We start from the raw sequence: 144179 nt of genomic DNA, 5'->3' as shown, positions 1-144179 counted from the left end.
CCACACCTGGGAGTGATTTCAGACCTCCCTAACGAGCCACCTGGAGTACTCCAAAGTGAAGCATGAAAGGAGCCACCTCTCTTCACCCAAGGGGCCAGAGTCGGGGGGGAGAGAGACGAAGCTTGCCAGAGGAGGAGTGGAGATGGAAGAAGAAAGAAGGAGGCAAGACAAAGAAAGAAGAAAAGTGTGTTTTTGCGCCTAATACTGTGCTGTACACAGTGCAGTGGTGGGGAAACAAAAGGAAGCGTTTCCCACTTTTCAGATAGACTTTTGTGTTGTTGAACTTGTGCCTGGTGTCTGCTTGTGTCAAGTGCTGGGGAGCTGACGCAACCACTGGTGGTCATACCACCCTTTCCAAAGGGTCTCTGTACAGTTATTCTGGCCCACATCGGAGTGTAATTTGTGTTTTCATATCTATCTAAACAAACCAGACTTTTGGGTACATTACACCAAACACACCAAATGAACTAGGTGTGAAAACGCATTAAGGTCTTCATGATAATATTAATTCTTTACATTTATATAGCACTTTTCTCACTACTCAAATTGCTTGTCATAGTGAGTGAGAAGCCACTTCAACCACCACTAATATGTAGCATCCATCTGTATGATGCAACGGCGGCCATTTTTGTGCCAGTATACTCACCACACATTAGCTTTTAGGTGGTGAAGAGGTGAGAAAGATGGCCAGTTAGAGACAGGGGATGATTAGGGGGCCAGAATGACAAGGCCGTGGTGGGTAATTTCTGTGTTATTTCTTGATTATAATTTTTTCTTTCCTCTTTTTAATAATAATCTTTTGGTTATTACTTTGGCCTATTGGATCCGCGTTTGAGGATGGCTTGTGAGCCCCCTCCTCATTTCACACAGTAAAAAGTAAAGGTTCTCCTTTTAATATCTGCCTCTGTCCTTTTTTAATTAAACAATAACAGTAATAATATTCATGATCACAGGTGGCATTATGCCCCTTGAAACAATTTGGAAATATTCAAATTCACACCTCTGCCCTTCTTCGATCGTTGAAATATATTCCACCTAAATACACTACTCCCTCCATTTGTGTGGTCGCGCTGTTGGTGTTAATTAAGGCATTATGTCTGCACCATTGGCTTGGTTTCTACTTGATTATTTGCCTGACCTGTGTGTCACCCAACAAGCAGTTGTACCTTTGGACAGGCTTTGACCCTCATTGACCGTAGAAGAAAAGAGGCTGTAATTAATAAAATGGCTTAGCTGATGGATGACCCTGTGAAATAGTGGTCCCTGAAAGAACAAAGGTGAAATGAAGATCTTTCAAATTATTTTAAAATCACAGAGGTCTAGTGTGAGGGAGCCCAAGGCCTCAAGCGTGACTGCCGATAATGAACCCTGTGTTCGTAGGAAGAAATCTGCTCTTAGGGATAAAGCACAGACTCTGCGTTTTAAGAGTTTATAGTAAATTTATATTTATAGACGCAGGGAATGTAAATAGAAGTCAAGCAAGCAAGCAAGCATGCTGCCTCAAAAGCTTGGATATTGTAATCTTTGTAGTTAGCTAATAAAAGGTGTCAGTTTGCTTGACTTCCCATTGCATCCATAATGGCACAACATCCCTAACCCTAACCCTAAATGATGGGAAGTAAAAGGGTCTCTGATGGCAACGGACTCCTTCCACCAAGGCTCAGATGGAACACAAGGCAGGAACGGACCCTGAATGGGAAATCACGAACACACACACTCAAAATAATACCAAGACAAATTACTTCAATTAAAGCCGACCTGGGCAAACTTTCTGGCACCAGCAGGCAGGCCAACACAGAACTCTGGAAATCTAAAGCCACCAGGGAAGTCATTTAACCTCCCATATTAAATTTATTGGTGTAAGAGTTATTCTTAGTAACTTACTGTAACTGTTGCTAAATTTTGTTGCGGACAGCTGGGGCTCATGCCCAGCCGGAACCCCTTGAGGGTGTAAGGACCTGGAGAGGCACAGTGTCTCTCCTGGAATACAAGAGGGCAGCCATCCTGATGGGTGTTAGGGCCACAGGAACAGACCTTCTAAGCTCAATCCTGTGGGTGCCTGTAGCCAGGGGGTGGCTGGACATTTGCTAAGCCCTGGACTGCAGCACGTCCGCCATACCAGGAAGTGCTGCTTTGAACAGGAATCAGGCACACTTGGAGTGCTTCCAGGTGCCCATGCAGCACTTCTGCCACACCAGGAAGTGCTGCAGGAAGACCATCAATGAGCACCTGGAGCACATCTGGGCACAATATAAAAGGGGCCACCTCACTCCGTTCGGGGAGCTGAAGTTGGACAGTAGAGGACAGAGGTTGCGAGGAGAGGAGTGGAGGCGGCAGAAGAATAAGGAGAAACTTAAAAGAAGAAAATGACTGTGTGAGTTTAGTGAAGTGATTGGCACACTGTGCATTGTGGGTGGAGAAGAAACAAAAATTTAAAGTGTATGTTTTGGACATGTGGGTCTGCACCTCTGTCTGTGGTAGGGGCTGGCATCTTCCACAATTTATAATATCTTTGAATTAGTATCAGGTAAAATGTTTATCTTTACAAAGCTGCGCAGCTTACAATAGTTCTGACCTGGTAAAGGAATCCCATCAGTCCTGGCCATCATAGTTGGCACCACGAATGGACTGTCATTATGGCCAGGATGGTTGTTGTCCCTTGTCCTGACTGGGACACTGGTATAATGGAATAACAAAGGGCTACTGTCATCCATCCCATCACTCATAAACACATAAGTTCAGTTTAGAATCGCCGTTGGGGTGTGTTAAGTAATTTTCAAGAATATTAGCTTCTAAAAAGTCGCATAGTCTTTACTCTGTAGGCCAAGTTCAAAAAGTGATGATTGTGTAAGTACATGGTGGTCTAGGACCCAGTGGGTGCAGCCTTTTGCATTTTTCCCCCGTTCATCTGCTTTTACTTTTAAGTGAAAGTATTTAACTTGCTTCATTCCCTTCAGGCGAAACAAAGGGGGGTGGCTCTCCCCGTCAGTCCGTCTCTCTCTCTCTCTTTCCTTGTACCTCTTTACCTGGGCAGTGAAGCAAAATGGGAGCTCAGCTGCAAATCTTCCATATGACTGCTGGAAACTTCCTCTGAGTCACACAAGCAAACGTTTCTGCGGGTAGAGGATTAGCACAGGCTGAGGAATGCAAGCAGTGAACTTTAAGCGGCTTTGTGGAGAGCTGGGGACGTTTCGAATGTGTCATTGTGAAAAATCCTGCAGGAATGCACAGAATTAAAATTGATCATGCAGATGCCATGGGAAATTCCCTGACTGTTACCAAAACGTTACATTACACAAGCGAGGATAGTTAATGAAAGTAAAGACATCCCTGGCTTTCACACGCAGTCGTCAAAACGTTATTTAGGGCTCCCTGGAGATGTCTGCGCTCTCGAGTTAAATGAAGCAGGGTTGGTGGAGGAGGGGGGCGGGAGAGACAGTTCATTGGATGAGGAAGGGGCATCTTGAATAGTTTTACTTCCTTTTAGCTTCTTCTTGTGATTGCTCGGCTTTACCTGAGATCAGGGTGTAAATTATATTTTGGTATCTGGGGTGGGGGGGGGCTCACCAAAGGATAATTTTGAGGGAGGAATATTAGGTACATTTCATAACAAAAAAATAAAAAATAAAATTTTTGAGGTGACGGGCCAATCACCCAAACCACTCACCAGAGTGTACTTTTCATGTAAAAAGAAAATAAATAGCATGAGTATGTGATAAACCCGCCAGCTCCATTGCCTTTATACACAGTGGATAGTTAAAACATGTCATGGGAGACAACTCAAGGGTATTGGTAACAATAATTACCCGCCGGACCAGAGGCTGGCACTGTATACTAATGCCTTCTCTTCTCCTCTCTCTCCAGAATGAAAAGATTGACAGCCACTTGGTCTCTGATGTCACTTCCTTGTCCATCTGCCTGGACCCGCCCCATCCAACTCATAACCCTGAAATCAGCCATCTTGAGTCATTTCTGTTATGAACTTGTGTTTGTGAAGATGTTTCTACAATTATTTTGTGTTTTCTTTTGATTTAGACCTTTCAGATATACCAGATCACAAGGTGGGTTGCCCAAACCCTTTATCATTGTTTGTGTCTTATTTCATACAGAACTGAAACTGAAATGCAACCTACAACAAATATGGTCAAATTTTATTTGACAGGCTGAGTTACCTATCTATAATGGGCAGATTACTAATTCAAACCTGTAAAAGAATAAACTGCATTGATTTAAGTTCTTCAATATGTAAATGCTTCTTCTACTTGCGTAATCTGATCTCTCACTCTCCTGCTATATCACAATTCCGGGAACTTTTTGACTGGCCCTAGTCTCTTATATATATTTCTCTTCTGGTTCGTCCTGCTTCCACTTCAAAACCGGTCCCACCTACACACAGCCGACATGGCATATCTCGATTTCTAATTGTCCTCTTCCAAACCCTTCCCCATACTGCCTGCAGTTCCTCTTCAAAACCGGTCCCGTCCACACATAGCTGACACGCAGTCCACCAACGCAGTCTCAGCAGACATACACACAATCCTTTTCCCATTACCACAGGTACTTCTTCACCTGATTCCTGTCTTTCCGTCCAAGAGTACAACATTGGGACTCCAGACCACCATTGCAAACACTGTCATGCACTATACTGGCCTGCTGAGCATAATACATCCAACAAGCATTCCAGGTGCTGCCACAACAGTAAAGTAGCTTTACCACCTTTGTGGGAGCCACCTGTGTCTTTACAACAGCTTCTTACACAGCAAACATCATAAGGTAAAAATTATCGTGAACGCATTCGAGAATACAGCTCTTCTCTAGCGTTTGCTTCCATGGGTGCACAGATAACTCCACCTCCAGGCACGGACCATACTGTTTTAAAATACACGGGCAAATTTATCACCAAATCTCCACACTATATGCTAACACTTCTACCTCTCCAGGATATGGACAATTGTATGTTTTTGACACAGTGCAAGCTAATGAAGTACACTTACAAAATAAAGCAAACTCTGCATGCAGCAAAAATTTACTTCTCCAGCTAGATTCCATGCTCAGAACCATCAACCCCTTCGCTAAATCATACAAACACATGCATGAAATCGCTCAGTCCAATCCAAAAGCATCTGTATGAATGGTTTCCAAGGAAAACCCTGGGCAGGATTTACGACGATACAATGCCCTGACATATCACACCGATGTTGCAGCGATTTTTGTCAGCGAAGATGGCGATTCCCCTGCCAAAAGGGACATTTGGATCTGTCCCAGAGGCAACTCCTGTAAACAGATTTCCACGCTCAATATGAATTGCGATCCTATAGTTTACCCACTTTTATTCCCTTACGGAGACATTGGCGGGCACAAAGATTTACAACATGTTCCCGATAAAAGAACTGCCAACCAAATCAGGCTTACTCAATGGCAATTTTACGCGTACAGATTATCAACGAGTAATACATTTAGTATTTTGCACCCCAGCGGCAAACTATTCCAACAGTACATCGTAGATGTGTATGTTAAAACGTCTCAACTATCTCAGAATCCATCAACAAGATCTGCGCGTGGAACAATACAAAAGACTATCAGACACACTGCAAGCAAAGGCTGAAAATAACAACATACGTGTAGGTAAAATGATCATATTACCATCCACATTTCCATGAAGTCCAAGATACATGAAAAAAAACTATTATTTTGTGTGGCTTCTTCTAGGGTTAGATCTTTCGACTCATTATCTGTCATCTCCAGCAAAACACCTATTCACAAATGCGTCTTTCAAGAAGTATTTCTTTCTTCTTGATTTCTGAATTTCTTTCTCACCGTTTTCTGTTGCTATTCTTATTCGTAATAATATAATATAATATAATCTATACTAATAAAAGGCAAAGCCCTCACTCACTCACTCACTCACTCACTCACTGACTCATCACTAATTCTCCAACTTCCCGTGTGGGTGGAAGGCTGAAATTTGGCAGGTTCATTCCTTACAGCTTCCTTACAAAAGTTGGGCAGGTTTTATATCGAAATTCTACGCGTAATGGTCATAACTGGAAGCAGTTTTTCCATTTACTGTAATGGAGATGAGCTTCAACGCCGTGGGGGGGAGTTTCGTGTGACATCATCACGCCTCCCACGTAATCACGCAGTACATAGAAAACCAGGAAGACCTCAAAAAGCGCTGAAGAAAATATGCATTATATAATTGAGAATGCAGCGAAACAATAAGAAGCGAAGCGAGTGACATATACAACCATATTCATGAGTTCTGCTACTGAAACAAAGCACGATGTAAACCTACACTTTAAATTAAGTTCATAGACAGGCTGCGCTGGCGTTTGTAATTTAGTGCCTGCCCATATAAGGCCGTCCGTCAGCGGCAATCCAATAGCAAACTGCCACTAAATATTCACGGGTGAAGGACTGTGCTTATGGAGAGGAAGATGAGATGGTCAGGGTGGTGTTTGACACAAACTCAGCGAAACTGCGAGAGAAAGTTTTAAGTGCCAGGACTAAGGTAACATTAAATACAGCCACGGACATAGCACGAGATGGCACCAGCACAGCTGGGAACCTTCATGCATGTACACCGAAAGCTCACGGAACTGACGCGTGCACAGATAAAAGCAACAGTTCCAAAGAGCTGAACAAAACCAATTACACAATTGAAAAGGCAGCAAAAATATGAAGCGCCTCATACATACAAGCATATTCATAAATCCAACTACTGCGGAAACAAAGCACACGTTGGAAAAAGTCAATGTCCCGCTAAAGGAAGACAGTGTAAAAAACCCGTGCATGCAGTGTGTCAGGTCTCAGATAAAGAAGAAGACGAGCTGTTTATTGATGCAGTAAGAAACCAATCGATGAATGAAACCTGTCATCTTTACAACGATTGACAAACACGGAATGTAACTTGAACACAACACATCCTACAAATATGAACCTGATTGAAAGAAATAATGATAATCAAATCCTTGATGACAGCAACACTCAGTAACACTCACAAAACAAATACTGTATATTGACAGTCATGTTACGTTATTTTTAAAATGTTCCCTTTTTCTAGCTTTTTTAACACACTACTTCTCGCTGCGATACGCTGGTATATATATATATATATATATATATATATATAACCCGATCTACATACTCGAATAATGGATACTTTATTCGCCATCAATGATTGTTTTGGTAAAGCCATACTCAGTGTATTCATTAGATGAACGGTAAAAAGTAAGAGCGAGGGAGGATGACTTATTGAGGCATGCAGGCTGTAGTCGCGTCAACTCTATCTGAATTGCGCGATCACATTTGAAAAATATATCTTTTCAAGTTCTATTTAGTCCATATGTGTCAAACTCAAGGGCAGGGCCACATCCGCCCGGCGTAATTATATCCGCCCGCGAGATCATTTTATATACTGTATTATTGTTATTAAAGCCCGGTATATGAAGCGCTGGTAACACAATAAACTACAGATCCCATAATGCAGCGCTTCAGCTGCCTTGCCGAACAGTTACGCGTTAATCAAGTCTACCTTATGATGCTGCAAGTTATTGCGAAGCTAGCTCACACGATGCTGAAGAGAAAAGTTGATTCTGAAAATAGAGCCTTTAAAACCGATGGGAGGCTGAGTATATGTTTACTGAACCCGTGTGTCTCATTTGTGGAGCTAATGTGGCTGTAATTACAGAATTTAATCTAAGACGGCACTATGAGACAAAACATCAGGGTAACCTGAAAGACCTGAATGCAATGCAGAAGATACAGAAAGCAGAAGAATTAAATAAGAATCTGACACTTCAGCGGACGTTTTACCCGTGCACAATCACAAAGTGATTTCAAGTGAAGCTGCTTTTATGGGAGACACAAATGCACCAGTCACCTTGCCCCACTTTCCCTGTTGCCAAGTAATGTTAAACCAAGTCGTCACTACGGTGTTCCCAAATCGCACTTTGCTGATAAACTGAGCGCGCACTGAGTTTGCACGGCGCTTTGGTGACTTTGAAGAACAAAAAGTCCGCCTACATGCGGCTCGAACCTTGTGCATGTTTGGTAGCACATATCTGTGTGAGAAGCTCTTCTCAGTGATAAAGACTAACAAAACAGCACACAGGAGTCGCCTCACTGATGAGCACCTGCAATCCATCCTGAGAATCTCCACAACACAGAACCTCACACCAAACAGAAACGAACCTGTTGCCAAAAAGATGCCAGGCGTCCAGCTCTAAAATGACATATGAGCAAAGACAACTGAATGATTTGATTTGTTATTGCTGAAAGGAACACATTTTATTTATATTTCTAGGTTTTGTTATGCAGCATGTTCATATTTGAATTTGTATAATTTTGACAGGATATATTTTTATGGAGAGCAAAATCTTTTGGGATATTTAAAATCTAAGTTTATTTTTATATATAAAATTACATAAGAGTAAAGAAATTTGAATGTTTGTTCTTTTAATGTTTACTTTATTTCTAACTTGTATAATTTAGACAGGATATATTTTTATGGAGAGCAAAATATTATAAGTTGTTTAAGGTTTGAGTTGATTTATTCAGGAATAATATTCCTGTCTGTTTTTACCATTCCTACCAAAGATATTTCTGTCGACTAAATAAAAATTCCTTCTATTTAAAATTTAAATAGAACTTGAACAAATACGATAGTTCATAATATCCACGCAGACTTGCACGTAAGAGCGGAGTCATCCGTTTTAACAAGCAGCGTATTGCACTGATACTGAAATAGCTGTGTGTGTATATATGTAGATATGTATGTATATGTATATATATGTTTATATATGTGTGTGTGTATGTATATATATATATGTATTTGTGTGTATATATGTGTGTGTATGTATGTATGTGTGTATGTATTTATGTGTGTGTGTATATGTATGTGTATATATGTAGATATATATATGTATGTATATATGTGTATATGTATAGATATGTATATATATATGTTTGTGTGTGTGTGTAAATATATATATATATGACAACAACACTCATCACTCACAACAGTGACAAAACAATTACATTGACAATCAGGTTACGTTATTTTCAAAATGTTTCCTTTTCTTTTCATTGCTTCTTTAACACACTACTTCTCCGCTGCGAAGCGCGGGTATTTTGCTATATATATATATGACAGCAGCAATCCAAGCTGTGAGAAAACAGTAAAAAGGAGGCGTGTCAGACGTCGTGGTACATTTTCTGATGCAGCTAGATCTAAAAACTTTGTGACGCTGCCGCCAAATACACAAAACAATTACTTTGACAATCATGTTATATTATTTTTAAAATGTTTCCTTTTCTTTTTCGTACCTTCTTTAACACACTACTTCTCCATGGCTGGTATTCTGCTAGTATAATATAATATAATATAATATAATATAATATAATATAATATAATATAATATAATATAATATAAAAACAGTATAATCTATACTAATAAAAGGCAAAGCCCTCACTGACTCACTCACTCACTCACTCATTCACTCATCACTAATTCTCCAACTTCCGGTGTAGGTAGAAGGCTGAAATTTGGCAGGCTTATTCCTTACAGCTTACTTACAAAAGTTAAGCAGGGATCATTTAGAAATTCTACACGTAACGGTCATAACGGTCGATAACGGTCAACAACATCCGCCATGTTGAACTTTCTTATTTACGGCCCCATCTTCATGAAATTTGGTAGGCGGCTTCCCTGCGCTAACCAAAACTGATGTACATACTTATTTCGATGGTATGACGCCACTGTCAGCCGCCATATTGAACTTTCCAACGTCACTAATTCTCAAACTTCCCGTGTAGGTAGAAGGCTGAAATTTGGCATGCTCATTCCTTACAGCTTACTTACAAAAGTTAAGCAGGGATCATTTAGAAATTCTACACGTAACGGTCATAACGGTCGATAACAGTCAACAACATCCGCCATGTTGAACTTTCTTATTTATGACCCCATCTTCACAAAATTTTGTAGGCGGCTTCCCTGCGCTAACCAAAACCAATGTACGTACTTATTTCGGTGGTATGATGCCACTGCCGGCCACCATATTGAACTTTCCAATGGTCTTTGTTACTTATGGGCCCATCTTCAGGAAATTTGGTACGCGGGTTCCCAACGCTAACTGAATCCTACTTACGTACATATATACGTCCATAGCCTGCAACTCGGTCACCGTGTGAGGCGGCGTTGGGTCCCCATCCCAACGCCTCCCACGTTGTTGACTGTCTACCTATATAAGGCCGTCCGTCGCTCCGGTCTCTACATTCCCTTCCTTGCTTCGCCACGGGATTCACGTCTCCCTGCTGATAACTACAGCCTTTTTATTTAATCCATGGCCTCCTCTGTTTTATTGTTCGTTTATTACGATTATAGTTATTGTTTAGGTATTTTAGACTTACTTTACATTGTTCAGGTACTCATTTCCTTTATCATTCCAACCGTACCCCCATTAACATGTCTATCGAGGTGATCACCATCGATCAAAGAACTGTCACTTACCGAGTGGTTTCCATTCTCAGAGATGGCACCTGCCTTTTCCATTCTCTCTGTTACATTTTGCATGGCCATATCAGGCTCACTCTTGATATCTGGAGAAACATAGTGTCTTATGTATTGAATGACTGGGACAGGTTCAAGGTGTGGACTGATGACGGTACAGGAGATAATTATACTACACAGGAGCACTAGAAGAGTGAAATGCTTAAGCCCTTCACCTATGCATCTGCATGTGAGTTGATGGCTGCTGCTGAATTGTTTGGTTGTCGCTTTCAAGTGTACCGAAATGGCCAAATATTTTACACCTTTGGACAACCGCCAATGCCTCTTAAACATCTTAGACTGACAGGTGACGATTTCAGTAGTGGACACTTTGATGTTTATGAATGTTTAAACTCTCAAAAGCTGGATGCCAAGATATCGATGAAACCGTTTGTATTTTTACAACGCTTGACAGATGCTGAATGTCACTTCAACACAAGTCCTACAAATACTGTCGTCATTGAAATAAACCATGAAACTCAAACTGATTGTGACAGCAGCAATCCAAGCTGTGAGATTTGAGACAAGATTACTGTTCACATGGCCAACTGTACGTTGCATGTTCAAGAGTAAGTTCAGCGCACAGCTTGGTCATATTACTACCGGAGGGCTGAACTCACAATGTGGTATACAAAGAGATCCTTAACAAATAATTATTGGTATATTTTCCCTCAGTTTAAAAAGCTTTATTTTTCTTCTTAATAAAAATTTTAAGGTAGTACTTTGCCGCTGCAAAGTGCGGGTATTTTGCTAGTATAGTATAATACAGGGGCAGTCAAAAAGTTCCTGGAATTGTGACATGGCGGGAGAGTGAGAGATCAGATTACGCATACATTGTTGTGGAGGGGAGCGCAATACATCTGCAGACCAGTTACAGCAGGTCTGGATTGGTTTCTGGCTTGTAGTATTGTTTTTTGTTTATTGTTACCGTTTCAGTTAGAAGTGTGCATTGTCATTTGGCACAATGTCGCAGTTTTAACAACGTGCTAACATCAAGTTCATATGCATACTGAGGAAATCAGCTTCGGATACGCGAGTGGCACTGCAGCAAGTCCCCAATTTGCACATGAACTTGAATGGTAATTAAAACAATATGAAAAGTAAAAAAAATAACAATGATAAGATAAAATGAATTTGTCCACTGGTCTTTGCTGTTAATGTGCTTTCTGTATGATTCCAATAATTTTGATAATTTTTATAGTCAAAATCGCTGAATTTCTGTATTTCCTGTTTAAATACAGGAGAGAAATGCGAGGTGTGACAGCGATGAGCCTCACCTCATCTCGGACTGCCCTCTCCCTCACACACTGGGCGGATGCCCGCAGTTGGCGCGTGCCTGTTGCTATCTCACTGTATGTCGCCAATCTAATGTTTGCAGACACGTTTATTACACACCCTGACTTTCCCCAGTCTGGCTAATACCTTTAATGAATGTGTGTGACATACAGTATTTAGTCTTGCTGATCAGACATAAAACCACAGTGTAAAGGCACAAGGTAAGGCAGATACACTACCGTGCCACACCTGAGCCCAACAGGTGCTCATTGCTGCTGTTCTTCTTATTTTTTGTTCCAACTGACTGCCAAAATAGAAGATTAAAACTTTTAAAACTAAAGGAAAATAAGGAGGACTTTTACAAGAAATTGATGGAGATTTTCATGGATAAGGATAGGCGCATGGATTTCATTTACAAATAAAGGTTAGGCCGTAAACGGTTTTCAGTTTTATAAAAAATGGGATCAGACCAAGCGTAAGAAATTTTAATAAGGTCCTGCCCTCGACCGGAAGTGGTTGCCTGCTCACGACAGACTTTTCTTTCCGCCATATTGGTTTATCTACAGCATGTTTGTTTGTTTACTGTTTCAGTTGTTTTTTTACGTTATATAAATATAAAATACTGGAATTCAACAGTCTCATACTGCACTCGGCTTTCTGTTAGCTAAACCCTGCTAATTGGCGCATTTCCAGACACCCCTCTTTTACACTAAGAAATAAAACAATCCAATATTTACAAACTAAATCTTCACCTGAAATAAAATATTATTTTGTTTTTCTTGTTATCCTTTTTTTAAACAGTCTGTATTAAAATGAATTAAAGCATAAGAATTAAAGGCTTTAAAAAACAACTAACTATTTCAATTAAGGTAAAAAATGTAAATACGTTTTTTTTTTTTTTTGTACACCACTCTATACTTTTAATCGTATTGAATGAGCATGAATTGCAACAACAAATTTAGAACACGTGGAGGGTGCAGAGCAAATGCGCTCTCTCCGTTGTCTCTCGCCGCTATAAATGTGATGTTCTTTATTAGCCAAATATGCGCTTTACCTACAGTATGTGTGGGTAAAGAATGCTGATGAGATATGAAACATAACCAGTAATCCATGTGTATGCTGCCAGTTGAAAAGTGAATAAGCTACTCTTTTGGGTTCATATATTTGTAAATCAGACTCTGAAGGAGTCAGTGCCTCCCTCACCAGCCATGAACCTCACCGCACATCACAGGTTCTCAATGGGATTAAGATCTGAGGAGTTTCCTGGCCACAGGTCCAAACTTTCAACGCTATGATTTCCGAGTCACTTTGTTATCACTTCTGCCTTGTGACATGTTGGCTCCATCATGTTAGAAAATACACAGATCCTCACCAAGTTGCGCCCATATTGTTGGGAGAAGTTGCTTTCAGAGGACGTTTAGATACCATGCTTTATTTATGACAGTGCCTTGGATGAGAAGCAACCCCACACATGGATTGTCTCATAATGTTTCACTCTTGGCACAGTGACACAGGACTCATGGTAGCGTTCGCTTTTTCCTTCTCCAGACAATCGATTTTTCCAGATGTTCCAGTTGGAACGAAAAAGTAACTTTGCACCAGGTTTCTTTGCTGCCCTTCTTGACTCAAAGTTGTCCAAAAGTCTTCACCTCACTGTGTGTCCAGATGCACTCACACCCACCTGTTGCCAATACCAAGGAAGCAATGCCCTGGTGGCAACATGATTCTGTAGCTGACTGCTCAGGAGGAGATGGTCCTGGCACTTTCTGGACACTTTTAGCTGACTATTTTGTACCGGGAGCAAAATAAGTGAAAAAGGGTTTTTGTAATAAAATTAACTCTTTATGCTATTAAAGCTCTTTGCAATGCATTAATATGCATCTGATCACTCTGCACAATAATATAAAAACAATGTGAACTGCCACCACAGAAACTGAAGCCGCACATTTTGCAAAACGCAAAATTTGTGTCACTGCCAAAGCTTTTGGCCACTACTGTAGTTCAGGTCCTCCTTGCCCATTGATTTTTCAGTGAAGTTTGCAAACATTTCCGTGATTTTGCCAAACTCAAGGTAAAGTGAATTCAGTGGGATTTCTCTCATGACTTTTTATCATATATCTGTAGGCAGTTTTCAACCGCGAACAAGCGACATTAGTCACCATGGAAATTTATAATAGTCGATTAACTTAAAATATACCACTTGGAGATAGAAGGTGAAAAATTAGTGTGCCTGGAGACATTAAGGTATACAGAGAATATGCGTATTCCATCCAGATAATAATCCTTTGACCGAGGACGCTGCATCCCTGAGGTGGCACCACCAAATGGTGCTCCACCTTGTGGCCCTACACAAAAACGCCAATCCAAATTCCTTTACTGGCAGAGCCTGCAACTTTCTCATGCATCCCAGCAGTCTGTGAAACATAAAGAGCAGAGAGACTTTTGGCTTTATGGCTAAAACAGCACAATTTGCAATGTAACTTTAAACCCACAAATGAACTTTGCAATGTAGAGCTTACCTTTGTAATTCAAATGGCTCTTTACCCGAACCGCATGTGGTACAATAATAAGAAAAGGAAAATAATCTTGTGGCCGCTCTGAAGTGTAAGAACTGTGCCATCCAAACTACTTTGGCAGCAGTCTGGAACAGCTTTATGAAATTAGTGGTAAGATCAAATCCAAACGAAATTTAAAAATAAATAAATGCTTGAGGAAGGGAGTTGAAAATGTGGCACTCCAGAAATTGAAGGAAACCAAAATTAGCTGCCCGGTGAGTGAGGAATGAAGACGTGTCTGCTTACCTTGGGGCACTGGTTCCTGTGCTGTAGTTCTATTATGGGGCTTTACTCTTCATCTCAAGTTAGGATTAAACATGGGAGCCTGTGTTGGTTTAGCCGTGGGGACTAACAACTGCCATAATGTGTCTGCATGATTACCTCCATTTGACTCCACTGGCATTTCAGAAAAAAATAAATAAATAGAAACAGGGATTTGTCTAACACTCCCGTCGACACCGTAATGTAAAAAGCTAGTTATCACAACAAAGGAGAAGGGTGAATTACACAAAAGAACAAGGTAAGGCGCCCATGTGCACTTCTTTGAAGTTGGAACTGGTGCCTTTCCTTCATAAACTCTGCTGCATCACAATTCACATTAGTGATTATATTCAGAACTTGCTAAAGTTCCATGGGTTCAATTCCACAGTCACTTGTTCACATGAATGTCCTGGGGAGCACAAGATGTTCCAGGGAGTTTCAGGTCAAAGATGTATGGTAAACCAACTCTGGATGGGGTTTCAGTCCACCCAAACTTGCACTCACACGGTCAAAGGGCCAATTTGGGATCAACAATAAACCTGATGTGCACATCTCTGGGAATGTGGAAGGGAACCATGAAGACCTAAAGAAAAACCTGCACACACCAGGAATTTCACAATTACTTCAAGAAATACTGCAACTCCTTCTTCATCTACAGTAGCTGGGAAGTGATGGATACTCAGAAAGGAAAAGTTAATTAAAAATGTGTTGGAATATTAATAAAGGCAGAAATGTGCACTGACTTCAAAACACAGGGCTGTGAGGAGGAGTGTAATGTCTACAGGGCAGACTTCAAAGGAGATGACCTGAACATTGTACAGAGCCCTTCTATCTATCTATCTATCTATCTATCTATCTATCTATCTATCTATCTATCTATCTATCTATCTATCTATCTATCTATCTATCTATCTATCTATCTATCTATTATATAGTGCCTTTCATATCTATCTATCTATCTATCTATCTATCTATCTATCTATCTATCTATCTATCTATCTATCTATCTATCATGACAGCTGCTGCTGGGGGACCCGGCAGCTCTTCAGAAACCCCCTCTTAAACAACATTTCAATGGGAAACAAACACATTCTTACACATCCTCTTTACGGGATCAACTGCCGGCTTGCTGCCTTGTCACGAGACATGCTCCTCGCACGGGGCTTCAAACATTTAAAAGATCAAGCCGTGGCCGTCCTGATGTCTCACTCTCCTGTCTCTCTTCTCCCAGACTCCTTCTGCTCTGGCCGCTGCTTCCGAGCCACTGTACCCCCTTGTTGAAGAAGACTTTGTGTTCTTTTGAGTATTAGTCATGGCCGATGCATCAAGTTTGATTGCTGTTACTTGTGAGGCCGGATCATCTCTAAAAAAGACTTGTGTTTGTAACTGCCTGAACAGGAATAAAGTTTCCACTCCTTGGAAAACCTGCTAATCTCTCCTGTGACACAAGCTTGACAATATCCATTATATAGTACCTTTCACATCTATCTATCTATCTATCTATCTATCTATCTATCTATCTATCTATCTATCTATCTATCTATCTATCTGTCATATAGTGCCTTTCATATCTATCTATCTATCTATCTGTTATATAGTGCCTTTCATATCTATCTATCTATTATATAGTGCCTTTCATATCTGCCTATCTTTTTAGCTATCTATTATATAGTGCCTTTCATATCTATCTGTCTATCTATCTATTTATCTATCTATCTATCTATAAAAACATCACAAATTTGACAAATGAGGTCATGCCATTCAGTCCATTTGTCACACATTTGTGTAGCTAAGAGCTAAGCTGTCCCAATATCTCATCCTAATTCTTCACAATGGTTGTCATGGGTTTCTTCTTCAACTCCATGTCTCAGTAGTTCCCAGAACTACTCCTTGTATAAGAGTCCCCTGTGCATCATTAATATCATAAATTCAAAGATTTTATCAATAGAACAACTACAACACATGGCTGATGACTCAACCAAACATCTACATGTGACAGTAAAGGAGTGCATTGATTTTTTTTTTAAAAAATGAATTTCTTTGTAATGCTAATTGTAAGGCAGACACATGTGGAAGTAACGCACATAAATATTTCCAGACAGGTCTAAACACTTTTCTTCTTGTGTCAATGTCACAACTTTTGCTGAAAGCGAAATGCAATTTGTTTTGTGATTTGAAATATCGTGTTTCAATGCAAATTCAGTTTCTGGCACATCACTAACAAGGACCAACCCAGATGGGCTGCCAGTCCGTCATATTAGCCAGTCATTTAGACACCACACTAACTGTGCCAATTTCAGGCTCACTAATTAACTTAATGTACTTGGCTTTGAGATGTGGGAGGAAAGCCATATGGGGGGAAATGCAAACTCCAGACAGAGAGCACAGACAGAGAGATTCTGACTCAGGATGCTGGACTTGTGAAGTGGCTGAGCCGACCACTGCAACACAATCCGGACAAGAATATAAACAACAAGCTGGTGAAATTTGCAGATGATGCCAAAGTAGGTGGAAGGGTAGATAATCAATAAATCAGCTTAATCTCATCACAGAGGGACTTGGACAACTGACAGACTTTGAGCATATTTGTGGCAGATGAAATATAATCTCAGTAAATGTAAAGTATCATGTGTAGGCAGTCAAAATGATAGGTTGGGAATTCAGAAACTTGAAAGTACAAAGGACCTTGGAGTATTAGTGGACTTGTCATTATCAACTTCTAGAAAGTGTACAGATCCAAAAAGCTAATAAGTTATTAGTTTATACATCATGATGTGTGGAGTACAAGACAAAGGAGGCTATGCTTAAGTTGTATAACGTGCTGATAAGGCCGCACCTGGAGCACTGTGTTCAGTTTTAGTCTCCGTATTGCAGGACTAGATACAGTTCAGAGAAGATAGACTAGGCTGATTCTGAGACTAATAAGAGGGATTGAAGGAGCTGAACATTTTCAATTGAAGCAAATGGAGTGGGGACATCATGGTGGCACAGTGGTAGCATTGCTGCCTCACGGTAAGGAGACCTGGGTTCGCTTCCCGGGTCCTCCACCATGTTCTCCCTGTGTCTGCATGGGTTTCCTCCCAAAGTCCAAAGACATGCAGGTTAGGTGCATTGGCGATTCTAAATTTATCCCTAGTGTGTGCTTGGTGTGTGTGTGTGTGTCTCCTGCGGTGGGCTGGCACCCTGCCTGGGGTATGATTCCTGCCTTGCGCCCTGTACTGGCCAAGATTGGCTCCAGCAGACCTCTGTGACCCTGTGTTAGGATATAGCAGGTTGGAGTATGACTGACTGGCTGACAACTGGAGTGGAGGCTCTGAGGCTAAGGATCTGTGCTGGTATGTGGAAGGTCGCCGGTTCAAATCCCGTCACTGCCAGAAGGGATCCTATTCCATTGGGCCCTTAAATAAGGCCCTTAACCTGAAAATTGGTCCAATGGCTGACCTTGTGCTCTAACTCCTAAAGTTCTTGTGAAAAGACAATTTCCCTCAGGGATTACCAAAGTATACCAAATCAAAAAAAAAAAAAAAATAGGGAACATGACTGAAGAGTTTAAAATTATGAAAGAAAGTAGATTCTTGTTGCTACTTTAAAATAAATTCTTCTTCTTGGGTGGAAACCTGTTAAGTGCACATTTCTCAGAATGTTATGAAGTTTTCCTCATGCAAAGAACATTAAGACATGGAATAAGTTAACAAGTAGTGTGGCAGAAAGGAGGACTTCAGGGACCTTGAATCCTCGACTTGATGTTATTTCGAGGAAAGGATCAGTGAGATTTGTTGAGCTGGATGGCCTGTTGTTATCCAAATTTTCATAATCTTCTAAAACCCCATTGTGAATTTTACTGTACCATATAAATCAATGTTTCCTGCTAATACGGCACACGAGACCTTTGATGTCCTATAACTTATTAAAAATGCATATTACGTTCCTTGCAGTCATTTTATATTGAGATCAGGGACATGCTTCACTTATCATCATGAAAAATAAAAAAAAAACCTAATAATCGTAACATAAAATAATTTTTCCCACTGGTCTGTGCTGTGTCAGAGGTGGCTGGGGTGGTGAGCCGGCCTGGACGCCCAGGAGGACCGGAGGAGGACTTGCGCCTTCCCCAGACCATCTGGGGGCAACCACCCTGGTTCCTTTGAGGGCCACGGGTACAGAGCTTTGAAGCTCCACCCTGTAGGGGCCCGTGGTCAACGGAGCCCTGGACCTCAGCACTTCCACCACACCAGGAAATGCTAGGGGGAAGAGGAGCAGGGACACCCGGAGTGCTTCCAGGGATGCAGCCGGCACTTCCGCCACACGGGGGTGTGTCCGTGGAAGATTGCCGGAACCCACCTGGAGCACATCCGGGTGATAAAAGGTGCCGCCTCCCTTCATTCAGCGCGAGAGTCGGGAGTGGAGTGGACTGAGCTAGAGAAGAGAGAAGGAGGCGGTCTGAAGAAAGGCATTGTGTGGCCAGGACTTTGGGGGTTTGTGGTGCACCTTGAACTGTGTAAATAGTGTAAATAAACGTGTTTGTGGGTGACATGAATGTGTCTGCCTGTCTGTGTCCGGGCCAGCCGCCACAGCTGTAATTGTTTTTCTGTATGATTCCAATAATTCTGATAATCCTCATAGTCAAAATCACTGAATTGGCACATTTCCTGTTTAAATACTGGGGAGAAACACGAGGTGCACCAGCGACGAGCCTCACCTCACCTCAGACTGCGCTCTCCCTCACACACTGGGCTGATGCCTGCAGTTGGCACACACCTGTTACTGTCTCTCTGTATGTCACCAATATAATGTTTACAGGCACATTTATTACACACCCTGACTTTCCACAGTCTGGCTAACATCTTTAATGAATGTGTGTGACATATTTAGTCTTGCTGATCAGACATAAAACTGCAGTGAAAAGGCACAAGGTGAGGCCGACAGTACCGTGCCACACTGAAGGGGGCGCATGTGAGTCCAACAGGTGCTCGTTGCAGCTCTTCTACACAGAGGCGCCAATAAGTTAGCGATATCAGAGAGTCAAGTGCATTGCAGCAGTTCGCTTATTTTTATTTTCTGTTCCGATTGACTGTCAAAATGGAAGATTAAGATTTTTAAAACTAAATGAAAAAAAGGAGGACTTTTATAAGAAAGTGACGGAGATTATGGGATATGCACATTGACTTCATTTACAAATAAAGGTAAGACCATAGGCAGTTTTTTGAATTTTATAAAAAAAATGGGATCAGACTAAGAAAAAAATATCCAATTTTTAAAAATGAAACCTTGACCTTAAATAAAATATTGAATATTAAATATTGAATACTGAATATTAAAACTGATTAAAGCATCAGAATTTAAAAGCTTATAAAAACAACTAAATATTTCAATAAAGGTCAAAATTGAAATCCGTTTTTATTTTATTTGTACACCACTCTATACTTTTATTTGTATCAAATGAGTATGAATTGTGAAATTACAAGACAAATTTAGAACAGATGGAGGATGAGGAGCAAATGCGCTCTCTCTGCTCGCTCTCGCCGCTATAAATGTAATGTTCTTTCTTAGCCAAATATGCGCCTTACCGATGTGTGTCTAAAGAATGCTGATGAGATATGAAACATAACCAGTAGTTACTGTGAATGCTCCCAGTTGAATAGTGAAAAAGCTGCTCTTTTCGGTTCATATATTTGTAAATTTGACTCTGAAGGAGTCAGTGCCTCCCTCACCAGCCATGAACCTCACCGCACGTCTCCGATTGAGATGGCAGACCTTTCAAAAATGCACTCTGCCCCTTATGTCTGTCACTGGCTCGGGCACATAGTAGTAATATATCAGTATGTGACCTGTAAACCTTTCCACGACTTCAAAACTAAGACAAAATAAACCTAATTAGGTTAGTTCTTTGATGGAAGTGGAACCTCATTTCAAATATTTGTATAATTTGGCAAAAAAAACACATGGCGCTATGTGCAATTTTGCTCTCACATTCTGACGAGCCGTTTAGCGGTTTCTTTAATTTCATGGACAGCATCAAGACAGATTAGGAGTAAAAAGTATTTCCTCTAGAAATTCTCTACCCTGCAGGCATTTTTTTTTTGTTTGTTCAGAAAGAATATTTCAAAATATTTAACAAATTATAATAACCTCCATCTGTTATTCAATAATTTACCGGCACTTTTTTCTTCCATCTGCTCATTTCGCTTTCCCCTTTCAAGTGACATCTCTTAACACTTGAATCCACAAGAAAAACAAGGGTGATATTTTTGTGATTTTGTTGTATTTATCATATGTACATGACAATAGAATTTAAAAAATAAAGTACCCCCAAATGATAAAAGACACTTTCTTGTGCTTTTTCAATACTAAAGGGCTTTAGAAAAGCATTTAACACAATCCTGCGCCCTGATCAGAAGCTCAGAGTGTGCGTCAGACAGACGGTAAAATCAGCATAATGATAAGAGAGACGTCCGCCCTGGTTATGTTGGGGGCTTCGGGTAAAGGGCTTGGAAGCCCAGCCCTGTAGGGACCCGTGGCCACCACCAGGCGGCGCCCCAGTGCCTGGATATCCCTGGAGCCCAGCACTTCCGCCACACCAGGAAGTGCTGGGGAAGACGACAGGGACACCCGGACGGCTTCTGCGCGCATCCGGCACTTCCGCCACACTGGGGCGTGGCTACGGAGGAATGCCGGGAAGCAGCTGGAGCCCATCCGTGTTCCTATTTAAGGGGCCGCCTCCCTTCAGTCGATGGTGGATGTCGGGTGGAAGTGGAGAGAGCTGGAGAGAGGACTGGAGGCGGCCAGGAGAAAGGCATTGGAACTGTGAGGCCTGGACATTTGGGGGAACGGTGCAAGAGGCACTGGGACATGCACTGACTTAATTGTACATATTCCTGTAAAAAAACATGTGTTGGGTGAACTTAAGATGTCAGTCTGTGTGTGTCCGGGCCAGCGTCCACAATATATATATATATCCATCCATCCATTTTCTAACCCGCTGAATCCGAATACAGGGTCACGGGGGTCTACTGGAGCCAATCCCAGCCAACACAGGGCACAAGGCAGGAACCAATCCAGGGCAGGGTGCCAACCCACCGCAGGACACACACAAACACCAAGCACACACTAGGGCCAATTTAGAATCGCACCCACGCAGACATGGGGAGAACACGCAAACTCCACACAGGGAGGACCCGGGAAGCGAACCCGGGTCTCCTAACTGCGAGGCAGCAGCACTACCACTGCGCCACCGTGCCGCCCATATATATATATATAGGTGATTTTTAATCCTTTATTCACCATATACATTTTCTTCTATTAGGAATTTTGACATTTTTCTCATACTCATACTCATACTTGGGGTCAGAGCGCATAGCTATTTGTACAAGCGCCCCTGCTTATGAGGGCTGGGCCAGAACGGGCGGGGTCACCATTAGCCCCCTCTCATCTCGGAGGATTAATAACATACCTCAAATGAGCCTGTGAAGAACCCGTCTGACATGCATTGGTGGCACTAGTTATGCAAGATGTTGAGCTTTTTGGGGTTCAATCCCTAACTTTAGCTCTATAGACCTGAAAGACTCTTACGTTTTTAGATCATTTTGTGATTCTGATATCACCAAATAACAAAAACGGATGAAGCCTGGCCAGCCCTAATACAGTTCTCACCCAAGCTTGTCTCTATGGAACTGTGAGGCTTCAGGCCAGATTAGGCCCCAAACAGGATTTTTAAAGTAAAAAATAATAGCAAAGAGTCTGAAAAAGCTCAAACTATGTCCCCTTGGGGGAGGCAACATGGAACCTCGGGCTTGTGGTAGAGATAAGTCCACAAACATTTCTATAAAATGTAAGATTTATTCAAAATAATTACAAAATATAACAAAAAAAAGCAATAAAGAGGGAAAATGAATTGCCAACATGGGAACCAGAAAGCAAATAAGTCTCAATGCAAAATATAAATCAATATTTTAAGACAAAAGCAAAAAGAGAGAGAAAAAAGGAAATCCAAAGACAAATAGCAAAAGCAAACTTACACCAAAACTCCATTAAAGCACATTCAGTGAATGTGAAGGGACTTCTGGGCTCAACTGTGATGGACAGTCGGCCGCACCTCATGGAGAACCACCCACGGGGGAACACAAAGACATTTAAAGAGAAAGGACATAAGCAATTTTAAACATAACAAAAACAATAATACATTACACATATGGACTAAATGATAACAGAACAGAACAATATTAACAGAAATAACCACAGTAAAAAAAATCAAACTGAAAAAGAGAAAGATAAGGAAGAATAACTTAAACCAGAAAAGGAATCCTAGCTAAATCATGACACATATTTTATGCAGAAAATTACACACTTATAATAAAAAGTAAACCAATAGGTGTCTTCAGCACAAATGATCAGAAGGACTTGAAGGTGTGCATGCCACATCAACCAACTCCAGGGGTAGAGCCCCAAAAGGGATATGAGGGGTCAGAGCAAAGCTTTGAAAAAAATGGGGATCAGCAATATTGGCATGTGGAGTGTTATTTTATGCTATTTCGAGGTTACTGATCACAAATATGGTAACATTTTTGATATTTGATTCTTTACTGGTGGTCCTAGCCCTCTAAGAGACACACCCAGAAGGTTACAAATGGCATTGTTTATCATTTTAGACCATTTTATGAATATGAATATATTACTTTTGATTTTTGATCCTTTCCTAGAAGTCTAGCCCTCTATGGACCTCTATCAGAGTGTGAAAAATGACAAATTTATATTTCAATCCATAATGTTTACACTTTAAACCTTTAAATCGAAGAACATATTTTAATATTTTATTAGTTGGTGCAACTATTCTTACTTATTATGTACTTCTACTTCATGACATAAATCATCACATTTTTTATGAACAACCTGAATTAGGACAGAAAATTCAGACATTTTGCTCTGAGATTGTTCTTTTTACTTTCTTGCATGCAAGGTATAAGGAAAGTATTGTAATTGCTCAAAAATTAGACCTCGAGATTATGATGAATCTCAACCTTTTAGACCTCCCTGAGTCTGATTTACTTTCCCATAGAGAAACTGAATTTCGAGATTTTGATGAATCTCGAAGTTTTAGACCTCCCGGAGTCCGAAAATGCCATTTTTGGAATTATGTCTGTCTGTCTGTGTCTGTGTGTAAACATGATAACTTGAATACTCTTTCACTTTGGTCAACCAAATTTTGCATACAAGTATTAGGTACAAAACGTAGATTTTTATCAACTTTTGGGATTTTCCACTAACTAGAAGTGGTATTTTTCATTCATGAAGCTGCAGAGCACAATTTATTCCACTTTACTTTTATAATAATTGTTCAATATATTATTAATTTGATTTGATTTGTTGTTGATGGTTCTTTAATGTATATAATATAAAAATATATTAATTGTCTCGCGGTTTACTCCTCATATGTCCATCCCCATATCTGAGTATACAAGAAAGTCGAGGGGAGACCAATCACGATTTTTTAAACTAGAGAAATTTCTATGATTGTCTCTAAGTAAAAACTAATTGAGGCAAGTTATAAATAATAAAAGCTGAAACAGAAAAAGTCAAAAATTTTATGAAACTAGCCGGATAGTAAGCTGAAAATGTAATGACTGGTTAAAGTGCTACAGCAACCATAAAATAACTTTGCTAAATAGGAAAAATGTAAAACAAAATAATAAGGAAGTGAGCACAGAAACAAGGTAACTGGAAAATCTGTAGTTAATAACTATTAAACAACGTCAAAGTGTTGCGGCACAATCCTGGTGACCCTGTATAACTGATATAAGAAATCAAGGAAAAACACGCAACAAGCTGCAGGTAACAGCTTTTCAGACTGGAGCTCAGCACTGAACTGAACTCAAAATGGCTGAACTTCAAGTGAAATGTGTTTCAGGCAAGAAGGGGCGGGTAACGGAAGTAACGTCGGCGGTGGAATGGCTGTCAATCTTCCGTTCTGCAGAGGGAGGAGGAGAGAAGCCATTGGAACACAGCGCCAGCCCCTGGTTTGGTGGGTAATTACCATCACCAGAGCCCACACTTAAGTCGTGCGTGACAAAACTTAAGCCAAAGCCTTGACAAAGCTGGAATCATTAACAAAAGGTCAGAAAAGGAAATTCAAACTCAGGAAATTTAACACGATTATGTTTAATTGTTTGTGGAACTAATAAAAACCAAGACTAGAGACCAAAGCCTACTATAACATTAATAAAAAATAAAATAAACTTACTGAAAGTCAAAACCTGAGTATTGAAACTGTAAGAATAAGGAGACCATGTCTGAGTGTAGGGGAACAATCGGCAAGGCACAAGTCCTCCATGCCTCAGCAAAGCACTAAGGCTGCACAGCGTCTTATATAGAGCCTCAGGTGGCTGCCATAAGTGGCGACATACCCGATGAGTTGATGGTAATCAGATGCTCCTTGAATATCATTGAAAAGAGAAGTTGGGGGAGCTAATTAACATTTAAAGAGGAAAAAATTAGGAAAGGAATGACGTGAAGCTTCAAAACTAAGACATACTGGATGCTTCACGCTTATGCTCATCACATGTGTGGATTAGTCTATCATGGACTAGTGAGCGTAACCTTAACTGATGAGTATGACAAGATAACTCCTCAATTATTACCTAATGATGAGGCAAAAAACAGTGTGAATCTCTTGCAAAAGTGGAACTGTATTCATTCCAAAAAAGACAGAAGTGTAACTCTTTGGTTGACTCCATGTGAACTCTAATGCCATAGATGAATCATAAGATGTTTGTGGCAAGAGACAATGCAGAAAAGCATGCAAATGAGTTGCAGGATGGGATTCTATCTGCACAACCCATCATGATGTCTGCTGGTGACTGCTCACTATTTCTGATTGAAGAGCAATGGGCTGAACCTGACTGTTATAGACTGTTTTTCTTGATGACCTTAGATGACAGGACTCTATTTGTGTTGCAGATTACGATGTCTGCAACTTACTGCTTGTCAGTGCCAACTGAGTATGAATACGAAGGCTGATTATGAGTAGTGGGTCGTCTAAAGAAAGAAGTGCTACTTGATGACCACCAAATTTTTACATAGAGACATAATGAAGAACAGCTAGTCTTGTAGTCTGAGGTGTCATTGTGAGTCTACTGACTGTGAGAGTCTCCCTTCTTCATGGAGGATTCACTCCATTTGAACCCTATCACTCATAATCTCATGATCCGCAGCAAGACACTTCTCAGTGCACTTCTGCTTTGAACTAGTTGTCCGCTACTGGACTCTCAGGATACACACTCAAGTCAGCACCACACAAGGAATACGGAAAACAATCATCATGGCCGATCGGCTCAAGAGACTAATCAGGTTCTAACTGTGAGGGTGGGTGCCTCTTCTTTGTAATGGACGTGTTTAATCTGCACACTGCTTTAGTAATTCAAACCTTTTTATCTATGTAAGCACTCTGGTAATGTTTTCAGTGAAAGGCACTATATAAGAACAAATGAAAACACTTTGACAATATAAAACGATTTAATGACTGATCAACCACTGAGTATGGACGTCATCAAACAAACATGAAAACCATTTTTATTAACTGTAGCTCCATTAAGCTGAAAAAGATGTCAACTTCACCCACGGCCGCCCTTTCAGCATTCTCTTTATGTATTGTATACTTGTAAATACATTACGGTTTCCTCGGCTCGGCTGTACTTTGCGTCCCATTTTGTTAAAAGGCAGTGCCTTGGCCTCCCACCTTTCATATCTGCCTGCCAGGTGACACATTATTGCTTCCGTTTTCACTCAATGCTAATGACGCCTGTGCCTCCCACTGATGATAGCTGCTCCATCCCGTCTTTGTGTAGCCAAGGCCGATGTCCCTTTAGCAAACACATCTGACTGTCCTCGACACTTTATTAAAAGTTATTAGTGCGGATGTTGAATGAAGCCATTGTGGAGATGTGCTATTGAAAAGCCTCGTGGTACATGTGGCCTGCCATACAGGGGCTAATGTGTTCTCTCCATCTGTAAAGAAAAAAACTGCAGTTTTAATGTTACATAATAATTTTAATATTATTAATAAAATTTAATCTTTCATTATTAAAAAAACTAATAATATTAATAAAATAAAAAATAATAATCCATCCATTCATTATCCAACCCGCTATATCCTAACTACAGGGTCACGGGGGTCTGCTGGAGCCAATCCCAGCCAACACAGGGCACAAGGCAGGAAACAAACCCCGGGCAGGACGCCAGCCCCCCACAGGGCACACACACACACACACACACGCACCAAGCACACACACGGGACAATTTAGAATCGCCAATGCACCTAACCTGCATGTCTTTGGACTGTGGGAGGAAACCCACGCAGACGCGGGGAGAACATGCAAACTCCACGCAGGAAGGACTGGGGAAGCGAACCTGGGTTTCCTAAATGCGAGGCAGCTGCGTTACCCACTGCGTCACCGTGCCAAAAATAATAATAGTAATAATCCATCCATCCATTTTCTAACCCGCTGAATCCGAACACAGGGTCACGGGGGTCTGCTGGAGCCAATCCCAGCCAACACAGGGCACAAGGCAGGAACCAAGCCTGGGCAGGGTGCCAACCCACCGCAGGACACACACAAACACACCCACACACCAAGCACACACTTGGGACAATTTAGAATCGCCAATCCACCTAACCAGCATGTCTTTGGATTGTGGGAGGAAACCGGAGCGCCCGGAGAAAACCCACGCAGACACAGGGAGAACATGCAAACTCCACATAATAGTAATAATAATAATGATAATACTTATTATTATCATTATGATTATTATTATGATTATATAGGTTTATCACAGCAATTTCCTGGAGGCTCCTACTTTGTTGATGTCCCAACCAAAGACCTAAGGTTTGGCCAGCACTTTATGAAGAATGTAAAGAGTTCCCATCAGTGCAAACCTCTGTATGTCTTGGGCCTTGTGGTGTCCTGGCAGCTCCTGAAAATTCTTTTTGACTTCTTTCTGGTGGTATTTATATAGAGCCCCGGCCCAGCCACCACAAGCACATCTCAAGTCTTGGTGCCCAACATCCTGCTGGTCTCAACTCCCAAATTTTTACATTTGCTTTGCTTTTCAGCTTCATTGTGTAAAATGTTGTCATCTGGGACTGCTACATACTGTAGATCAGCAGGCATTGCTTCTCCTTCTTGCAATTGATCACCAAAATAAATAATGGAAACATTGTACAGGTAGACTGAACATCACTAGTCATTGTCCAACCTGCTATATAGTAATACAGGGTCACAGGGGTCTGCTGGAGCCAATCCTAGCCAACACAGGGTGCAAGACAGGAACAAATACCCAGACACACACACAGGACAATTTAGGATCGCCAATGCACCTAACCTGCATGTCTTTGGACCGTGGGAGAAAAATGGAGCACCCGGAGAAAACCTATGCAGACACGGGGAGAACATGCAAACTGTGGGACCCCACAATTCAAAAATTTTTTTAACCTAATATTCAAAGGTAATACATTACAACACACCAATTTTAGACATATATATAATGTGGACCACCAGGGGCGCACCAGCTGCTCCAAGCTTGACACAGATAGACATGGGGCATGAAATGCAAACAGACGCTTTTATTTTTTCTTTGTTTTTTCCGTGGGAAATGCCTTGCCCCATTTCCCACTGGTACAGCACTGTCACAAGCACAGCAAACACAGTTCAGCCCAAAACCTTTTTCTTCTTCTTTCTTTCTCTGTCTCCTCCGCTCCTCCTGGCAAGCTTCATCATCTTCCACCTGACTCTGGCTCCCAGTGTAGTGGCTGCTGGCCCCTTTCATAAGGCACCTGGAAGTGCTTCAGGTGCTCATTGACCACCAGTGCCGTAACCCAGTGCTCCGCAGTAGCTGCAGTACCCCTCGGTGGCGCCCATGGACCCCAACAGGGTTGCACCAACTCCAACTTCCATGGAGCCCTGCAGGAGTCTGAGACACCACTGCAACCCAGGGGGGCTGCCACCTAGTGCAGAGGTGATGCTCTGGATACATCCCAAACCCAGTCCTTCCCGACCGGAGCCCTTGCTGTGTATGCCACACTATACATATATATCTATATATATAGAAAATCCAACATCTGTCTGTCTGTCTGTCCACTTTTCATGAGAGAACTACTTAACGGATTTAGATTGGGGTTTTTTTTGTATAATTTGCTTGAACATTCCAGTTGATTTTGCGACTTCTCTCATTGCACTAAGAATCAAAGTTCGCTTGCAGGAGTGATATAATCACATTAATCTGAGAAAGAGGCTGCAGGCTGAGGGGAGGGGGAAGCATGACATCAGGAGTAGAGAGCTGGGCGGGGCCCTCCTCACTGTCCTGTTTCACTACTACATGGGCGGAGCCACGGGGATGGCTAGTGTATATATACTAAAAAAGGCTGGAGCATAGTATGTTTGTTTTCCATACTATAGTGCATGCCCACTGGGCATTCTATCTAACCTCAATGATCTCTATCATCAAGAGCTTGATGATGATGCTCATGTGGACCTCTGGCCTTCAATGCATCAATGTAGGGACTGCACGGTGCTTTGATCAGGTGGTGGTGGTAGAGAATGGCAACACAGAAAAACAGAAACAAAACAGCAGAGAAAGTAGGGGTTAGTGGAGCCACCATGAATGATAATGATAATTAAATTCATATACAGAATATCAGGGTTACACTAAAATGAAGCTATGAGAAAGTCATGTTAAAATAATGAGTTATTAGCAGTGCTCCACCGTATTAGCATGCCAAATTTCTACCAGTAAGCTCTTCCAGATTTTAGGTGGAAGCTCACCACTTCTTTTAAGTTTCGCTCTTGGAATTCTAAGCAGACCCTGATTTGAAGAACTTAGGGTATGATTTGGAGTGTAAGGTGAGAGGCATTCTGTTATATAGGATGAAGCAGATTATTGAAGGCTTTGTAAACCATAAGCAGTATTTTAAAGTCAATTCTAAATGGCACAGGTAACCAGTGTAGTGACATCAAAACTGGTGTGATGTGATCGGATTTTCTTTTCCTAGTTAAGATTCTAGCAGCTGCATTCTGCACTTATTGTTTTTTAGGTGGTCCTGAGAGGAGTGTTGCTGTAATATAGTCGACTGAAAACAAAAGCGTGAACTAATCTTTCAGCATCTTGCAATGTTAGAAGGGGTCTAATTTTTGCTCTAGTCCTTAAAGTGAAAAAATGCTGTCCTGGTGATCTGACTAATATGTGATTTAAAAATCCAGGTCAGAGTCAATAACTACCCCCAAATTCTTTACCTCTGTCTTAACTTTTAAGCCTAATAGATTGCATTTCATACCCTTACTTTTCAGGAGGCATACCGTGCTTTTCAATGACGCCATAAGAGGTACAAACAAATTTGTCCACATCTATTATATTTGTAGGTGTTGTATTTTTTTTGTCAGCTCACTATTTTGAGGAACCTGCTCTGGCTGAACCAACAAGGATCTGGCTGCATTGAGGTGAGTAACTTCTGGACTGGTAAGTCAAGGTCCTGGTCTGCTTTTTAGATTATGCTTGATAGTGTGTCGCATCCCTTTTTTGTGGACCCCATTTCATAGCAACACAAAATGAGATACAAATGTACATCTGAATGGAGCTAAGCAGAATGAATGAGTGTCGGTGCTGAGCCACTCAATGGCACCAATGAGGAAATTCTCACCTTCTCCAAAATAATATCACAGCACTTTGTGTTGTTTCATCATAGTGTTCCAGCATAATAGTGCTAGAAGATCTCCCCTACCTGAACCCATGTTGACTGCTCACTAATTCATGGTATGTGATACTTGATCTTTCCCTTAATGATTACTTCTATTAATTAATCCAGGATGTCTATTAAGCTTATTGTCCTATTGTTACTGGGGCTGGCCCAACCTTTTATAGCTGTAAGAGGATAACATTTGCTGCCTTCCTCTCTATGTATGAATTTTCCCATGGTGCAGTGGACCAATTTTCTGCACAAGATCCTGCTGCCCACAGTCCGACAATTAAATGAAGCAGGATGAGTGAAAGGATAATTGTTAAGCTTTGACATAAAACTTGTACAGCTGCAAGTGTTTGTTTGCAGGCAATGTTATTAAAAAAATAGATAACTAAGTAGACACCAAACCACTCGAATGCTAAGTCAATTCTCTAGCATTTAATGACCAGTCTCTATGAATGTTTTGCTCCAGGCTAAAATTCAATTATGTGTGTTGTATTAAAATGTAAAGGCAGTCGGACAGGTATCATTAACATACAATCCAGGTGTCCGCCATAGAGAACCGTAGTGAGCTGTGATTTGCCTCAACGTATACTTTCAGGGTTTTTACATCTCCAGATGTTGGGACCTCACAGGAAGTGTTACTTCAGGATAATCCGAAATATTTGGGCAAAGGGGATGTAACCTTTTGCCACATGAACCCTGACCCTTCCTCAGAAGCTCTACAATAAAACGTAGACCGGCATTCCTAGAAAATTACGGCAAGTCATTTGCTGGTGTAGAAAGCAGCACCCTGCAGTGTGGATGACAGAAATCATTTTCTGGTGCAGTTTCTGACAGAAGGCAGGCGGTGCTCTCCTGTGTGTACACTGCTTGAGTGCAAATCTGTCATCTTTCTGAATGACCCCTTTTGTTCCTTTCAGGATTGGGGGGAGTACCACCAGGTAAGGCGTCTAGCCAAAGTATGTTAGGTTGGATCCTAAGGGATACTAAAATTTCTGATTTGTTAAGCATGACAAGCACTAAACTACAGATGTGGCCAAAAGTTTTGAGAATGACACAAATATTATTTAAAAGCAATATTAAATATTGCTGCCTCAGTTTTTATGATACATATACTCCAGAATGTATGAAGAATGATCAGATGAATTGCAATTAATTGCAAATTCCCTCTTTGCCATGAAAATGAACTTAATCCCAAAAAATCCTTCCACTCGTGCTGTGATGAAGGCTTCAGGGTGCCCAAGAAAGCCCAGCAAGTGAAAGAACCATCTCCTAAAGTTGATTCAGCTGCGGGCACCACCAGTGCAGAGCTTGCTCAAGAATGGCAGCAGGCAGTTGTGTGTGCATCTGCATGCACAGTGAGTTGAAGACTGTTGGAGGATGGTCTGGTGTCAAGAAGGGCAGCAAAGAAGCCAAGAAAAACATCATGGACAGACTGATATTCTGCAAAAGGGACAGGGATTGGACTGCTGAGGACTGCTAGGGGAAAGTCATCTTCTGTGATGAATCCCCCTTCAGGTTGTTTGAGGTGTCCGGAGAAGAAAAGGTGAGCGCTACCATCAGTCCTCCGTCATGCCAACAGTAAAGCATCCTGAGACCGTTCATGTCACGTGGGGTTGCTTCTCAGCCAAGGCAGTGGGCTCACTCACAATTTTACTGAAGAACACAGCCATGAATAAAGAATGGGACCACAACATCCTCTGAGAGCAACTTCTCCCAATCATCCAAGAACAGTTTGGTGACCAACAATGCCTTTTTCCAGAATGATGGAGCACCGGGAGATATGGCAAAAGTAATAACTAAGTGACTCGGGGAACAAAACATCAAAATTTTGGTCCATGGCCAGGAAACTCCCCATTGAGAACTTGTGGTCAGTCCTAAAAGAGGCAGGTGGACAAACACAAAACCATAAACTCCAAGCATTGATTATGCATCAGTCAGGATTTGGCCCAGAACTTGATTAACAGTCTGCCAGGGTGAATTGCAGAGGTCTTGAAAAAGAAAGAAGGTCCAACATTGCAAATATTGACTCTTTGCATGAACTTCATGTAATTGTCAAGAAAAGCTTTTGAAACTTATGAAATGCTTGTAATTCTACGTCAGTATACCATAGACACATCTGGCAAAAAGATCTGAAAACACTGAAGCAGCAAACTTTGTGAAACCAATACTTGCGTCATTCTCAAAACGTTTGGCCACAACGGTACATGCAGTGGGCTCAGGTAGATCCTGGACTCAAACCCAATGGAAAACATCTGGAGAGGCCTGTAAATGGCTATGTACTGATGGTCTCCATTTAACCTGAGAGAGCTTGAGACAATCTGCAGAGAAGAATAGCAAAAAATCTTCAAATCCAGGTTTGTAAAGCTTGTCATGTCAATCCCAAGAAGACTTGAAGCTAAAACCACTTCAATTAATGACTGAGGAAAAGGAAAGAAATATTTGTGTCAATGGGATGTTTTTTTTCTTTAATACAAAGATTCTAAAGTTCTGCATTCGCTTAGTTTATTTTTGGAAAGCATATAACATTGATTTTCACTTAAAAGAATACTCCACTCAAAAAAATAATATACGAGGGGGTACACAAAAATAACCGGAATCTGTACCTGGCACACAATCTCGACTTAGTTGCGAATTCCGCGGATAGGTGGTGCACACTTACAGTATTCTGTGGCATTCTGCCAAGTGGCGTTGCTCTGTATTGTTCGTACGGCATTCCATGTCGTTTTTTCTTGTTGCTTATTAAAAGTTTTCTGCTATTTTAGTAATGGGTGATCATAAAGAACAGTGAGTCTGTGTTCAATTTTGGTTTTTTTATTAGGGAAAACAGCTGCTGAAACTATAGTGATGCTTGAAACTGCTTTTAAAGTGGAAGCTTTAAGTAAAACACAGGTCTATGAGTGGTTTTCATGTTTCAAACGAGGGGAAATGTCACTTGAGAACCAACCAAGATCTGACCGACCTTCCACAATTAGGAGTGACAAAAAGTTTGCAATGCAATTTACAAAGATCGTCGTTGGACTATTGAAGAGATTTCTGAATTGACTCGTGTGTCTTGGAGTTCTTGCCACCTTCCCTACTCGCCTGATCTTTGCTTTGTGTGACATTTTCTTGTTCCTGCATATGAAAAAAAATAAACTCAAAGGAAAGCGTTTTTGTACTGTGGAGGAAGTCAAAGAAAAATTGCTGCAGGCCTTGGACAACGTTCCTCTTCAGCAATTCCAAAAATGTTTCCACCAATGGGAAAACCTTTGGGACAAGTGCATTCATTCACATGGAGGGTACTTCGAAGGAGACTAAAGTTTCAGTAAGTAAAAATTATTAAAACATTCTTTTTTTTCAATTCCAGTTATTTTTGGGCATCCCCTCGTATATATGTTTCTTTTCAGTTTTACTTACCCTATGCAGTTTGTATTGGTGCCATAGTAAAAACTGTAATCTCATGTTTTCATGGAAAAATTACAAAAGAAAGATTAGAATTTCACGGGATCCATTGGTGACCAACTTTGGCAACCAATGTGGAAAAAATCAATGGAAAATGTAAAAAAAAAAATTAAATTAAAAAAAAATCTCACATAACTCTTGTTGCATAATTGACATGTCATTTCTATATTTCAATGCTCAAAATATGCAAAATACGAGGGGCAGTCAAAAAGTTCACAGAACTGTGATATAGCGGGAGAGAGATCGATCAGATTATGCACACATTGGGGTGGAGGTGAGTGCAGCACATCTGTAGGCCAGTTATAACAGGTCTGGGTTGGTTTTGGCATGTGGTATTGTTTTAATTTGCAAGTTCAAGTGCAAATTGGAGACTTGTATGCTAGCATCTGCGTATCTGAAGCTGATTTCCTCAATTTGCACATGAACTTGAGGTTTACACGTTGCTCTAAATGCAACATTGCACCGAATGACTATGCACACATCTAAATCAAATGGTAATTAAAACAATACCACACTCCGAAACCAATCCAGACCTGTTGTAACTGGTCTACAGATGTGCTGCATAATCTGATCTCTCACTCTCCCACTGTATCACAATTCTGGGAACTTTTTCACTGCCCTTTGTGTATATATATATATATATATATATATATATATATATATATATATATATATATATATATATTTATTTACAAAAAATAGGACTGAAAACAAATCAACCCCCACCCCTGAGAAAGAGTGCATGGCCAACGCAGTAAAACTTAAAGCTTGTAAAAAATACATAAATTGATGAGTTTAATAGGCAGATAAAGATAAATGGAGAAGAAAAAGAAATGGGAAGAGAATTAAGAGCTTATTCTAAAATATTATTGATTAGATCCTGCCAGGTTTTGAAAAAGTTCTGCACAGATCCTATAAGTAAGAATTAGATTTTTTCCAGTTTCAAATAGTATAAAACATCAGTTACCCACTGACTTAAAAGAGGAGAGTTAGGATTCTTCCAGTTTAACAAAATAAGTCTGCGTGCCAATAGTGTAGTGAAGGCGATCACAGTTTGTTTGTGTTTCTTCACTCTAAGCCCCTCTGTGAGCCCACCAAACACAGCTGTTAATGGATTAGGAGGGATTGTGACACCCAGGCTGTCTGAAAGGCACTTAAACTTTTTGGTCCAGAATGATGTTAATTTGGTGCAGGCCCAAAACATGTGACCCAGTGAGGCTGGGACTTGATTGTCAGCGTTCGCAGGTTGGATCCTGCCCTGGAAACATTTTGGAGAGTTTTAGGTGAGACAGATGTGCTCAATATACTGAATAATTTTGAGTTGAATAATTGCATGCTTTGCACATATGGAGCTCGAGTGAATTCTCTGCATTGCTACCTTCCACTCCTTTTCTGATATGTTGAGTGAGAGATCTTTTTCCCAGGGTCCTCTTGGATCTTTGAAAGGGAGGGACTGTAAAATAATTTTCTAGATTGCAGAAATGCTATCTGAGTCCTCGAAACTGCAAAATATTTTTTCCATCATAGAGAAGGGTGCGGGATGAGGAAAATCGGGCAGGTTCTGTTTAACAAAGTTTCTAATTTGAAGATAGAGAAAAAAATGTGTTGCTGGAAAGTTAAATTTGGAATGTAATTGTTCATAGGATACAAAGATGTTGTCTATATAAAGATCTCTAAGTGATGTTTTCCAGATATTAAAAACTGTATATGTTTGCGAGGGTTGAAAAAGGTGGTTCTCATGCAGAGGTGCCACAGATAAAAGATTCTCCATCTTAAAATGCCTTCTACATTGGTTCCATATTCTGAGTGAGTGAAGCACAATTGGGTTATTAGTATATTGGCGATAACTTGCATTTATTGGGGCACAAAGCAGGGAAAATAAAGAAGTACTGCAGGATTTTATTTCTATTGCGGACCAGGCCTTTGTATGTTCATCTATTTGTGTCCAGGTTTTTATAGCTTGTATGTTTGCTGCCCAGTAATAAAACTGAAAGTTAGGTAGAGCCATGCCACCTTCTGCCTTAGGTCTTTGTAGGGTCGCTCTTTGGATACGTGGATGTTTTGAATTCCAAATAAATGAGGCTATGGCTCAATCTAATTGCTTAAAGAATTATTTATTAATGTATATTGTAATGTTTTGAAATAAAAAGAGAAGCTTAGGAAGGATATCCATCTTAACAGTGTTAATTCTTCCAGCTAGAGTGAGATGAAAGGTTGAACATCTATGCAAGTCTTGCTTAATTTTTTCCATACAGACGGCGAAATTTTGTTGTTAAACAGCTTTATGTTTACTTGTGATATTTACCCCTAGATATTTAAACTGATCTGCAATGATAAAAGGGAAGGTTTCCAATCTAATATTATATGCTTAAGAATTCACTGGAAAGAGCCCACTTTTATTTAAATTAATTCTGAGACCAGAGATCTTTCTCGATAATCCCCTTTATCTGATAAGCATTTCGACAGTGAACTGCCAGTGGTTCAATGATGATTGCAAATAGCAGTGGTGACAAGGGGCATCCTTGTCTGGTACCACGTTCTAGTTTAAAGTAGTCTGAACAAATGTTAATACAAATTGAAGCTTCTGGATTGGTATACAGTAGTTTGATCCATGCACAAATGTTCAGGCCAAACCCAAATTTCTCTAATGTAGTGAAAAGGTAGTTCCATTCAATTATGTCAAATGCTTTTTCTGCATCCAACGATAATATCTCTGGGGTGTTTGACTTTGCTGGTGAATATATTGGAAGCTAAGTGTTGGCCTTTAATAAATCCAGTTTGATCATGTGATATAACCAAAGGCAGCATTTTCTCCATCCTTCTAGCTAGGATTTTTGAGAGTATCTTATAAAATTCTACCGGGTAGCCATCAGGGCCTGCTGCCTTCCCGCTTTGAAGTGACTTTATAACATCTAGTAATTCTGATAGCGCCAGAGGTTTATTCAGTTCCTCTGCACTAAAAGTATTTATTTATGGTATCTGTAATGTATAGAGAAATGCATTAGATTGTGTCTTGTCTTCTTTAAGCTCGGTAGAATATAAGGATTTATAGTAGTCTCTAAATATGTGCATATTATTTTTTATGGTCAATGATTTTGTCTCCGTTCGTGTTGGTGACTGCTGGGATTGCATTGCCAACTTCTTCCTTGTGGATTTGTTGAGCTAAGAGCTTATTAGCTTTCTCTCCGTGTTCATAGTAATGATGTCTTGATTTAAAAATGAGTTGTTCAGTTTCTTTGGTTGTTAAGAGGTTGAGCTCTGAATGCAGAGCATGTCTTTTCCTATGAAGTGCCTTACTTGGACAACTGGCATGTTCTTCATCTATTCTAGTAATTTCGCTGGTTAGCTCTGATACCTTCTTGGTTTCTAATTTATTTCTGTGGTAAAGATATGAAATAATCTGTCCTCTTAAGAATGCCTTTAGAGTTTCCCAGGGTATTCCTGCAGAGACCTCTGAGGATGTATTTGTCAATAGGAAGAAACTGATTTGTTTGGATATAAATTCTGTACAGTTTTCGTCTGCTAATAGAAGTGTGTTAAGATATCATCTGTGAGATGAGTGTGTGGGGCATAATGATTTTAGCTCCAAGATCAGAGGGGCATGGTCGGAAATAACAATAGTGTCATACTTGCAAGATTTAATCATAGGCAAGAAATTATTATCTATAAAGAAATAATCAATTCTTGAGTAGCAATGATGCACTGGTGAGTAGAAGGAATATGTTCTTGAGTTTGGGTTTAGAAATCTCCAGGGGTCTGATCAGTTGTGGTCAGTTAAGAACTGTGTAATTGTCTTTTCAGTGTTAGATGTCACCCTCCCTGTGACAGGAGGCCTATCTAAGAGTGGATTTAAAACACAATTAAAGTCCCCAGCCATTATAATTTTATGAGTGTTCACATTGGGAATGGATACAAATACTTTTTGCATGAATTCCCTATCATCGATGTTGGGTGCATGCTTTTTACAGAATGGGCTTACACAGCTAGTATAAATATAAATGACAATATTTAAAAGATAGAACATGAGCAAAAACAAAAAAAGAAATTTAAAACATGAGCTAGTGGAGAAACCGTAGGCTAAAACATAACAGTTCGCATCCACCTAACTGTTGCAGAGATTGAAACACCTGCTCCAAACAAACTGGGCATGAAAACACCTTAAAACAATCTTGGTGGTCGAAGTGAATGGTCAGTGGCACAGTGAAGAAACGAAATTTTTATTGCCATATTTAGAAGCTTTAGAAGCTCTGCTTCTAAAATGTAGAAAATGGAAGAGCATCAGCTGAAAAAGAAATCCAGGAATTCATGTTTATGCCTTACCTGCTTTACTGACTCACAACATGTGTGCAACACATGCATTCTACTTAAGCTGAATGTGTATGTAAGCACACAGGCTACAGTTAGACCGTGTAATGTAAACACCAAACACATGAGATTGATTTCTTCACAAGTTTCTATTTGGAATTCCAGACCTGGTAGTGTAATCATGGCCAAAAAGTTAGATTTGCATACAATGATCCAAAGATTTCCAATCCAAGCTTTCAGATGACCACTGATCTGTGATGTAAAATATGCTATGTTTTGTTCCTCTCTTATAATTTTGCCAGTGAGATTCATTAATTAGAACATTAGAAAAACTGTGACGAGAACAGGCCATTTAGCCCAAAAAGCTCATCCCTCCTGTTCACCTAAAGTGTCTAAAATAACATCAAGTCAACCTTCAAAGGTCCCCAATGTCTTACTGTCTACCACACTGCGTCCTCATGTCTATGATTGTCTATGTGAAGAAAAACTTCCTAATGTTTGTGTGAAATTTACCCTAAGCACGTTTTCAACCGTGTCTCCGTGTTCTTGAAATCTGGAATAGCTTGCAAATAGGAATTCACCAGGCTAATATGGTGGAGCACTTTAAAACACTGCTGAAAATTATTTTAACATGGCTTTCTTATAGCTTCATCTTAGTTTAATCGTGATTCTCTGTATATTCAATTAATTATCATTATTATTCATGGTGGCTCCAAAATCCGTATTAACCCCTACTTTCTCTTCTGTTCTTTTTCCAGTTTTCTGTGTTGCTGATCTGCTCCATCACCACCTGGTCAGAGCACCGCGATGTCCCTACATTGATGGATTGAAGGCCACATGACAGTCATCATCAAATTCTTCCATGAGTACCCTGAATACAATGAAGACTGATTGAGGTCATTTATGTTAGGTAGAATGCCTAGAGCTGGCTGGGTGGTCTCGTGGCCTCGGAACCCCTGCAGATTTTATTTTTTTCTCCAGCCGTCTGGAGTTTTTTTTTATTTGCTTTTTCTGTCCTCCCTTACTTTTATTCTATGTTAATTGGTGTTCCCTAATTCTGTTTTCTTATTTATTTTGTCTTCTTTTCACTTTCTTCATTAGGTAAAGCACTTACATGCATAAAGCACTTTTGTATGAAAATGTGCTATAGAAATATATGTTGTTGTTGTTCTTGATGAACTCATTTTAAAGTCACAGTCTCTATCCACTGTACTAATTCCCTTCAAAATTTTAAGCACTTCAATCATGTCACCTCTTAATCTTCTTTTGCTTAAACTGTGAAGGCTCAGCTCTTTTAATCTTTCCTCATAACTCAACCCCTGTAGCCCTTGAATCAGCCTAGTCGTTCTTCTCAGGGCTTTTTCCAGCGCGGCTAGGTTTTTAAAAATGACTCCTAAGTCTGCCACTGGTATCATTCACTACCTACTACTCTACCTGCAATTCTGTTTTTGATTGCAGTTCTTTTCCTGTTGGGTGGTTGTTGTTTCGTAATGTGACTACCTCACTCCTCTTTACAGCTGGAGGGCCACTTAGTCCAAGCATATCATTACCTTTAGAAAGCAGATCAACAAGTCTGAAAAGACAAATGGAGATCGAAATGATTAAGGGTGGACGTTCTGGCACATGCCGGCTTTTAGAGAGGGAAACGGACAGGATGGAGTGCAGCTGCATGTAAGCACAGCACATCTGGAGAGAATCTGTTGCAAACTTTAGCCTGGAGGGGGCTTTTAATTGGAGTCTGCTTTACAAACAAATAAACAAATATGTGAGTAACTGACAGGCCCAAGACAGCTCTCTGGAAAGCTGGTGGTGCTCCAAATGGTCTGCCATCATCCACTTGTTTCAAAAGCTGGAAACTAAGAAAGCTGTTTATATATCAGGATACACGTATGTCTGTAGTACTAGGGTGTTGTACCATGTTAGCCATTATGAATGTAGTGAGAAGTTAAGCAAAATGACACTTTTTATTGGCTAACTTGTAACAATTTGTCCCGCCAAGCTGACACGAGACGATCGTTACCGCTAAACTGTCCTAATTGGTGGTAGATGATAAAAAGGATAGGCCGATATCACACCCCCTCCCTCCCAGTACACACCTTACTTTAAAATGTTCAGTCACTTCTGATGCTGGAGCATTTATAGTCGAAAAAAAAAAAGACACGAGGAATATATTGCATCACAGAAAAGACAAAAAAACCCCAATTCCTTCCATATAACAACCCAAATTAACCCTTATATGTGACGATACAAAAAAATATATCTATGCTAGCGACTGGGAGCCTGATCGAATTGGGCTACAAATTCTACGTTTGTGAAATCCATACTTTATCTGCAAAGAATTCGTGCTTAAAATAGACTTCTCTGGCCGATGTAACAAAGAGCAACCACAACACCCGATCAACAGCAAAAAAACGTTCTTTTTATTTATTTGGCAGCGCTACAAACTAAAAAAGATTACAATATTCAAACTTTTGAGGCAACTCAGGCCTACAGTGTCCATTTTAGGACATCCTCCTCCCTCCGAGAAAACTCCATCATTCCAACTACCTCCAACAAAATATTCGTCCTCCCTGCGAGGAATCCCCCGTCACCCCTTCTCCCTCCTTCCACCGCCGTCCGCTCTCAGTTCTCCGTTGTCAGTTTTCCATCATCCTCCCTCCTATTTCCGTGATCCGCCTTCAGCTCTCCGTCAACCCCCACACTCCCCCCGCCTCCCGCACATCACGGCATTTTCGTTAATGAAGTGACGTAATACTTCAGCTCCACCACAAGTTCATTTACCGAATCATTTGTCAATTATATTTACAGTAAGAATTTACAGCACGTCGGAATGAAGGTAAATGATGTGGTTGAGTGCCTTTTAATACTGTGTAAGTATACATATTAACACGTCTGCATTAGCCCTAACTTTTTTCATGAAAGCCCCTTTCAGTCAATAAGCCTTAAAAACAGGTGTAAAGATATTGACAACAAGCAACGCAAACCCACCAAGACATGGAATCGTTTAAATCAAGGCGCTGCGCTATACCTTCTTCCAGATCGGCCTTAAGGCGTTCGTATTTTTCCAAAGCAGTTCTGGTCTCCATCGGCATCTGTAGCTGAGTCAAAAATACACCATGCCATACTATTAGTTAACGATTAACACGTTTCTATATGTATTGTAAGTATACAATACAACTAATAATATGTTGCGCTTATTTATGTCTTGTACCAAAATTTTCGCGCATTTAACGTCTGAAATCCGACGTGGTTTGTGCCTTTCAGAATGAAAAAAGTTTGTGTTTAACTTTTTAATAAAAGGTGAGCTTTTAAGCCTGAGAAATCACCCCATAAATGCACACGTTTTAATGCACATGTGTATGCTTACACAGTATTAAAAGTCACTCAACAACATCATTTACCTTCGTTCCCGTGTTTGAGTCGTGCTGTAAATTCTGACTGTAAATATAACTGACAAATAATTTGGTGAACGAACTTGTGAAGAAAGTGGAGCTGGAGTATTACGTCACTTCATTAAGGTAAATGCAGTGACGGGGGGTGGGTGTGTTGTGGGGGTTGACGGAGAGCTGAAGGCGGATGACGGAGATAGGAGGGTGGATGACGGAGAGCGGACATCGGAGAACTGAGGCGGGGTGGTGGAAGGAGGGAGGAGGGGTGACGGGGGATTCCTCGCAGGGAGGAGGATTATTTTGTTGAAGGTAGTAGGAGTGATGGAGTTTTCTCTGAGAGAGGAGGATGTCCTAAAATGGACACCGTACAGGCCTCTTCTTCATGCAAGATGTAACGATTAGTTGCCTCACTTGCATATTGTAATCTTTTTAGTTCGCCAATAAAAGGAGTCCTATGGCTTGACTTCTCTCTTTATGAAAGTACACACAACAGACTTTGACCATGCATAATTTTGGTTCAGATTATTATTGCACTTTTGGTTCTGGCCTTTACCCAAGGTGACTTGCACAATGAGGATACTGTCACAAAAAGACTCCAGACAGTCAAAATGGTTTGGGGTGTATATTATGATCCTGGCTGCAAAAGCTTGAAAAATGATTGAGTCCTTTACAAGACTGAGTCCAAAACAGAACTGAATATGTGGAGATAAGATGGTGGTTTTAAGGGTTGGTGGAGGAAATTATGTCATCTATGCTGGCACTGGAAGTGACATCATCAGAGGCACCGGAACCGGAAGTGACATCATCAGAGGCACCGGGACCTGGCGGGATTTCCTGGGAATGATCTGCAAGAAACTGAGAGAGACAGTCAGCACACAAGTGTTTTGAGAGACTGGTCCAGAGTCATATCATGTCCTTCATCCCTACCACCTTTGATGCACACCAATTTGCTTGAAGGTCTACTGATGACTCTTTTTCTGCTGCTCTCCATGTTACCCTGTCCCATCTGGAGCAACCAGGGGAGCTACGCATGTCTCCACTTTATTGATTTTAGCTCTACTTTTAACATCATCCTCCCTCACAGATTGGTGTGCAAGCTGCTAGCCCTGGGACTCCCGTATTCCACCTGCCTATGGATTAAAGACTTTCTGACAAACCGCACACAAAGGGTTAGGGTGGGCCCTCACTTCTCCTCGGGCATCAGCATCAGCTCTCCTCAGGGCTGTGTGCTGAGCCCCCTGCTCTTCATGTTGTACACACATGACTGTACCCCCACCCACCACAGCAACACCACTGTCAAATTTGCAGACGACACCACTGTGGTGGGGCTCATCTCTGGGGATAATGAGTCCATCTACATGGACGATGTGGGGTGGCTGACAGCATGGTGCACTGACAACAACCTGCTCCTGAACACAATTAAGACCAAGGAGGTTGTTGAGGACTTCATGAGAAAGAAAACTGACATCAAACCACTTTACATCAGAGGGGACTGTGTGGAGAGGGTGTCAGACTTTCGCTTCCTGGGAGTCCACATCATGGAAGACATGTCTTGGGGTGTGAACACAGCAGACCTGGCGAAGAAAGCTCAGCAGAGACTTCATTTCCTGAGAGTCCTCAGGAAAAATAACATCCCCAAAAAACTGCTGGTGTCCTTCAATTGCTGCTCAATTGAGAGTATCCTGTGCTGCTGCCTCTGCTTGTGGTTTTCCAGCTGCACAACAGCGCAGAGGAAAACACTTCAGCGGATCGTAAAGACTGCCTAGCAGATCATCGGCTGTTCTTTACCCTCCCTGGATGAACTGCACAGCTCTCACTGCCTCAGGAAAGTGCAAAACATCTAAAAGACTCCTCACATCCCACTCATGACATATTCCAACTGTTGCCTTCAGGTAAAAGATATAAGAGCATCAAAACAAAGGCTAATAGACTGAATAGCAGTTTCTACCCTGTCGCTGTTAGGGCAGATGTCAGAGGGGGACATTTTTTGTACACTGGGTGGTTCCATTTCTCTCTTAGGTAAAGGAACGTGTAAATATTACATTTAAAACACAGCAGATGAAGAGGCAATAGGCGCCCATTGTTTGGAATGGGGCGAGAAGTTAAAAGGCAAATTTCTTGGGTAATCCTGTGTCGCGCACGCGCGAGTAGGGGGCCTCGGACGGACCTTAATACGATCGGGAAGTCATACGCCAGGAGGGAGTGGCGGGATACTAACCTTTCTCTCTTTGTCTCTTACAGAAAAAAGGCGCACCGCCGCCATGATTCTACCTCCTACAGCTTCCGCGATGCGATACTTCCGCCCTTCCTCTGTCCACTACCTATGACGTCAGCAGTCCCATCATCCACCACGGTTCCTACCCAGCATTCCTCCACTTCCGGCCCCTCCTTCAGAAATGCTCCTTCGACGGCATCTTGCCTCGGTCATCCAAATACTGTTTTGTTTATGTATTTTTTACCGGATTATTTTTGATACTGTGGATAATTTTACAGTATACGGGGCCGAAAACCCCAAACCTTTATGTGTGTCTCTGATCTCTCTTTTACACCTGTTATTGATTATTGTGATGGCTGTCTACAGGATATTGGTATTTGCTTCGATGTTATAACTAGTTAAACATACAAACACTATAAAATTGTCATAAATGAACTGCTCCTTCATTTTGTATATTTGTATTTACCTGACTTGGCAATTAATATGTCTGAGAATATTGGTTTCTAATCAGCATATGTGTACTCTTTGGTAGTTGGTAACAATACATTTTGTTAACTTGTGTTTACACTATTTGTTAACTCCAGGAAATTTGGATGTGCCATTGTTTAATCCATTGTCCTGTTGATCTAGGCAGGGACTGAAGGACATTTAAACTTCTGGGTAAGAGAAGGCAGTGTGAGGGACAGTCCACTGAGAATGCTGCCAAGACACTCGGACAGAGCACAGGGGCTCGCAGGCAGACAAGGGTACGTGGCTGGCATGACGTGAGGCACAAGGACGGCAACACTTATTTCCAGGGAGGAAGAGACAGCTCCACAAGGAGATGCCAGTTGTGGAGTCAGCGAGAGAGGGAAGCCGCATTAAAGGACTGAGCAAAGCAGGCAGACAAGAAATGAGGCGTGCCTAGGCAACACAAGGAGCCCAGAGTGGAAAAAAAGGAACGACAAATAGATGCTGACAAGGATTCCATGATTTGACAAAACTTCTGTTGGGAAACGAGTATCCAGTGAGCAGAGTGCATCCGTGGACAGCTGGACGATTAATTGTTGGGGTAACACAGTGCGCAAACTGGACTCTGCACCACTAAAGGTTGTATCCTCCACTTCATGTTTTTAACAGACTTTTAGACTGGACTGTGTGCTTTCCTTTTAAAAAAAAGAATTTCATTCCTTATATTGTTAGTTTCTTTATGTTCATTTATCTTTTTATTGTACTTTATATTGTCTTGTTTAAAAGAAGTTACTGTTGCTTTTACTGAAAGTACTGTTGTGTCTTTCATTGTGTGTTTACTCACCGCCCAATTTAAAGAAACCTGTGTGCTATTATCAGTAAATTTCAAGAGTTCCCAGTGTCTTAACAAAACTGGGTGGCGTAGTCGGATATTTTAATGGTGTCTAGATTAGATTACCTGTTAGTGTGACCAGACACCTGTCACACACTGAATGTCACCTAATCACCTCCAATGCAACTTGTTGATTACAATGCAATAGATGACATCTTGTGTAATGGTGTTTCATGTGCAATAAAGTTTTATGTTGAATGTTTGTGTTCTACCTCATTTCTTATCTTGTCCTTTCCTATCCTTTTGTAATTATATCTATATCTATATCTATATATATATATATATATTGTCACAAGAACGAGACATGGACAGATAAAGAGTTGGGGCAGCCACCCGTATATTGTGGTATCCTGGCTGCAAAGTCGTTTTCTTAAAAATACAGAGCACTGAAGTGCATACAACCGAGTCCAAAACAAGACTGAGGAAACAAAGGAAAGGGGCAGGTTTTAAAGGGGGAGACAGGAAGTGAGGTCGTATGGATCTGGCACGTGGTCTTCCACCATTGGCTCGTAGCCGGAGGTGACATCAGAGGGACTGGAGCTGGTGTGGCCGAGTTCCATTGGCTCAGTCCCGGAAGTGATGTCAGGAGATCCAGGTGAAATCCCGGGGATGGTCTACAGGCAAGGAGAAAAGAGTCAGTGCACTCTGCCACACCCGGCATGCCTCGAACTGCCTTCACTCAAGCCCTTTAGCTGCCTCCCATGCGCGTGTGTGACAAGGCCCCCTTAGCCCAGACCCGACGGGTCGGGCGACCTAACCGAGAGGTCGTGAACCCGAGAAAGGCATCAGCGTTGGCGTGGAGAGCCCGGCGATGAACGGCGAAAACTTGTACGGCTGCAGGTCAAGAAACCACCGGGTGACCCGCGGATTCGACTCCTTGTGGAGGGCCATCCACTGTAGGGTGCATGGTCCGTGACAAGGGTGAATTCCCGGCCCAACAGGTAGTACCTCAGCTGAGTAATCGCCCATTTAATCGCCAGAGCCTCCCTCTCCACCGCAGCATACCTGGTCTCCCGGTCCAACAGTTTCCGGCTCAGGAACATGATGGGGTGCTCCACACCATCGACGCTTTGGCTCAGCACGGCGCCCAGGCCTGTGTCCGAAGCGTCCGTCTGGAGGATGAAAGGCAAAGAAAAGTTAGGTGCCATCAAAACAGGTGTGGGCGTAAGGGCCTGCTTTAAGTCACCAAATGCAGCGCCTGTTTTTCAGTCCATGCCACAATGTTCGGGGCCCTCTTCTTTGTTAAATCAGTCAAGGGCGCCGCTCTCTCCGAAAACCGAGGTACAAACCGGCGGTAGTACCCGCTAACCGAAAGGCTTGGACCTGCCGCTTGGTTCGCGGACGGGGCCATTTCAGAATGGCATCAATTTTGGAGCACTGTGGCCTTACGGTACCCGACCCACCAGGTAGCCTAAATATTTGGCCTCGCTTAATCCAAGAAGCATTTCTGGGATTAATCCGAGCCCGCCTCACCAAGTGTCCGTAATACCGCTTGGACATGCTGTAGGTGTTCCTTCCATGTGCTGGAATAGATGACCACGTCATCCAGGTAGGCAGCACTGTATGAGTTATGAGGCGAAGCACTTTGTCCACCAGGCGCTGAAAGGTTGCTGGAGCCCGTGTAACCCAAATGGAAGGACACGATACTGCCAGTGTCCGCTAGGGGTACTAAACGCGGTTTTACCTTGCGAGTCCGTTAAAGGACCCTGCCAGTACCCTTTCGTCATGTCAAGTGTGGTCAGGTATTGAGCCTGTCCAAGCCTCTCGAGGAGGTCGTCCGCGCGTGGCATTGGATAAGCATCAAATTGGGAGACTTGATTAAGCCGGCGGAAGTCATTGCAGAACCTCCAACTTCCGTCAGGCTTACCGGCGAGCACAATGGGGCTGGACCAGGGACTATAACTTTCCTCAATCACACCTAGCTCCAGCATGCGCTTGATCTCAAGCTCCACTTCAGCCTTTTTTGCCTCGGGAAGCCGATACGGGCGTTCTCGGACAACAACCCCGGGCTCTGTCACGATGTTGTGCTCAATCAGAGAGGTCCTTCCGGGGTTCTCACTGACTACCTCCCGAACGGTCCGGATAACTGTTTCCAGCTCCTGCCGCTGTCTGGGACTTAAGTCCGTGCGAAGTTAAGGTCGTGTGTGTGGCGAAGAGTGGCGGGCTGGCGGAGGAGGGATCGGGGTCCCTGTCCTTCCACGGTTTCAGCAGGTTCACATGATAAACCGCTCCTTTGGCCGGCGATTGGGTTGACTCACCAAATAGTCGACCAGTCCCTTCCTCTCCTTAACCGTAGGGGCCCTGCCAGTGGGCAAGCAATTTAGAGTGGGAGGTAGGCACTAGGACCATGACCCGATCTCCGGGCGGAACTCCCGAAGAGGCGTGCCGCGGTTGTAGTACCGGGCCTGTGCTGCTTGAGCCTCCTCCATGTGACTTTTAAGGACAGGCCGAATCTTTCCAAATCTATCGCGTAACTGCGCGATATACTCCAGTATGTTTGTGGAGGGAAGAGCCTCTTCTTCCCAGCCTTCTTTCAAAATATCTAATATGCCCGAGGTTGTCGCCCATACAGTAGTTCAAAGGGGAGAACCCGTGGAGGCTTGTGGGACTTCCGATAGGCAAAAGGACGAGGGGAGGAGCTGATCCCAGTTCCTTCCATCCTCGCTGACCACCTTACGCAGCATTTGCTTGAGAGTTTGATTAAACCTCTCTACTAATCCGTCGGTTTGAGGATGATACACGAGGTCTTTAAATGCTTTATTTTCAGTAATCTGGCAGTCTCCTTGAGCGTTTCCGAGGTGAAGGGGTCCCCTGGTCTGTCAAGACTTCTTTGGGGATCCCCACGCGAATACCCTAGTAATTCCCGTGCGATGGCTTTAGAGGTAGCTGAGCGCAGCGGAACAGCTTCGGGTATCGTGTAGCGTAATCCACGAGGACTAAAATGTACTTGTGTCCTCGGGCTGAGGGCTCCAGGGTCCCACCAGGTCGACCCGATTCTGTGGAAGGGAACGTCAATCAGTGGAATAGGAACGAGGAGCACGGTCCCTCCTAGGAATTTGTCGCAGTTGACACTCCGGGCAGGAAGCGCCAAAGCGGCGAACCTCCTCATTAATTCCTGGCCAGTAGAAGCGGGCTTGATCCGCTCCAGAGTTTTTCGGTGCCCAGGTGGCCACCTAGGAGGTGGGCGTGTGCTAGCTCGCAGACCTGCCGCGGAAGGTACGCGGCACCAGCAGCAGCCTCGTCTCCTGCCCGTCATGCATTGCTACACGGTAAAGGAGGTCATTATCTAGCACAAAGTAGGGGCCCTGTGGCATCGACTGATTAGTGCGCTGGCCATTGACAAGGACCACTGCATTTTTTACAAACTTCAGGGAGTCATCATTCCATTGCTCCCTTCTAAAAGAAGCCGGCGTTTCTTTAAATTGGAACCGCAACACGGAGAGAGGGTCAGCGTCGACCTCAATGGGCGTGGTTTCTTCCCGCTCCGCCGCGCGTTGGTGGATGGCGTGTTAGCCAGCGGCGGCCGGGAGTTGCCACGTCAGTCAGGGCGACGCCGTCTCTCTCTGCCGGCTGATTACGGGCGTGGAGGCAGCTTGAGACGGGTTATCTCCGTCCATAACGAGGCCCAAATTAACCCCGGAGTGGTATGTGTCTCACCGCTTTTGATTTTAGACCAGTCCGCCCTAGTATCACCGGGTGTGGAGGATCAGGTAGGACGCTACGGTGAGTTCTGAACTGACCCTCCGTAACTGATGACACAGCGGCGGACCTGTACCAGCGGATGTCTCCGTGGACACAGGTTATACCGGTCTTAAATTTTAGCCACTGTTGCGGTTGCACAAAGCGGCGGGCAACAATGGAAATGTTGCTGCGGTCGAACAAACCTGTGGTCTTGTGTCCGTTGGCGATCACCACGCCAGTATGTGGGACCGCCAGCGGATTAGCCAGAGCACACCAACCCCTCCTCACCCTCCACCTGCATTCCTCCTTGCCCCAAGCGGTTTGCGCGCCAGCGGCGCGGGACGCGTCTGAGCTCCGGATTGTACAGGGAGGGGTTAGGTCTTGGAACGTACCCCGGCTGGGTTTGACATGAGGGCGGTTCTGCTCCCCCAGAGTGTGAGGCCGCCCTCTGCGTCTCCATAAGCTCTATGAGCTCAGACATGTTCTTAAACGCTCGCCCCAAACCGGCTGGGTGAAGCCACAGGGAAGCGCTTCCAGGAGCAGATAGCAAGCTACCTGCTCTATTATTTGGTAGGGCGTGTTTTCAAATGGCGTAGCCAATGCCCTACCATTGCCCATAAGGACCAGGCTTGTTGTTGGTGGCGCTCAGGGTCCAACCTCCATTTTTATTTTATTCACCTGCCAGTCTGGGGCACCCCTAGGTGGTAAATGGGGCTTTGGTTTCGCAGGGAGGCAGGCACTCTCCCCCAGGAGAGCATACTGAGTCCCTTTTGCCTCCCCCCTCCAGGGCAGCCCAATTCTGTGAGCCCCACCCGCACACTCCCTGGCCTCTCCAGATGGCCTAGTTATGAGTGCTGGGAGCGGAGCCCGCACCGGGTCACGCCGACCACGGGCACCCTCCCGCCTGAAGACTCGGCCCGATGCGCTCCCACCTGGGTATATTGCAGGTCCTGTCCCCTTCTCTCTGGGACTTCTCCATCCTGCCGACTACGCCACTGTCACAAGAACGAGACATGGACAGATAAAGAGTTGGGGCAGCCACCCGTATATTGTGGTATCCTGGCTGCAAAGTCGTTTTTCTTGTAAAGATACAGAGCACTGAAGTGCATACAACCGAGTCCAAAACAAGACTGAGGAAACAAAGGAAAGGGGGCAGGTTTTAAAGGGGGAGACAGGAAGTGAGGTCGTATGGATCTGGCACGTGGTCTTCCACCATTGGCTCGTAGCCGGAGGTGACATCAGAGGGACTGGAGCTGGTGTGGCCGACTTCCATTGGCTCAGTCCCGGAAGTGATGTCAGGAGATCCAGGTGAAATCCCCCGGGGATGGTCTACAGGCAAGGAGAAAAGAGTCAGTGCACTCTGCCACACCCGGCATGCCTCGAACTGCCTTCACTCAAGCCCTTTAGCTGCCTCCCATGCGCGTGTGTGACAATATATATATATATATATATATATATATATATATATATATATATATATATATATATATATATATATATATATATATATAAAGGTAAAGCCCTCACTCACTCACTCAGTCACTGACTCATCACTAATTCTCCAACATCCCGTGTAGGTAGAAGGCTGAAATTTGGCAGGCTCATTCCTTACAGCTTACTTACAAAAGTTAAGCAGGTTTCAATTAGAAATTCTACATGTAACGGTCATAATGGTCGATAACATCCGCCATGTTGAACTTTCTTATTTACGGCCCCATCAAATTTGGTAGGCGGCTTCCCTGGCCGCCATATGGAACTTTCCAACGTCATTAATTCTCCAACTTCCCGTGTAGGTAGAAGGCTGACCCCATCTTCACGAAATTTGGTAGGTGGCTTCCCTGCGCTAACCAAAACCGTTGTACATACTTATTTCGGTGGTATGATGCCACTGTCGGCCGCCATATTGAACTTTCAAACGTCACTAATTCTCCAACTTCCCATGTAGGTAGAAGGCTGAAATTTGGCAGGCTCATTGCTTATAGCTTACTTACAAAAAATAAGCAGGTTTCATTTCGAAATTCAATGCATAACGGTCGACAACGTCCGCCATGTTGAACTTTCTTATTTATTGCCCCATCTTCACGAAATTTGGAAGGTGGCTTCCCTCCGCTAACCGAAACTAATGTACGTACTTATTTCAGTGGTATGATGCCACTGTCGGCCACCATATTGAACTTTTCAATGGTCTTTGTTACTTATGGGCCCATCTTCAAGAAATTTGGTACGCGGGTTCCCAACGCTAACTGGATCCTACTTATGTACATATATACGTCCATCGCCTGCAGCTCGGTCACCGTGTGAGGCGGCGTTGGGTCCTCCATCCCAACGCCTCCCATGTTGTTGACTGCCTGCCTATATAAGGCCGTCCGTCGCTCCGGTCTCTACATTCCCTTCCTTGCTTCGCCACGGGATTCACGTCTCCCTGCTGATAACTACAGCCTTCTTATTTAATCCACAGTTTTTCCGCTGTTTTATTGTTTGTTTATTACGATTATAGCTATTGTGTAGGTATTTTAGACTTACTTTACATTGTTCAGGTACTCATTTCCTTTATCATTCCAACCATACCCCTATTAACATGTCTATCGAGGTGATCACCATCGATCAAAGAACTGTCATTTACTGAGTGGTTTCCTGCACCTGCCTTTTCCATTCTCTTTGTTACATATTGCATGGCCATATCACGCTCACTCTTGATATCCAGAGGAACATTATGTCCTACGTACTGAATGACTGGGACAGGTTCAAGGTGTGGACTGATGACGGTACAGGAGATAATTATACTACACAGGAGCACTAGAAGAGTGAAATACTTAAGCCCTTCACCTATGCATCTGCATGTGAGTTGATGGCTGCTGCTGAATTGTTTGGTTGTCGTTTTCAAGTGTACCGAAATGGCCAAATATTTTACACCTTTGGACAACCGCCAATGCCTCTTAAACATCTTAGACTGACAGGTGACGATTTCAGTAGTGGACACTTTGATGTTTAGAAATGTTTAAACTCTCAAAAGCTGGATGTGAAGTTATCGATGAAACCGTTTGTGTGCTTACAACGCTTGACAGATGCCGAATGTCTCTTCAACACAAGTTCTACAAATACTGTCGTAATTGAAACAAACCATGAAACTCAAACCGATTATGACAGCAGCAATCCAAGCTGTGAGATTTGAAACAAGATTACTGTTCACATGGCCAACTGCACTTTGCATGCTCAAGAGTAAGCTCAGTGCGCAGCTTGGTCATGTTACTACCGGAGGGCCGAACTCACAATGTGGTACACAAAGAGATCCTTAACAAATAATTATTGGTATATTTTCCCTCAGTGTAAAAAGGTTTAATTTTGTTCTTAATAAAAATTTTAAGGCAGTACTTTGCCGCTGCGAAACACGGGTATTTTGCTAGTATATATATATATATATATATATATATATATATATATATATATATATATATATAGGGTTTTTTGAATGACAAGGAAATAATCCATATCATTCAGTCTGTGTGGCAGCATTAGGGGTACTCTGAAGGAAATGTCAAAACTCCACCTATGGCAGCTGCTGCAAGTAGACAAGCAAACAGGGAATGTATTCTTACTAGGCTGTCAGATCAAATATCGCTATTTTAATCAAATTCAAATCTCCCTATTATAAAAAAAAACTAGTGATGAGACATGATCTTTTGCAGAGAGACAAAGACACTTTCACGTCCCGCGAGACGGTCAAGTCATGTCATAATAATATGAGATAATCTTAGATTTATCTCACACTTTTGTTGCACCTCTGTTTGTCTCATTTCTTATTCTGTTCTTTTTTGTAATGCAGACATCCATCACAACCTTCTCATTTCTGACACATCCAATTTCTTCTCCTGCACTCTCTTTACTGCCCATGTCTCAGCTCCACACATCATTGCTGGCCTTACAACTGTCATAAGAGCCTCACCTTTAACCTTTGCCTTAATTCTTTGATCACACAACACCCCTGATTCCTTCTTCTTATTGTCCCATCCATGCTGTACTCTGTGGGTTATTTATGCATCTAGTTTCCATCTACCGCTGATTCCAGATATTTAAAAGTATCCCCTCTTTTTTCAGTTTTACCTGCAGGCTAACTCCTGAATCCTGATCATCATCAAACCTTTGTGCAATTGCTGTGTAAATCAATATGTTTCTTTTGAGCACCTTGAACTAGAATTACTTATACTGAACTGGATTTTTATAATTTTGATAATTTTACAATTTTAACTGCAATTTTAGCAACAATTTTAATTTTAATTGTTGTGTAAATCATTACATTTCTTATGAACACTGTGAATTAGAGTGAATTATGCAATTTAGAATTTTTAATTTTGATAATTTTACAATTTTATTGACAATTATTTTATTGACATTTTAATTGCTGTAGAAATTTATTGCATTTCTTATGAATTCCATGAATTAGAGCAACTTATGCTAATTTGGACTTTTTTAATTTTGATCATTTAAAAATTTAATCAGCAATTTTATATTTCCAGCTGGACTCATTTGGTAATTTTTAAAGCTTTTGTTTTCATGTTCGGGCCTCGGGTGCCTTCATCTACAGTGGTGTGAAAAACTATTTGCCCCCTTCCTGATTTCTTATTCTTTTGCATGTTTGTCACACAAAATGTTTCTGATCATCAAACACATTTAACCATTAGTCAAATATAACACAAGTAAACACAAAATGCAGTTTTTAAATGATGGTTTTATTATTTAGGGAGAAAAAATCCAAACCTACATGGCCCTGTGTGAAAAAGTAATTGCCCCCTTGTTAAAAATAACCTAACTGTGGTGTATCACACCTGAGTTCAATTTCCGTAGCCACCCCAGGCCTGATTACTGCCACACCTGTTTCAATCAAGAAATCACTTAAATAGGAGCTGCCTGACACAGAGAAGTAGACAAAAAGCACCTCAAAAGCTAGACATCATGCCAAGATCCAAAGAAATTCAGGAACAAATGAGAACAGAAGTAATTGAGATCTATCAGTCTGGTAAAGGTTATAAAGCCATTTCTAAAGCTTTGGGACTCCAGCGAACCACAGTGAGAGCCATTATCCACAAATTCATTCATTTACATCTGGCGTAAAAGGAACACAGCATTTCAGAAAAAGAACATCATACTAACAGTAAAATATGGTGGTGGTAGTGTGATGGTCTGGGGTTGTTTTGCTGCTTCAGGACCTGGAAGGCTTGCTGTGATAGATGGAACCATGAATTCTACTGTCTACCAAAAAATCCTGAAGGAGAATGTCCGGCCATCTGTTCGTCAACTCAAGCTAAAGCGATCTTGGGTGCTGCAACAGGACAATGACCCAAAACACACCAGCAAATCCACCTCTGAATGGCTGAAGAAAAACAAAATGAAGACTTTGGAGTGGCCTAGTCAAAGTCCTGACCTGAATCCAATTGAGATGCTATGGCATGACCTTAAAAAGGCGCTTCATGCTAGAAAACCCTCAAATAAAAGCTGAATTACAACAATTCTGCAAAGATGAGTGGGCCAAAATTCCTCCAGAGCTGTAAAGACTCATTGCAAGTTATCATAAGCGCTTGATTGCAGTTATTGCTGCTACGGGTGGCCCAACGAGTTATTAGGTTCAGGGGGCAATTACTTTTTCACACAGGGCCATGTGGGTTTGGATTTTTTCTCCCTAAATAATAAAAACCATCATTTTAAAACTGCATTTTGTGTTTACTTGTGTTATATTTGACTAATGGTTAAATGTGTTTGATGATCAGAAACATTTTGTGTGACAAACATGCAAAAGAATAAGAAATCAGGAAGGGGGCAAATAGTTTTTCACACCACTGTATATTGTACAATGTAAGAACAGACAAGGTGTTTTTAAATTTATATTAAAAAAAAAGCTTCACTTTGGAACACTATTTTATGTGGTAAATGATTGTAAAGAAATAATATCAGCTTAACAATTGCCAGAATTATCCTTTAAGAAGTTTTCCAAAGCACTGCCATGAAAACACCGTCATAGCGGGCTACCTGTGCTGTTTCATATTAGCTACCTACTCCAATGTAGCAAGACTAGCCTGTGGGTAAAGAGCTGGCCACTAGCTTTGTTTGGCCGACATCAGACTGACACTTCACAATAGAGGCTGCTTATACTACATGTGCACCAAAACAAAAAGTGAACTAATGGCTTTGTTTAGGTTACATAGTAAGAATGCCCTATAGCAAGCCCCCAAAGCCTCTCTTCTAAAGTGTTATCAATGCATGTTTGCTCGGTGCCAAGCTGCACATAACAATCTGAGCTCAATTAGTGTGTTGTGCAATAATGAGATGCAAATGAGAAGCTGAGTCAATAGTTGATGTGACGAGAGATTTGAAACAGCGTAAGTCCTCTCATTACCTCAAGATTTCATTTCTTGCTGGTACAGAGTTATTAAAACACAAGGGACTACTAAGGAAGAGGAAAGGCTTCTGAAAATGGCAGAAATGATCATTTGACAAAGTCCTGATAGACAGGAAATCACAATTTACAAGGCTGTTAAATAGTGGCAGAAAAAAAAAATCATTATGTTATAAACAGATGACATTCCTGATGCCACCAACATTTACTTTTTTAATGATTTTTTTTTTTTTTTCTGTAGCACTTAATTTAGGGGGCTGGGTGCTTGTTACGCCAGGGTAGTTTGTAGACATCTGGGCTCATTTTACTTTGCAAAACAAAACAAGATTTTGTATTCCGTGACAAGTTTGGACAAATTAACTCGACTGCAGCATCTCCCTTTTTTATGGATGCCCTCTGGCAATGTGTTCCTGGTAGAAAACATACCGCAGAACTCACAAACGATGAGTGTGTGTGTGTGTGCGTGCTCAAGGAAGCGTGGAGAGCGGTGAAGCCGACGCTCCCCGTCACAGACTGCAGGCATCCGCCGAACCAGAAACTCAGGTTTCTCTTTCTTTTTGGAAGGTGCGTATCAGATGTCATTGCTAATGGGCAATTAACTTGCCAAAATGACAGGAACAATGTCTATCCCCACAATCAAATTACAACGTGTGATAAGGCAACTTGTTTAAACACATTACCCAATAATACTTCTCTACAAGATGGTTGCATTTGTTTTTTTGCTACTACCGTATATTCATTTTCTTCTTCGGCCACCAAGGCTTTAAATCAAACATGAATATAAATGTATCCATTCTGTTCTCTGATAGTTTTGTGGTGACTTCGAAAGTATTCAGACTCTTTTACTTTTGTGCACCCTTTATTGTGTTGCAGATTTCATTTTAAATGAAATAGGGATAGACAAGCCACCCTGTGGAGAAAGATGCTTGTATTCCCATTCATATTCTTTCGTTTCATTGGCCAAACCTCATAACCAGAGGTGAAGGTAGGAACGTAGATTGACTGAAAAATCGAGAGATTTGTCTTCTGGCTAGGCTCCTTCTTCATCACTTTCGATCGGCTTATCACCACAATCCATTTGTCTCACCATCGCTTTACCTCTCATTTGTGAACAAGACCCCAAGATACTTAAACTCCTCCATTTGAGGGAGTAACTCACTTTCCCCCCGGAGGAAACAATCTACAGTTTTCCCACTGAGGACCATGGAGGTTCTGATCCTCATAAATGCCACTTCACACTCATCCTATCCCATTGTGTTTTGGAGTTCACTGTTCGTTGAGGCCAGCAGGACTATGTCGTCCGCAAAAAGCACTTCTAAGGCCTCCGAACTGGACATCCTTCCTTCCCTGACTGTGCATTGACTTGCTGTCCATGAAAGTCACAATTGGGATATGCGACAAAGCACAGCCCTGGTGGTGACCCACACACACTGGGATTGGTTCTAATGTTTTTCTGAGTGTGTGGACACTGCAGCACTCACTGCAATTATATGGGGACCGAATAGCCCTTATGAGGGGCACTGCAACCCCGTTCTCTCCCAGGACCCCCTTAGAGAATCCCTTGAGGAACACAGTTCTCTAAGTCCACAAAACACATGTAGAACAATCCCTCCAGCATCCTCATGAGGGCAAAGAGCTTGTCCACTGTTCCATGGCCTGGACAGAATTCACATTCTGTCTCCTGGATCTGAGGTTTCTTAACTGAAACCTCAGTCATGGAACCTGGAACCTTGGGTGGACAATCCTTTCCAGTACACTGGTATAAACTTTCACAGGGAGGCTGAGCAGTGTTTTCCTTCTTTTTAGTTTTCTTTTTAGTCATGCTGGTGTGTTTTTATTTATTGAGCATCTATCTATCTATCTATTATATGCTGGCTTTGATTTCTTTCTTTCTTTCTATTATATAGTGCCTTTTATATCTATCTATCTATCTGTTATATACTGCCTTTCATTTCTTTCTTTCTTTCTATTATATAGTGCCTTTCATATCTATCTATCTATCTATCTATCTATCTATCTATCTATCTATCTATCTATCTATCTATCTGTTATATACTGCCTTTCATTTCTGTTTCTTTCTATCTATTACAGTTAGGTCCATAAATATTTGGACAGAGACAACTTTTTTCTCATTTTGGTTCTGTACAGTACATTGAAGTGCAGACTTTCAGCTTTAATTCATTGGGTTGAACAAAACGATTGCATAAAAATGTGAGGCAACTAAAGTATTTTTTTTTAACAGAATCCCTTTATTTCAGGGGCTCAAAAGTAATTGGACAAATTAAATAACTGGAAATAAAATGTTCATTTCTAATACTTGGTTAAAAACCCTTTGCTGGCAATGCCAGCCTGAAGTCTTGAACTCATGGACATCACCAGATGCTGGGTTTCCTCCTTTTTAATGCTCTGCCAGGCCTTTACTTCAGTGACTTTCAGTTGCTGTTTGTTTGTCGGCCTTCCTGTCTGAAGTTTAGTCTTCAACAAGTGAAATGCCTGCTCAATTGGGTTAAGATCAGGTGACTGACTTGGCCATTCAAGAATTTTCCACTTCTTTGCTTTAATAAACTCCTGGTTGCTTTGTCTGTATGTTTTGGGTCATTGTCCATCTGTATCATGAAACGTCACCAAATCAATTTGATTGCATTTAGCTGGATTTGAGCAGACAGTATGTCTCTGAACACCTCAGAATTCATTCGGCTGCTTCTGTCCTGTGTCACATCATCAATAAACACGAGTGTCCCAGTGCCACTGGCAGTCATGCACGCCCAAGCCATCACACTCCCTGACTCCACTGTGTTTTACAGATGATGTGCTATGCTTTGGATGATGAGCTGTTCCATGCCTTTTCCATACTTTGTTCTTGCCATCATTCTGGTAGAGGTTGATCTTGGTTTCATCTGTCCAAAGAATGTTTTTCCAGAACTCTGCTGGCTTTTTTAGATGTTCTTTAGCAAAGTCCAATCTAGCCTTTCTATTCTTGAGGCTTATGAGTGGCTTGCACCTTGCAGTGCACCCTCTATATTTACCTTCATGCAGTCTTCTCTTTATGGTAGACTTGGATATCGATACGCCTACCAAGCCCTGGAGAGTGTAGTTCACTTGGCTGGCTGTTGTGAAGGGGTTTCTCCTCACCATGGAAATGATTCTGTGATCATCCACCACTGTTGTCTTCCGTGGACGTCCAGGGGCCTCGTGTATAATGCCATGAGTAGAACTCGCACTATAACATGGCGTAAGCACAAAAGCCGAAATGTGCTTATTCACAGAAAAATCCAGATGCAGGAATCTGTGCATACTCCAACTTCCACGTTCTTCCGCTACATAAATCCCAATCAGCGTGAAAAGTAACGCTCGAAATAAAAAAGAAGTCACATATCAAAGTCGCCGTGAAAAGGCGAGTTGTAGTCCACTGTCTGAGTGTCATATGAAAGCTTATTAGGGTACAGACAAAAAAAAATAGGCACGCAATAGGGAAAAAAGCATGAAATGTCAACTTCAATCTCGACATTTCCACTTTAATCACGTAGTTTATTTTGTCATTAAAGTAGAACATCATATACTTCACCTTAAAATCGTTTAATTAACCAGTTTCTCATATCACATCGTAATTAAAGTAACACGTTAAATGCTTCATTTTGTATGTGATCTTCTATGTGTGTGAATCACTACTTGCTTCTTAAACCGGCTCTCTTCCTCCAACAGGACTCAGAATCCATTACATTCGTGATATTACAGCTCTCTGAATAACTAAAATACTGAGATGTATACGTGATATAATTTTCATGATGATAGGAGTTAAAGCACGTTATTAAACATGAGTTTCATGGCACAGTGATTGTGTGTGACCTTCGATGAAATAATTTATTGCAGCAGTACTCAGGGGCGGCTCTAGGCTTGTGGTGGCACTGTGCAGTAGAAGAATTGGTGCCTCCTTCACCCGCCAATGTCAGTAAGGCAGCTTATACACAGTGGATGGCCACGTCCGTTGCAGACACTGCATAGCCGCCTCGTGCTCATGACACAAGCATTTAACTTTTGCCAAATTTTGCCGCTGCATTTTTAGCTGTGTCATTATTTTCTCTTTCTGTTTTATATTCAATATATATTGGCGTAGCCACCCCTGCAGTCCTTGCTTTTCTTTCTCCAATTAACCAATCGCCATACAATCAGCTCTGTAATAGACGTTAAGCCATCTGTAACCTTAGAGCGCCGATTCTTCAAAACGTTTAAGGAACATTACAATATCTTCGTAGTACATGTTTAATTATTCTATCCTTCACGACACTCCCAGTGAAGAATATAGATTATTTAAATGAAGTTAAAGTTTTATGTGTATAATTTAACAAACATATTTTGCTGCATTTCACCTTAAAAATGATATTGTCATCATATGTAAATACGCGCTTTATAAAGTGGCTCAGGTTGTGTGATATTATAACTGTAGTGCAAGTTTACAGTGAGGTGATTGTAGCCTACTTATAAGTACAAACAGTTCTACAAGGTGAAATTTATTGAGTGTGTTTATAGTTCTTGGGATGAAACGGTTTATGAACCACGAGGTCCGTACAGGAAAGGCTTTGAAACATTTTGCCGTGGCTGAGACAGCTTGTCCATGAAGCCGTATCCTGATAATTCTCTTTCCGATCAGCTGCTGCCGTGATTCACACTCAGATACAGTGATATAAATACTCCGAGTGGTGCAGTGAGAGTAATATGGAAAAAGATGATCCGCTGTGGCAACTCCTAACGGGAGGAGCTGAAAGAAGAAGAAGAAGAAGGTGCAGTGAGAGTAAAAACGATAAAGCAGTTATGGTATTTGGAATACTATGGCTATTCCCTGAACCATTATATTGTTACAAGTTAATTACAATCAGATTCGTTACACTAATAAACAATATGCGGTTAGTTTCAGTGTATTTATAAAGCCGCGTCAGGAAAATAAGGTGTAACCAGACAGGAACAGTAGCACTGCTTTGACGCTGGGTGTCTGCAGAACCGAGCGGAAAACTTGCGTACGACAAGGTATGAGGTACCGTGGAAAAGTGCGTGGCTTTACGCCAAGTGTAGGTTTTATACATCGCGATTTGAACGTGGAAAAGTTCTTACGCAACATTTCTGTGCATACGCACCGTTTATACATGAGGCCCCAGGTCTTTTTACGTTGCTGAGTTCACCAGTGCTTGCTTTCTTTCTCAGGATGTACCAAACTGTAGATTTTGCCACTCATAATATTCTAGCAATTTCTCGGATGGGTTTTTTCTGTTTTAAAACAGAAGTATGGCTTCTTTCACCTGCATGGAGAGCTCCTTTGACCGCATGTTGTCTGTTCACAGCAAAATCTTCCACATGCAAGCATCACACGTCAAATCAACTCGAGACCTTTTATCTGTTAATTGATAAGACATAACGACGGACTTGAACACACCTGCCCATGAAATAGCCTTTGAGTCAATTGTCCAATTACTTTTGAGCCCCTGAAATGAAGGGATTATGTTAAAAAAACTGCTTTAGTTGCCTCACATTTTTATGCAATCGTTTTGTTCACCCAACTGCATCTGAGTTGTTTCATTTAAAATTTACTGTGGTAATGTACAGAACCAAAATTAGAAAAAAGTTTATTTATGGATCTAACGTATCTATCCATCTATCTATCTATCTACCTGTTATATACAGCCTTTCATGTCTTTCTTTTTTCTATCTATTATATAGTGCCTTTGAAATCTATTTATCTATCTATCTCTCTGTTATATACTGCCTTGCATTTCTTTCTTTCTTTCTTTTCTATTATACAGTGCCTTTCATATCTATCTATCTATCTATCTATCTATCTATCTATCTATCTATCTATCTATCTATCTATCTATTCCAGAGATTACATTAACTGATGTCACCTACCTGTTTAAAGACTGATTTTTCACATGCCCCACTTGCGAATTCTAGGCTGTGAAAATCTTGCCAACTGCAATTTTTCACCACAGACAATAAATGACATAAGTGACAACATTTTGTACAGTTAAGCAGTTGTTTCAATCTGAATCATGTACACTACACTTTGATTTCGTATATTTCGATTTTCTGAAGGTTTATGCCTTCCTGTCATCTTTGTAGTTTTTTCTTTGGTGTCTGTCAGTATTAAACTCTGGTGGCCGCTGTGTGCCTGAAGCTCATGTGATAGTCACTGGATCCAGGGAAAGGCAGAAAATACAAACCCTGCTCTGCAAATTTGAAGGCTGCATGAAGAAGCCCTCAAGAAGGGAGGTAGTATCTTCTTGCAGTTATTGTCCATTTCTAACAGAAAGACCAAATGAAGAGATTTTAAGACAGAAGTCCAGTAGAACCTCAATATGGAAAGTAGGGATTAGCTGACTGGGTTCAAATAAGTTTGCTAAACCTGATGAGAGATACAAAGTTACTGATCTGAAAAACATTTTAATTTTTTTTTAATCTTTTTATGAATGATCAGTAGCAGGTAAAGATATTTTGCAGAACAAATGAAGAGTACCGAACAAAGGAAACAAGCAATGGGAAGGAATCCCTCTTGTTTGGCAGCGTTGGAGGAAAAAGTTGAGTTATTCCTGAAAACAAAAGTGGCTTGTCTGATTTAATTGGCATTGACTCATATAATTGTTTGGTGGAAACAGTCCACACTGTGTGATGCTGCTCAAGGAAAACCTGCTGACTAATACTTGAAGAGTTATCCTGTAGAATTATTTGTCTAAAGGTTTTTAGAATTTATGTTTAATACCACATGATTCCATAGATTAGTGATATAGTGTAGGAATTTCCTGTCATTATAGCAGTGCTTTAAACAAAAGTAGCAAAATACTTCAAGTGACTCTATTGTGGCTTTGCACTTTCTTTTCTAGAGGTAGTGCAGTAGATGTCCTTCATTTACATATGGTGTTCAATCATTGGTTTTATGGATTTTGGGTATTCTCCTTATTGTTGGGTGGCTTTCTTTCTGGTGCTCTGGTTCTTCTCCCAAAGACCTACTAGTAATATTGGCAATTCAAAACTGACCCTGCATGTGTATGGGTGGGTGTAACACAGTCCCGTAATGAATTGACTTCGTCCAGGGGAGTTCCCCAGTTCTGTGATTAAACAAAATTAAACTGAATTTCCTATTATTAACAGCCTTGCACACATATTTGCATTATAGAGTAGTAGTAGAAAAGGCTGAAAGATCTTATGAAGTTGCATAACTGGTCACAAGTTAATTATAAGCTCAATGGAACCTGTAGCCAGAGTTTAGAAATGTCTTCTTCCTCTTCATCTCTTCTCTCTTCTACGTGGGGTTGATGTGCTTGATCAGTCTTCTCATCAGAGCCGTCATAGTTCAGGGGTACACTGAGCAGTTGCCTGGGGACCCCACAAGCATAGTGGCCTCATGCTAATCTATGTATATTGGGACTTGCTGAGTGGTTGTGTAGGTAGGGGCCCCAGTGCACTGCTTTGCCCGGGGGCCTATAATGCTGTTAAGACAGCCCTGCTTCTCGTACAGCTCGGTCCTACACCTCCTTGCCAGTCAAGCCCTTTTCTTTCAGACCTTCTTTTATTTTATCCATCCACTTCTGCTTTAGCCTCCCTAAATTTCTCTTCCCCTGGACTTCCATTCCCATCACTCCTTTGCCTAGATAGTCATTGTCTCTCCTTATCACACATCCATACCAATTCAACCTCCTTCCCTGTACTTCCTTAGATGTCTGTCCCACTTTTGTTGTACCCTCTGATTGTCTCATTTCTTATTCTCTCCTTCTTCTCCTGCACTCTCTTTACAGCCCATGTGTCTTCCCGCCATACATTATTGCTGGTCTTACCCATATCTTAAAAGCCTCACCTTTAACCTTTGCCTAATTCTTCAATTGCACAATCCTCCCGATACCTTCTTCCAGTTGTTCAATCCACACTGCACTCTGTGGATTATCGCTGCATCTAATTTTCCATCTTGGGCTACCACTGATTCTAGATATTTAGATATATTCACTTTTTCCATAGCTATCCCTGCAGGCCAACTTCTGAATTCTGATCATCATTAAACCTCAAATATTCTGTTATCTTCCTATTTATCTTCAACCCTCTGTTTTCCAAAGCCCTTCTCCATTCATCCAACTTCTTCTGCACTTCCTCATCATTGTCATCATTAAAAACCTGAACCAAGGGAATTAGTATTTCATCCCACAACTCAACACTTCCATAACCAGATCAAAGAGGCTTCATAGAGTAAAAGAAGATCCCTGGTGCAGACCTCCTCTAACTTCCCCCAACACTGCCTTTAAACCGAGTCCTTACTCCCTCATACTTATCCCGCAGATTCCTCACATATTTTTCTGGTCCTCCTTCCTCTCTCATGCACCTCCAGACCTCTTGACCTATCGTATGCTTTCTCCAAGTCAATAAACACCACATGCAAACTTTTCTGTTTTTCTTTATGTGCGCCCCACAATTTTATTAAGTCACACATAACCACGAAATTTGTGGTTACAGAAAAAACATTATTTTGCTTTTTTGTAAAGAAAATCGTTTTACTTAAAAAAAAAATTTAATATATTTTATTTTTTACTTTTTAATTTCATTTTTGCAAAAGATTTTTCTTGAATTATTTTTCATGTATAGAAAGGTTCTTTAAAAGTATTATATAATATATCTTTTTTGCAGAATTATTTAAATATTAACATGAATTATATTTTTGTCACTTATATTTTTCTGTTCAGGCTCTTATAGAATTAGTGCTCAGTCATTGTAAAAAAAAATATCTACGACATAACAGCAAGCTTACGGCAATACTTCCTCACCATGATCATCACGACTAGTCCTTCATAAGAGTAAACAAGTACAGTCGGCTCACGTGTTTACCCACTCCACTCACTGAAAGAGGCAAGTGGGGGCAATCCGATGCATAACTCACTTGTATGCTTGTATATCACACTAGATTCTCTCTCTGTCATTGTTGCATGTGCAGTAATTGAAATCACATAACCATTAATTGAGGTGAAATTTGTTACGTAATTGCATTGGTTTTGATGGATTATTGTATTGTCCTCAATACTGAACACGTATACAAAAGTTGAAGAAATTCGCTTTGCCGAAAGTTGGTTTAAAATCAGTTGCAAGATTTGACCTAGATAAACAAACAGACAGAGGAGTTAAATAAAATCGTTAAAAAAAAAAAAAAACAGGAATCTAAGAAGTGTTTAGATGGGCATCTGGTGGGCCTATTTTGCTTCAGGCTGAGTTTCATTTCTGGCTAATTTCTCATTGTAAAAATTAACATATTTATTCAGTTTTTATTTTATGTTTTATTTTTACGTGCAGATTCTATGTTTGATTTTTATTTTTCATTTATAGGTTTTTGTTTTTGTGTCACATGATCACATTTTTGCAGTTGTGACATCAGGATTGTTACCCTATAAATACATGACGGCTTTAGTATGCACTCTCTCTCAGTGGATACACAACGACTTGTTTCTTGAAGCACACTTGGCTTATTTTCTAAGAAAGTCCTACTGTACTTTAATTGTCGATTCTGGTTTGTGGCTCTCATTTTTCCCACAGCTTTTGTTCTATGTCTTGTCCTTATTTAATTCCTAACTTTAGCCTTTGGAGGAGTTTTACACTTGAGTCGGAGACTAGATTTTGGTTTATTTTTAAAGGCTGATAAAAACCAAAGCACTGAGTTCATACTTGGGTAAGACCATTTGAGTTTTCTCATTTTCTATTTGTTTTTTTCCATTTTTACTGATAGATGATTTTTTGTCTTGTTGTACACTTTTAATTGAAATATTTTTGCACTTTGAAACTATGAGTTCTTCAAAATCTATCGTATAGTGCCTTTCACATTATCTATCTATCTATCTATCATATAGTGCCTTTCAGATCTATCATATAGTGCCTTTCACATTATCTATCTATCTATCGATCGTATAGTGCCTTTCAGATCTATCATATAGCGCCTTTCACATTATCTATCTATCTATCGTATAGTGCCTTTCAGATCTATCGATCATGAGTGAAATGGATTATTTGTCTTCTTTTGGTCTGATGAAAAAGAAAGAGATGTGTTAGTATCATAAATCAACCCTTCATCTCACAATGTTTCACTCAAATCAGGGCTTGTTGATTGCCTCCTAAGCGCATGTGTGTGACATGACCCCCCCACCCTCAGCCCAGACCCATTGGGTCAGGCAGCCTGAACCGAGAGGTCAAAGATACAAGAGCGACCATCCGCGTTGGCCTGCAAAGAACCTCTACAATAAATGACTTTGAATCGATAAGGTTGGAGGTCTAAAAACCACCTAGTGACATGAAGGTTAGACTCACGATGAATGAACATCCTTGAAGAGCGGCATGATCCTTCACCAAGGTAAACTCACGTCCCAATAGGTAGTACCTCAACTGCATCACAGTCCATTTAATCACCAAGGCTTAATGTTCCACCGAGGTACACCTGGTCTCACGATCTAACAGTTTCTGTTATGTTAGGTACATAACGGGGTGTTTAGCACCATCGATGCATTGGCTCAGCATGGCTCCAAGTCCTGTGTCAAATGCATCAGTCTGGAGAATAAAAGGAAAACAAAAGTCAGGTGACTTTAATACAGGTGTTGAAGTCAGAGCTAATTTCAAGCCACAAAGTGCTGACTTGTCATCCCAAACCACTTTCAAAGTTTCTTTGTTAAATCAGGTAAGGGCAAAGCAATCTCTGAGAAATGTGATAGTAGCACTTTAACCCCAGGAAAGCTTGTACCTGCATCTTAGTCATCGGACGGGGCCATTTAAAAAAGGCTTCAACTTTGGAACATTGCGGTTTAACTGTTCCTCCGCCCACCAGTTAGCCCAAATATTTAGCTTCTTTTAATCCAATAAAGCATTTCTTTGGATTAATACGAAGTTCATCCTGTGCTAGAGTTGAGAGAGAGGACAGTTTTAACCTGCAATACATGATCCTTCCACATACCAGAATAGATGACCAAGTCATCCAGGTAGGTGGCACTACAGGCATTGTGGGGCCGTAACAGTGTGTCTACTAGATGTTGGAAAGTCGCTGGTGCCCCATGCAAACCAAATGGAAAAACCGTATATTGTCAATGCCTGCTAGGAGTACTAAAAGCGTTTTTTTCTTTGGCAGAGTCCATTAAGGGAATTTGCCAGTACCCTTAAGTCATCTCATGAGTAGTTAGAAATTGCGTATTACCTAGCCGTTCGAGGAGATCACCTACTTGAGGTATCGGATACGCATCAAATTTAGACACCTGACAGAGACTTCGGAAGTCATTACAGAAGCTCCATGGCCCATCGGGCTTTGGAACAAAAACAATTGGGCTGGACCAGGGACTGCGGCTTTCTTCAATCACACCCAGTTCCAACATGCATTTGATTTCCAATTCTACTTCCATTTTCTTTGTCTCCGGGAGCCGATATGAGCGTTCTTTGACAATCACTCCTGAGTCAGTAACAATATCGTGTTTAATCAGCGCAGATAGAACTTTTCTTGTCCCCAAGAGGGAATTTGGCCTTTTAAAGAAACATTTTAAATAAATATATAAATAGGCAGATGAGTAAGTAAATAAATATGTGAATAAATATACTGTAAAGATTTAATCTTGAAGAAAAAAATACTCCACAAAACTGATAAAGATTTGGGGACCGTCCCCGTATATTGTCGTCAAGACAATAAATAAAGAAACTGATTCAATGACTTTTTGAGTACAAAGAACATTTTACTATTGTCAAAATGGCATTTATATAGCACAAAGTATTATGGAACAGGAAATGGTTGGCAGGTTGTGACGTTAGAGACAGGAAGCGGAACCAACGTCATCAGGAGTCGACGGAAATGAAGAGATCTTGTGGAGCCGGACGTGACGTCATCGTGACTGACCGGAAGTGGCATCATCACAGCCATTTTGAGCCTGGAAGTGGAGGTAATTATTTTTCCTTTGATTTTCTGTGGATGAACAGAGATTCAGGTAAGTACCACGTGATGACCCTCTGTCTCGCGATATTTCACTCACCTTTAGGCTCTTTAACTGCCTCCAACTCGAACGTGTGTGACAATACACATACACTTTTGTCTGAAGAAAGAAGAAAATTAAAAAAAACAAAGAAGTTCAGGTTGTATGTTATCATATCAAACATTTATACCTGGCTTCAAATAAACATAATTAATGACTGAAAGAAACAGTTTTGTAAAATATTAAGTAGTAAATATAGAAATAGTATTGCCAGCATTTAGCATTGACCGATAATTGTGAATGAAACAAACTGTGTCCTTTTAGTGTGCTGACTGTCAGGGTAGTGATTAGCACTTGGGTTCTGTTAGATGGTGTAGCCCTTTCAAAGGTAGCCATCAGGACACAAAAGCCCGACAGGAGTAATGGTCTCTTGCTTTTGCTGGGGCATTCTGAAGTGTAACCCTCTGAAGGGAGGAAATCTGAAGACGGATTGACATGTAAACAAATTTCAGGCAGGGGTGCCTTGTGTATGGAGAGGCTTCAAGCCCATGGGGGACCTTGGCCAGTGTTGAGATATTCTTGCTTTGTATTTGCTTTGTATCTGTTGAGTGAATATGAAATGGGGTACATTTTGTAGGAGTATGTGTGAAAAAAGGCTAACAGTTTAGGCCTTTCCAATATTAACTTGTCCTGCTATATAGAAAAAACCTTAGAAGTTAAAGTGTCTTTCCAGGTCACTTAGATTAGATAGAACTGTCCCCAGCGGCAAATTTGGCTTTTTATAGAAGATCTTTAAATAAATAAATAAGCTCACACACTTTTGTCTGAACACACACCAGAATAACTATAAAGCAAGAAAATGAAAAAAAAAGAAAAGTTCTCCCCGGTGTCAAATCTTCTAAACAAAAAAAAAAAAAAACTTTACTAATTCAAAAAGGGGATTGGAAACCTCCTTAAACATCTAGATCTGATGTCTCATATGTGTGCAGTTTATTATTTGTTCACTTCTTCAGTAATACTCTCAACCTAAGTAAAATGAAGTATGGAATGTGGCAGCCACTTTCCCATTGAGGCCTTATGCCGGGGCATTGCCATTGGTATAAAGGAGCCGCCCAAGCATTTTGTGACACACCTCTGCTGAGTAATTCATTGGCTGAAAGTCCTCAGTGTTGGTATGTCGCAGAGAGGATGTGCAGCATTGTTCATAATGGCACTTAGTTTTGGTTTAATTTCCTCTTTTGCTACAACCTTCAGGTGGTCCAGTGTACATCCCATAACTGAGCAGGCCTCTGTTGAAGTGAGGTTGCTTGCTTACCACGGCACAGTGTAGAAAGTTACACTGGCCATCACAGAGTTGTAGAAGATGTGAAGGATGGCACTACCCACATTAAAGACACACAATCTCCTAAGGAAAAAGAGCCTGGTCTGCCTTTTCTTCTATAGTTCCTCTGTGTTCTGAGACCAGTACAACCTTTCATTAATGTGGACCCCCAAGTATCTGTAGTAGTGGACCATCTCTACATCCACTCCCTTAATAGTGAATGGAGTTCCTCTGGTGCGATGAAAGTCAATAAGCAGTTTCTTGGTTTTGCTGATGTTAAGTTGCAGAAAATCCTCTTTGCACCAAGAAACAAAGTTTTCCCCCTGATTTCTTGCCTCTGCCTCATCCCCCTTATCAATACACCTCATAAGTGCAGAATCACCTGAGAATTTCTACAGCTGACTTGACCTGCTGTTATATTTCTAGTCAGAGGTGTACAGACTGAAGAGAAATGAAGACAGGCCTGTTCCTTGTGGTGCCCCAGTGTTGCTCACACAGTCCTTGAGTCTCACAAACTGCGGTCTACTCGACAGATAGTCCATTATCCAAGACACCATAGGCTCCTCCACCAGCATTTCTTAAATTTATAATTGACATTCCTCTTCCCACGTGAAGACCACCCCCTCAGCTGTTGTGACTTTATCACCAGAGTTCTCAGTTCATATACGTCAGCTGGATTTTGAATTTATACTGCAGCCCAATGTAGTGGCTGATATGGAAGTTAGCAACTAAATCAAGCTGAAATCAAAAATACCACCTGATAAAAATAATTTGAATAATTTTGCACTTCATTCAGACAAACTGGCACCTCTGTTGGTATCACAAATTGCTGTTAGATGCATATATTTCCCGTTGTAAATAGCAAACCCTGGCAATAAAAATGCCCACATGTAACTTTAATGTTCCAGGCTTCCTGCATGGAGCAGAATTGAAAGTGTCAGCAGGCAGAGGGAACAGGCTGGTAAAGTTTCTATAATAATAATAATTTGATGCATTCCACACATAATTTGACGCCCTACAAGTCCTGCTTGGCAAAAGTGCCATGTCTCTGTCGCCCAGAGCTCTATCTGCAAATTACCGTAAAGCTTTATTTTTCACACACTCTTATAGTGGTGCAGGAAGCCAAGGGAAGGATTTGCAGATAAGCTGGGCTGCATGTAAAAACAGGAGGGATTAGGAGCCCCATTAAATTTAAATAAAAAAAAGAAAGACATGACTTACTCTTTAAGCTTTCTGAGTAAGATAGCTTTCAAAGCTAAGTTTGTTTTCAGCATTTGCCAGGAAGAAATTTTAAATTGTCTAATAAACTGCTTCTGTGATGAATACAAATACCTGCCTTTCATAAAAAGAAACACAATTTCTCCACCTAGATGACTGGAACCATCCAACAAAATAAATGGACAACAGCATGTGAGCTTGGCACGTTGGGGGGAACAATAGAAGGTTTTCTTTTTTTGTTTTTTTTTTTAAAAAGAAGAACATTCAGGGTGGTAGCCACAGCAGTCCAAGGCCCACCCACATTCTGTAGAACAGAGGCCCACCCAGATCTGTGAGAAATTTTGGCTTATTGCTATTGCAAGAATGGAGCTCACCAAATGTTGATAGATTACTGTAGGTCAAAAAGTGTGAATTGATTTAGGGAAATTTACTATGGATCTAAAAAAGTATTCCGACCACTCCACTTTTTAAACACTTTGCTAAATATGCAAAAAGATGATCCACTGTGGCAATGAGCAGCTGAAAGAATGGTAAAAATGGATATAATGAGGGTATTAGAAATAACTGAAAGTGAAGACGGAGGTAAAGAATTTAGGGGTAACTATTGACTCTGACCTGAATTTTAAATCACATATTAATCAGATTACTAGGAGAGCATTTTTTCACTTAAGGAATAGAGCAAAATTTAGACAGACCCCTTATAACTTTGCAAGATGCTTAGATATTAGTTGATACTTTTGTTTTCGGCTAGATTACTGTAATGCACTCCTCTGAGGACCACCCAAAAAAAGACATCAATCGATTGCAACGAGTAAAGAATGCAGCTGCTAGAATCTTAACTAGGAAAAGAAAATCCAAGCACGTCTCTCCAGTTCTGATATCATGACACTGGTTACCTGTGCCATTTAAAATTGACTTTAAAATACTGCTTATGGTTTACAAAGTCTTAAATAATCTCGCTCTATCCTATACTACAGAATGCCTCTCACCTTACACTTCAAGTCGTAACCTTAGATCTTCAAATGAGTGTCTGTTTAGAATTCCAAGAGCTAAACGCAAAAGAAGTGGTGAGGCGGGTGGCTTTCTGCTGTTCTGCATCTAAAATCTGGAATAGCTTACTGGTAGAAATTCGCCAGGCTAATACAGTAGAGCACTTTAAAAAACTGCTAGAAACTTACTACTTTAACATGGCCTTCTCATAGCTATATTTTAGTGTAACCCTGATATTCGGTATATGCATGTAATTATCATTCATGGTGGCTTCACAATCTGTACTAACCCCTATTTTCTCTGCTGTTCTTTTTATAGTTTTCTGTGATGCCGATCAGCACCACAACCACCTGATCAAAGCACCGTGCTGTCCATACATTAATGGATTGAAGGCCAGGAGTCCACATGACCATCGTCGTCTAATTCTTCCACGTGGAGCCTTAAAAACGTAAGGACCGATTAAGATCATTCATGTTAGGTAGAATGTCCAATGCGGGGCTGGGTGGTCTTGTGGCCTTGGAACCCTTTCAGATTTTGTTTTTTTTTTTTTTCAGGCCCTCTGGAGTTTTTTTTTTTTTTCTTTCTGACCTTCTGGCCATCGGACTTTACTTTATTCTTTGTTACTTAGCATTGCCTAATCTTATTTTTATATTTTTCTTTTTTCTTTCTTCATCTTGTAAAGAGCTTTGAGTTGCATCATTTGTATGAAAACGTGCTATAGAAATAAATGTTGTTGTTGTTGAAAGACGAAGAAGAAGATGTTATGTTGTACTGAAATCATTTAATTTTTTTCTCTCATCAAGACCTCAGAATGACAAACCAAAACCCAAATTTTTGAATTCTTTGTAGATATTTTTACAAATAAAGATGGTTATATCCCATTGACAGTTTTCAGATCCTTCACTCAGTACTTAGCTGTAGCCCCTTTGGCAGTAATTCCACCCTGCAATCTTCTTGGGCATCATGTGACAAGCTTCACATACCCGATTACGTGATTTTCTGCTATTATTCTCTGCAGATCCTCTCAAGCTTCGTGAGGTTGGATGGAGACCACCTGTGGACAGTTATTTTCAGATCTCTTCAAAGATGTTTAATTCAGTTCAAGTCTGGGCTCTGGCTGGGTCACTCAAAGACATTCCCCAAATTGTCCCTAAACCACTTCTTTGTTCTTTTGCATTGTGCTTTGGGTCGCTGACATGTTGAAAGATGAGCCTTTAGCCCAGTCTGAGACCTTTGCACTGAGGAGCAGGTTTTCATTATGGGTATCTCTGAAGTTTGCTCCATACAGCTAACCCCAAACCTTGTTCAGTTTCCCATTCCCTGCCATTGAAACCCCACAGCATGATGTTGCCACCACCATGCTTTACCAGCGAAATGATATTGCACATGTGGTGACCAAGTACTGGTCTCCTCCAGACATACTAGTCTTAGTTTCATCAGACCAGAGAATCTTTTTTCTCAAAGTGTGAGAATCCTTTAGGTGCCTTTATCCAAACTCCAAGTAGTAATTTATGTATGTTTTATCAAAGAGATGCTCTCATTTTGCCAATTTACTATAAACCTCAGATCAGTGAGGTGTTGCAGAAATGGTTGTCCTTCTAGAAGTTTCTCCCATCTTCACAATGCTTCTCTGGAACTCAACTAGAGTGACATTTGAATTCTGGCCCATCGCCCATAATTGCTCAGTTTTGCTACCTCTAGGAAGAGTCACGGTTGTTCCAAACATTTTCCATTTAATAATTTTAAAGGCAGTTATGCTCTTGGGAACCTTCAATGCTACCACACAACCCTGTCTCTAAGCTCTTCACGCAGTTCCTTCAACCTCATGGCTTGGCTTTTGCTCAACTGTGGGGCCTTTTATAGACTGGTGTGTGCCTTTCGTAATCATGTCCAAAAAACTGAACTGACCGTAGCTGGACATCAAGCAATGCGTAGAAACATGTCGGTAATGAGAAATACAATTGGACAAATTTCAAGTGTCATAGCAGAGTTTGAATACTCGTGTTAATAAGATGCTTCAGTTTTTTTTATTGTTGATACAGTTTAATAAATGTGCAAAACCTAAAAATCTTATTTTTGGTTTGTAATTCTGTGGTATTGAGTGTTGCTTTATGTGAAGAAACAAATAAATGGCGTTAGTGCAAGGTAGTAACATAGCAAAATGTGAAACAAGAGGAGGAGTTGGAATATTTTCTGAAATCCCTGCAAAGTATTACATACCATTTATATTTAAAAAGGTTCCCTTTACAGTATATACACATTGATATACATTATAGTAAATAAAACAGTTACATACACTTAATGTACTAACAATAACACACATGGTGATTTACACTCCGTACAGTTATTGGAGCATAACATGTAAATCCTGGTGCAGAGGTCAGTTCTCTTAGATTCTGGTAGCAACACCACATTCATAGTCAATAATCGAAGAATACCTATGCCATGTTTAGCTAGTCTCAAGTCTGAATTAACTGTAAATTTGTTTTTTGCAATTTTATTTGTCATTCTCTGAGCATTATTAATATGTACTAGCCATCTCCCGCTGCTCCAGCCATGTAGTAGTGAAACAGGACAGTGAGGAGGGCCCTGCCCAGCTCCCCACTCCTGACATCATGCCTCCCCATCCCCTCAGCCCGCAGCCTCAGTCTTGGATTAGCACGATGAGAAAAATCTCAAAAACAACCGGAATGTTCAAGCAAATTTTAGAAAAAAAAAATCTGTTAAGTAGTTCTCTCGTTCGCTAGCTAAGCTGAGGTAAGGAATGCCCCGAGGCTGGTGTGTGAGTGAGGAGGTAATTGGCCTGCTGTGTGTCTCTCAGATTCACGCAGATAAATCGGTCCAGCAAGCGAACTATGATACATAGCGCAATGAGAGAAGTTGCAAAATCAACCAGAATGTTCAAGCAAATTATAGAAAAAAAAACAGATCTAAATATTTTAAGTAGTTCTCTTGTTTGCTAGCTAAGAAAATATAAGGTGTGCTCCAAGGCTGACACGTGAGTGAGGAGGGCCCTGACCCCCTCACCTCGGCCCGCTGTGTATCTCAGATTCGCACAAACAAATTGGTACCGCAAGCGAACTATGATACTTAGCGCAATGAGAGAGGTCGCAAAATCAACCAGAATGTTCAAGCAAATTATACAAAAAACCCAATCTAAATCCGTTAAGTAGTTCTCTCATGAAAACTGGACACACATACAGACAGATCTTGGATTTTATATATAGAAAGATGTTATGTCAGTGATAAATATATATATATATATATATATACAGTATATATATATATATATATATATATATATGTGTGTGTTAAGCTATACTGTATATATATATATATATATATATATATATATATATAGTGACAGTGACACTATACTTAAGTGGCACTTAACCCGACACAGACAGACACAGGAGGCACACTTATAAAAGTACAAGCTTTTTATTTTCTTCCCTCATGGAAAACATCTTCCCCATTCCCACGAGTCCACAACACAGTCCAAATTATTATTGCCATAATCGCAATTATTTAACTTTCACTTTCTTTTCCTTTCTTCTCCATCTCCCTCCTCCCGACTCTCGCTCCAGGAGTACTGACTGCTGGCTCTTTTAATAATGCACCAGAAGTGCTCCAGGTGCTTGATGACCTATTTTCAGCAGCGTTTCCGGGTGTGGCAGAAGAGCTGCTCTGTAGAGATTAGTAGCAGCTACAGCACCCCCTGGTGGCACCCACAGATCCCAATAGGACTGCATCAAACTCCTCCTCCCATGGAGCCTGGTAGGAGTCCTAGGCATCACTGCAACCCAGGAAGGTATTGTCCTGACCAGACTTGCTCCCCCATAATATATATATTGTGGCAGGCAGCCAAAGCCCTTATCTGGCCAGGACTATCTGATTATGGAATGACTGGGGGAGAGAGTTTTTCCAGGACAGTGTCTTCCTCGGACTGACAGAGGGCAGCCCCGCTGGTTTCCACCTGGGCCACAGGTCACAAGCATAGAAGTTCAACTCTGTTAGTGTCCGTGGCCACCGCCGGGGAGGGACATGGACATTTTCAGGACCCTATTTGGCAGCACTTCTGCCACACCCAGAAGTGTTGCTAGAAGAAGCTTGTTGGGCACCTGGAGCACTTCTGGGAGCCCTATAAAAAGGGGCCAGATGCCAGAAGTCATCGAGAGTTGGGAGGAAGAGGACAAAGCCTGTTTGGAGGACTGAAGGTGACGGCAAAAAGACTGTGCTTGCCTTGCGCATTGTGGAAGGCAACTGTGTAGATACATTGTGTGCTTTGTGGACTAGAATTAGTGTCCTGCCTGTCTGTGTCAGGATTGGGGCAGCAGTACATGCCCGACCATCACAACATCACAATATACAGTATATATATATATATATAGAGAGAGAGAGAGAGAAAAAATGTGAAGAAATGCAAAGCACACAATTAAAGAGTTGTCACTTCAAAGAGCACTCCATTTACTTGATATCTTGTTGAAAATAAACAAAATGAAAATAAAACAATGTTGTCTGTCATTTTAAGCATCAGGCTTACTTATAAAAAGTTTGTCCCTTCGGAGGGGAGCTCCGTCTTCTTCCAGAGCTCTTTTATTCTTGAGAAAAGATTTCTGGGCGTTCAGTTCCTTCTTCATGGTTGACACTTGAGTGACCTGCCTTCAGCTTCAGACAAAACATTTTCTCCATACTGTGCACAAAGTCTTCGATAAATATCCGCATACCCTCAGACCACAAAAAACAAATCAGTGCACGTTGTTCTTCTCTCATACAAATCACAAGTGGGGAAGCAATTTTTTCTCAGACCGCAGTTATAAATGATCGGACGTAACCCATTCACACCTGCACAGCAGTGACAAGGGAGACAGGAACCTCGTATGGAAAGACAGCGCTGCCAACAGAAGTTTTAATATAACTGGAGTGCCAATAATTATTGACTCATCCTCATGTATATATATATATATATATATATATATATATATATATATATATATATATATATATATATATATATATATATATATATATATATACAGAAGGTTTGCTGTGTCTCACAGCACAGTCTCAAGGGCATGGAGGAGATTCCAGGAGACAGGCAGTTACTCCTGGATAGCTGAATAGGGCTGTAGAAGATCCTAAACCCATCAGCAGGACCGGTGTCTGCTCCTTTGGGCAAGGATGAACAGGATGAGCACTGCCAGAGACTACAAAATGACCTCCAGCAGGCAGGCCACTGGTTTGAATGTCTCTAACCAAACAATCAGAAACAGAATTCATGAGGGTGGCCTGACGATCTGATGTCCTCTAGTGGGACCTGTGCTTACTGCCCAACACCGTGGAGCCTGATTGAGATTTGTCATAGAATACCAGAATTGGCAGGTCCACCACTGGTGCCCTGTGCTTTTCACAGATGAGAGCAGGTTCACCCTGAGCACATGTGACAGACATGAAAGGGTTTGGAGAAGCCGTGGAGAACGTTATGCTGCTTGTAACATCGTTCAGCATGACCGGTTTCATGGTGGGTCAGTGATCGTCTGGGGAGGCATATGCATGGAGGGGCGCACAGACCACTATAGGCTAGACAACGGCACCTTGACTGCCATAAGGTATCGGAATGAAATTCTCTGACTCATTGTCAGACCCTATGCTGGTGCAGTGGGTCCTGGGTTCCCCCTGATGCACGACAATACCCGGGCTCATGTGGCGAGAGTATGCAGGCAGTTCCTGGAGGATGAAGGAATTGATACCATTGATTGGCCCTCATGCTCACTCGCCTGACCTCAATCCAATAGAACACCTCTGGGTGGGACATTATGTTTCAGTCCATACGATGCCGCCAGGTTGCACCTCAAACTGTCCAGGAGCTCAGTGATGCCCTGGTCCAGATCTGGGAGGAGATCCTCCAGGACACCATCCGTTGTCTCATTAGGAACATCCCCCACCGATGTTGTCAGGTATGCTTACAAGCATGGGCGGCGATGGCATACAAACTACTGAGTATGATTTTGAGTTGCTACAATGAATTTTCGGAAAAATGGACTGGCCTGCCGCATCATTTTTTCACTTTTATTTTCAGGGTGTCTTTGAATTCAGCCCTCTGTAGGCTGATCATTTTCATTTCCATCAAGCAATGTGCCATCTTTTCGTTCCTAACACATTACCATATCAGTCCATAGCAGTAGAGATAGCCTGCAGGAATTTTTTTCCCATGTGTTTTCAAAGAGTTCCTTTAATTTTTTTGAGCAGTTTATATATATATATATATATATATATATATATATATATATATATATATATCAATCAATCAACATTTATTTATATAGCACATATTCATACAAAAATTGTAGCTCAAAGTGCTTTACAAAATGAATAGAAAAATAGAAGACACAATAAAAAATCAACATAAGTCAACATTAATTAACATAGAATAAGTAAGGTCCGATGGCCAGGGTGGACAGAAAAACAAAAAAACTCCAAAGGCTGGAGAAAAAAAATAAAATCTGTAGGGGTTCCAGACCACGAGACCAGCCAGTCCCCTCTGGGCAATCTACCTAACATAAATGAAACAGTCCTCTTTGTATTTAGGGTTTTCATGGAAGGACCTGATGATGATGGTCACGTAGACTTCTGGCTTTCAGTCCATCAATGCTGGAGCATCATGATGCTTTGAGTAGGTGGTGGTGGCGCAACCGGAAAAAGAAACAGAAGAGAGAGTTGAGGTCAGTACGGATTTTAGAGCCACTATGAATAGTTATTATGATGAATTGAACATACAGAATATCAGGATTAAGTTAAAGTGAAGTTAGGAGAAGGCCATTTTAAAGTAATGTGTTTTCAGCAGTTTTTTAAAGTGCTCTACTGTATTTGCCTGGTGAATTCCTATTGGCAGGCTATTCCAGATTTTAGGTGCAAAACAGCAGAAGGCCGCCTCACCACTTCTTTTAAGTTTAGCTTTTGGAATTCTAAGGAGACACTCATTTGAGGATCTGAGGTTACGATTTGGAATATAAGGTGTCAGACATTCCGATATATACGATGGGGCGAGATTATTTATGATAGATAGATAGACGGTGGTGAGATGCACTATTCAATGTTCAATAACAATAATGTTCAGCTCAACTGTTTTGAGATCTGCCCTGTAGACATTTCATTCCTCACAGCCCTGTGTTTTAAAGTCAGGACACATCTGTGTGCGTATTAATGTTCCTTGTCAATTACACAGTCTTTACTCCACTGTGCTTTTTATTATTTCATTTTTCTTTTTTATTTCTTGATAAAAGCACTGCTGCCCAAGGCTAACCAATTTGTAATTAACTCTTCCCTTCCTGAGCATTCATCACTTTTCCGTTACTAGTGGCTTAAAAGAAGAACCATAATTTATAATTCTGGCTGTATGTGTGTGTAGATTTTTCTCCAGGTATTTGCAGTTCCTTTTCACATCCCCAAAGTTGTGCATGTCAGGTTAATTGGCATTTTCAAATCACAATTGATTTGGAAAGGCTTCAGAACCCTTCGCCTTTTTCACATTTTGTTATGTTGCAGTCCTGTGCTAAAAGCATTTAAATTCAATTTTTCTTCCTCAAGCAACAGTCAGTACCTCAGAATTAGAAAGTGAAAACTGGAGTTTATTAATTTTAGCAAATTTATTAAGAATAGAAATCTGAAATATCCCATTGATACAGGTATTTAGATCCTTAACTCACTACTTAGTTGAAAGACCTTTGGCAGCGATTACAGCTAGGAGTCTTCACACACACCATCTTTTCTGACGTTCTTCTCTGAAGATCTTCTCCAATTCTGTCAGCTTGAATGAAGATTATTAGTGGACAGTAGCAAATTGAAAGACATTGTCCTTAAGCTACGTCTCTGTTGTCTTTGCTCTGTGCTTAGAGTCATTGTCTAGTTGGAAGGTGAACCTTCAGCCCTGTCTGAGGTCCATGGTTCCCTGGAGCAGGTTTTACTGAATCAGCCTGCAATCTCAGCGTTATCTTTGACTCAGGTATGTGCTGGGAAATTAAGGTGTTTTTTAAATATGAGAAATTAATTCATGCATTTATTTCTTGTATGATTGACTGACTGTTCAAACTGTTCTTTATACGGCTTTCAGTTAATCCAAAATGCTGCTGCAGGAATTACAAGGACAAGAAAATACAAACACATAACTCTAGTTCTTAAATCCCACACTGGCTCTCAGTTAAAAAATTTCAAAATCTTTCTTTTAGCATATAAAGCCTCAAATGGCCAAGGTCCTGCTTATTTATGTGAACTTATCATGACTTAGAAACCTGAGCACACATTAAGATCTCAAGATGCTGATTTTCTTATGATTCCAATAATTAATAAAATAACAACAGGAGGTCAAACTTTTAGTTACAGGGCCATGAAGCTGCGGAATTGTCCCTCTGCTATTATAAGTGATGAACCTTCGATCTTAGCTTTTAATCCAGCCTGAAGACTCTACTTCAGTTTAGCTTACCCTGACTAGAGCTGCTGATTAGCTGTCCATATCGCATCTCTGTTCTTAGTCATTAGTACTAATATATAAGTAATATGGTATTTGTAATGTGTTATTAACTCCCCACTGTTCTGTTTCCCTTCCTAAAGGGACAAGTCATCTCTGATAAATGAGCACTGGAATCTGATTGGGACCTTTCATCTGATTGCCTTAGCTGTGGGATGGCCAGTAGTGGGGAGGCAGCTTGTTGGCTAAGGGCTCCAGGGCTCTAAACAAAGCTAAATTCTCTTATGTGATTTAATCTACTCTTTCATTTTGCTCTGTACTTGTGCTATTACTTATTGTTTTCCTGAGGTGGCAGTGATAGATTGGTCATCTAGATCTGTGAAGAGGATTACTTGTGTTCTGTTCTGTTTTGTATTGTATTTACCCCTTTTTTTGGACACCCACTGTACACCCAACTTACTTGGAAAGGGGTCTCATTTTGGACTGCCTTCCCCAAGATTTCATCCATTTTTTCCTACTAGGGTATTTTTTTCAGAGTTTTTCTTGTCTTCTACAGGAGTCAAGACTGGGGGGGGGGCTATCAAAAAACAGGGTCTGTTAAATCCCATTGAGGCACTCCTTGTGTGTTATAATGCAGTATCTACTGGACTCTTAGAAGAGTCCCTGGATTTTTTTTCAAAAATGCCAGGTAATCTAAAACGACGTTCAGGCAAACAACATATGATTAGGGTACCCAGAAATATTCAGAATCCATACCTGGTGCGCAATCTTGACTTAGTTGCGAATTTTGCTGCTAGGTATAACCACATTTCCAGTATTCTGTGGCATCTGCCAAATGGCATTGCTCTGTATTATTCATACATCATCCCGTGTCTGTTTTTCTTGTGTTTGTTAAACGTGTTCTGCGATTTTTGTGATGGATGATCGTAAAGAAGAGCGAGTCTGTGTTAGGTTTTGTTTTCTCTTAGGAAAAACAGCTGCTGAAACTGTAGTGATGCTTGAAAGTGCTTTTGAAGAGAAAGCTTTAAGTAAAACACAAGTCTACAATTTTTGTGTTTCAAACAAGGGGAAATATCACTTGAAGAACAACCAAGATCTGGCCGACCTTCCACAATTAGGAATGACAAAAATCTTCAGAAAAAGATTGCAATGCAATTTATGAAGATTTTTGTTGGACTATTGAAGAGATCTCTGAATTGACTTGTGTGTCTTGGAGTTCTTACCACATTCCCCACTTGCCTTATCCTTACTCTGTGCGACATTTTCTTGTTCCCGCATTTGAAAAAAGAAAGCAAAAGAAAGTGTTTTTGTACCATGCAGGACGTCAAAGAAAAATCACTGCAGGCATTGGACAACGTTCATCTTCAGCGATTTCAAAGATGCTTCCACCAGTGGGAAAATCTTTGGGATAAGTGTATTCATTCACATTGAGAGTAGCTGGAAGGAGAATAAAGTTTTAGTTAGTAAAAATTATTAAAATTAAATTTTATTCAATTCTGGGGCCTCATGTATAACGCCGTGTGTAGAACTCGCACTATAACATGGCGTAAGCACAAAAGCCGAAATGTGCTTATGCACAGAAAAATCCAGATGCAGGAATCTGTGCGTACTCCAACTTCCACGTTCTTCCGCTACGTAAATCCCGATCAGCGTGAAAAGTAACACTCGTGCACGCGCTTTATGTAACGCCCCAACTCCTCCAAGAATTACACCTATTTGAATATGCAAATCAATATAAATCGCTCTTAAGCGTAGCTTTCTGTGAAAAGACAATTTGAAAAACACGGGGGAAAATATAAGAATTTCAGCGAATACCAAGTGGAGGCAAAGGATTAACATACTGTTTGTTCAAATAAACCGTGGTATAATCGACAAAAGGAAGTTGATCAAGTGACAAAGCGTGTTGGAGAAACTTGAAAGCTCACGTTCACAAAATCGCACAGTGCCGGAAATAAAACAGAAGTCAGATATCAAAGTCGCCGTGAAAAGGCGAGTCGTAACCCACTGTCTGAGTGTCATATGAAAGTTTATTAGGGGACAGAGAAAAAAAAGTCACACAGTGGGGAAAAAACACGAAATGTCAACTTCAATCTCGACATTTCCACTTTAATCATGTAGTTTATTTTGTCATTAAAGTAGAACATCATAAACTTCATCTTAATATCGTTTAATTAACCAGTTTCTCAAATTACATCATAATTAAAGTATAGCACGTTAAATGCTTTGTTTTGTATTTGATCTTCTTTGTGCTCTATGTGTGAATCACTACTTGCTTCTTAATCCGGCAGGACACAGAATCCATTACATTCATGATATTACAGCTCTCTGAATAACTAAAATACTGAGATGTATACGTGATATCATTTTCATGATGATAGGAGTTAAAACATGTTATTAAACATGGGAACACGGCACAGTGATTGTGTGCGACCTTCGATGAAATTATTTATTGCAGCAGTACTCATGGGCGGCTCTAGGCAGAGAAAGAATTGGTGGCCCCTTTGCACGCCAATGTCAATATGTTATCTTATGCACGGTGGATGATCACGTCCGTTGTGGACACTGCATAGCCGCCTCGTGCTCATGACACAAGCATTTAACTGTTGTCGAAATTTGCCGCTGTGTTTTTAGCTGTGTCATTATTTTCTCTTTCTGTTTTATATTCAATATATATTGGCTTGGCCGCCCCAAGAGTCCATGCTTTTCTTTCTCCAATTAACCGATCGCCATACAATTAGCTCTGTAATAGACGTTAAGCCATCTGTAAGCTTAGAGTGGCGATTCTTCAAAACGTTTAAAGAACATTACAATATCTTCGTAGTACATGTTTAATTATTCTATCCTTCACGCCAGTCCCAGTGAAGAATATAGATTATTTAAATGAAGTTAAAGTTTTATCTGTAAAATATAATAGACATATTTTGCTGCATTTCACCTTAAAAGTGATATCGTCATCATATGTAAATACGCGCTATTATAAAGTGGCTCAGGTTGTGCGATATTATAACTGTAGTGCAAGTTTACAGTGAGGTGATTGTACTTATAAGTACAAACAGTTCTACACGGAGCAATTGATTGAGTGCGTTTATAGTTCTTGGGATGAAACAGTTTCTGAACCGCGAGGTCCGTACAGGAAAGGCTTTGAAACGTTTTGCCGTGGCTGAGGTAGCGTGTGCTTGAAGCTGTATACCGATAATTCTCTTTCCAATCAGCTGCTGCTGTGATTCACACTCAGATACAGTGATATAAATACTCTGAGTGGTGCAGTGAGAGTAATATGGAAAAAGATGATCCACTGTGGCAACTCCTAACGGGAGGAGCTGAAAGAAGAAGAAGAAGAAGGTGCAGTGAGAGTAACAACGCTAAAGCAGTGAATACTATGGCTATTTCCTGGATCATTATATTGTTACAAGTTAATTACAATCAGATGTGTTACACTAATAAACAATATGTGGTTAGTTTCTGTGTATTTATAAAGCCGTGTCAGGAAAATAAGGAGTAACCACACAGGAACAGTAGCATTGCTTTGACACTGGGTGCCGCCAGTCTGCAAAACCAAGTGAAGAACTTGCATACGACAAGGTATGAGGTACCGTGGAAAAGTGCGTGCCTTTACGCCAAGTGTAGGTTTTATACATCGCGATTTGAACGTGGAAAAGTTCTTACGCAACATTTCTGTCCGTACGCACCATTTATACATGAGCCCCCTAGTTATTTTTGGGTACCCCCTTGTACCATACAAAATTTGACAGGCAACCAGAAACCATTTAGTCCATCAAGTCCATGTGTTTAACTAATAGCTAAGCTGTCCAAATATCTCATCCAGATTCTTCTTCTTGTCAAGGTTTCAGCTTCAGCTACGTAGTCTAGTCCAGAGTCCCACAACTTCTTATGTAAAGAAGAGGTTTAGTCCTAAATGCATGTCCCCTTAATTTCCACTGATGTCCTCACGTACGTGAATTACACTTAAGGTGACAGAATTCTGCCAATCTACTTTATCAATGTCTTTAAGGGTTTTGAAGACCTGAATTAGGTCCCCAGGCCGTCTCCTTTGGTCGAGGACCTTTACTTTTGAGGAGGGCTGAATCATGGCCCAGATTTGGGTTTTATTTTTTTAAGGCTGATAGAAATCCACTGACTTAGTTTATATTTGGGTAAGAACCTTTGATTTCTTAATTTTGTGTTTTTTTTTCAGATTCACTGACAGAGGACATTTGGTCTTGCTGTACATTTTTAATTGAACTATTTTTCATTATAACTATTTTTGAACCCTGAACAATGAATTGTTTTTAAACTGACTTATGAGGAATAAATTCCACCTGTTTTTTCTACATCTGCCATCCCTATTGCCTTTCTTTTAATACCCTCGATCCTAATAGGTCCAGAACTACAAGCAGAGCGTCTCCTCCCACAGATGGCTTGTGACACACGCTAAAGATGACAGAATCCTGATGGGCTGCCATTATCAACACCTTTGAGGATTTTGAAGACCTAGATTAGGTTTCCATGCAGTCTCCTCCGCTCAAGACTAAACAGCTTTAATTTTCCGAGTCTGTCATAGTCGGACATGTCCTCAAGTCCTGGGATGCCCCTTGTTCCTCTCCTCAGCACAGCTTCAGGTGCTTTTATGTCTTTTTTGTAGTGTGGCGACCAGAACATCACACAATACTCCAAATGTGGTCTCACTAGTGCATTATATACAGTAAGCTAAGGATAATGTTCCTTGATTTATATAGAAGTTTTTATGATATAACCTAACATTTTATTTGTCTTTTTGATTGCTTCTCTACATTGCTTAGCATAATGAAAGTATCATGTCAACATAAACTCCTAAATCTTTTTCAGAAGTCGCTTACTGTATCTCAGCGTCTTCCATGTTGTACTTATAACTGATGTTACTTTTGCCCACGTGTAGCACCTCATACTTTTCTACATTACATTGAATTTTCTAAGTGTTTTTTGATGCCCCCTCTGAGCATACTATCCGTCCAATATGAGTGCCATCTGTAAATTTCACAAATTTACCAACTACACTGAAATCTACATCATTCTTGTAAATCAGAAAAAGTAACAGTCCAAGGGCATATCCCCATGAGACTCCACTGATTACCTCACTCCATGCTCCTCTTATCTGTTTTAAGCATAAGTTTAATATGTCACTGTGCTCTGTGCAAGTATATCTTATAAGTCTGCTTTTTTCTGCTCACACACAAAGCTGACACATAGCCAGATTAAGCACAGGGGCTCACACAGAACTTGCCAGGCAAGCAGTATGACAAAGGAAGGTTTGGGACAAATTATTAAGGATAAGATTAAGCAACACCTGGCAAGGACAGGAGTTATTCTGAACAGTCAGCATGGGTTCAGAAGAGGAAGGTCGTGTTTTATTAACATGCTGGAATTCAATGAGGAGGCAATAAAAGGATACGATCAAAGTGGAGCAGATGATATTATTTATCTGGACTTTCAGAAAGCATTTGATAAGGTGCCACATGAGAGGTTGGGCATCAGAAGTGGGAGTTCAGGGTGATGTTTATAGATGGGTGCAGAATTGGCTCAGACACAGGAAGCAGAGGGTGATGGGAGAGGCACCTAATCAGAACTGGCTGATGTTAAGGGTCGTGTCCAGCAGGGGTCAGTGCTGTGGCCGCTGCTATTTTTAATATATAAAAATGATTTATATAGCTGCGGTGGGCTGGCACCCTGCCTGGGGTTTGTTTCCTGCCTTGCGCCCTGTGTTGGCTGGGATTGGCTGGAGTAACAAGCTTATTAAGTTTGCAGATGATACCAAGATAGGTGGATTAGCAGATAATTTGGAATCTGTTATATCATCACAGAAGGACTTGGATAGCATACATGCTTGGGCAGACATGTGGCAGATGAAATTTAACGTCAGTAAATGTAAAGTATTACACATAGGAAGTCAAAATTTTAGGTTTCAATACACAATGGGCGGTCGGAAAATCGAGAGGACACCTAATGAGAAGGATTTAGGAGTCATAGTGGACTCTAAGCTATCAACTTCCAGGCAGTGTTCAGAAGCCATTAAGAAGGCAAATAGAATGTCAGATTATATAGCGCCTTGATGTGTGGAGTACAAGTCACAGGAGGTTCTGCTCAACCTTTATAACACACTGGTGAAGCCTCATCTGGAGTACTGGGTTCCTGTTTGGGTCTCCAGGCTACAAAAAGGACATAATCGCACTAGAAAAGGTGCAGAGAAGAGCGACTAGGCTGATTCGAGGGCTACAGGGGATGAATTATGAGGAAAGATTAAAAGAGCTGAGCCTTTACAGTTTAAACAAAAGAAGATTAAGAGATGGCATGAATGAATTGTTTAAAATTATAGAGGGTATTAGTCCAGTGGATCTAGACTGTTATTTTAACGTGAGTTCATCAGGAACATACGAGCACAGTTGGAAACTTGTTAAGGGTAAATTTCATACAAACATTAGGATGTTTTTCTTTACACAAAGAACAATAAACACTTGGAATAAGCTACGTAGTGTGGTAGACAGTAAGACTTTAGGGACTTTCAAAACTTGACTTGATGTTTTTTTTTAGAAGAAATAAGTGAATAGGACTGGTGAGCTTTGTTGGGCCGAATGGCCTGTTCTCATCAAGATTGTTCTAATGTTCTAATGTAGTGAATGGACAGCGTGCAGTCGGACTGTGAGATGCTCTGTGTGTTATTTCTGTCTGTTAAGTCAGCATTGAATTGTATCCTTCTTTGAGAATCGTTGCCTTTTTTGGAATTGCATGCTTATCTCTGAGGGGTCCCTGGATTTGAAGAAAGAGTATAAAGAATGGAGCATTGCCCGGCACAGCATTGAAACCACCATATGGATAGAAGATGTCACCACATGTTCTTGAGAATGCCTTACGCATCTGTACTGATGATACCGGCGGACACCACTCCTCAGGCCCCCACTCCCAGACCGGGTCTTGTCACTGGCTTTGTTCATCTTTGTACTTATCGGCAGTGTAAGCCGACATTAAACAAAGTTAAGTTATTCCTTACCGCCATATCACTAAGGAGGGGTATTGTCTTGTATGTTACATCTCTATAGATTCGGGTTAAGTAACTTGCCACAATCACAAAAGAACTCATCCCCATTGAGCGAGCGCCCCCTGTAGGACACATTATCTCCCTTATCGATTAACCAACTTGAGTTCCAGTTTTGTAGGTGGCCTGCAGCTTCTAGCTTTAGAATTAATCTTTTGTGTGTGATGAAAATATCAAAGGATTTTTAAAAGTGTAAATAAATTATGTTGTAAGCTTTGCTTTTGCTCGTTCAAAAAAATGTAAGATGTTTTTTGGCAAGGTCTTTCTCTCATAAACCCAAGCCAGCTGCTATTTAGAATTCAATTTTCATACGGGTGACCTTCTCAGCCCTCTTTTTTAATTATTTACTTAATTATGCTTTAGAAATTTATTAATGTTTGGCTTTATTTAATGTTCCCCTTGGAACTGCCTGTCAGACTGAAGCGCAAGCACTGCTAGAAGTTGGCCTCAAGTTTTTGTCCCCCCATAGCTGATGGCATCTCCCACCATCCAGAAACAATAAGGAACAATCTGTGATATTGAGCTTTCAAATAACCCAAGGCTGGATCAAGCAGTAAATCCCTAAATGTTGTAATACTGCAAACCAGATGCACTTTTTACTGGTACAGATCATCTATTGTTCCTGTTCTGGGACATGGCCCCACTGTTTCATTTACTCTGTCTGACACTTGATGCTTTACTTTTCAGCATCCCTTTCATAATGATATAATTCTCAGGAATGTCTGGGAAAAGTTGCTCTGCTTGTGGAGAAGAGGGAACGGGGAAAGAGTGGTCCGACGTTTTTCTCTATGGTCTGAAATTTGCCGACAATTTCAGTGAGATCTTGGAGGCTGATTAGAGGAAACATCTGCAGAGTGTCTCAGAATGACGCAGGAAATTACCACCAATGCCTCAGATTATTTACGCACCTTTTCCATATATGAATGGCCGAAAGACATAGCGGCGACGTGTCATTCTTCTGCTCTTTATAACAGAATTATGGGAAATGCATATGAAGTGCCTGCCCAAGTAGATGTCAGATATAACAAAATGAATACAAATTCAGTTTCATTACTTTTAAAATTATGATTTGGGTGGAGAATGTGCTGGTAATTATAACTAGCCTTTCATCTAAAATATTCTATACTCTTTTCATAGGCTTTGGTCTTTTTCTGGCTGTGAGGCAGATTGTGTATATCAGGGATGAATAACCTTTGCTCCTGGAGTTTCACTCATGTCTCCTGTTTCCATTTAATCACTAAATGACACCCTTAGTTTAGTAAATTCTCACCATGATTATACTTGATTTTTTTTAACTCCTATTCAACTTGAATGGAATGCAATTAATGATCACAGGGAGCCCGAAACCATTCCAGTAGCACCAAAGTTTAGAACAGAACGTGTTGGCCCCACACTAACGGGCTCTTTCGGGGGGGCCTCTTGAACCTGCCACCGCCGATAACGTACCTGAAGGATGAGCCACACAGATGAGGACACTCACACAAAGCAAGGGGTTTTAGCAGAAGAGCGCCAGTGCTTTTATTAAAAACAATCGAAAATCGAAACAATGTTCAATAAGTGCAGTACGTTCAATTAATAAATAAATCTCTATGTATATATAAAATCCAGCGTCTGTCTGTCTGTATGTCTGTATGTTTGTCCGCTTTTCACGAGAGAACTACTTCACGGATTTAGATCAGGTTTTTTTTCTACAATTCTTCTTGAACATCCTAGTTGATTTTGTGACTTCTCTCATTGTGCTGAGAATCATAGTTCACTTGCCGGAGCGATATATTCCTGCTAATCCGAGAGACAGAGGCTGTGGGCCGAGGGGAGGGGGAAGCATGACGTCAGAAGTGGGGAGACAGATGGGCCCTCTTCACTGTCCTATTTCACTAATATGTGGGCGGAGGCGCAGGGGACTGCTAGTAATCCATAAAAGTGAACTGAGATCTTGCAGCCAACGAAATGCCTAATTGGTTGGCAGTTCAGCCAAACTTCTCAACTCACTCCTATGCTTGGACCCCTACAGCCATCTGTGGCCCCAGCAAAGCAACCTGCTGAGCCCCCGACCCCAGCTGCCAGGCTCGCATCCCTGTATTCTATAGCATTACCCACAGGACACCTCACTGAGCCTTCAATACCACTACAGCTCCTGTTGACTTTATACCACTACAGCTCCTGTTGACTTTAACCAAGCAGCCCCTCAGTCACGCCAACTCCTAGGTGGTTCAGCCAAAGTGATCTCTTTCACTCCCTGAGCGTCGGCCCAACGCTCACCCGAGGGACCTCCTCCCTGCCGCCTGTCTTCTCTGTCTCTCGTTTGCCTTCTCTCCATTCTTTTATTTAACCTCCTTCCCTTTTCCTTTTGTTGTTTTTTGCGATTTGTCTTACTTCTGTATCTTTTTATTCATGCCGGCTCCCCCTTAAATGCCTCCATGGGCGCAGCATCTCAATCGCGCACCGCAGAAAGCCAATGAAGCAACTGAGAATGATAGCTCCTTCACATGCACATTAGTTTTGCTCCAATTACCTGATTAACCTCCCACAGCTGTGTGAGCGCACACATCCATGCAGATCGAGCCAGCCATTCATTTCTTTATTTAAAACTGCCTCCTGATTGTTTTAACCACAGACCTGCCATTATATCACAGACATAAGACCATCTGAGTTCATCCATTTAATATCGAATGCTTCATTCAGTTCAAGATCATGGTGACAGGAGTATCTATTGGCAGAATTAATCGTGACATACTGTAGAAACCAACGCTGAGCAGGCCAGCAGCATATCGCACAGCGCATTAACATTTGAGAAATTTCATCCCTGCTGGATGTTCCACAGTCACCTGTAAGTGGTATTATTAGAAAGTGGAAGTGTTTTGGAACAACACCAATTCGGCCATTAAGCGGAAGACCACGTAAAGTCACAGAGCAGGGTCAACAACTGCTAAGGTGCATAAAATTCTCCAATGCTCTGCTGATTCCATAGCTGAAGAGTTCCAGACTTCCACTGTGTGGCGGGAACTTCATGGAATGGGTTTCCATGGCCAAGCAGCTGCATGCAAGCCTCACATCATCAAGCCCAATGCCAAGCATCAGATGGAGTGGACTGCAGAGCAGTGGAATCGTGTTATCTGGAGTGGCAAATCAGATGGGTGAGTCCAGGCTTGGTGGATGCCAAGAGAATTAACGTTACTTGCCTGACTGCATTGTGCCACCTATGAAATCTGGTGGAGAAGGGATAATGGTGACATAAAAAGGAACATAAACAGTGGCCAGGAAACTCAGGGCCATAACATGCGTTTATCAAGTATCTCAGAGTAGCGAAACACTCCTAAACTGCCTCAAAAATCTCTGAGTGACGCACAGTTGGTTCTGCTCTTAGAAGGAGTAATAAAATTTCAGCACTTGTCCTAACTTAGGAAAATACTCTTAGGTTCACCTGGATTTAGAAGAGCTTCTGAGCTGTCCTAATTCACAATGGAGAAACCAGAAGATGGCATACACAACCCGGTAAAGTCTGAATGTTTTGTTGATGGTGAATGACACTGAGCTCATGAAAATGATATCAATTTGACAGACATGGAATAAAATTTTTAACAAATCATGTACATCACATGATCACTCCATTTAAGCAAAGAAGCCATGCATTATCAGATGAAATGAAAATGTTGGTAATGTTACATTTTTGTTTACAGGATAAATGTTGCTTTGCAACGGCAATGATTTCTGGATATCACAACCATCTATTTCTCAAATTTTGTTCCAAACTTTAATCACCCTTAGAATGTGTGAGGTAATATCCAGATGTAAACATTTCCCTACAACTCCACATGAGGTAATGTTACAGCAAGCTACATTCATGCAAATTAGCATGAAAGCAGCAGAATGCCACACAGGTACACTGAGCTCTGCATGCCACAAACCTCTGGAACATTCGCATTACACCTTACAGTCCCGGGGAAGGTTCACAAAGGTAAGTAGAGACTCCGTGGACATTGGATAAATACAGACTCGCAGGAGATAAGTGTGAGTCACAGAGTGGGGCATCTACTGTATGATGAATTGGAACACTGGTAAAGTGAATGGACTTCAGAAGTGGTGCAGGAATAGCTGGGATTAGCTTCAGCAACTGTTCATATCCTGTGCTCTGACAGTCTAGCCCTGGATCATTCATTATTAAATAAAAGTGCCTGTTAATCAGGCTTATCTCTCATTTGGTGTGTGTGTGTGTGTCTCAGTCTTTCCTTCTTGGTGCTCGTTATGATATTATTCTTGATATTGTTGTGAACTTGCGACTATTATGTGCAGCTTTGCACAGTATTACCGTATTATGATTTTTTTTTCTTTTTTTTTCTTCTTCTTTTCCTACTACTTTAACATTATTATTATTATTATTACTAGACATTAAGCCCGTTACAATAAGCATAAACATTAGTAGGAACAGTCTATATTAAATGGCAAGGGACCTTGGCTGTAATATGCGTCACTGTATTGTGTGCCTTTAATTTTCTCTCTCAGTAATACTGGTTTGTATTTCCGTGAAATGCCTGTAATTTTGTCGGACAGTAATACAGTGGAACCTCGGTGGAACTGAAGTAATTTCTCTCATAGGATTGTATGTAAATACAATTAATCCGTTCCAGACTGTATGAACTGTATGTAAATATATATTTTTTTAAGATTTTAAGCACACATATAGTTAATTACACAATTGAACGAACCGCGTAATAGTAAACTAAATGTAAAACCATTGAATAACACTAAGAAAACCTTGAACAACAGAGAAAACTAAGACTGGAAGAGTTCGCACTACAGCCTTACGACACACTCGCTAAAAACACCTTTTTAATGAGTTTTAAGCACAGGGAAAAAATGAACATTTGAAAAATCCGTAATCTAATAAACAAACAAGAAAGGTAACATTGCAACAATGCACGCGTGCGCCTGTGTGTGTGCGTCTGTCTCTGTGGCGGGCCTGCGTGTGTGCTGTCTCTGTCTCGGACGTACGTGCGTGTCTGTCCCCCATGCGGGCCTGCCTGTGTGTGTGTGTGTGAGTGTGTCTCTCGTGCAGGCCAGCCTGCGTGCGTGCGTGCGTGCGTGTCTGTCTCTCGGGCAGGCCTGCGTGTCTGTCTGTCTGTCTCTTGCGCACACGCACCTGTGTGTGTGTGTCTCTCTCTCTCTCTCTCTCTGCACACACAGGGAATGCACAGGGAGAGACTGAACACGTGGCGTGCGGCCCCGCGCATGCGCACTTCACCAGAAGACACACACACACGGACACCTGGACACACACAGGGGTTTTATTAAAGAGGATTATTATTATTATTATTATTATTATTATTATTATTATTATCATCTTTGTAGTGGAGCGTTAGCATTAGCATCAAAAAGCTAAAAATGTCATAATGATTTCCAAGAAAATCACAAAATACCTTGAAGATTACCTGTTTTTGGCACAGATGGTCGTAAAATCACAACATCATTTATTCTTAAATGTGAACTTGTTTTCCTAGCTGTTCGTGGGTGTATGATGCGTAATAAATAGTTCTCCTGTACTACCCTGTGGAAGGACAATTTTTTATCATAATCAAAGTTTTAGTGCAATTCCTATGAATAACTATGAGACACTGGACAGAATACAAGCTTGGGCTTATTTGTAGCAGATAAAAGGTAAGTAAGTGTAGGATATCACCAATAAAAAATATAAACCCAGGCAGCACGGTGGCCCAGTGGTAGCACTGCTGCCTCACAGTAAAGAGACAGAGGTTCGCATTCCTGGGTCTTCCTGTGGGACGTTTGCATGTTCTCCCTGTGTGAGTTTCCTTCTGGTACTCTGGTATTCAACCATGGTCCAAAGGCATGCAGGTTAGGTGGATTGGCAATAATATATTGGCCCGTGTGTGTGTGTGTGTGTTTGTCTTATGATGAGCAAACACCCTGTATAGGATTTCTTACAGCCTTGTGCCCTATGCTAGCTGAGATAGGTTCTGGCACCTATCACCCATGACCCTGTTCAACACTAAGTACATTAGAAAATGAATGTGTTGTGGCAGAGCTAAGGGCACAAGGTAGAAACAAACCTTGGACTGGGCACCAGTCCATTGCAGGAAGTATAATTGTTAGGTTTGAAATGTTAAAGTACCCCTTATGAGAAGAACCTGGGAGTTGCAGTGGACTATTCACTTTCGACATCCAGACAGAGTACAGAAGTGATTAAGATAGGATGTTATGTTAAGTAGATAGCACAATGTGTGGAGTGCAAGTCCATGGAGGTTATGTTTAATGTATATGAGGCACATTCAAAAAGCTTCAGCACTTTTATATTTTCATTGGACACAGTGAAGGCGGGAGGGAGGAGTAGTAACTGGTCGTGTCTGAGAGTGTCATGTGACAAGTTCTGTCTGGCAAGCAGCTGCCCTTGCAGTTTATTATAAGAGTTGTCACCCTGTGGTGAAGATGGCTGCGAAACTTAGAAATTTCACCAAAGAGGAACAGCGTTCTGTCATACACTTTTTGTGGGTTCAAGGTGTGCCGGGAGCACAAATTAATCTCTGCATGTGTGCTCAGTATGGGGATAAAGTTCTCTCTTGTAGAGTCGTCTATGAGGGGATTGAAATGTTTGAAAATGGCCGTACTACTGTGACGATTGCAGAGCACTCTGGATGGGAAGAAGATTTTCATGTGACGATGATGATGTGAAAGCAGCGGTGCATTAGTGGCTGCGCGCTCAACCAAAAACATTTTTGCTGATGGCATTAAAAAGTTGGTACGATGCTGGGAACATTGTATCGGAAAGCAAGGTGACTATGTAGAAATGTGATGTCATTTGTTTTTGAAATTCTTAATAAATAGAGTTACAAAAAAAAGTGACAAAAATTTAATTAAATGTATAACAATCTAGGGAGGCCTCATCGGGTATACAGTGTGCAGCTGTGGTGTAACAGCAATAGATCGCATCAGCAGAAAAGGTCCAGAGAAGAGGGACAAGGCCGATTCAAGGAGAGCGAGATATGAGCTATGAAGAAAAATGGAAGGAGCTGAGCCATTTTAAGCAAGCAGAGATTTAGAGGCAACACGGCTGAAGTGAATTATGAAGGGACTTAATACAGTGGATTGAGACTTGTGACTTTAAAATGAGTTTCGCACGAATGACACAGAAACACAAATGGGAAATTTTACCGAGTGAATTCACACAAAAGTTTCTTCACGCAGAGAGCTACAGACACACAGATAAATTTACAAGTACGTGTGGTAGAGATAGGCACCTTTACAACTTGACGTGAAATCATTTTTGAGATGTTAGGTGAATTGAATCTGTGATACAGCGGCTCCAAACGAATGGCCAGTTTTTAATAAATAATTCTCAATTGCTTCATCGGCTTTCTGTGGTGCGTGATTGAGACGCTTTGCCCACGGAGCTATATAAGTACGGGCCGGCACAGGAGATGGGGGATTGGAAAGGGAAAAGAGGAAAAATGAACAAACGAACGAACGAGAGAGAGAAGAGCTTGTAAAACGAGAGTGCTGTATTGGGGCAGTGAAAGAGGACGAGCCAGCCGGCTAGAGAAAGAGAGAAGGCAATGTGGTCAGGGGTCCTGCGACAGAGCGAGGGATCGGCGCTCTAGGGACGGATAGTACCCACGGATTATGCGGAGTGGGTGCGATCGAGGTGGCATCCTCTCCAAGGATCCAAAGGATGACCACGTAAGCATGAAGGATGATGAGAGGATAACCGACCTTGAGTGGTCTGGCAGATGCCACGTGAGGCAGCCAAGATGGGGGACAGGATTGAGAGGACCGTGGCTGCTGTAGTCTCTCCAGCTGAATGAGCAAAGGGTGAGCTGGAAGACTTGGAAGGAGTTGGGCTCGGCTCGTATGACCCAGCGTCTGGTAGATTTTAGTCTCATTTTTTTAGCCTGGTTTTAAACCTTTTCATTGTTTATGGAGCACTGCACTTTCTTTTTGGACACAAACTGTTTTATTGTTAATAAAAGTACTTTTGTACTTTGCACCATCCCGTTGCTCAGCATGTGTTTTGTCCCCATCTGTCAGCTCATTCTGTTACATTACTGAATGTGTTGGGTTCAAGAAGCTCCCAAAACAGGAAGAGGGAGCATGGAGCAGGACCTGCACCATCACAGAATCTTGGGCTGAATGGCCTGTTCTTCTCAAAATTGTTCAAATATTAAAAAAAAAACTTAATTCTTATGCTATGAAACTGCATTGCAGAGGTTATGCATAAGACATTCCATTCAAATGTAGACTTCCTTATTCCAATAAAGGAAAGGAACCAGCCAGCCCTGGAGAGGGTGCCAGTCCTGCAGCTGATTTACTGGAATATGTGCTGTTGATGCTTGTGTGACGCCACATGAGCAATGCTGTGATTTTCCACTGGCATCAGTTTTCTACTAACGTTTTCCCACTACAGTACAGTAGATGCTTACTGTATTGGAATATGTATTTAATAACCACTTCAAATGTTGAATAAAAGCCTAGTTTTCCTTCAAATAAAGACATTTCAGTTTTGAATACATTTCCCGGCAGTTATTCTTGCCATCTGATACTAGAGCATTTTTAAAAAAAATTAAGAAAAAGGCCCAAGAAGACAGCAAAGGACAGGGCTGCTGTAGGAGCACCAATAAACAGTGATTTTTAAATGTTTAATAATAATTTAGATGTCTGTGGAGGGGTCTTGCAATGCCTAGTGGTCTCAAACACGAATTTTAAGTAGAGTTGATTAGTGAATTTCGCCAAAGCATTATTTGCAGTGAATTTGCTGCGTTTGCTCTTATTTGTCGAATTATTTACTGACAATTCAGCCGGCTTAGGAGAATTATTATTATTTATTTAACCAGCACCCCATAATACTTTGCAAGGCCAGCATGACATCCCCTGGAGCTGTAACACTGGATGGTACCCACCTCCACCCACTATCAAGTATATCATGGTGATCATTTGCACTGGGACCCTGCTGGACGAGTTATCTCTGCTTGGAGCGTCAATATAAGTGAAGGAGGCACACGTCCTATGCATGCATAATAACTGGCCACGTGTGTGGTGCAACAAGAGTGAAAATAAAACTTGAAGGAGCCTGACACAAAAACACAGGAGACTCTATGAAATAATAATAATAACGAAAGATGTATTATTATTTACAAGACGTGTCTATCTTTTTGATAGAAGAACACACAGCATCAGGACAGACAGTTTGGAGAGCTTTCAGTGCAAAAAACAGAAGGAGCCCCCGGCTTCAGTCATGACTCGCCACTTTTCATTTTCTGCCTTTAAAAGACCTACGTATTTTTTCAGACTTTTCTCTACGATTTCAGCATTTTCTCTTTGTTTTGACACAATACATAATTGCATGTCTCTGACTGGGTTCCTTCTTTTTTGATCTCACAGAAGCAGCCACACAGCTCAGGTCTTCTTTTTGGCCACAGTAATCAGTCCAGTATAGTTGGCAGACGTTTATCTAGCTCAATACCCCAATGGAAAGAGAAAACCCCACTGCTAGAGTGTGTTCAGTTTAGTGGTGGGTTTGCTGCCAGCATTACTACTGAGGGAGCAAGAAAACGTATAAAAACCCAGTTGACAAATGTCACAGGATCAGGCAGGTAGGTCTTATGCATCGTCAGAGAGTAAGCAGTCAGTTTATCTTCAGTGGATTTAAATTTGTAGTAACAAAAATCATTCAACGCAAATAAATGCAAATAAAAACACATTGATGGTGCTTACAATAATAATAATAATAATAATCTGTTGGAAGAAAATACTACCAAAGGCTCTGAAGTGACACACTTGGCTGCTGGCTTGCAAATGAATGCCTCCATTGGGTTTAAATAGCAGTTGGAGCAGAAGGGACAGAGACTGTCAGCAATGTCGGCAATCTTGTTCTCCATTCTAAGGGCAGAACTGGAAAGGCTGTTAGTTCTGATGTCACAATATTCTCTTTCCTCATATTTGCTAATGTTTTAGAGCCATGCAATGTAAAATTAGGCACTTATGTTTGTCAATATATATAAATAAATATATATATATATATATATATATATATATATATATATATATATATAAACTGCTCAAAAAAATTAAAGGAACACTTTGAAAACACATCAGATCTCAATGGGAAAAAGAAATCCTCCTGGATATCTATACTGATATAGACTGGGTAATGTGTTAGGAACGAAAGGATGCCACATCGCTTTGATGGATATGAAAATGATCAACCTACAGAGCTCTGAATTCAAAGACGCCCCAAAAATCAGAGTGAAAAAATTATGTGGCAGGCTAGTCCATTTTGCCAAAATTTAATTGCAGCAACTCCAAATTGTATGCAGCACTTTGTATGGCCCCTGTGTTCTTGTATACATGCCTGACAACATTGGCGCATGCTTCTAATGAGATGACAGATGGTGTTGTGGGGGATCTCCTCCCAGATCTGGACCAGGGCATCACTGAGCTCCTGGACAGTCTGAGGTGCAACCTGGTGGCATTGGATGGACCAAAACATAAAGTCAATGGTATCAATTCCTTCATCCTCCAGGAACTGCCTGCATACTCTCACCACATGAGGCCAGGAATTGTCGTGCGCCAGGAGCCACGGTACCAGCATAGGGTCTGACAATGGGTCCAAGGATTTCATCCTGATACCTAATGGCAGCCAAGGTGCCTTTGTCAAGCCTGTAGCGGTCTGTGTGACCCTCAATGGATATGCCTCCCCAGACAATCATTAACCCACCACCAAACTGCTCATGCTGAATGATGTTACAGGCAGCATAATGTTCTCCATGGCTTCTCCAGACCCTTTCACTTCTGTCACGTGCTCAGGGTGAACCTGCTCTCATCTGTAAAAAGCACAGGGCACCAGTGGTGCATCTGCCAATTCTGGTATTCTATGGCGAATGCCAGTCGAGCTGCATGCTGCTGGGCAGTGAGCTCAGGGCCCATTAGAGGACATGGGGCCCTTGGGTCACCCTCATGAAGTCTTTCTGGTTGTTTGGTCAGAGACATTCACACCAGTGGCCTGCTGGAGGTCATTTTGTAGGGCTCTGGCAGTGCTCATCCTGTTCCTCCTTACCCAAAGGAGCAGATACTGGTCCTGATGATGGGTTATGGACCTTCTATGACCCTCTCCAGCTCTCCTAGAGTAACTGCTTGTCTCCTAGAATCTCCTCCATGCCCCTGAGACTGTGCAGGGAGACACAGCAAACCTTCTGGCAATGACACGTATTGATGTGCCATCCTGGAGAAGTTGGACTACCTGTGCAACCTCTGTAGGGTCCAGGTATCGCCTTATGCTACCAGTAGTGACACTGACTGTAGCCAAATGCAAAACTAGTGAAGAAACAGTCAGAAAAGATGAGGAGGGAAAAATGTCAGTGGCCTCCACCTGTTAAACCATTCCTGTTTTGGGGGTCATCTCATTGTTGCCCTCTAGTGCATCTGTTGTTAATTTCATTAACACCACAGCAGCTGAAACTGATTAACAACCCCCTCTGCTACTTAACTGACCAGATTAATATCCCATAAGTTTCATTGACTTTATGCTATACTCTGATTAAAAAGTGTTCCTTTAATTCTTTTGAGCAGTATATATATATATATATATATATATATATATATATATATATATATATATATATATATATATATATATATATATATATATATATTAATCCCTGTTTAATTGTAAAAAGGGTGGGCAGTGGCACAACAAAAAAGACACTGACCAGAAAATTGGCCATTACAGTTTTCTGCCAATATTGTATTCCCAAGGCCCTCGTTGGGGAGCTTGTTCAATTTTGATTCCTGGATGTAAATGAAACGACACCTCCCAGGATCATTCTTTTATATGGCACCCCGACCAGAAGGGGTGGGGCCTGCTAAGATTGTCATAGGTCAGGGTTATGTGCCCTCATTGGCCATCCTCTCGGAGCTGTGGGGGAAGAGAAGATACGGTTAGCAACAGTGTCACCAGTTGCATCGGAATAGGATGCCTGGTTGCACATGTGTGACAATAGATAGATAGATAGATAGATAGATAGATAGATAGATAGATAGATAGATAGATAGATAGATAGATAGATAGATAGATGTTTCCATATGACTAAATACCTCCGGCTCTCCATGATCTCAACACTTCCGGCTTCCGATATGCCAGACTTCACCTCGATCCTGTAATGAGCTCGTCAGTTCTGGTCCCACGAATATGAGTTAACTTCCAGACATGGGCTAGCATTCCAGCTGTTATGGGTGAAGGCTTCTTAGCCGACTGGGTATCCAGTTTAACATAAGGACGTGGAAAGACTAATTGCATGGACTATTTGATTCTCAGATACAATATGTGCCTGTCTTCCTGGGCTACGGTGTCTGCATGGATACCTGCAGGGCAGGCTGGGTATTGCTGTCCCGTTTGAAAGCCCTGTTGTGCCACCAGGGGGAGCTGTAGGATCAGACCACTGACACTTTAAAGAACGTCTGCCTCACCTAGAAGCATATAAGAAGCCCAATTTCCTGTATGGGTAGTTGGATTTGGGTGGAGAGAGGATGAGACTACATGGTAGGTGAGGAAGGAGACAAAAAGATTTTGCATTGTAATATTGTGGAAAGGATTTAATATATCGTGACTGAATATATCTTCAGTCTGAACACAAGACTGTGCTGTATAGCTGTGTTTGGGGGTTTGGTGTGCTGGGTTGCTCCTAACTAGTCACATTTGGAAGGAAATCCATAGGCAGAACATGTCATTTCAACACATGTAATGATAAGGTGCATCATTTGGATGCTGAATCCATTTGGAGGCAACATTAATCGCTGTGTCACCATGCTCCCTTCATGAACACAGGATTTACTTAATTTACTTGTTCAACGTTCATAAACATATGCAAAAATGATCATAATTATCAATGTGCAGACTTTCCTTTTGATGTGTTTTCCTTGACCTTAAGAAGGGTGCTGTGTAGCATAAACATCACTTTGCTTTTAATAACATCCAGATGTAAAGGAATGGAGCTGACGGCTAAAGCTTTTTTAGGTCTTTTAACACACATGAATTGAATGTTGGGCATTCTCATTGATGAACTATTGGGGTCTTTTGTATAAATTTAGGGATTTTCTGAGGTAAGCAAAGCTAAACACAACCCCTTTGAAAATGTTTGTTTCAGGCCTCAGGGTAGCCTTCTCTGAGAGACCCTTTTTAATGTTAATAAAGCGTGAAAGCAGAGGAGGGGAAGCAATTCTGATCATAGTAGAGGAAACGAGGGAAACTGAACTTAAGAAAGAACAGCTCAATAAACGAAGAAACAAACCTTCTAGATTCGTTTAACTTTATTATATGATTGGAATTCCGGTTAGACCATAGCTATAAAAAAGATTCACCATCTTGGATTTTGGCACATTTTATTGATATACAACATTGAATAATAGTGGATTTAATTTGGCTTTTTTTGACACTGATCAATGGAAAAAGATTCATTAATACAAAAGGTGGTCTGCAAAGTGGTCTAAATTAATTACAAATACAAAACACAAAATGATTGGTCACCTAAGCTCTCATCCCTTTCAATTCAGTATTTGGTGAATGTGCCTTTGGCAGCCATGACAGGCTAAGTCTAAATGTGCAGATCTCTCCCTCTCTATCAGCTTAGCACATTTGGGGGCCTCATGACATACGTATAAACCAGACATGTACGTACGCACGAAAAAATTCAGATGCTGTCACACACGTGCGATTGGGAGGCAGCTAAAGGGCCTGAATAAGAGTAGTACCACGCCAGACCAGGGGGTGACGAGCTGCACTGACTTTCTCTCTCAATCCTCTACAGGCCATCCACGGGAAATACCTCTCACTTATGGCACCCATGATGACATCACTTCCACTACCGGTGCCATAGATGATGTCACTTATGCCCCCGATGGCATCACTTCCGGTCCCTGATAACATCACTTCCGGTCCCGATGACGTCACTTCCTGTCTCGGCCTTTAAAGCCTCCATGTTGTCATCCACAAATTGTTCCGTTTTGGACTCAAACCTTTGAACAACTCAAACCATATTACCCTTTTGCACCCAGGGCATAATATATGGGTGGCTGCCCCAAAGCTTTTTGATGTGTTGTGACGGTTATTGTGACAATGCATAAAACGGTGTGTAAGCAAAGATCAAGACACGTGGATGTCAGAGAACAAAACCTTATGAATAACAGTGACTGCTAAATCCAAAGGCTACCCAGGACAACCTCCACTCCTGACGGGTATTTTTTCTAAGCCTATATACACTATATTGCCAAAAGCACTGGAACTTTAATGACATCTCATTCTTAATACAAAGGCTTTAATATGGAGTTGGCCCGCCCTTTGTAGCTATAACAGCTTCAGCTCTTCTGGGAAGACTTTCCACAAGGTTTGGGAGTGTGTTTATGGGAATTTGGGACCATTCTTCCAGGAGAGTAATTGTGAGGTCAGGCAGTGATGTTGGACGAGAAGGCCTGACTTGCTTATAGTCTCTACTCTAATTCATCCCAAAGATGAGTTGAGGTTGAGGTCAGGGCTCTGTGCCAGCCACTCAAGTTCCTCCACACCAAACTCAGTCATTGTTTTCTTTATAGGCCTTGCTTTGTGCACTGGTACACAGTCAAGTTGCCATCCCCAAACTGTTCCCCCAATGTTGGGAGAATGAAATTGTCCAAAACAGTTTTGTATGCTGAAGCATTAAGAGCTCCTTTCACTGGAACTAAGGGGCCAAGCCCAACCCCTGAAGAACAACCCCACACCATAATCCCCCCTCCACCAAACTTTACAATTGGCACAATGCAGTCAGGCAAGTACTGTTCTCCTGGTAACCACCAAACTCAGACTTGCCATCAGATTGCGTGATTTGTTACTCCAGAGGACACATCTCCACTGCTCTAGAGTCCAGTAGCAGTGAGCTTCACACCACTGCATGCGACCCTTGTATTGCACTTGGTGATGTGAGGCTTGGCTGTAGCTGCTCAGCCATAGAAACCCATTCCATGGAGCTCTATCTCTACGCTGCACTGTTATTGAGCTTTTGGAGGTCTGTAGCTGTTGACTCTGCAGAAAGTTGGCAACATCTACACACTGTGCACCTCAAGTGGCATCCTATCACAGTACCATGCTTGAATTCACTGAGCCCCAGAGCGACCCATTCTTTATATGTTTGTAGAAGCAGTCTGCATGCCTAGGTGCTCGATTTTATACACTTCTGGCCATGGAAGTGATTGGAACACCTGAATTCAATGATTTGGAAGGAGGTTCCAATATAGTGTATATCCAGACTTTGATATCTATTTTATTTTTATTTTTTATCTTCTGTTGTTTGGTAATTCTTATACTTTAATAAATCCTATGTTGCTTTTACATTGGTACATTATATAACCTAAGTGATTGAAATAAATTACAACTTACTGTGGGAAGATTAGCACTTTTCCCCCACAGGATTATCAAAGCTGAAAGGTCGCTTCTTAATATTTAGAATAAGTATGGTAGACATGAGGCATTGTTGGTTAGAAGGTGGCCCTATAACCAAAGTGATTGAACTTTCATGCGTTGTTAGTGCTGGTAATAGTGAGTCCCAATGTAGAGTACCAAGAGTGACAGGCATAAGGCATCACTCTTATATATTCTTATATGAAGGGAGTCCTAAGATCGGTGACTGGCAATAGTCATCACCCAAAACTTTGTATGGATGGGATCTCTATGTGTGTTCAAATTGTTCTTTATACAGCCTCTAGTTAATCCAAAATGTTGCTGCAAGAATTATTACAAGAACAAGAAAATAAAAACACATAACTCCAATACTTAAATCCTTACACTGGCTCCCAGTTAAGTTTAGGGCAGATTTCAAAATCCTCCTTTTAACATATAAAGCCTTAATACAATACAATACAGTTTATTTTTGTGTAGCCCAAAATCACACAGGAAGTGCCGCAATGGGCTTTAACAGGCGCTGCCTCTTGACAGCCCCCCAGCCTTGACTCTCTGAGAAGACAAGGAAAACCTTGTAGGGAAAAATGGAAGAAACCTTGAGAAAGGCAGTTCAAAGAGAGACCCCTTTCCAGGTAGGTTGGGCGTGCAGTGGGTGTCAAAAGAAGGGGCTCAATACAATACACAGAACAGAACAGATCCTCAATACAGCATAAAAATAAAAGTTTTAGAAGTACGGAGCAGAATTTAACAGTAGATGATATCACATAATAAGATTTGGATTTGTTTAGAGTCCTGGAGACCTCATCCATCAAGCTGCCCATTTGGCCATTCCACGGCTGAAACAGTGCTGGGCCAGCCAATCCGATGAAAGGACCCCTCTTTCCCATGATTCCTGCGATCCTCCATCAGGGATGACTTTACCATAGGCAGGCAAACAACTTGTCAGGTGGGCCGTGGCACCAATTGCCACATTTGAGTACCGAGAACAGAAACAGAATAGGTGAGGGTTAGTATTCACTTATAACTATCATGTTACTTATGTTTTAGTGCTAATAACTAACAACAGAGATGCAGTCTGTACAGTTAATCAGCAGCTCTAGTCAGGGTGTGCTAAACTGAAGTAGTGGGTCTTCAGCTGGGATTTAAAAGCTGAGACCGAAGGGGCATCTCTTATAGTAGCAGGCAGACCATTCCACAGTTTAGGGGCCCTGTAACTAAAAGCTCGACCTCCCACTGTTATTTTATTAATCCTTGGAATCCTAAGTAGACCGGCATCTTGAGATCTTAATGTGCGCTCAGGTTTGTAAGTCATGATAAGTTCAGACAAGTAAGTCGGACCTTGGCCATTTAATGTTTTATATGTTAAAAGGAGGATTTTGAAATCTACCCTAAACTTAACCGGGAGCCAGTGTAAGGATTTAAGAACTGGAGTTATGTGTTCATATTTTCTTGTTCTTGTAATAATTTTTGCAGCTGCATTTTAGATTAACTGGAGGCTGTATAAAGAACAGTTTGAACAGCCAGTGAACACCGCATTGCAGTAGTCAATCCTACTAGAGATAAATGCGTGAATTAATTTCTCAGAATCCTGTTTATTTAGAAAGCACCTTATTTTCCTAACATTTTTAAGATGGAATAAACATGTTTTGGACAACTTTGTAATATGTGCTTTAAATGACATGCTAGAATCAAAGATAACTCCTAGATTGCGGGCTGATTCAGTAAAATTAATTGACCAAAGGTCAGACTTACTTGTCTGAACTTATCATGACTTCCAAACCAGAGTGCACATTAAGATCTCAAGATGTCTTCTTATGATTCCAATAATTAATAAAATAACAGTGGGAGGTCGAGCTTTTAGTTACAGGGCCCCTAAACTGTGGACTGGTCTGCCTGCTACTATAAGAGATGCCCCTTCGGTCTTGTTTCAAATCCTGGCTAAAGACTCACTACTTCAGTTTAGCACACCCTGACTAGAGCTGCTGATTAACTGTAGAGACTGCATCTCAGTTGTTAGTCATTAGCACTAAAACATAAGTAACATGATAGTTATAATTTGTTACTAACTCTCACCTATTCTTTTTCTCTGCTTGGTACTCATATGTGGTACTTAGTGCCATGGCCCACCTGCCAAGCTGTTTTGCCTGCCATAGGTAAAGTCATTTCTGATGGAGGATCACAGGAATTGCGGAGTTCATCAGATTGGCTGGCCCAGCACTGACTCAGCTGTGGAATGGCCAGTAGGGGGAGGCAGCTTAATGGCTGAGGTCTCCAGGACTCTAAACAAATCCAAATCATATTATGTGATATCATATACTGTGTGGCAGTAGGGGGCGCTAGTGCTCCCTTGAACCCTCAGGGATGACTCCAAACAGCAGGTAAAAGTCCAATACTTTTTATTTTCTTTTCCCACAGTGCACCAAGCACCCTCCACACTACTCATAAGCTATTACATCACTATTAAACTCACACAATAAACCACTACTAATAAACTCAATACTCTCCTCCTCGCCCAGACACTTTGCTCCTCCACCTCCCAGCACAGCTCAGTGTCTGGACTGAGGCACCGTCCTTTTATAGCCCCTGACCCGGAGGTGTTCCTGTCCAATAAAACCACAGTTCCTTTTTCCTTCCGGGTCAGGGCAAACAGTCCTGTTCTTCACCCAGGGAGCACGTCATTCCATCCCATCACGTGATCGTGTTATAGGCCATCACAGAGCCCATAAGCCCCCCACAGCGACTCCTGGTGGTCCCCAAGGTTTCCAGCAGGGCTGTGTATAAACACTACAAAGTGCATAAGGCCCTGCTGGACCTCGGGGCACGATCCTGCTGTCGGGAGAGCTTCTCCTGGCGGCCTGGGGGTGCGGACTGGCATGGGAAGCCAGCAGTCATCCACAACTGTTATATTCTGCTCTGTACTTGTAATATTTTTATTTTACTGTTATACTGTATTGAGGATTGCTTGTGTTCTTTTCTTTGTATTGTATTGTACTGACCCCCTTCTCTTTGACACCCACTGCACGCCCAACCTACCTGGAAAGGGGTCTCACTAACTGCCTTTCCCAAGGTTTCTTCCATTTTTTTCTTCTTAGAGAGTCAAGACTGGAGGGGTGTCAAGAGTCAGGGCCTGTTAAAGCCCATTGCTGCCCCTTGTGTGATTCTGAGCTATACATAAAAATAAATTGTATTGTATTGTAAATTGTACCCCTGTGTGTGTTAATCTTAAAGTGTTGGAGCAGACCAGTCCCGTAACGTATCTGGTTTGCCTCACAAATTCAACAGTAATAAAACTGTACTCCCCTTTTTGACACACATTTCTCAGAAATGAAAATAAACAAGGCACAAGTATCTTTAACACATGCAACATGGCTAAACACATCCCACAATGAGACAAACAGATGCACTCAGATAAAAGCTGTAATCCAGAGAGGAAATGAAATCGTTATCCAAAGTGGTTAAGAACAATATTGTGATCTTAGATGAGATCCTCATTTTCTGCTGCTCCACTTTAATTGAAACTTTGTGTGCACTGATCAAGATGTCTTTTTGTCATCCCTAACTCACCCCTTCTGCCTGTTGGGAATTGTAATCCCCACGTTGGCACTGCCCCAAAGATGCAGATGAGTTGAAAGCCGAAAGCGAAAACATGGTTCTTATATATCTCTATATATATATTAAATCCAACGTTTGTCTGTCTGTCTCTATGTATGTCTGTCCACTTTTCACGAGAGGACCATTTAACAGATATACTGTAGAACAGATTTTTTTCTATAATTTGCTTGAACATTTTGGTTGATTTTGCGACTTCTCTCATCACACTAAGTATCATAGTTTGCTCGTGGCAGTGATTTATTTGCGCAAATCTGAGAAAAAGGCTGCGGGCCCAGGGGAGGGAGAAGCGTGAACTCAGGAATAGGGAGCTGGACGGGCCCTCCTCACTCACACGCCAGCCTCCATTTGAGTCACTCTACCTCTCGCCATGTGTGAGAATATACCTTGCCTCCACTTAGCTAGAGATACCTATTTGTTCAGCAGACATTATCATCTAGAGATTGTTAAAGAGTAACATTTGACATTATGAAGAGAGAGATCAGAGCTACATGTGCTTTAGAGGGTAGCTGCTCATTGGCAGAGATATCATGGCCACATGCTTTTCTCCCTACGTGGGGGACATTCTCCCGTCAGAGCTGAATACGATCAAATAAAGTGGCAACTTTTGACGTCGGAGCTTTGCCAGAGATACCTTGTCAACTTTTTACATTTTTGGCAAAGAGATCACAGCTACATTTTCGACCCCGATAGCTGTGGTGGGCAGCCAGGGCCCTTGCCCAGCTGGGACGTTTCTTCTGGATATAGTCCGAGGGAACCGGCAAGGGCTGTACAATATCTCCCCTGGGACGCTAGATGGCAGCCCCCCTGGATGGCAGTGGTGTCTCGGATACCCTCTGGGACCCATGGGAGATGGAGTTCTCTCCAGCCCTGTTGGGCTCCAGGAGTGCCACAAGGGGGCTCTGCAGTGGCTCCTGAGCCTGTGTGGACGGTTGTTCCGCCACACCCGGAAGTGCAGCTGGAAACGAGCAATCAAGCACCTGAAGCACTTCCGAGTGGCTTATAAAGGGAGCCAGCAGTCACTAATCCAGGAGCCAGAGTTGGGAGGAGGGAGACGAAGCTTGCCAGGAGGAGTGCTGGATGAAAAAGAAAGAAAGAAAGAAAGAGGGAGAAGAGAAGAGAAGGGAAAGAATTGTGTTTTGGAGTTTGGACTGTGTTGTTGTGCTTGTGGGAGCGGGGAAGATGTTTCCACAAGGGGGGAAAAAAGAAAATAAAAGCCCTGTGTGCTTTGAACCTGTGTCCTATGTCTGTCTGTGTCAGGGCTCGCCTTACATAGCAAAAACAAAAATATTATATATCAAGAGGTCCTCGGATACAAAAGCAGTCAATATAAATTCTTCTCAATACAAATTATTACATTTTTTTATTTTTAAATTGATTTTTAAAGTCGTGTTTATCTACTACGCAAGCAGAGCCGCGGGGGACAGCTAGTAGTATATATACTATAGTAGTAGTACTAGTAGTAGTAGTATATATACTATATAGTGTAGTATGTAGTAGTATATATACTATATATACTATATATATATATATATATACTATATATACTATATAGCAATCAATATAAATTCTTCTCAATACAAATTATTACATTTTTTTATTTTTAAATAGATTTTTAAAGTTTAAAGTCGTGTTTATCTACTACGCAAGCAGAGCCGCGGGGGACAGCTAGTAGTATACAACGTATATACTATGAGCACCATGGAGAACAGCTGGGCATCCTGGCTGGACAACAATATGACCTCAGGACAAAATGGAACTTAACAGCTGATGGACAAGCAGGAGCAGTTCTATCCCCCATATGTTAGGTCGAAGTGATCTGCTGGTGGTGACTCAGCTTGGACACTGAAAGAGGTTCATGGAAATTAGAGTCTTCAAGTGCATCCCTGTTGGGGTCCATGGGTGCTATGAGGGGAGGACTACCCTGGTCCACAAACAGTTTGAAACTACTCCTCTCAGTCATGCCGGGTCACCTGAAGCTGTTACGGGTCCAGCATAAAAGGTGTCGGTAGGCAGGGGGTGACACTCAACTGGAGGCAGAAGAAGAACTGAGACATTATTTTGTATATTTGGCTGCACATTTTTGGTATGTGGTGCATGCTGGATTAGAAAATTCATTATATCAACCTATGACTGCGTTGGACATTTTTGGGTGAGGGGTTTAGGGCTTGGTGATGCCCCTTACTGGTTACAATACTAAACACCTTCCTAGGTCAATAGCACAGATTTCATTGGTCATGAAATGGCAGAATTTTGAAATTCTTTTAATGACGTGAAGCTTCAGGTTTTGCACAAATTCCTGGCTCATCACTAATAAATGGTTAAATGTAGCCTGAACCCGGCCTCTAATAGCCCCCAAGGTTGTGCTGTCAATGTGTTTACAGAATATGATGTAAAGAGCTGTCCAGCAGACATCTCAATGTGAACTTATTTTTGGGGGGGTGTTGAAAAACCAACCTCTTTCTGCTGGAGTTTGGCAGTACTGAGCTATGGTCAACCTATCGTGGTGTGTTTTTACCGAGAATTCCATCTTACTGTAAAGAATTCCTGCACGCTCGACTTTTAAGCTTTAATGATACATGGACTGTAAGTGCATTGAATTTCCACAAGATTTGAGTAATCCAATCATTCTTCTGTTCAAATGTATTGCATACAGAAAAACGTATTTATTGCTTGTTTTAAGTAAATTCTTAGTACGCAATCTTTTAGGCTGTATATGCATTCTTAGAAGAAAGTGAAAAGGGAAATGTTCTGTTTTTCCACTTTACTTTTGTTCAATTTTGCTTTTTAAATTTCAAGATCCCGTTAAAATGTATGTTAATTATTTTAAAATAGGTCAAGGAAAAGAAAACAATGAAGCATTGTGGTGGAGTTAGGTGACGAATGCCTTCCTGGTTTCACAGGATTGCTGATTCATATAATTGTCTCTTTCACTTTGAACTTGATATTACATTACTCACTGCCACACTTCCTTTGGTTACATGAGTTGCCACCCAAATATTATTATATAATTATACAGAAAATGCATTGCTCCCTTTGTGCAAGACCAAACAGACATTTCCTTACATTCATATGCAGTGAAATTCCATCATGCCCTTAAATGGTGTCACGTGTGGGCACATAGGGGACAGCTTAATGACTCTGGTGACTGCTGCTCACCGCCACTCCAGGGGTTGGCACTGTGTCTTAATGCCTTCTCTGTTCCTCACTCTGCAGACTGGATGATTGACAGTTGAAATATCTCTGATGTCACTTCCGGCGTCCACCATCCAGGACCCGCCTCTTAATGCCAGAAGGACTTAAGACATGAAGATCTTCAAATGGTTCACTTTGGAACTTGCGTCTGGAAAACCACTCTTGCAATTATTGTTTGGTTTCTTTTGCATTGCTGCATTCCATTCATGCGGAGTGACCAGGGTGGTGCTCCAACATTTTATTGTGTTCTGTCTGTTCTCTTACAATGGCCGTGCATCAGTAAGATATTCTCTGTTCGCGCATTGAGAGACTCACGCCAAACCCTCCTTACATATAAATAAATACAAGAGTCTTGAGCTATATCTGCAGGTTTAAAAGTGCCTGTGTACTGTAGTGATAGGTGCCTAATGATACACAAATAAAATGCATGAGGCTGTTGATTCACAACTACCAGATTCACTTGATCTCTCTCTTTCCTAGCATTTGTTCCTTACTAACGCATGGTCTGCTGTTTTTAATACTCTTCTCCACTTCCCGGTCAACGTCGACTTGTCACATATCCTCTTTGATCCTGCTGAGCCAGTGCTTTGTGGACCTCCCACGTGGTTGCTTGCCACCTGGACTGAATCTTAGGGCTTTCGGGGCATTGTTCCTTATCCACTGTGAACTACATGCATGTTCTACCAATTTAGGCGGGCCTCTCACATCTTTTAAACAATCAGTGCGACTCCCATCATCTTCCTAACATTCACATTCATGCCGAGTGACCATCAAAGCATTTTCATTTCCATCGTGTGGAGCACTTCTTCTTGTTGCACAGTTGTCAGCCAGCTTTCCACAACGTAGAAGGCCACTGGTCGGACAATAATCTTGTACACTTTCGCCTTGATATAGTTAGGCATTCGTCAGTCACACAGGACTCCGGTGACTTGCCGCCACTTGAGTCAAGCTGCGGTGACAGACATTCAGGCATCAGGAAAGCTATCACCATTGGCGCTTACACAGGGACCCTCGCACTTGAACTTGGTGGTTTTGTTTGGGTCTTGACTGTCCACACGTATGGTCCTGACTGCTTTAGAATGGGACCAAAACAACCTCAGAGAGCAAATTCTCCCAACCATCCAAGAACAGTTTGGTGACCCACAATGCCTTTTGCAACATGATGGAGCACTGGGCCATAAGGCAAAAGTGATAACTATGTGGCTCGGGAAAAAACATTCAAATTTTGGGTCTATAGCCAGAAACTCCCCAGACCTTAATCCCATTGAGAACTTGTGGTCAATCCTCAAGAGGTGGGTGGACAAACAAAACCCACAAATTCTGAGAAACTCCAAGCATTGATTGTGCAAGAATGGGCTGCCATCAGTCAGGATTTGGCCCAGAATTTGATTGATAGCATGCCAGGGTGAATTGCAGAGGTCTTGAAAAGAAAGAAGGGCCAGCACTACAAATACATTTTGACTCTTTGCATAAACTTAATGTCATTGTTAATAAATCCTTTGAAACTTATGAAATGCTTGTAATTCTACTTCAGTATACCATAGAAACATCTGACAAAAAGATCTAAAAAACACTGAAGCAGCAAACTTTGTGAAAATTAATATTTTGGGTCAATATTTTGGGTCATTCTCAAAACTGTATACAGAGATATCCTTAAAACCTTCTGGACCTAAGAGTGACCTTAGACTAGGCCAAAGGTTCCTCCTTCTAACAGGATAATGACCCTAAGCAAAAAACAAAGACAATGTCGCAGTGGCTTAGTGACACCTGTGTGAATGCTCTTGAATTGCCTAGACTTGAACATTTCTGGAGAGAGCTGAAAATAGCTGTCATCGATGGTCTTCATCAAGCCTGAGCTGGACATTAGACTGGGCTGAAAGTTCACCTCACTATAAGCACAAAGCAAAGACGAGCGAGAAGTACCTTAAGGACAATGTCTTTTAATTTGCTACTGTCCACTGATGGTCTTCGTTCAACCTGACAGAACCTGAGAGGATCTGCAGAGAAATCCTCCAATCCCAGTGTGTAGAGCTTGTTGTGTCAAACCCAAGAAGACTCCAGACAGGAATCCCTGCATTAATAAGTACTGGATAAAGCCTTGAAATACTTGTCTCAATATGATATTTCAGTCTTTTATTTTTAATAAATTTGTAAATCTTCTTTTCACTTTGTCATTTCTGAGGTTCCGAGTTTGGCTCGACGAGGGGACAAATGAATGTAAATGATTTTAGCACAAGACCACAGCATAACAAAATGGCAATAATGTGACGGAGTCTGAATACCTTCTGAAGGCCGTGCCCATCTCCAACAGGTTTTAACACTAGAATCCCTGAAGGCTATAAAAAAACTTGTAATCCTGGCCTACTTTAAATTTCTTCGCACCTCTCCATCAGCGTCTTTTGTTTTGTAAACGTGTTTATCAGCACAAGCAACAAACAGCCTGCTGTCTCATCCCACTCCTTGACGGAGCTCAACTCTGGCAAAAAGTTGTCCCAGCTCAAGCCAAGGGTCCTTATCTGCGTGTGAAGTTCCTGGAATTTTACAGGGTAAATAATATATTGTCATTTGGAATGCATACATTTCATGTGTGTTCCGTGTCTACAACGATCTGTGTAAATGTATGATGAAATGCGAGGCAGGAATTGTTGGTGCACTTTTATTCAAGAATATAACAGTAGAAAAAGAAATCAGATTAGGGTATAACATTGACATGACCGGTTTGGTGGTGCAGTGGTAAGAATGGATGACTCTTAATCAAGAGGTTGCCGGTTCTATTCCGAGCGTGACTGTTTTGAATAGTGAGCTGTGAACTTGTTTTGTTATATTTGTACCTTTTGTGAAAGTGTTTATTTGATATTTGGACTTCAGTCTTCACACATTATACACTTCATGTCTACATTTTGTCAATTATTACTATAATATGAAAAACATTTCTTTTTTGGTTATGTATTCTATAATTCCTGCAATGCATTTCATCCGACATTTACACAGATCGTTGTAGACATGAAACACACATGAACTGTATGTATTCCAAATGATGATATATTATTTACCCTCTATAACTCCAAGCACCTCACATGCAGATAAGGAGCCTTGGCTTGAGCTGGGACAGCTTTTTGATCGGATAGCAGGCTGCTTGCTGCTTGTGCTAATCAACCCATTTACAACACAAAAGACTCTGACGGAGAGTTGCAAAGGAATTTAAGGTGGGCCTGTAGTGACTGGAAGCGCTGCACCTCTAAAGACACAATTCACACACTGCAGTGTGGAAGGAGGCGGGATGATGAGGGAATAGGCAACAGTTGTAAATAGTTAAAGCACGTTCAATAAAACAGTCAGTAGTTTTTGCCTGCATTAAGAAAACGTTGTCTGTCATATTTTCTTTTCTCGCTGGCCAATACAATGGTGACCCCGACGCTCTTAGATGATTCCAGAGTTACTATAATCTTCTCTGCCAATGTGGTGGTGTTAAAGTTACCAGAGTTTTGGGAACAGCAAGCCACAGCGTTGTTCACCCTAGTAGAAGCACAGTTTGCGTTGCGAGACATTACGACAGATGACACGAGGTACTACTACATCGTTACAGCTCTCAGTGGCTCTGCAGCATCCAGGGTGGTGAGTCTGTCTTAAAATCCCCCAGACACAGACAAGTATGTAACCTGAAAGGCATACCTTTTAGAGACATACGGACTCACAGAGGCTAATAACATTGCTGGGCCTTGGAGATGTGAAGCCCTCCGCGTTGATGGACCACATGTTAGGCTTGCTAGGTAGCCATAAGCCCTGTTTTATATTTAGAGAGGTGTTCCTCCATTATTGACTACCGAGAGTTAACCAAGATGGCCGACAGCCTGCACTCTGCTTTACAGAGCTATCTTCCACCTGCAACCCTCATCAGTCCCATTAGTAAGCCCGCATCTCGTTACTGCTCATCCCCCTCCTGCCGCCATACAGACAACTGATCTGTGTTTCTACCATGCCCAATTCGGCATAAACGCAAAGTTAACATTGCCCGTGCATGTGAATTCTGGGGGTACCTGTGAAGTGGCTGGAAGAGCTGCACCTCTAAAGACACAACTGACATGCACTGCATTGTGGGAGGAGGCAGGGTAATGAGGGAGTAGGCAACAGTTGTATATAGTTAAAGCACGTTCAATTAAACAGTCAGTAGTTGTGACGATGCGGGATCTGCTCCATGCTTCCAACTTGCTTGTGGGAGCCCTTGAACCCGCCACCGTTGGTAATGTGACCGATGAGCCAGGCAGTGAGGCACAAGCAATGAAGCAAGGGGATGGTGCAAAAAGTGCCAAGTGCTTTTATTAGAACAACAACAAACAAAACAGTGTTCAAATAAATAAGTGCAGTGTTTCAAAAATGTCATTAAATAAATAATCCATTAAAATAGTTAAAAAGTGGAGGTTAAAATCCATTAGAATTTTTAAAAAAAAAAAAACAACGAGGTTAAAACAATGGCTGGAAGCTGTCTTTTTAAAATCAGCTCGGTGCCTTTCTACTGGTGACTCCACTGCTTCACCCGTCCAGGCTATGCACCAGGGGAGTCAAGCTGCCTGCAGCTGACCTTCACTCCACCTTCTGATCTGGAGGCTTCCTGATCCCTGGCTTCAGCTCAGCACTCTCCAGACCGAGACTTGGGTTCCCCCAACGGCCAGGACACTCATGCTGGGGATTCCAACCTCCCAAGCCACCTGACTCCCGCTATCTTCTCTGGCGAGCCCTCCTTCTGATCACTCCTGCTCCTCACAATGCTCAGCGTGTGCGACCACTACCAACTGCCCTAGGTGTCAGCGAAACACCCCTCTAGGGCTCACTGTACAGCTGGTTATCCCCTTACCGCTTCCTGCCTTCTTCTCCTGCCACCTTAACCTCCTTCCCTCCGTCCGTCTTTTCTTTCTTTCTTTCCTTTTTTCAACCCCTTGCTAGCCACCTCGTCCTTCTATTTATTACGGGGACGTGGATCAGATGTGGAAATTAGCAGCTCCTCAGAACAATTACGGGTGCGGACGACTCCTCATCTGTGCACCTAAGCGCATCACGAATTCACCCGGGAACCGCTTCCGACCACAAAAACCATACCCCCTCTCTAGGCTGCGAGTGCAGCAATTATGTAAAAAGTGGCCTTTTGACGTGAGCTGTGGACCCACTACACTACAGTAGTCAGTAAGAAAACGTTGTCTGGCGTGTTTTCTTTCCTCGCAGGGCACTGCAGGCCGGGATTACGAATTTCTTCGTAGGCTTCAGGGATTCTAGTGTTAATGAGACCCTGTTCTTGTGGGTGATAAACTTGGCAATTTAAAAAAAAAACTGCTGAGGATGTTAATCTGCTGTGTGACTGCAGACATACAATTTATAGAGAATTAAGATAAAAAAATGCTATCAAAATGGGAGCTGAGTACATCCTCCAGTCCAGCACGTAATAGCGTATTCTTCATTAAGGCAAAGTAACCCACCCTTTCAATCCTGCAGATTTACTGTTATGTGACTTTATTGTGTGTCATTAATATAAATTTGAAAGTGTCTCTGATTCAGCACAGATTCTTTAGGAGCTCCATCTGTGACTAAGGACTGGAAATTTCTCCTCTTTTCTCTACTCTGGGTTTTCTCTCCTTTGACCAGCTTGCCATAAAGATACAAATGGTGGCAACAAGTGATTTCTTGTCACATTGTGCCACATGTTGTAGGCCTTTCATGGGCAACTTCTACTGCAGGATGAAGTGAAATGAAAAAGAAACTGAAAAGGAACAATGAATGTCTGTAGTCAGCTCTGTTGGTTAATCAAACAGCTTATCAAGTTACACACTTTCCCCAAAATATTCGGGCACGGCCTCCTCATCTACTTTAGAAAATTAAAAACCTTTGTATACATTGGCTCTATTGATTAATGCATTAGTCAATGTACCCTGCCACATAAACACATGCCATGATTAACGGGAAGCATGTTGTAAAGGTCAGGATAAATAACAAAAATCTTTGTAAACTGTGCTGAAAGACAACGCTGATCACGTGACTTGCTGCAATGCTATCGGTGTTCTGCACCTGTCACGGTTTGTTTAATCAAAAAGAAAGGCGCATTTGCCACCCTTACGCATTCCCATCTTTAATAGTTCTCTCACTCAAATAGCTTAATCACCAGGCATGTGCGGATTTGTGGAAATGATTTCCTAGAAAGAAAATGATAATGTATTCATTTAGGAAATTGGATTTTACAATCCCATTTTTATTACTGGCTTTAAACACCATGAGGTCTTGTCTCTGATTTCAGGATTTTCAAAAAAGAAAAAGTGGTTTTGGCAGGACCAATATGACTACTTGTGCAAATTCAGCTGACATAAATAAATAATGGGTGGCATTAATGCCATTCCTTTTGCCATACATTTCTTTGCCCATCCATTCGTTTTCACAAATCACTTAATCCAACTGTAGGTCTGGTGCATTGAGCACATGGTAGTAACTAAAATCTAACTGGTCTGCCAGTTGAACACAGGGCACACTCACTTATCCTAGGCAATTAAGAGTTAATCCTCCACAGCTTTGACATGTGGCATGAAAAGGAAGAACATATAAGCTGTGAAAAGGCAGAGATTCAAGTCACTGAGTTAGAGCTGTGCTATGCCATTTGTAAGAAAGTTCTGCTTAAAATTATTAATATTATCTAAAGCAGCAACACACATAGCAAAGGGTCTGAGAAAAATAATACACAAAGAAAGAAAGAGAGGGAGCTTAAAGGAAACCTCCACACAACCCTGATGTGTTCTTTTTACATTTTACTTACCCCAGGTAGTTGATAGACAGACAGACAGACAGACAGATAGATAGATAGATGTGAAAGGCACTATATAATAGATGTATGAAAAGTACTATACAATAGCGCTATCTATCTATCTATCTATCTATCTATCTATCTATCTATTGTGGACTATGGCTGGCCATTCATCCCAGCCAATACTCCCAGGCCACCAGAGGGAGCCCTCCCTGCGACATGGAGATGCCCCGAGTTCCAGCAGGGCATCATGGACTATGTAGTTTTAGTACACAGCCCTGCTGGATAACGTTGGGACCGCTGCAGGGAGGCTCAGAGATGTTTATTTTTCATATAGCCAGGAAGTACTTCCATGTCACGAGAACGGAAGAAATAAAGTGCTTCCTGGCTGACGAAGAAGAGGAGTTTCTGCCTGACCCGGAAGTGCTGGATAATCACATGGACTGAGAACTCAGAAACACTTCCGGGTCAAGGACTATAGAGGACTCTTGGAAATCCCAGACGGGCGAGCTGAGCTGGGTTGAAGAGTGGCAACGCGTCTGGGAGTGGTGGAGTGTTTATTGATTACTGTAATGTGTATTGGTTAATGAGTTTTGTGGAGAGGAGGGTGCTTTCTGCACTGTTTATTAATAAAAAGTCAAATTATTGGACTTTTATCTGGTGTCTGGTGTCTGATCTGAGGGTTCTAGGGGATGACAGTGCCCCCTATCTGTCACACTATCTATCTATCATATAGTGCCTTTTCTATCTATCTATCTATCTATCATATAGTGCCTTTTCTATCTATCTATCTATTATATAGTGCCTTTCATATCTATCTATCTATCTATCTGTTATATAGTGCCTTACATATCTATCTGTGGATATTTTATCTGATCCCTGCCATTGTTTGGTGTGTTGTTGGTGGTTGGTTGGTGTACAGATCCACAGTTGAATAGGAATTTCACCTACCTACCAAAACTCTTTCCAAAATCTTCCTCCTGTCAGTTGAGCCCTTGTCTTGACTCACCCCTCGACTTCAGTTTTATGGGAGCATTGACCAGAAGAGGTTTTAAAGCATCAGGGCAGATTCAGTTCCAAGTACAACCCTGTAAACACATCCAACGTGTGAAATGTCCTCTAAAATTCCATCCTTCAAGAGCTCCCTCTACTGGCACCAGGGGTTTCTACAGTCTTCAGTTTCAACCCACTCTTAAAGTGCTTGAGAGATGATATGGAGACCCAGCCACCTTCCTACCACCTATCAGACTGAGGGATGTCTAACTATTAACACAAGAGCCCAGTTGCTTCTCTACTATCTCCAAATATTTCATTCCATGACATATTCTTTCTGCATGGGGCTAAGAACAACCAGTGGGGTCCTTTTTCTTGCACTGGCACAACGTCAAGTACTGTCAGTACCACAGCCTACTTTTCCTTTTAAGTCAAGACTTTTCAAGTCCCCACCTAATCTTTTCACTGTCTCCTTGTCAACAAGAGATTCAACTCCAACATTTTATTGACATTTGAATATAAATGTATATTACAAAGAAGACAATCTGGCTGATATACAAGCAGAATGTTAGCCTCTAACACATTTGCGTTGAAATTTAATATCTGAATGTGATGCCAGCCTCTAACTTTAATGGCATGAACTGAAGGGTCCACGGCAAAGAAAGGGTGAATCACAACTCGGCTGCGATGAAAAGAGGCACATCGGGAGGCTGTGTGAGTTCAAATATTTGGGGGTCTTTTACCTCAAATCCTGAACACGGTGGTGTGAGAGATGCCTTGAAGATGGTAGTTTATTTGATTTGGACAGAGACACTTATTTTTAGTCAAATTAAACATCCTGCATAAATCAAAAACTGACATAACTGGTGATCCCAGTAAGCTGAAAATGAGAACCATCTATCTTTACCGAACGCATAATTAAAACCATTTGATATAAAAGACAAATATCCCAGATAAATCCCTTTGTGGGAGGCCTTTAATAGAAGTGCCCTAACCATCGCAAAGGAGAAAATGAGCTCCCGAGGAAGCTGCAGTGTAGACCAACAGAGCAGAACCTCTGAAAATTACAGCATAAGGTGAATGAGTTACATAAAGGAACAATGGCTTGGCGGAGTCGGGGCCTCCCATCTGGCACATCACGTTGTGTCCATTGGCAAACCTCCTTGGATTCCTCAGGTCTGACAAGAAACAGAACCTTGAGCTGTGTGGTGTTAGATTTCATACTTTTATATTACAGATTAATAGAAAAAAAAAAACAATAAAAACCAAATGAAATGAATGTGATGTCCCAGTTAAACAGAGTATTTTAACCCCAAAGAAATTATTTTTCAATCTAATCTAATATCTAGAATTGTTTTTTGCCTTTAAGCCTGATAATCAAACACATATGGGATGAGCTAACTTGAATTGAAGCTAAATATTAAATATTAAACAAGAAAAATAGTGTCTGCCTGAAATGTATACACACTTTAAATGAGTTCAAGAACTTTTGTGAATCAAGTATTTTGTAAAATTGAGGAAAAGCACGTATAAAAAGTTAAATATGGAGAATGAGTGTGAACTTGAACCCATACAATAGCCATCAAGGAGTACAGGGTCAAATAAATGAAGTGTGTCGGTTAAGCTCAGAATGTAATAAGTGCTGTTGGCACCACATTCAGGGTTGGTAACTCTTATACTCCTAATGCTGCCCAGGTTTGGCCCCACACCTGAGCAAATATGGATTAAGTGGGTCAGGTCCGTTTAGGTTAGGTTGTGGAGCATGCACTAGTACAGCACGTCACCAAACCCACCACATGGTGAAACATCTTGGGATCCTGGTTTGCAACCCCCCGGGAAGACACACGGTCCAGTCACACCCTCTATCTGCGGCAGCCAGGTGTTATGCGAGCGTCCTCTTGGCCTGGTCCAGCTACTCAGGTCCTCAACAATGAGTATCCTTTGAGCCAGATCACCCTTGAGGAATTGCGGCACATGACCGTAGTGCCGTAACTGACGCTCCTTCACAATGCAGGTTATGTGCCTCATTCAGGACTCCATGAGCAACCGCTCATTCAACACAAAGTCAAACCAACAGTACCCAAGGATTCTCTAAAAAGACATGGTACTGAAGGAGTCCAGTCTTCATCTCAGATCACTAGATAACGTCCATGTCTCGCAACCATATAGCAAGACAGGAAGCACCAGGACTCTAGGGACTTGGGGCTTTTGTCCTTTTGCACAGATATCGGGAGCGTCACACACCCCTTTCCAGCAACCCCATTAACCCCCATTCTCTCCCAATCCATCTACTGACTTCACAGTAAGAGTCACCAGAGACATGAATGTCACTCTCTCCACACTGCTGATGGCCATGCCCAAGAGGTCATTAAAGGCCTAGATCTTGTTTTTTATCAAGGACACTCATAAGGCCAGACACTCAGACTACTCACTCAGTCTCTCGAGAGCCCTGATCAGAGTCTCCATTGACTCCATGAAGATCACAGCATTGTCAGCAAAGTCAAGATCTGTGAATCTTTCTTCACCAACAGATGCCCCACAGCCACTGGACCCCACAACCTTGCCCAACACCCAGTCCATGCAAGCACTGAACAAAGTAGGAGCAGAAGACACCACTGTTGAAACCTAGAATCAACTGGGAAAAACATTGAGTTTCTGCCTCCACTCTGCACAGCACTCACAGTACCAGTGTACAGGCAATCCATGAGATCCAGCAGGGGATCTCGCAAACCCTCAGGATGTCCCACAGGGCACAGAGTCAAACGCTTTACGAAAATCAACAAAGGCTGCAAAGAAACTCTGTCGATATTCATGTCTGTGCTCCATGAGAAGTTAAATGGGTAAGTCAGTATTATGGTTGTGTGGAGGTGAGGCAAATATGGCAAAGCAGGGTGTCAGGCCTCTGAAAAGTCCCACAGAGCAGGTCATGAACTTCCCTAACCTGTACAGAAATGCTCTCACCCCAGAAAGCCATCCCTTTAATCACCATAGACAGACTTTGGCAAGCAAAGGTCTAGTAATGTGCTCTGTTTGTAAAAGTTTTAGAAATTTCTTTAAATAATCGGAGAAGTGCACTTAGGAGACTCCTTTAGGGTTCTATTAAGGTTAGCATTCTTTGCCAACAGCGGGTTCGGTTACTAATAGAAAACTGAAACCCTCTACCTGTCAGTTGGAGCCACTTGCTACTCATGTAGCTAATTCCTGTTTGCCTTCTCTTTCCTCTCTAATAACTAACATCATACATTCTTCCTTTATCTCTGCTCTTGTTCCTTTAGCTCTAAAAGCAGCTGTGGTAACTCCAATTCTCAAAAACAAGATCTGGTGCGGATCCCTACAACATAAATAATTATCGTCGGATCTCAAATTTACTTTTTCTTTCCAAAACTGTTGCCATGTAGGTTCACTTTCACCTCACTGAAAATCATTTGTTTGAACAATTTCAGTCTTGCTTTCAGTCTTCCATGTTACAGTACAGAGACAGCCCTGGTTAAAATCACCAATGGCCTGCTGATGTATATCAACTAAAATCCAACAAGAACCTTTTAGAATTGAAGAATTTATTCAAGTAAATTAAATTAGGTGAAAAAATTGTAAACAGGGAAAAGGGCAAAATAAGGCAAAGGAGGTTTTGAATAAAGAGATAAACCACAACTAATAAGATCTAAAAAAAATTCCAATAAAGAGTATCCACAAGCAGACGAGCAAAAGTCCAACAACAGAAATAAATTCAAACTTTACAACCTTAGAACATCAGAACAATCTAAACAAAGACACGGCATATAGCCCAACAAGCTCGCCAGTCCTATCCACTTAATTCTTCTAATAAAAACATCAAGTCGAATTTTGAAAGTCCCTAAAGTCCAAATGTTTACCGCACTACTTGGTCACTTATTCCAAGTGTCTATCGTTCTTTCTGTGACGATGATTGTGTGAAATTGACTCTTAAGTTTCCAACTGTGTCCCCGTGTTCTTAATGAACTCATTTTAAAGTCACAGTCTCGATCCACCAAGTCTCCTCTTAATCTCCATTTGTTTAAACTGTAAAGCCTCAGCTCTTTTAATCTTTCCTCATATCTCATCCCCTGTAGCACTGAAATCAGCCTAGTCGCTCCTCTCTCTTCTAATACTGTTATGTTTTTTTTTGTTTGAGACCAAAACCAATCACGGTGCCCCAGTTGAAGTCTAATCAGCACATTATAAAGCTTTAAAATAACCTCCTTGGACTTGTACTCTACACATCAGGGTGCTATATAAAAACATTATTTTAGTCCGCTTAATGGTTTAAGTTGGTTTGAACATGTGCAGAGGAGAGATGCAGGGTATATTGGGAGAAGGATGTTAAAGATAGAGCTGCCAGGCAAGAGGAAAAGAGGAAGGCCTAAGAGAAGGTTTATGGATGTGGTGAGAGAGGACATGAAGGTGATGGTGTAACAGAACAAGATACAGAGGACAGGAGGATATGGAAGAAGATGATCCGTAGTGGCGACCCCTAATGGGAGCAGCCGAAAGGAGAAGAAGATGAACTCTGTGTCAAAAAATTTCCATGACCAAATAGTGAACTTTGTCAGCTGGAATGTGACGGGTCTCAATCATGAATTAAAAAGAAACAAAGTTCTCTCGCACTTAACAAGTTTATATGCCAAGACGGGAGCAGCTGAAATTATGGATGGGTGGATAGAAGAAAGACTCTTAGCACATGAGAACTGTTGGGGTGCCATCCAGGTCACCCTCTTATTCATGTAGCGTACAAAAAGGTTACAGGCTACAAAAAGGACATAGCAGCGCTAGAAAAGGTCCAGAGAAGAGCATCTAGGCTGATTAGAGGGCTACAGGGGATGAATTATGAGGAAAGATTTAAGGAGCCGAGCAAAGAGAGGTTAAGAGGAGATATGATAAAAGTGTTTGAAATTGTAATAGAGAATTAGTCCAGTGGATCGAGACTGTTATTTTAAAATGAGTTCATCAAGAACATAGGGACACATTTGGAAACTCATTCAGGGTAGCACACAAACATGAGGAAGTTTTACATGACACAGAGTGTAACCATAAACAATTGGAATAAGCGACCAAGTAGCGTGATAGACAGTAAAACATTGGGGACTTTCAAAACTTAACTTGATGTGTTTTTGGAAGAATTAAGTGGATTGGACTGGCGAGCTTTGCTGGGTTGAATGGCCTGTTCTCATCTTGATTGTTCTAATGCTCTATTGTACAAAGTAAATATATGCTTGATGGTGCTGAAATAAGCAAAAATTGCCTCAGTGGTTTATAGCAGTTAAAAATGGTCTGGGGAGTTTCATCATTCTCTAAGATTTGGGTCCAAATGAGATGTCGATAACCTAGAGGCGTTTCCCTTTTATAATCGGTTCCACAAGAAGAGGCATGGTGAGTTACCCTCAGGAGGCATCTTCTTTGGGCTGAAGAAGGAGACAAATCTGTCAATAGCAGGACCTCTCCGTAAGGTGAATTTTCATAACGTGAACACATTACCATTCACTTAAAAGTAAAAGTTTTTTTAAAAGTGTGTGACCCCGATTTTTGTTAAAATAACAGCAAAATACATGAAAATTAGTTGAATAATCATGTTAGTCATTAAAGCAAACCTTAATAAAACCTTTTCCTTAACACAGCATCACTATGCTTTATCACTTTTAGTTTCCTATTCAAGGAGTGGCCTTTTGAACTCTTTTGAGCTTTTCACAACTATGTCACAATCTTTTTTGGACCCCATGTTGCTCAAAATAATGTGGGAATATACAGGAGCAGCTCATGTGACTAGTTGACTGAACATAGCTGTTAAAATAACCGAGGCTGTGACTGTGTGTGACTAACATCCAGCCACACTCCAAACATCCAGTCCCATTCTCTAGGCTGCAGTAAGGTGTACTTGGATTGACCATGAAGATGATCAGACGATGGTAATGAACAGCATCTGTATATTCATCATGTATAACAGGGGTACTCAGTTATGGTCCAGGAGGTCCACACTAGCTGCAGGTTTTCATCCCAATCAGCATTGTTACATTGGTTACCTTTCAGAATTGACTTTTCTAATGACTTATAAAGCCTTAAATACTCTCGCTCCTTCCTATATTTTGAAATGCCTGTCCCCCTACACTCCAAGACATAACCTTAGATCCTCAAATGGCGGATTTCTTATAATTCCAACAGCCAAGCTTTAAGAGAAATGGTGATTTTGCTGTTATGCACCTAAAATTTGGATTACTTTACCAATAGAAATTCGCCAGATTAATAGTGGGGAACATTTTAAAAAACTGTTTAATGCCCATTACTTTTTTATAGTTACATTTCAGAATACTCCTTATAGAGTTTATGGGTATAGAATTATCATATTCTTCAGGGATCCACAATCTGTACTAATCTGTCCTTTTCTCTACTGTCTTTTCTGGTTCTTCTGTGGTGTCGATCTGCACCACCACCACTTGATCACAGCGCCGTGAAGCCCCCCTGAAATGATGGAATGTAGGTGTGTGTCTCAGCTGTCCAACTTCATCACATGAAGCAAGAAAACAAATAGGACAGATTTAGAAAATTTTATGTTAGGTAGAATGTCCAGTGTGGGTCCTTTGGCCTTAGAACCCCTGCAGATTTTGTTTTTTTCTCCAGCATAACTGGAATTTTTTTTCAATCCTCCCAGCCATCTGACTTTACCTTGGTTTATTGTTTCTTTTGTTAACTTTCTCTTTGTTAGCTTGTAAAGCACTTTGAGCTAATTTGTTGTATGCAAATGTGCTATAGAAATAAATGTTTTTCTTGTAGTTTCATTATTAGAAGCCAGGCCCAGCAGAGAATGAAACTTGGTAAGTAATTTTATGTCTTGTTAGTGATTTCATTCATCCAAGACAAAGTTTATATAGATTGTTTTCGGAGAACTTTATCTGTATGTGTTGGGAACTTCCCTTATCCTCTTATTTATTTCTAAATATTTTATCAACCCAGATACTTCATGATGCATCTGCATACTGTAGGTTTAAATGGAAGCACGTTAGCAGGAGAGCTGCTGGTTCCTTTGTCATTTGTGCCTCATTATAAACTGATGGCTGGTTAAGTAAACAAGAAACAAAATATCACGGTTTAAAATTAAAATAGGCAATGAAGGGTTCTGATTTCTAACAAGCAAGTTAACTAAAACTAACTAACTAAAAATATTGCTGTTAGTGAATAAACAGGTCCTAATTAAGAGTTTAGAATTTAGAGTGGAGTGATGGGTCTGAGGCTAGGAACCTGCATTGGCAATTGGAAGGTTGCTGGTTCAAATCCCTTAAACTCCAGAAGTGACCCTACTCTTTTGGGCTCTTGAGCAAGGCCATTAACCTGCAATTGCTCCATCCTGGTTATGATGTTAACCTGAATCTAGCCCTGCAAGCAAGTCCTCCAACTTACAGGGAAAACCTCGGGGTTGATGGCAGGATTGGCACTTCAGCCACCGTAAAAAAAACTCACACTGGTCCATTGTGGTGCTGAGATATTGCACGGTTGCACTCGGGGCCTAATCCAGGTGATTCGTCATATGGTGGGTGAGACAATGCGCTGTAAAAAAAATAATAAATCAGTGCATGCACCCAACCTCTCTAACTAAGAAATTGGTTAAGCTGAAAACCTGCAGCTACTGTGGACATCACGGAAATAATGTATAGTATGCATTGTCTGTATGTTCATCATATGTTATCATGTATAACCACTGTACTTCCAGTTTAGTATTGTAGGTTTTACATAGATATCCTGTTTATAAAATTGCTAAATCACTTTTGAGGTTCAGTTTAGAAGTAAGAACTAATGCTGGACAGGGTAGCAGTTCATCAGTGTGCACAGAAATGCACATCTATCTATCTATCTATCTATCTATCTATCTATCTATCTATCTATCTATCTATCTATCGTGGCATGGGGCTGGGGGTGGTACCCAGCCGGGACGCCCAGGAGAACTACGAGGGTTGACCGCCTTGGTTGTGTTGGGGGCCACGGGTAGAGGGCTTGGAAGCCCAACCCTGTAGGGGCCTGTGGCCACCGCCAGGGGGCGCCCAGGTGCCTGAAGAACCCTGGACCTCAGCACTTCTGCCACACCAGGAAGTGCTGGGGGACGAAGACTGGGGACACCCGGAGGGCTTCCGGGTGCGCAGCCAGCACTTCCGCAACACGGGGGTGTGTCCGCGGGGGATTGCCGGGAAGCAGCTGGAGCCCATCAGGGATTGTATATAAGGGGCCGCCTCTCTTCATTCAGGAGCAAGAGTCAGGTGGAAGAGGACGGAGCTGACAGAGAGTGGAGCGGAGGCGACCAGGACAAAGGTACGAGAGACTGTGAGGCCTGGACTTTGGGGTATCAGTGCTGGAGGCACTGGGTCGTGCAGTGAACTTTACGTCTGTAAATATTCTGTAAATAAACGTGTGTTGGATGAGAAAACGATGTCCACCTGTTTGTGTCCGGGTCCCGTTCCACACTATCTATCTATCTATCTATCTATCTATCTATCTATCTATCTATCTATCTATCTATCTATCTATCTATCTATCTATCTATCAATCTATCTATCTATCTATCATCGCACATGTGCAACCAGGTATCATCCTCCAGGCTCATCCACGAGAGGTGACACTGTTGCTAGCTGTATCTTCTCTTTCCCCCACAGCTCCGAGAAGATGGCCAGTGAGGGCACATAACCCCAACATATGACACCCTCAGCAGGCCCCACCCCTTCTGGTTGGGATACCATATAAAGGAATGGCCCTAGAAGGTGGCGTTTCATTTACACCTGAGACTCAGAATTGAACAAGCTCCCCAGTGAGAACCTTGGGAATACAATATAGGCAGAAAACTGTACTGGCTGATTTTCAAATGCAATCGTCATTTAACCATTGCAATCACATAGGCACACACGGAGGATGTGCAGAGTCCACACAGAAAGTGACTGGTGTCAAAGTCAGATTCATGAAGCCAGTCAAAGATGAGAAGAACACCTTTATTCACATTTACGTGGAGTCACGTAACGTGCAGATGCTGGCTAACTTCTTAAATACACTTGTCAAATACAGAGGTGTGGGATTTGTCTCCCTTCTCATGCTCTTGCTAGTTAATGCTAAAGAGGACCCTTGGAGTCAGGATTCTGCTCCACTAGATTATACTAGTTCTCTTATTAATACTTGTTCTTGTGTTAAAGTAGCAGCAGGGACTATGTCACAGATCAAAAGGCCAAAGAGTGCCAAAGGCAAAAGCTAATGAGAAAAGAAGTTAAACAGTATAATCAACTTGAAATCAAATAGTGAAAATCATGTTTATCAATAAAAATCAGCTGTCACACTGGTTTTGATTTGAATCGGAACTCAAACCTCTGGAAGTCTGAGGTCAGACTGCTAATAATCATGGTGGCACTATGCTGTCCGAGCTCACTAACATCTCATTTTAATGGTTATGTATGTAGGGCTTTCCACTTTTGCTCTGATGCCTTAAGCACACCGATTTGGCTCACAGAGCAGTGTTTACATGTAGCAATCCAAATGCACATATTAAATCCCCCACCCAAACCCCTCCTGGCCTCATAAAACTCGGCTGCAGACAGAAATGTTGCCAGGGCAGATTTTTGTCAAGCCATACCTTAATAAAAGATGGCGTAATCCAACTCCAGAGTTATAATACATCATCCCTGAGAGAAAACTCTGCCAAGCTTACTGTCCATTCACTCACCTCAAGCTGTGAATGACAAAAGTGAATTTTGTAATAAAAACATAATCTCTCATGTCTATGGAAAGATTCACTGCTTCCAGTTTATGCAGGTAAAGTGGAGCGTGACCAAATAGTGCTAAACAGCCTTAAATTCAGGTGCACCCTGGTGGACACCCAACAATAGGCAGACATCCAGTTTCAGTCACATTTGGTTAGGAAAAGACTAAACATAAATTTTTATTTTTATTTTGGGCCACATGAAGGCACAGAGGTTGGCACTGTTGCCACACAGCTCGAGAAGCTGCACAAAACTGAGCACACATCAAGATATCAAAATGTAGTAATTGGTGCCACGGCCCACCTGCCAAGTTGTTTGCCTGCCTATGGTAAAGTCATCCCTGATGGAGGATCGCAGGAATCATAGGAAAGAGGGGTCCTTTCATCAGATTGGCTGGCCCAGCACTGTTTCAGTCGTGGAATGGCCAAATGGGGGAGGCAGATTGATGGATGAGGTCTCCAGGACTCTAAAAATATCCAAATCTTATTATATGATATCATCTACTGTTAAATTCTGCTCCGTACTTATAAAATTTTTATTTTTATGCTGTATTGAGGATTTATTCTGTTCTGTGTATTGTAATGTATTGACCCCCTTATTTTGACACCCACTGCACGCCCAACCTACCTGGAAAGGGGTCTCTCTTTGAACTGCCTTTCCCAAGGTTTCTTCCATTTTCCCTACAAGGTTTTTGGGAGTTTTCCTTGTCTTCTCAGAGAGTCAAGGCTGGGGGGCTGTCAAGAGGCAGGGCCTGTTAAAGCCCATTGCGGCACTTCCTGTGTGATTTTGGGCTACACAAAAATAAACTGTATTGTATTGTATTGTATATCAAAATGCTAGCCTACTTATGGTCGAACCTTTAGTTTTTAGTTGGAAGGCCCCATAGCTGTGGAATCATCTGCCTGTTAATATTAGAGGTGTGTGTTCAGTGTCATCTTTTATATCAGGCTGAAGGTTTGAGATGTTTGTTTGGCATACCCTGACTAGAGCTGCTGATATGCTGTGCATACTGCATCACTGTTTGTACAGAATTATAAGTAATATGACATTTATAAACTGTTGTTTAGCCTCTCCTATGCTGTTTCTCTTCTTGGTATCCTGTTGCTGCGCTTGATTCAACTGCATACTGCCAAGCTGTTCTTCTCCATTAGAAAAGTCATCTCAGATAAAGGACCACTGGAATCATTGGATGGAAGGGTCCTTTCATCTTATTGGATGGCCCAGCACCAACTCTATTATAGAAGGCCCAAGAAAGGGCAAGCGGCTAGTTGGCCGAGGTCTCCAGGACTGTGACTGTGTCAGTTTCATCTCCTCCGCTGTCAACTGGCCTTCGTCCTACAGTAAGTTGATGGATAAATTTTGTAGGTTTACATTTTTGTTGATCAGTTTTCTGTCTATACTGTAAGTGTATAAATCTATACACTTATATGTGAAAGTTTTGTATTTAGTGAGTGGACAATCGACTTGCTGTTATTTTAGAAGAATTCAGTGGATTGGAAGGGCGAGTTTTGTTGCATTGAATCTCGTCTACATTTTTGTGATGTTCTAATGCTGTAATGTTTGAATTTTGTTCAACTTTTTGTACTTTCACGTTTCTGCTTGTGGATGCTAATTTTTGGGATTTTGTATTAGGCCTTGTTGGTTTTGGTTTGTCACTTTAGGCAAAACATCCTTTGCCTTATTTTCCCCCTTTTTCCTCATTTGCCATTTTTTATGCCTCATTTCATGTATTTAAATACATTCTCAAATTTAAAAAAAATCTTGTTGGAACTTGTCTCATCTAACTAGAGGTTTTCAAAGTTCTTCATACAGAAAACCAAAGACACATGGAATAAGTGACCAAGTAGTGTGGTATGGACTTTAGGGACCTTCAAAACGCGACTTGCTGTTACTTTAGAACTATTAAGTGGACAAGCCTGGCAAGCTTTGTTAGGCAAAATGGTCTGATCTCATTTAGATTGTTCTAACGTTCTAACATCTGTCTGTGGACTGTTTGGGAACAAGTGTTACAGGGCAAAGGCACAAAACTGATTTCCACAATTGAAATGTTCAAAACAAAATATAAGCTGGTTAAAATTTGCAGATTTACAAAGCTTAATAGATTTTTTAGAAATTCGCCAAACTAGAGAATCTTCAAACGCTTCTTGAACACATTGAAGGAGTCGGAATTTCGTTTGGAGGTGGGCAGCAGGCTCCACCAGGCAGGAGCTACACATGAATTGAGATTTGATACCACACTAAGGTGGCATCACCAGACACCATTCACCAGCAGACCTGAGTGGTCGAGAAGGAGCACGGGACCACACAAGTGTCTCCATATTGAAAGATGCAGACCCACTGAGTACTCTGTAGGCAAGCATCAAGGATCTGAACGTAATACAGGAAGCTAGTGTAGTGATCTGAACAGCGGAGCGACATGTGTCCAAACCACTGTAATTCAATGTTGTTTAAGAATACAATGTTAATACTTTCAAGGTGTGAATACTCTTTATAGGCGTTTGCATGTATAAAAATTTTAAGTAGATGTTAGGTTATATAATATGATGTGTGGAGTACAAGTCCAAGGAGGTTCTGCTCAAGCTTTATAACACACTGGTGAGGCCTCATCTGGAGTACTGGGTGTAGTTTTGGTCTCCAGGCTACAAAAAAGACATAGCAGCACTAGAAAAGGTCCAGAGAAGAGCGACTAGGCTGGTTAGAGGGCTACAGGGGATGAGTTACGAACAAAGATTAAAAGAGCTGAGCCTTTACAGTTTAAACATAAAAGATTAAGAGGAGACATGACTGAAGTGTTTAAAATTATGAAGGGAATTAATATAGTGGATCGAGACTGTGATTTTAAAATGAGTTCATCAAGAACACGGGGACACAGTTGGAAACATGTTAAGAGTAAATTTCACACAAACATTAGGAAGTTTTTCTTTACACAAAGAACGATAGACACTTGGAATAAGCTATCCAAGTAGTGTGGTAGACAGTAAGGACTTTAGGGACTTTCAAAACTCGACTTGATGTTTTCTTGGAAGAAATAAGTGGATAGGACTGGCAAGCTTGTTGGGCTGAATGTTGTAATGTCTGTCTAGAGGAAATTGACAGTCTACAACCAATTTCAAACCAGAGTCCAGAGAGCTGGGGCCAGTCCTGGCAGCATCATTTATAACGTAGGAATCAGAGATGAATGAGTCAAGTCCATTCCAGTAGTTTTATTGTCATACCATCCATACACAGTAATTGAAGCATATAGTGGCATGACATAACGTGGCAAGCCTTTACTGGAGCCATTAGCGCAAACATCTATATGTCTATACAAACTTAGATTTGACAAATAAGACAGACAACACGAGAGACAAAAAGGAAATGAACATACAGAAGGAAAAAAAAATCACACCGATACAGGGACATTGTGTCACTCCATTCAGGGACAGGACACAAGATCCTCAAAGCAATCCATTGTGCTACTCTAGCAAGAAATATTTAACACAAGAAACTTACCATGATGGAAAAATATACAGGGCATGGTAAAAATTAGTTAGTTTATGTAATGGCAGCTCATTGAGTCTGCATCAGCAAGTGGCTAAAAAAGATGAAAGGCTTTTGTCATTTTTTAAACTATGGCACGCTTTCAAAACGGCGTAATTAACGTCATACATAATAAAATGTTTAGAAAAAAGTAAACAAGTGCTATGTGCCGAAAAGATGTGCAGAAATCAAATATTTTTCTCATAAGATAACACTCCCCACCTTGGCTTGTAAACGTTTCTTTGTAAAGGAGCTTGATAAATGTTTCTGATAGTCCGTCTCTTTTCTCATTAATGAACATGATAGCCCAAGATAAATCAGATCTTCCCTTTTATGCTTTGCCAGGTTAAATCGTGTGGGAAATAATGAATAAATACAGTGACGAGATTTTCATTTAAAACAAATAGTTCCAGTCAAGCAGACGTCCTCTGCTTGACTTTTCAATAAATTCTGCATTAAGGAATTGTACGAGGCTAATCCCGAGTTATTTGAGGATTAGGTATCTTGGACGTGCATCGTTTTCAGAGCAAAGATCGTTGCCGTCATCACTCTTTTTACAAGTTGAAGGCCACATATCCATCTGTCGTTAGCTCTGTATCTTTTCTTTTACTGCCAGGTTTTTCTTATTTTACTTCTAGACAAAGCCTTCCCACTCATCGTCCCGTCCGTCAGCTATCATCTTTGTACCGTCGTCGTCATAATGTAAACGTCTTCTGGTGAATTCTTTCCAAAGTATTATTCATAACCCATTATCAGGAGCACTATATCAGTCAACAGCTTTTGTTGAGGATTGTCTCCCACTTCCTTTACATCCTCTCCTCTTAACGTTATACTGTCATCTACATTTTTACTCAGTGCTAGATGATGGTCCACGTAATGCATATAATAGCCCTCTGTTCTCAGCTGTCATTATTATGATCAAAGACATCCTTAACTTTTGAGTTTGTATGAATGCAAGACCTATTTTTCCTTTTTAAAATAATTTTTTATTGGAGAAGTCAGTTATTGCTGTTGATGCACTTACTGCTTAAGCGATATTTTTGCGCTTCATTTTAGTTGTCTCGCTTGTTGAGACTCCCCATCCCCAATCGCTTATTTTAGTCTAAAAGGATAACTTTGATACTTTTCAAGTCAAAGTTGTTGTTCACAATCCTGATATGTATTAATTTGTCACATAAAATGTTCTAAAATTGTTATATATGACATCATTTGTGCATTCTCAAGACAAAGATAACATTCTTGCGTTGAGCAAATAGACCTATTTTTAAAGCTTAGGCTTTTTTTTCATGTTTGGCCCTGGTACCCTTCACCCCCATTGTGAACTGCAAGAACAGAAAATGTAATTTAATATTTATAAAAAAAGTTTCACTTTAGAATGCATTTTTATATGCCAAATTAATTAAATTATATAGGCAGAGGAGTGAGGCTGGAATGTGAAGGTGCGCCCAGTGGATGTGGGCTGCAGGGGCTTTGTAGCCATTTCAATTACAACTCTGCTGAAGGAATTGGGCATCAGAGGGCAGGCAATTAAGGAACTCACCAGTCTCACCGAAAGGAGACAGTATGGGCTTCCAAATGACCAGTTAGTAACCATGCGAAACACGCCTAGTTCTCATCAGCCTGTGGTGGGCCTGCCTCGGCTAAGGGCGTCTAGCAAAAATTAGACCCCTTATAACTTTGCAAGATGCTGAAAAATGAGTTCACGCTTTTGTTTCAGTCGGCTAGATTACTGTAATGCACTCCTCTCAGGACCACCCAAAAAAAGACATCAATCGACTACAATGATTACAGAATGCAACTGCTAGAATCTTAATTAGGAAAAGAAAATCTGAGCACATCAGCCCAGTTCTGATGTCACGACACCTGTTACCTGTGCCGTTTAGAACTGACTTTAAAATACTGCTTATGGTTTACAAAGTCTTAAATAATCTCGCTCTATCCTATACTACTTCAGAATGCCTTTCACTTCAAATGAGTCAGCTGGTCAGCAAGAATTCACAGTGGGTCGGCTGCCTGGCTGTCTTCACAAAGCAAGTGGGCGGTGGTGGCAGTGGCAGTGGCAGTGTGGCACAATATGGTTTGTTCCTCTTGTCATCATACATGGTGGTCCTCTGAGGTGAATCCTGCTGTAGGTGCATCAGCTACACAAAAGTGTTCATCACCAAGATCAGCTGGGGACCGATTGGGTACCTCAGTTTCGTTTTTTAACCTCCATCTCCAGATCACTTGCATTAACTTGAAATCCGAGAAGTCAGAGTCCCATTCAATGAAATTATGTAAAACATCCATGGAGTATTTTGCTTTGCACATTCACTTTGGTCTCTCGCCAGATGTCAATGCCATTTTACAGGTTGTTTGCTCTTCGCTGCTCACACACGTGTAGGGAATCGAGGTTAAATCAGCAAAGCTATGTAACTTTCCTATCTATCTATCTATCTATCTATCTATCTATCTATCTATCTATCTATCTATCTATCTATCTATCTATCTATCTGTTATATAGTGCCTTTCACATCCAAATATCTATCTATCTATCTATCATATAGTGCCTTTCCTATCTATCTATCTATCTATCTATCTATCTATCTATCTATCTATCTATCTATCTGTTATATAGTGCCTTTCACATCCAAATACCTATTTATTTATCTATTATATAGTGCCTTTCCTATCTATCTATCTATCTATCTATCTATCTATCTATCTATCTATCTATCTGTTATATAGTGCCTTTCACATCCAAATACCTATTTATTTATCTATTATATAGTGCCTTTCCTATCTATCTATCTATCTATCTATCTATCTATCTATCTATCTATCTATCTATCTATCTATCTATCTATCTATTCATCTATTGTCACAGTTTACAGCCAGTTACTGTCCTCTAACCCTGAATTTTTTTTTAACATCAGCCTGATCTCATCTGTAATCCCACTCAAGGCAAATGCTGTGCTGAACCATCGCAGATTATAACAACTACAATGATTGTGAAGAAATAACTGCAACTTGAAAAATACCAAACTTATTCTTAAAACTGCTGATTTTGATTGCTCTTTATTAGTGAATAAGATGCCAAAGACAAAAGAACCAGCAGTTCTCCATCTTACTTGTTTCCATTTACGTGTACGTATATACAGTATCATGAATGTTCTGGTTTAATAAAATATTTGGAAACGGACTGAAGAGAAAAAAGTGAAGACATAACATTTACTAATCCACTTCAGGCTACAAATCATTCAGATGATACCCTTTGGAATGGATACCATATATACTTGCGTATAAGTTGGGTCACGTAAACCGAAAAATCAATCATAAAATCAGACCCTGTCTTATCCGCCCATTCAAAAATGTGACTCTTAATTTTTAATTTTTTTTGCATCTTCTTGCCTCCTCCAATCTCACACCAGTTTCTCAGAGACATCGATTTTTTTTGCAGCAGCGCAGTTACCAATATCTTTCACCACTTCAACAACGTTTAATTTAAAACCAGCTTCATATTTTCTTCTGATCGAACACTCCATCGTAGATAAGGGATTCTCTTACGATAAAGGTGTATGAGGGAGTTTGATGCAAAGAACACAGAACAGTGCAAATGTCGCTTCTGAGTAGTTTGGGTATTACTGTGTGGTCACGTAGGCACAATACATAGGAAAAAAGGCCATGTGCTCCATGGTTACTCTCTCAGGTGGATGTTAGCATATCATAATCTCTTGGACCAGTAGTGTGAGTTTTCCACATTTGACTTATACAAGCGACATTATAAAATACCAGAAATTATACAGTAAAATCAAGCCCTGACTTATCCCCCGGGAGAACTTAAATGTGAATATATACGGTAATTTCTTTTTTCAAGTATACAGGATGGCCATCCCCAAACCTTCTTCTGTCGGCTGCCTTATCTTTTTACAAAATATTTTCAGTTTTCTTTATGTCTCCACATTTTCTTCTTTCCAAGTACTGAGCCTCATCTGGATGTAAACATTTTCACCTTTATCCACGATTCAACAGACTCACAAAAATGTCCCTTAAAGCTTTCATGGCCCACACTATCCCAATGTCTCCATTGATGGCATCCAACGGTTATTATTATAAGCAGAAGAGCTTATCTTAGAAGTTTAAGAATTGGAAATATACAAAAAAATTTTATAGCATATGAGGGAGGATCAGAAAGATCTGAGACTGAACTTGAATGTAATATTCTATGGTGATGATTTTGTAAATGATTTTGTAAAAGATGACCTCCTGTGTACTAAAATATATGAATTTTAAGTTTCTATCATATTTCTTATCTCTAAACAAAGTCCAATTTCAGAAAACTGTCATTATGACTTAACTGAATTCATAACTGTAGAAAACAAGATACCTTTAGAAATGCAATCTCTTGTACTCAGAGGGTACAAGGGCCAGTCCCCCTCATATGCCACCATCAATGGACAGGCTATTGAAATCTATGAATATGACTTAAGTCTTTGACATCGATGACAGTAGGAAGCGTTTCCACCACATAATGGAGAGTCAAAGAATGACGGTACTGAGGTAGCACACACTATGGGGATTAGTTTATAGTCACTTGAGTCCATTAAATAACAAACAATTTCATTTAATTATAATCAGTGCATGTTGGGCGCCCAGAATGTTGACTCCTGAAATGGAAACCCACCACATATAATGTTATTAAGGAGAATCTTGAAGCTGTGAATTCAGATTGGAAGAAAACTAAAAGCAAGGCAAGTCAAACTTTATTTATAAAGCACATTAAAAAGCTAAGCTAAAAGTAACAGTTAAAACATATATCCACATAACAAACCCACAATCATGACAAGCCATACATAAAAAATATACCTAAAACTCCCACATAATCATGAATGAACCTGAACCAACATATTAAAACATAATATTTAACCTCCAATAATGTAAAGAAACATGTCCTTAATGATGATCTAGAAGTAACTACTGTCAGGCAGGCCTAATTTAACAAGGTAAGCTATTCCAAAAAGAGAGAGTGGCCACTGCAAAAGTCCGATCCCCCCTTTGCTTGAACCTCGACCTTGGCACTACTAAGACCACAGTGCTCTCACTGAAGTGTAAATGTGAAGGAGCTCCAAAGGAGGCCATTAAATTCAAACATTTTAAAAAAGGGTAACAAGATTTTAAAATCAATTCTGAAGTCAAAGGAACAAGGTCAGAACTGATAAGATGTGGTTGTGCGTGTGAGAGCCTGTCAATAGGCAAGTGTTGTGGACTAGCTACAAGGTGTTGTAATAATGCCTGATCAATATCTACTGTACATAGTTACAAACACAAGTCTCTGACCTGCTGCGATCCAGCCTCACAAGGAACAGCTGTCAAGCATGAAGCATCGGCCCCGACTCCTGATCAAAAAACACAAAGTCTTCTTCATCAAGGGGATCCATCGGGCCGGCACCAACGGCTGCAGCGGAGGGAGTCCAGGGGAAGAGAGACAGTAGAGTGGGAGACCTCAGGATGGCCCTGGCTCGATCTTTTAGATGTTTGAAGCCCCAAGCGGGGAGAAAGTCATGCAACAAACCAGCAAGCCTGCAGTTGCTCCCGCAAATAGGAGCTGAAGAGTGGGTTTCTTTTCCATTCAAAAACTATTTAAGAGGGGGTTTCTGAAGGGCAACGGGCACAACATATAGAGACTTGCAACTTGCGATGTTATAAAAACATAAATGGCCTTTTCAAAATCACTGAAGGAACGAAAGGCCTTTACCTTAGCTAAAAGTCTGCAGCTGGAATAAACTACATTAGACCACAGAATCTGGAAGAGATGTTGTGATAGCTTGGCTATTAGCTAAACTAACGGGCTACATGGACTGAATGGCCTCCTCTCGTTCGTCAAATTTCTTATGTTCTTAAATTCTTACCTGTTTGTTGAATTTGAATAAGTTAGAAAAAGTCACGCCTAAATGAAGATGTATGATATATATGGCGGGTGATCTAAGAACAGCATCAGGGATACTCAAAATTTTCGGACACCTGAACATCAACATTTTTGTTTTGTTTTCATCGAGTTTAAGAAAGTTCAATGCCATCCAGGTTTTAATGTTATTTAAACACGTATGGAGAGGCGGTATAGCGTCGCTCTGATTTGATTTTGGTGGTAGATAGATCTGAGTGTCATTAGCACAGCAATGAAAAGAAAAGCCATAATTCCATAAAGCCTAAAGGCAGCATATATACTCAGCAAAAAAAGAAACGTCCTCTGACTTTCAACTGTTTTTACTTTCAGTAAACTTAATGTGTAAATATTTGTATGAACACTAAAAGAGTCAACACCATAAGACATAAACTAAAAATGTTTCACAATGTGTCCCTGAATGAAGGGAGGCTCAAAATCAAAAGTACCAGTCAGTATCTGGTGTGGCCACCAGCTGCTTAAAGTACTGCAGTGCATCTCCTCCTCATGGACTGGACCAGATTTGTCAGTTCTTGCTGTGAGATGTTACCCGACTCTTCCACCAAGGCACCTGCAAGTTCCTGGACATTTCTGGGGGGAATGGCCCTAGCCCTCACCCTACGATCCAACAGGTCCCAGACGTGCTCAATGGGATTGAGATCCGGGCTCTTCCACTGCGAGGATGATCAGCTGTCCTTCCTGTCTCCCTGTAGCGCTGTCTTAGGCGTCTCACAGTGCGGACATGGCAATTTATTGCCCTAGCCACATCAGCAGTCCTCATGCCTCTCTGCAGCATGCCTAATGCACGTTCACGCAGATGAGCAGGGACCCTGGGCATCTTTCTTTGGGTGTTCTTCACAGTCGGTAGACAAGTCTCTTTAGTGTCCTGCGTTTTTAGAACTGTGACCTTAAATGCCTACTTTCTGTAAGCTGTTAAGGTCTTAACGACCATTCCACAGGTGCAATGTCATTAATTGATTATGGTTAATTGAACATGCATGGAAAACATTGTTTAAACCCTATGAAGATCTGTAAAGTTATTTGGATTTTTAAAACATTATTGTTAAAATACACAGTGCTGAAAAAGGAACGTTTCTTTTTTTGCTGAAAAAAAGAACTGGCCCAAGAATGGAACCCTGAGAAACCCCAAAGAAAGGACCTAACAGACCCAAGAATTACACAATAATGGGCCAGTTGTGAAAAAACAATTAATAAAGCTAAGAGAACATTAGAGCAATCTGGATGAGAACAGGCCATTGAGCCCAACAAAGCCCACCAGTCCTATCCACTTAATTCTTCTAAAATAACATCAAGTTGAGTTTTGGAAGTCCTACTATCTACCACACTACTTGGTCACTTATTCCATGTGTCTTTGGTTTTCTGTATGAAGAACTTTGAAAATCTAGTTTCCTTCAAAATTTTAAACACTCCATTCATGTCACCTCTTAATCTTCTTTTGCTTAAACTGTAAAGGCTCCGCTCTTTTAATCTTTCCTCATAATTCATCCCATGTAGCCCTTGAATCAGCCTAGTCGCTCTTCTAGCAACTTGACCTACGCCACCAGCACCTAATCAAAGCACCATGATGTCCCTGCATTGATGGATTAAAGACGTCCATGTGACTGTCATCATCACGTCCTTCCATGAAAACCCTGAAAACAATGAGGACTGATCATTTATGTTAGGTAGAATGTCTACAGGGGGCTGGGCAGTCCCATGGCCTGGAACCCCTGCAGATTTTATTTTTCTCCAGCTGTCTGGAGTTTTTTTTGTTTTTTCTGCCCTCCCTGACCATCAGACCTTACTTTTATTCTATGTTTAATTAGTGTTCTCTTATTTTAATTCTTACTTTGTCTTTTTTTTCTTTTTCTTCATCATGTAAAGCACTTTGAGCTACATTATTTGTATGAAAATGTGCTATATAAATAAATGTTGTTGTTCTCTTGACCTTTTCTAGTGTTGCTATGTCTTTTTTGTAGCCTGGAGACTAAAACTGCACCCAGTATTCCAGATGAGTCCTCAACAGTGTGTTATAAAGTTTGAGCTGGACCTCCTGTGACTTGTACTCCACACAGCAGGGTGCTATATAACCTGGCATTCTGCTGGCCTTCTTAGTGGCTTCTGAACACTTTCTGGAAGTTCATAGTGTTATGTCCACTACATCTCCAATGAGGTGTACTTTCAATTTTCAGACCTCCCATTGTGTATTCAAACCTAACATTTTTACTCCCTACATGTAAAACTTTAAATTCACTGACATTAAATTTCATCTGAAACAAATCTGTCCAAGCCTGAATGCTGTCTGTCCCTCTGTGATGGTTCAACGGATTTTAGATCATCTGTCGCCCCACCTAGATTGGTATCATCTGCAAACTTAACCAGCTTGTTATTTATATTCCTATCCAAGCCATTTATACATTTCTATATATAAAAAATGTAAAGTATGTCTGTCTGCTTTTCACGAGAGAACTACTTATTGGATTTAGATTGGGTTTTATTCTTTAATTTGCTTGAACATTCCAGTTGATTTTGTCACTTCTCTCGTCACTTGCAGCACCGATATATTCATGCGAATCCGAGACAGACACAGTGGGCCGAAGGGAGGGGAGGGGGAGTTAGGACCTCAGGAGTAGGGAGCCGGGAGCGGCCCTCTTTATTCATGCGCCAGCCTCTGTTCAAGTTGTTCTACCTCTCACCACGTGTTGCAGCGTACCTTCCCTCTGTTTAGCTAACGAAATCTGCTTGTTAAGCAGACATTATCATCTGCAGATTGTTAAAGAGTAACGTTTGATGTTTTTCAGAGAGAGATCACAGCTACGTGTGTTTTAGGTGGTACCAGCTCATTGGCAGAGATATCTTCTCCACACGTTGGGGATGCTCTTCCGTCAAAGCTGAACACGATCAGATACAGTGACAACGTTTGACGTTGGAGCATACCTACCTTCCACTTGGCCAGAGATACCTTGTCAACTTTTTACATTTTTGGCAAAGAGATCACAGGTACATTCTCGCCCCGATAGCAAAACCAAAAATATTATATATCAAGAGGCCCTCGGATACGAAAGATATCAATATGAATTCTTCTCAATACAAATTATAAATTTTTTTTGTCTTTTTTTATTGATTTTTATAGCAGCGGCCAATTCTGATAAGGCTCCTCTCACCCTCACCTTCTGCTTCCTGTGTCTGAGCCAATTCTGCCCCCATCGACACACAACACCCTGAACTCCTCTCATGTGGCACCTTAACAATTGTTTTGTGAAAGTACAGATAATAATATCACAAGCTCCAGTTTGATCTTATCTGTCCCCCCTGGCCATTGAACCTTACTCTTATTCGATGTTAATTAATGTTGATTTATTTTGTTTTCTTATTGTGTCTTTTATTTTTCTATTCTTTATTATGTAAAGCACTTTGAGCTACTGTTTGTATGAAAATGTGCTATATAAATAAATAAATGTTGTTGTTGTTGTTGTTCTTTTGCTTCCTGTTAGAATTCCAGCTTAATCCATCCATCCATTGTACAATCCGCATTACCCTAACACAGGGTCACAGGGATCTGCTGGAGCCAATGCCAGCCAACATAGGGCACAAGGCAGGAAACAAACCCTGGGCAGGGTGCCAGCCCTCCGCAGGGCACACACACACCAAGCACACACTGGGGACAATTTAGGATGGGTTTGGACTGTGGGAGCAAACCCACACAGACACGGGGAGAACATGCAAACTCCACGCAGGGAGGACCAGGGAAGCAAACCCAGGTCTCCTTACTGTGAGGCAGCAGCGCTACCACTGTGCCACCGTGCCGCTTAAACATACCCTTAATAATTCCCTCCATTAATTTTCCTGTGATGTACGTTAAGCTTGCTGGCCTTTAGTTTCTTGGATCTACCCCTCTTTTTATTAAAACAGGATAATATTTGACCTTTTCCAGTCCTTTGGAATATTTCCCCAGTTCGCATTGAAATGTATGTTGACTTATTCAAAATCCATGCTCTTTTGAGTATAAGTCAAGGAAGGATGTTCTTAAGCCAACTAACAAAACTCATAAGGTCTCTTCTAGAATTCTGAGTGTTGTCTTGCTCTCCAGATTGGTCTTCATATAACAAAACATACAAATATGGTAGACAAAGTTCAGAATCAGTTACTATGTTTTTTTCAGGACTATCAGGTGCACACAGCATAACACAGTAAGGTCAACCATCCATTTGGAGTGAGGATGAAGAACTTGGTGGCACCTTCTCCCTTTTCGTTATTTCCATGAGCCAATGTCGGGGTGCATAACTGGACAAGCTGGAAGCAAGACAAAAAGCAATGTTTTATCTTATGCCTTAATATGAAAGAGACATCCAAAAACAAATTATTGAAATATAAGTCTGGCAAGGAAAATAGGCAAATTTATCCAAATGTAATAATCAAAAACAGATTTCAAAAAGGGCAGAAAAAGGTCAAACTTTTAAAACACTTGACACAAACAGACGAGAGAGCCTGACTGAAGGACTTCACAAGGCACAGGGCACGGCGTTCACTTCAGACGCTTCCTCTTTTAATTCTCCATCTCTCAGCTCATTTGAATTGAGTGCTGTTAGTGCTGCTAAGCAACAGTATGTGGTAGGCGGGGCCAACTGTGGCCACAAAGAGGGGTCAAAGGTGGAGCCTAAATAAACTCCCTGGCACCAGGGAGAAGGAAAGATCAAAGGAGATTAATCTTTTCAGGTTAAGCAGACGTAGAAGGGAATTAGTAAGGTGTCTTCCATTGATGCACTTTAATGATGCAAGAGCAAGTGGGTTCAGGTGGAGGCTGGTTAAGGTGAAATTTCACAGAGACTTTATTAAGTATTCTAGTCACATTATGGTGGGTTCCCCAGGTGCAGACTTGAATGTATCTACAGTATTCTTGTTAGGTTGATTTTGTTATGTTTCAAGGGAGAGGCTAAAAAAGAAGATAGCCAAAACAAGACTCAAAGTCAAAAGACGTACTGGGGTCTGACCTGAGAGAGAGACTCAGAACCTGTATCATCCATCCATCCATTATCCAACCCACTATATCCTAACTACAGGGTCACGGGGTCTGCTGGAGCCAATCCCAGCCAACACAGGGTGCAAGGCAGGAAACAAACCCTGGGCAGGGCGCCAGCCCACCGCAGGGCACACACACCCACACACCAGGGACAATTTAGACTCGCCAATGCACCTAACCTGCATGCATTTGGACTGTGGAAGAAAACCAGAGTACCCGGAGGAAACCCACGCAGACACGGGGAGAACATGCAAACTCCATGCAGCGAGGACCCTGGAAGCAAACCCAGGTCTCCTAACTGTGAGGCAGCAGTGCTACCACTGCGCCACCGTGCCACCCGAACCTGTATCAGTATTTTTCAAATGTTTCAGAGTAGGAAACGGTCCTAGGTTGGGAGCATGCACTGAGAGCACTTTGCCGCACCCATCGCATAACGAATCACCTGGATTGGGACCCAAGTGCAGTGGGGTTACACCTCAGCAGCACACTTGAACAGTGTGAAGTTTTAAATGGTCTTAACTGGCTCAAAAATCTCAGAGTGATGCAAATTCAGTCCTACTCCTACTCAGCAGGAGTAAAGGGATTTTATCGATTTTCCTACTCGTAACTTCACCAAGGTTTAGGAGAGCCTGTGAGTCATCCTAACTTGCTAGGAGCTACCTAAAGGTGGTGTTCATTCAGAGAATGGCTCGCATATTTCAGTAAAGGTGGATTGTTTCAGAAACACTGACGAACAATGAACTTTTAATGAAAGTTATCAATTTGACAGAGATGGAATAAAACTCGTAACAAGTCATCATGTTGTAACGTAATTGCTCCATCTTACTAGAAAAAGCTGCCACTGCCAGCCAAAATGAAAGTGTTCATAATGTTTAGTTTTTTTAAGCCACAGGAAAAATGCAGCTTTGCAGAAGTGATGATTTGGGAATGTCACGACCAACGACTGATCGATTTTGGCATCAAACTTTGAACACCCTTACAACGCCTAAGGTAATACACAGAATTATACATTTCCCCACCATTCCTTGTGAGGTGAGGTTAAAGCAAGCTGCATTCATGCAAACATAAAGGTTATTGTCTTAAGTGTGTGAATCACAAGCAATATCACAGTTTCAACACACAGGTGACCATGGTTGCAATGAAAGCCGACATGGAAAGCCTGAGACACACACACCAAATGGAAGTTAGGCCTAATAACGTGCATGTTTATTCCACGGCAAATAATTCACAGCATTCTTCCAGTAGACTCAAACTTGCAAATGCCTTGCAAAGATACAGTAACAATCACTAGGCACTAGGCAGGCTTTTCCACTGCTCGCGGTGTTCTCCATTACAGTGTTAGAACACTCAAGACGAGAACAGGCCATTCAACCCAATAAAGTTTGCCAGTCCTATCCACTTATTTCTTCCAAAAAACATCAAGTCGAGTTTTGAAAGTTCCTAACGTCTTACTGTCTACCATACTACTTGGTAGCTTATTCCAAGTGTCTATCAGTCTTTGTGTAAAGAAAAATGTTTGTGTGAAATTTACCCTTCACAAGTTTCCAACTGTGTCCCTGTGTTGCTGATGAACTCATTTTAAAGTCACAGTCTTGATCCACTGGACTAATTCCCTTCAGAATTTTAAACACTTCATTCATCCATCCATCCATTCAATATCCAACCCGCTATATCCTAACTACAGGGTCACGGGGGTCTGCTGGAGCTAATCCCAGCCAACACAGGGTGCAAGGCAGGAAACAAACCCCGGGATGGGGTGCCAGCCCACCGCAACACTTCATTTATGTCACCTCTTAATCTTCTTCACTCAGCTCTTTTAATCTTTCCTCATAATTCATCCCTTGTAGCCCTGGATTCAGCCTAGTTGCTCTTCTCTGGACCTTTTCTAGTGCTGCTATGTCCTTTTTGTAAACTACACACACTGGATTGTCGTCCAACATCTCCTGTCGTGTCCCTTTTCCCAGGTTTCCCAGTTATCATCTGCAAGGCTGTATTTATAATGCTATGGGAGTCTCTGCTTGCCTTCTTGAACTTGAAAGATATAACGAGAAAGTTCCAGGGGTTCATGGAACGCAGAGCTCAGCAAACCCGCTGTCCACAATGCTGGCTATTACTCTGTGGTAGCCATCATATTACCCTGAAGGAGCTGAATGAATGATTGACAGTGAAATGCCAAACAGGTACGTTGAGCTCTGGATTCCATGGATCCCTGGAGCATTTGTGTTACACTTGACAAGCTTGGGAAGGTTCTGGAAGGTAGGCTGAGATGCCTGGAGCTTTGGATATATACCTGTAGAGTCTCACACAAGATAAAGAGGGTATCGCGGAGAGAGGCACAACACATGACTATGGAAAACAATGGGGAGTACTGGAAAAAGTAAACAATCGGAGTCGATTCTTGGAGTATTCAAACCCACAACATACTATGGTGCATGGCCAGAGTTCTTGCCCGGCTGGGATGCCTCTGAGCTGGAAGGACTGGGGGAAGAGAGCTTATCCAGGACATTCTCTCCCCCGGAGCACCAGAGGGCAGCTCCCCTGGCTAGCAGCAGGGTCATTTGGAGCATGGAAGCTCAACCCTGCTGGGACCAGTGGCCACTGCCATGGGGTGCCTGAATGATTGCTGAGTCCTTGCTTGCAGCACTTCCACCACATTGCTGCCTGAAAATGGTGGTCGGACACCTGGGTCGCTTCCGGGTGTCCTATTAAAGGACCCAGCCAGCACTACTCTGGTGGCCAGAGTCGGGAGGCGGTGTTCAAAGCTTGCTGGAGGAGGAGGTGAAGAGAGAGAAGAAAAAGAGAGTAGAAAAGTGCATTGGGGCTCTGTATTGCGCTTGGACTGTGTTGTACAGATGGGAAACGTGGAAAAGTGCTTCCCACGTAGAAAAAAGAAGAAGAAAAAAATCAAAGCATATCTTCTGAACTTGTGTCCTGCATCTGTCTGGGTCAGGTTTGGGTGGCAGGAGCGCCCACGGCAGGCCACAGTACATGCAAAAAGATGTTCCTAAACAGGCAATCAATATGAAGAATTTGTGATTGTGAGGGAGCGTCAGTTATGACACTATGGCCACGTTTGCGAGACATGGACGCTATCCAGTGACCTGAGATGAAGACTGGATTCCTTTGGTACTGTGTCTTTTCAAAGAATCCTTAGGTACTGCTGGTTTGACTTTGTGTTGCTCATGGAGTCCCGAATGAGGCACATTACCTGCATTGTGAGGGAGTGTCAGTTACGGCACTACGGCCATGTGGGGCGATTCCCCGAGAGTGATCCGGTGCACAGGTGTTGAGGACCCGAGTGGCTGGACCAGGCCAAGGGGATGCCCACGTAACACCTGGCTGTGGCAGATAGTGGTCATTCCCCGAGGGTGGGACTGGACTGCGTGTCTGTCTGGGGGGTTGCCAATTGGGATCCCGAGCTGTTTCATCGTATGATGGGTGAGGCAACACACTGAACCAGTGCATGCTCCCTAACCTGACCTGACCTGGCCTGAGGGACGTAGACACAAAAGCCCCGAACAATTTTTTCAGAAAGAAAATCCAAACATCATGTCTTCTGCAATGAGCTCCTTTTGTCTTGGCATCTTTTTCAGTCCAATAAAGTACAAAGCAGCTGGAAAGATGGATCCATCCTAGCAGCTACCTGATTGACTTTACATAACATGAACCTTACTGTACATTTTTAGAGGTGAAGAGAAGCACCAGAAAGTTGATGGAAATTAAGAACCTGCTTTTGATACATTTTATTACCTTTTTTTTATATTGTAAACCTACCTACTAACTGTTAAAAAATGCTTAGTGGCAGGTATGTGTGGCGTGCTGTACCGCAGTTTTCAAACTAT

The sequence above is a fragment of the Polypterus senegalus genome, chromosome 3, assembly GCF_016835505.1.
Source record: "Polypterus senegalus isolate Bchr_013 chromosome 3, ASM1683550v1, whole genome shotgun sequence".
Lineage (NCBI taxonomy): Eukaryota > Metazoa > Chordata > Cladistia > Polypteriformes > Polypteridae > Polypterus > Polypterus senegalus.
Note: the sequence above shows the minus strand (reverse complement) of the source record.